At 38.4% G+C, this 121,896-nt stretch overlaps 5 protein-coding genes, 1 long non-coding RNA gene and 1 pseudogene across 9 annotated transcripts; 1 reads left to right on the forward strand and 6 right to left on the reverse strand.

The window, feature by feature from the left end:
* Positions 1-7,297: 7,297 nt before the first annotated feature.
* Positions 7,298-8,310, reverse strand: LOC144650936 (uncharacterized). Its single transcript, XM_078510775.1, has one exon. It carries the CDS (start codon positions 8,274-8,276, stop codon positions 7,407-7,409), a length of 870 nt encoding a protein of 289 aa, XP_078366901.1. The 5' UTR covers positions 8,277-8,310; the 3' UTR covers positions 7,298-7,406.
* A 585-nt stretch (positions 8,311-8,895) lies between these two features.
* On the reverse strand, positions 8,896-9,919 carry LOC144647301 (uncharacterized; annotated as a pseudogene).
* An 11,648-nt stretch (positions 9,920-21,567) lies between these two features.
* On the reverse strand, positions 21,568-23,435 carry LOC144634431 (uncharacterized). The gene is made up of 2 exons (XR_013567198.1): positions 23,288-23,435; positions 21,568-21,894 (listed from the first exon to the last, which is right to left on the reverse strand). It is a non-coding gene; the product is annotated as an uncharacterized LOC144634431 (long non-coding RNA).
* A 17,337-nt stretch (positions 23,436-40,772) lies between these two features.
* LOC144634314 (uncharacterized) lies at positions 40,773-89,666 on the reverse strand. Of its 3 annotated transcripts, none has more exons than XM_078493241.1 (4): positions 88,960-89,666; positions 88,745-88,846; positions 85,640-85,669; positions 40,773-40,913 (listed from the first exon to the last, which is right to left on the reverse strand). In XM_078493241.1, exons 1-4 carry the CDS (start codon positions 89,068-89,070, stop codon positions 40,797-40,799), a joined length of 360 nt encoding a protein of 119 aa, XP_078349367.1. In that variant the 5' UTR covers positions 89,071-89,666; the 3' UTR covers positions 40,773-40,796. The 3 variants fall into 3 exon arrangements, with proteins under 3 accessions (XP_078349367.1, XP_078349376.1, XP_078349359.1); XM_078493250.1 differs by lacking the exon at positions 40,773-40,913 and adding an exon at positions 84,876-85,139 and having other exon boundaries at positions 88,965-89,666; XM_078493233.1 differs by lacking the exon at positions 40,773-40,913 and adding an exon at positions 84,876-85,139.
* Positions 89,667-93,239: 3,573 nt separating this feature from the next.
* On the reverse strand, positions 93,240-100,939 carry LOC144634225 (calcium load-activated calcium channel-like). The gene is made up of 7 exons (XM_078493123.1): positions 100,814-100,939; positions 99,366-99,443; positions 98,687-98,752; positions 98,510-98,556; positions 95,978-96,045; positions 94,823-94,967; positions 93,240-93,677 (listed from the first exon to the last, which is right to left on the reverse strand). Exons 1-7 carry the CDS (start codon positions 100,872-100,874, stop codon positions 93,591-93,593), a joined length of 552 nt encoding a protein of 183 aa, XP_078349249.1. The 5' UTR covers positions 100,875-100,939; the 3' UTR covers positions 93,240-93,590.
* An 89-nt stretch (positions 100,940-101,028) lies between these two features.
* Positions 101,029-105,331, forward strand: LOC144633576 (mini-chromosome maintenance complex-binding protein-like). The gene is made up of 2 exons (XM_078492424.1): positions 101,029-101,631; positions 103,420-105,331. Exons 1-2 carry the CDS (start codon positions 101,088-101,090, stop codon positions 104,742-104,744), a joined length of 1,869 nt encoding a protein of 622 aa, XP_078348550.1. The 5' UTR covers positions 101,029-101,087; the 3' UTR covers positions 104,745-105,331.
* A 2,122-nt stretch (positions 105,332-107,453) lies between these two features.
* LOC144650943 (neurexin-4-like) lies at positions 107,454-119,820 on the reverse strand. Of its 2 annotated transcripts, none has more exons than XM_078510795.1 (4): positions 119,757-119,820; positions 118,432-118,688; positions 110,139-110,253; positions 107,454-108,760 (listed from the first exon to the last, which is right to left on the reverse strand). In XM_078510795.1, exons 2-4 carry the CDS (start codon positions 118,666-118,668, stop codon positions 108,132-108,134), a joined length of 981 nt encoding a protein of 326 aa, XP_078366921.1. In that variant the 5' UTR covers positions 118,669-118,688; positions 119,757-119,820; the 3' UTR covers positions 107,454-108,131. The 2 variants fall into 2 exon arrangements, with proteins under 2 accessions (XP_078366921.1, XP_078366914.1); XM_078510788.1 differs by lacking the exons at positions 118,432-118,688; positions 119,757-119,820 and adding exons at positions 110,814-111,070; positions 112,603-112,735.
* Positions 119,821-121,896: the final 2,076 nt, after the last annotated feature.

Consider the following 121,896-nt stretch of genomic DNA (forward strand, 5'->3'; position numbering starts at 1 on the left):
AGAAATATCGCGATCGAACTTTACTTACAACCTTGAAAGAGGGGCGGATAAGATCCGGCCGGTTACCCTTGCGTGTCCACTTTTACGGCCTAACTAAACCAACATCTTCCAATCCTTTTGTTACCCACTTTTCTACTCCTCCACCCACTCAGTTAAAACATACCTCCCAACGTGACCGTTAACGTAATTATTTAAAGAAAATAAAACGCTTTTACTGCCTTTACACACACTCAATAAAATAGGCCTTATTCGTATTCTCGGTATTGGACTGGAACTAGCTTGCAATGGAGGCTAATGCGGGTAATCTTTTCAAATGCAAATGACATAAAGCTGTTTTTAATGATATTCCCCCACATGAGCCTCCATTGCAAGCCAGTTCCAGTCCAATACCGACGATACGAATATGGTCTATAACACCTCAACACGACCACTGACGCGACTCAAGGAAAACCAACCAGTGCGGTCATATCCAACGGCTATATAGGTCTTCATAATAAGGTTTCGATTTGACGTGCGCTCTGATTGGTTGAAAGAGGCTCGGGAAAAAAATCTTGAATTTATTTATATATATTTCTAAAAGGTCTTGAGAACAGCAGACACGTAAATATTTTAAGAAAAACGACAACTTTTTTCAGTTTCAAAGACATGTTTCGACAGAGCATCTGTCATCTTCAGTTGAATGGTTTACAAAGCACAGTGAGTTGAATAATAAGTAGAAAAAAATGCTAATTAGGACAAGTAGTTACAACAGAATTTGAAAATGTGTGAATTAGAAGGATAATTTTAGATTTACATGGTGTAATTGCTGATTGAGGCAAGGTAGTTCCTTTTGAATATGGATAGCCTCCTTTATCTTAAGTTGAAAGCTGGTAGAGGCGTGATCTAAAATATGAAAGCTATCTATTGAACACAAGGAGCGACAACGTTCAGAATTCTGAAGGTGTTTGAAAATGTGGGAGGCCTTATCACTGGCTAAGTGCTCATGCACGCGTGTGGCAAAATGTCGGGTGGTTTCGCCGACATAACAGGCGTTACAGCCCGCACATGCAAACTTATAGACCACACGTGAACGGAGACCGCCGGGGATAGGGTCTTTCACTCCGTTCACGTGTGGTCTATAAGTACTTGTAAGTAAGTAAATATGAAAGAGTGTTTCTTTTTCTTATAATTATTGCCTCTGTAAGATCTTTCGTTTGGCTACAGCTCTGGCTTATGTTTGAGTAATTCATCATTTCAGACGAGACAGTGCGAGGGGAAAGGGGGTATGGAAGGGGGAGGGGAAGGGTGTTACATTTATGTCATACATTTTCCGGATTTTCCACCAACCCTTAATTTCTTTCCCACTCTAGGCCTTCCCACTGTTGACGGAAAAGAAATCCGAAAGCAAACGACCTACCTACCCTTGCCCCAGAGAGTTTTTTCTTCGCTTCAATAAGAGGAATTGTCCCTACACACCGCATTGGCAAGATAACCAAACAACGACATTTTAACAAATCGAGGATGAACAGGGATTGCGAGGTAATGTTCCTCGAAGAAGCAGCGGCTGATCTGATGGACGTCCACGACTGGAAGTTAAAATTCTTTATTTGGTAACTTAACTTAACGGAGTACGTTCAAAAGTGAACACGTGCCAAGATATTTACACTTAGCCTAAGATATTTAAGATAGATGTTAAATAAGAGGTCGGTGCTAAGAGACAATTTATAGACAAGCATAACACAGTGTAAGATTTCAACAACCAATGCAGCCATTCAGTTAACGTTAAACTAGTTTTGTTCTCTGGTTGTGTTACATTTTTAAACAATTTATAGACAACCACAACACAGTGTAAGATTTCAACGCCCACACAGCTGGTTTGTTACATTGAAGGTAGTTACTCAAGGCGGGTGGACCGTAAACGATTGCAAGTACAAGTCGCCAAAGGTTTTCATCAACAAGGATCACTGTACCCATTTCTTGTTTTATTTTATCAAGCAGACTAGATTTTAAGTCCCTGGGGGGATAGTCAAGAATTTCTTAAGATTCTTAAGAGGTGAAACTTCGTCAAACGAGTTGTAATTCTAAAAATTAATTAGTCATGGTAAAATCAAAAGCCACCACTTCCCCCCCACAAAAAAAAATAACAAAACAAAATATTCAAGTGGCTGTTACCAATTTTAGCCAGGCTTTTATTTTTAATTGACAAATGATACAATACAAATCATCCATCTTTCTCCTATAATTGACAAATCAAACATTATGGAAAGTCTTCTTCTCAGGCTAAGCTATTAACATGCTTCATGGTCAAATTTCAAGGAGTTGTATTTAACTAAGAAGCTAATTTAAAAATATAAAATCCAAGAAAATATGTCAATGATCCATCTTTTGTTGCTTTTTTTTGTTAAGAAAGAATGCTTGACCATACTATTTTCTCTCCTCTGGGAATTTTTTAATAACATAATTATCCCACTCTACCAAGGAGAGTGTAAACTTGCAGAAATCCAGTGCCCATGTTATACAATGGGATGTCACATTATTGGGGTGTTCCACTTGTTGTATATGGCATAGATGAAGCGATTAGGGATTGCTGATTCCCTTAAAATGCAGGGGCTTGATCCTTCCATGAAAACTCCCTACTCATTCCTTAAACGACAACATAGTATTTCTCCAAAATGAAATGACATACGAATTTCTTCATCCTAGGCTTTTGATAGTGGTGCAGCTTTGCTGGAAAGATGTACAGCAGAGTCTGTGAAAGTAATTTTAAATGAAGATGTGGCCAAACGTAGTAGACTGTGCCTCAGGACTTATAAAGCAGCAGTTGACGAGTTTGCAAACTCTGGTGCTGGAAAACAAGACAATACGTTTATGGTTGTTGCTTTTGATAGAAGCTCGAGTGTTCCTGTTGCTATGGCACTGCTAAAGAGGAATGTATACAATCCTCAACAATTGAAGGCTATTCCTCATCATGAGATGAAAAATGAGATGAAACAAACCACCAGGAAATTTATTTGGGAGTTGAAGTATTGTATCAGGAGTGCTGACCAATGTTCGAAAGGCCTGGGAGACATTTGCATGTCCTGTGCAGTAGAAGAAGTGCAGAAAAGGGCCAACAATCACCCCCATGGAGTGAGTACGATCATCTGGTTGATTGTAGCAAATGGCTTGGACAATATACCTGCATTACGCCTGTACCTTGCATATGGTTTTAAGATTATAGGCCTCTATAGTGATGCACTGATGATGGCTCTGTGTAACGTCGATGGTGTTAGTGTAAGAAAGGCATTGAAAGAAGTGGTGGCCAAATTAGAAACCAAATTCCTCCTGCCTGCTTTGAAAGAGAGGCTTAATTCACAAGAGAGTGAATCACAGGGCATGCCATTGGCAAGTTCTGTGCACGACAGCCAGGTTCCAGGTACCCAGGTGACCCAAGACTCAGTTTCACAGGGTTCGACCCTTGGTTCATCTCAACACTCAAATGTTGCTGCGAGTGTTAATGATGTCGAGTGTGAGTGTGAGTGAGTGATACTTTATTTAACCTCGGAATTCCATCAATTACATTGGTTTTCATGAAAGCCGAGTGAGATTTAAAAATTTAAATAGAGTTAAATAACACATAAATATTAGAGTGGGACAAGCTATCAATAAGAAGATAGTAACATATCAAAGTCAATATCTTCCAGTCCTCTTTTAAAGGCTGCAAGAGATTTAGCTGACTTAATTGAATTAGGCAAGGAATTCCACAATTTAGGACCAGCATAAAGAAAACTCTTTTTTAAAAAATCAGTTTTCGGTAATGGTAAATTAATATTTAATTCACTGTTCCTAATATTGTAAGGATTTCTTGCCTCGACTTTGCAAAATCTGTCAGTTAAATAGGATGGGGCTTCACCAGTAGAAATTTTAAACATTTGAGTGGCCTTATGCTTAGCTCTTCGGGTTTTAAGATCAGACCACCCAAGTTCCTTTAAAACATCCTTTGAGCTTACATCATAGGTAGCCCTTAAAATAACCCTACCAGCCCTATTCTGTAATTTTTGTAATCTGGTTGCTAGACCTTTAGATAAATTATCCCATACCAAATCACAATAGTCAAAAGATGGCTGGATAAGGGAATTATAAATAGTTATAAGAGTATCATCATTAACGAATTGCCTTATTTGTCTCAAGCCCCCGATTGCAGATGAGACCTTTTTTGCCACATGGTTAATATGAGTGGACCATGATAAACGATCATCAATATAAACACCAAGAGATTTAGCAGAGTAGACACGTTTTATACTTGTATCACCTAATCTGATCTCAGGAGAATAGCCAAGGTTGGCAAGATTGTAATTAGAGCCAATAATTAAAAATTCTGTTTTAGTGGTGTTTAAACTCAGTTTGTTTGCTAAGAGCCACTGTCTAATATTTTCCAAATCATGATTTGTACCATTCTGTAATTCAAAATAATTTTTACCAGAAATGGTTAAATTAGTGTCATCTGCAAACATTCTTGGGGCTGAGAAATTTAAGCAATTGGGTAAATCATTGATGTATAATAAAAACAACAGAGGGCCGAGGATAGATCCTTGAGGAACACCACAAGGGATATCTGAGAACTCTGATAGACAGCCATTTAAGTAGCATTTTTGCTTGCGATTAGAAAGATATGAATGAAACCATTGATGCGCTGTTCCAGAGATACCATACATCTCTAATTTGGCAAGCAAAATGCTGTGGTCAACTGTGTCAAATGCCTTGGCTAAATCAAGAAAGACAACAGAGTTTAAGAGACCATTGTCAATATTGAAGAACCATTCATTAGTAGCATCTAATAACGAAGTAAGAGTAGAATACAGGGAACGAAACCCAGACTGGCAATTTGATAAAAGGGAATTTACCTTAAGGTAATCATATAGCTGATTATAGATGATTCTTTCAAAAAGCTTAGCAATAACAGAAATGACCGATATAGGTCTATAATTGTTGAGATCATCAGTGTTATCTTTCTTATGTATTGGGGAGACTTTAGCATACTTCCACTGATCAGGGAAGATACCACTCGTTATAGAAGCATTGAAAATTAAGCATAAAGAATGCGATATTACAGGAGCAGCCTCCTTTAATAATTTACTTGTTATGCCATCTAATCCAGTTGCCTTGGCAACATCTAATGTCGCGAGTGAAGATAACAGCAGTGTTGATGAGGTAGGCTCACAATAATTATCCTTTTTGCTAAATAGAGAATACATTACATTTTGACTGCAAGGTTGTAAACATGGCAATAATAAGTTAATGCCAGCAATGAAGTTTTATGTAGTTATTTTAATTACAAAACACAGCATGTCTTGAGAGACTGGGCAAAGGAATTCAATCAAATTGTAAACTAACTGCGTCTAATTAAACAAAAAAATATATAAAACCAGTTTTTCGGACATTGTCAATCATGCAATATACATTGAAAGACAACACCATATTAAATACAAGTTTTCAAAGCCATATGAAAGTGCCTTGATTAACATGACTGTAAAATGGGAAAAATTAACAAGAGGCATGCAACCAACTTCCATTCCCAAAGGAGGGCAAGGGGAATGTGATAAACTTCTTTGAACAAGAGGCGTGCAATGAACTTCATTCACAGGGGAGGGCAGCTTTTAGCTCTTGACCATCACCTGAGTATAGCCTTTTTTGTAGGGATTTAAGATACCTTGAAATAAATTTCCATTATTGACACAGCACGAAATAGAAAATTTATGGAGCATTACAAATTACGTAAAGTTCCGTAAAGCTGAAGAAATTGCTTTACGGAGTTGTTATAAAGACGCGTAAAGTTGCGTAATTTGCAAATGCCGTAAAGTTCCGTAAAGGTAACTTAAATCCAACATAAAGATCACCTTTACGTCAGCCTGCGTAAATTGCCTTAAAGGAAGTTTAGAGTTCATGTTTTTAATCAGCTGCCCTTTGATCCCCTGTGAACTGCAAGACCCAATCAGTTTGAATTTTTGACTATGAATATGCCCCACTCTCTCGACCAGCAAATTAAAGCTATAATACTATCTGATAAAACAAGTCGTCTTACATGATCAACCTCTCACTAACCAGCACAAGGCAGTACTGGGAATATTTTCCTGAGGTAGAAACACAATTAATAAGTCTAGTATTCTCCACTTGGAGGAGAAACAAGCTTCAGGAATCTATAAAAAACTCCGTTGACTTCAATTTTCGAACACCAAAGGATCTTTGGTCATAGACTTAAAAATAAAGGGGTTTTTAAGAATGACTTTCTCTGTTCATTTCATAACTCACAGTATTTATTTTTCTAAAATTTATTTCACAACCTAAGGTCATGGGCAGTTTAAGAATAGGAAATTTATACTTTCTCCATGGTACAACATTCATTCCAAAACAAATGTAAGTAGGCACTTGTAAAAAGGGAAAGTGTGACTGTAACTCCATACTTACAAGTTACAAAGAGTGTACACATTATTGATCAAAAAACTCCAAAATGTAGTCCTGACCCCAAAAAGATAAAAGTTATAAAACTGAAATCCAAATGTAGGAAAACAATTTTTATTCGGATAAAAAGCTGTTTGTTGTGTCTAAAGGTCGGGACACACTAGGCAACAAGTCGCTGCAACACGTCGCAGCGACAAACAGCTGCAACTATCGCCTTGTGTGACTTGATGCATTCTTGCAACAATCCATTAACAAAATATAAATTAACCAATGAGAGAGCAACAAACAATTGCCTTGTCGCAGGGACTTCTTTTGTTGTAGTATGCACAGAGCGACTTGTCCCAGAGACCTGTTGCTGCGACGTGTCGCCTAGTGTGTCCTGATCTTAAAACTGTAGGTACAACGGTACATGTGGAAAGAAATTGTGGTTTCAGGAAATATCCATACCCACCAAAAGGTTACTTGAAATTGCTGAAAGGTGGGGACAGAAGAGAGGTTTGATGGTCAAAAGCTAAAACTTGGAAACCTTGAAACTAAGCCATCCTCCGGGCTGCAAATAACAGTCGGTCATCAGAAATTGGCTTACCAAAATTTACTCATGCATGATCGACAAAATCTGAATTGTGGTCGGACATGATGTCTGGACAATTTTTGATCATAAATCCTAAGTGATAACCTGTAAGTGGTAAAATTCAATTCTTTTTGTTTGTGGTTGTGTCTGACCACAATTTTGTTTTGTCCGACCAAGATGGTGTCTTAGTCACTACTATTTTCAATATTTTGACCGGTCAAAAACGACATGCGACTGAGCTTAAAATCAGTTTGGCCGGTCAACATGACCGGCAACTATCCAAAAATTACTAATAACTTAGCAGTGGTTTTACACAGTTATTCAAATTAAAGTTTCTGCCAGAGTCCATGGCAAGTTCTGTGGATGATAATGAATCAGACAGTACACAGTTCTTCTTTCTGTTACACTTTGTACTGAGTCAGCAGATTGTTCGTTGAATTGGACTGACAATAAGCTTCTCAACTCCATCCATTTTCACAGACGAAGAAGCAAACTTGCAGTAACATCGCTGCACCGGCATGAAGTTTGCTGGTCCTGGTTGATTGAAACTTTGCAGCCTCCATACCTCAACAGGTCGACGGTAAAGCTCCTTCTGGGAGTCTTCTCTGTACCACTGAATACAAGCAAACACATGCTTCTTGTATTCATCTCCAATTTTTATACAGTTAACAAATAAGAACTTTACAAAGCCAGGCCTGATTGCTGCTGAAGGATTAATCTTCCCATTGTTTCCTGCCCATGAAGCCATGACTTTTGCTGATCGCAATGACCGGCACTCCAACTTTGAACCAATTTTTTCTCCTGCAAGATGAACAGAAACATACCGCCTCGATACTTCGCTAACCATGTTGACCTCTATGTGCTTCTCAGGATACATCGCTTGATATGTTTCTACCAGTAACTGATGATCATCTGCATCAAGGTGCATGAGCTTATAGGCACTTGGCAGGATTATTGATGAAATTTCAGACCAATTGATACTTCCTAGGCTTGCACTGGTTGCAATACTGAGCAACATGGATGATCCAACAGGCATACTTTCTACTGATAAAGAGTCACGGTACTTGTTGAAGAAAGTACTAAAATGTTCACTAAAATCCTCAGGAAGGGCAACATTGGATACAAATTGTTCAGATAGGAACTTTCTCATCAGTTGAATTTCAATAGATCTATTGTTTGTGACAGTACTTCCAAGGACTCCATTGAAGCGCTCGAAGGCAAAGCACCAGAAGCTATAAACTGGGCCATAATCTTCAATACACTCCTTAAGATGGCAGTGAAGGTGCATATTTATTCTCACATAATCCTTTCCATAAAGAGCCTCAAACTGGCGGCAAAATTTTAACAGAAGCATGTCAGCTTTGGTCAAATCGGCATGGGAGAGTGTCGGGACTGTGAGCAGGCGGCATGCCATGACGAATGTATGCCAACAGTTCAGGTGTTCCTCTGGCAACAGGCCATGAAGTGCATAGACTGAATAAATGAGAGTCCAGTTCTTCCACTGGGATGCCTTGTACCGCCCATGATTTGAAGAAATCTTGTGTGGTAATCTACCCACCCCAGTTCCTACATCAAGGCTTTGAATCCTCTCTTCAATAACTTTGAGTTTGGCCTTTGTCAAAAGGTCTTTGTCCAACCATAGCTGAAACATCATCTTAGCAGTTCCAAGGAACAAATTGTGCATAGGGTCAATGACAGTGAAACGTATGGCGTCAAAGTATTCCAGTTCAAGAAGGACACTATAGTAACAGCCATATTGAGTGGCAAGCTTCTCGTGTGTTGTCTTGTTAACTGCTTTCCGTACCATTTCAGCGTATCTTCTATGCAAATTGTTACAACGCTTTGGCCAGTTCTCTCGGTCAAATCCTGAGAAGTCCCTGCCAGTTTTAACCGATCCAGGAAAGGGTTTAAAACACTTTGAACAGCCACGTATTGCAGAGTGGCCTTTAAAGCCACACAGTTTCCTGGCAGCTGGAATGTCAGATGCCGCCAACAAAATTGCAGCTCGGTAAAGTAGAGGTATACAGCTTATGTTGCTTTCAAGACGCATTCCTTCCCATAGTGCTTTCATTTCCTTTACCAGTGGTCTAAGGAAGGGATTAATGCTCTTAGGCATAGTTTCCATGTCCGGAATAACACCGACGAGAATCACATTTTCCCATTTAAAGCGTTCCTCTCTTGGCAAGTTCATTAACACCAAGTAAATGACTCCAACGGACACATCGCTCCTTCTTGTATACGGCTGAAACCAATCTACATTTAGGGCAAAAGCTAGACTCCTGGGAGCATTCAGAAAATCCTCTCCATTGTATCTCAAAAAGTCCTTCCAGACCTGTCCATCATAAACATCGCTGTAGAAACCGTCATTCACCTCTCTTTGACGCCACTGCTCACATTTCTCTGCAAAGTTTGGTCTCTTTAGCATTGCTTCAACTTGATTTATAACACTGTTAAAGCAGTAGACTTTATATGGATAGAAATGTTCTTTTCCACCAGACAAAACCACTCTTTGAGCCAGCTTAGCTCCACATTCTATTGCCCCTTTTCCTTTCTTGAATGCTTTGTGGGTGCAACTTTTTGCAACTATTCTTTCACCAATGCGCTGTGTGCAGTCTCCAGGATCATACAGAGATGAACATTTGGGGCAGACCACATATTTCACAAAATCATCACGATCAAGTTTCACTAGTTGACGCAGAACATACAGTGAAGTAGGGAACATGCTGCAAAATCTCACAAGGTTATCACATTGACATGTGACTCCAAGTAAGTGTAAAAATTGAAACATGAATCGTAGAAGCCATTCAAGACCATTGTCGCTAATTTTACAATTGGCCTGCCAGAGAAGTATGAAGAGAACAAACCACTGCAGCAATGATGTCAGCTTGTTAGTGATAGAAAACCCTTCATTTGGCTCTGGAAGGGGCTCTTTGTTGTCAATGTCTCTCAATATGTCAGCAGGCAAATCTTCCCAAAACTCAGGTTCTTCTTGTTCATCCTCCTTATCTTCCTGCAAAATTTACATTATATTAGTTTTCATGCCATCAGTTCCGAAAGGTTTCAAATAAGACATGTACATCTACATGTATAATAATTATCACATGCAAACTTTTTCGTTCAATCACTTGCATGTAACACTGGTGGTCATAGAACTACTGTACATTGCACAAATAAGAAAACATGCAGTGAATTTCTTTTACCGATAATTTTGTTTAATTTATGCAGCTCAATTAAATGTGAGAACAGCTGATCATATTATATGTAACAATAGAGCTTAAAACTGCGCTGGTCACGTGACCACTTTAGGGGAGCCATGTCGGGGGGAACAAAAAATGTACCACCCCCCATCCTCTTTACCTGCGTCGTACAATGTTGCGACTGAAAAAAGGAAATGGTAAGAAAACACCTTGTGTGATATTTCATGGTTGACTTGTTCCATCCGTAATTTAATATTTTTCTTCTATGGCCAAATTTAATTCCCACGATCCTGATCCGTGAAACCAATGAAAATTTTTTTCTAAAATAAGCATCCAGTGTTGTATTGAATTCCCGTTTAAAGATTGAATAACTCGCTCCAAAAATGAAATATTGGAGCAAATAATTAAATCAAATTTGAGAAGAACACTAGAGCTGTTTTTTGCTGAATGGGAATTCCCCAAGCCGACTTCGGATGACTTGGCTTGACTTAGGCTAAGAGAGACTTAGTGTGTAATGTGAACCCAAGAAATGTGTGTCATTGTATATTTTTTTGAATGATAAAATAGAAATATTTTATCTCTTCAATCTTTCTGAATATCGTCTAATTTTAGCCAGCATGCGTGGCAGCTTTGCCGATCATTGGCTAAGTATCTGACAATATTTCTCATGATTTCGCAGGATAATAATTAACTGCGCTGCGCAGTTCTTGCTCTGCACGTCCTTTTTTTTTTTTTTTAACTGCGCTGCGCAGTTCTTGCTCTGCACGTCCTTTTTTTTTTTTTTTTTTTTTTTCTCAGTGACCAGACTGATGCCCCCGCTCGGCCAGGCTGGGGTCACGCAAGGTTTAAAAGCTAGAAAACACTTACTATTGGGAAATTTTTTAAATGCTTTGGTCTTAATAAGCATGTTTAGCGTGAGATGCCCGATTTTGAAGCGTTTTATTCAAAGGAAATTCTAAATTTTCATGCGTCGAAAGAAAAATATATTTCAGCGGGCCAGAATCTGTGAATAAATACCATTACGTTGCTGTAAAAGAATGTGCTGACATGACAAGTTTCACTTTCGATCGGCTAGACCTCGAGTCACGTAATTTTTCGAAGCTATTATCAGCTACCTTTCAAATCTTTGCGAAGCCATTAATCTTTACTTACAAAATTCAGTGTGAAGTATTTTGAAGTGTTTGAATCAAAGGAAATACTAAAATTTCACGCTTTAAAAAAATACGCTTTAGGGGACAAGAATTTATATTTATTAACATTACGTTTGTGTCCTGGAATGTGCTGGCGTTAGCAAATTTTTACTTTCACAAGGCACTGATCGGCAAAAAATCACGCAATGCTCTGAAAGGTTTAAACCTGCTACAAACGGAAACTGAACAAATCCTCTGGTCTAAACTTAGCATGTTAAGTGTGAAATGTTCGACTTTTAAGCGTTATTTATTTTTGGAGCTGTGTCATCTATAGGATTTCTGAAATCTGATGGACAAACATGCCCTGACTTGCAAGGGTTACGTCATTGATAAATTAATTCGCCGGGGAATTCCCATTCAGCAAAACACAGGTCTAGTGTTCTTCTCAAATTTGATTTAATTATTTGCTCCAATATTCCATTTTCGGAGCTGGTTATTCAATCTTTAAACGGTAATTCAAGACAACACTGGATGCTGATTTAAAAGATTTTTTTGTTTCACTGATCAGGATCGTGGAAATTAAATTTGGCCACCATTAGCATATAAAAAAAATGTTTAATTTCGGATGGAACTAGTCAACCATGAAATGTCACGCAAGGTGTTTTCTTACCATCTTGTTTGTCAGTCGTAACATTGTTCGACGCAGGTAAAGGGGATACGGGGAGGGGGGTGCATTTTTTGTTCCCCCCACATGGCTCCCCTTATAAAGTGCTCACGAGACCAGCGCAGTTGTAAGCTCTAAGAGCTCTTGTTTTTTTCTCAGTGACCAGACTGATGCCCCCGCTCGGCCAGGCTGGGGTCACGCAAGGTTTAAAAGCTAGAAAACACTTACTAATGGGAAATTTCAAATGCTTTGGTCTTAATAAGCATGTTTAGCGTGATATGTCCGATTTTGAAGCGTTTTATTCAAACAAAATTCTAAATTTTCATGCCTCGAAAAAAAAAATATATTTCAGCGGGCCAGAATCTGTGAATAAATACCACTACGTTGGTGTTAAAGAATGTGCTGACATGACAAGTTTCACTTTCGATCGGCTAGACATCGAGTCACGTAATTTTTTAAAGCTATTATCAGCAGCTACCTTGCAAATCTTTGCGAATCCATTAATCTTTACTTACAAAATTCAGTGTGAAGTATTTTGAAGCGTTTGAATCAAAGAAAATACTAAAATTTCACGCTTTAAAAAAAATACGCTTCAGCGGGCAAGAATTTACATTTATTTACATTACGTTTGTGCCCTGGAATGTGCTGGCGTTAGCAAATTTTTACTTTCACAAGGCACTGATCGGCAAGAATCACGCAATGCTCTGAAAGGTTTAAATCTGCTACAAACGGAAACTAAACAAATCCTCTGGTCTAAACTTAGCATGTTAAGTGTGAAATGTTCGACTTTTTAGCGTTATTTATTTTTGGAGCTATGTCATCTAGAGGTTTTCTGAAATCTGATGGAAACCCACTGAGACAAACATGCCCTATCTTCGAAGGGTTACGTCATTGGTAAATTAATTCCCCGGGGGAATTCCCATTCAGCAAAACACAGGTCTAGTGTTCTTCTCAAATTTGATTTAATTATTTGCTCCAATATTCCATTTTAGGAGCTGGTTATAACGGTAATTCAATGCAACACTGGATGCTGATTTAAAAGATTTTTTTCTTTCACGGATCAGGATCGTGGGAATTAAATTCGGCCACCATTAGCATATAAGAAATATGTTTAATTTTGGATGGAACTAGTCAACCATGAAATGTCACGCAAGGTGTTTTCTTACCATCGTGTTTGTCAGTCGCAATTGTTCGACGCAGGTAAAGGGGATAAGCGGGGAGGGGGAGGGGTGCATTTTTTGTTCCCCCCATATGGCTCCCCTAAAGTGCTCGAGGAACCAGCGCAGTTGTAAGCTCTAAGAGCTCTTGTTGTTAATTAACTGCGCTGCGCAGTTCTTGCTCTGCACGGGGTTTATTAACTGCGCTGCGCAGTTCTTGCTCTGCACGTCCTTTTTTTTTTTTTTTTTTTTTTTTCTCAGTGACCAGACTGATGCCCCCGCTCGGCCAGGCTGGGGTCACGCAAGGTTTAAAAGCTAGAAAACACTTACTAATGGGAAATTTTCAAATGCTTTGGTCTTAATAAGCATGTTTAGCGTGAGATGCCCGATTTTGAAGCGTTTTATTCAAAGGAAATTCTAAATTTTCATGCGTCGAAAGAAAAATATATTTCAGCGGGCCAGAATCTGTGCATAAATACCATTACGTTGCTGTAAAAGAATGTGCTGACATGACAAGTTTCACTTTCGATCGGCTAGACCTCGAGTCACGTAATTTTTCAAAGCTATTATCAGCTTCCTTTCAAATCTTTGCGAAGCCATTAATATTTCCTTACAAAATTCAGTGTGAAGTATTTTGAGGCGTTTGAATCGAAGAGAATACTAAAATTTCACGCTTTAAAAAAATACGCTTCAGCGAACAAGAATTTACATTTATTTACATTACGTTTGTGTCCTGGAATGTGCTGGCGTTAACAAATTTTTACTTTCAAAAGGCATTGATCGGCAAGAATCACGCAATGCTCTGAAAGGTTTAAATCTGCTACAAACGGAAACTAAACAAATCCTCTGGTCTAAACTTAGCATGTTAAGTGTGAAATATTCGACTTTTTAGCGTTATTTATTTTTGGAGCTGTGTCATCTATAGGATTTCTGAAATCTGATGGAAAACTACTGAGACAAACATGCCCTGACTTGCAAGGGTTACGTCATTGATAAATTAATTCTCCGGGGAATTCCCATTCAGCAAAACACAGGTCTAGTGTTCTTCTCAAATTTGATTTAATTATTTGCTCCAATATTCCATTTTCGGAGCTGGTTATTCAATCTTTAAACGGTAATTCAAGACAACACTGGATGCTGATTTAAAAGACTTTTTTGTTTCACGGATCAGGATCGTGGGAATTAAATTTGGCCACCATTAGCATAGGCCATCCCAATAAAATGTTTCGTTTCCCATCGCCCCGTCTCTTGTGATGGTGGGTCGGTCGGTCGGGCAAAAAAAAAAAACAATGAACACGTTAAGGGGTCTGGGTTCATTTAAGAAGCCAGGAGATGCAGAACCGAAAAATTTTGTTTCAGTCGATCTCGCTGAGAATGTTGGAACAATCGTTAATGCCCTTGGCACGAAACAGGCTTTGAAAAACTTAGTATCGATGGTTTATTAATGACAAGGACATCACATCATACCAATTGTTGTTAATAAAACAAGTTCAAACAAGATCGTGTGCTTGTAAATTAAAGTACTTGCCTCTTTGACTAGTGAATCTGGAATTTTTTTTTTTTTTTTACATTTCGAAAAAAATGGGTCGGTCGGGCGATGGGAAACGAAATATTTTATTGGGATGGCCATATAAGAAAAATGTTTAATTTCGGATAGAACTAGTCAACCATGAAATGTCACGCAAGGTGTTTTCTTTATACCATCTTGTTTGTCAGTCGCAACATTGTTCGACACAGGTAAAGGGGATAAGGGGAGGGGGTGCATTTTTTGTTCCCCCACATGGCTCCCCTAAAGTGCTCACGAGACCAGCGCAGTTGTAAGCTCCATGAGCTCTTGTTAGTTTTGTCGGTGACCAGACGCAGACCTCCACTCGGTCAAGCTTGAAGTCACGCGATGTTTAGAAGCTACAAATCAGTAACAAATGGAAAAATGTTCTCTTTTTTGTCTTTACAAAGAATGTTTAGTGTGAAATATTCGATTTTGCAGCGTTTGACTCATGGAAAATGCTAAATTTCTACCCTTTCAAAGAGAAATATAATTCAGCGGGCAAGAATCTGTGAATAAATACCGTTACGTTGGTTTAAAAGAATGTGCTGACATGACAAGTTTCACTTTCAATCGGCTAGACCTCGCGTCACATAATTTTTCAAAGCTATTATCAGGTCCCTTTCAAATCTTTGCGAATCCTTTGGTCTTTACATAAAAAATACAGTGTGAAGTTTTTTGAAGCGTTTGAATCAAAGAAAACACTAAAATTTCATGCTTTGAAAGAAAAATATGAGTTAGCGGGCAAGAATTTACATTTATTTACATTACGTTTGTGTCCTGGAATGTGCTGGCGTTGGCAAGTTTCACTTTCATAGGAATTGATGGCGATCGGCAAGAGTCATGCAATGCTCTGAAAGCTTTAAATCTGCTACAAATGGAAACTAAACAAGTCCTGTATTTTTGGAGCTGTGTCATCTAGAGGATTTCTGAAATCTGAAGGAAAACCACTGAGACAAACATGCCCTGACTCGCAAGGTTTACGTCATTGGTTAATTTATATTATTAGAAGACAAATTCTTTTCGTGCATAACTGTCATCACTGATTAGCGATAAAAATTATTGTCAACGATGACATATTGTATCGTCTTAAATTTCGTGAGGTACACTGTAGTCATGATCCATTTTAGCGATGAAATTGAGATAAAAATGAGACCAACAAGCCATAAAATTGCTGTAATTGCGCTGTTGTCTGTTTATTAAATTTACAACAGTTGATTAGCCAAACAACCTTATGAAATCTTATGTTCCTTCGTGAAAGCTCAATGATGGAAGATTATCTTCAAGTAGTGAAAGCTTGCTTTTTCTGACCGCCGTACTTTTGAGCGATCAAAGACGAGGTAATTTGCGGCACATGGCCTTCAAACATTCTGTCCTCTCGGCAATGCATGTTCAGTGATTCTTGTTCGTGGCAGAGAAGAAGCCGTGTCGTGGTTTTTTTTTTTTTGGTTTTCGTGCCTAACGCGAGAATCTCTATCTGATTAAACTCCGCGCTTTTGAAATTTTTTTGCTATCAGGTTTCTTAAGTCAGCCTTACATGTAAGTCTTGTTTGAAACAGACTTAAGAACTGCTTAGATCATTTGAGTTTGCCGACACTAAGACAGAAATTACGCTTTTGTGACTTAGCAGTTCAGACCTTTCACTTTCACTAAGTGGACTTATGAGATTACTAAGTCAGACTTAGTGATCTAATTAGAACCCACAATTTGCTGGTTTTCAGTGTAACCCCCACAAGTAAAGTACCAGTGAAACCAAAAAGTTAGTTGAGAATAAGAAAATTATTTTAAAGAGATGATAAGTAAAATTTGGAACAAGTTAAAATGAGTCAAGATAGAATTTACTCAACCCAGTGTATGTGCAATGTGAACAAGTTATCGAGAGCTCAAGCTACAAGTATAAGCAACCCTCCAAGTTAAACCATTTTATTAGCCATGGCAACTAAAAATTTTGGAGCTGGCGACTCAATTGGAATCAAAGTCGCCAGCATGGCAACTAAAATTGAGAAGAAGGATTGAAAGCCTCACTCACGTGGAAAAATAAAGCAAAGTGAGATTGCTTTACTTCATTGGACACTTACAGTGGAACCCCGATATAACGATCTTCGATATAACGATATTCCCGATATAACGATGAATATGTTATGTCCCGGCAATAGTAAAATGTATGGGACAGAACCCCGATATAACGATTCCTCGATATAACGATATAATTTTACTGCCCCCTTGGCATATCGTTATATCGGGGTTCCACTTTAGAAAAAATGCGGAGGTCGGCACTTCATTCATCGAATTACCATGAGGTTGCTCGAAGAGCCTTTGATACATGTACAGTACATGTATGTGTCCAGTAGTGGATTCCAAATGTGGCTTGTAGAAATAAATGAAAGCATGGTATCATTGGGTTTCAAATAAAGAATATACAGGTGTATGACCTGATTCTGTTAAAATCTGTCTGTTTGTTTCAGCAATTGTAATGTATTTTCAGAGTTTTTCTACAACATTTATGTATCATGATTGTATTTATTTCATGGGTTAAAATTACATTCATTCATGAATGACCATTATGTTGAATGACTGTAACATAGAGGCAGAATTGGCATGCACCTTGGCTTAAATTCAAATTCTCAAAAAACACTGCTGTAAAATGCCCTGACTTTAATTAACAACAATGTAGTTTTAATGTGCACAACACGGATGGCAATTTTTTCTACAAGTTTAATTTCCTCTCACAAGGTAAGTTCCTCACACATTCTTTTAACTTTTTAAGGAGAATGACACTGAGGGCCCAAAAGGCAAACGACGGCGGTTTGAGATTACAAGGGCACTCGGTATCATTATAGGTGGGAGAAGTGATGAGCACTTAGAACAGTATCTTTCTGCACTTGAGTTCAGCTCCATTGAAGACGTTCTCAAACATGTACATTTGCCAGCTGTAGTTCAGCCCCAAAAAGATGCAAGTGAGCAAAACATGGTCCAAAACATGGAATTCATGGCCAAGAAAATCCAAGAACATGGAAAATTACATGCATTGCAACAGAACCTGCAATTATTCAAGCAGCTAGAATTTTTAAGTAAGAAAAGAGGAGAGAATATCTACAATACAGTAGCATACCTGTTGGAGAATGGATTTACCTGTATGTCAACAACCGCGTTGAAGGACCTGATTCGTGTTGGGTGGAGTGTTTACCGTTACCCTGTACTAGGCCAAGTAAAGTTAAACTGGTCAGATGCAAAACAGCTAATTCCAGCTGCTGCAAGGTTGTTTGATGAAAAAGTTGAAGCGAATGAATCCCTACCTGCCAATGTGATTAGAGCACAGGTGTCCAGATTGGATGCACCATGCCTGCGAGTGTCACTTAAACTTCCTCACGAACGGCCTGGTGATGGCGACGGATTGCCCACAGCAAAAGTAACACAACTCCATGGTCTGTACCGAGATAATACAAAAGTCGACAACCCGGATGACCAACTGCTTTTCCGGAAGCTCTATCCAGTTGAATTTGGATTTCTAGACAGCAATGTAGATGACAACATTGAAATGAGAAGCAGGCTCATAGGCTACGACACCCAAGAGGCACCAAGAGCCCAGGATAGGGGAAGGCACCTAAAAGTAACACAACATTTCTGGCTTGAAGGACAACAATTCCTTGTGCAGAAGCTTGATGACCTTAGGGGAGAACTACTTGACGATCAGGCCAGAATTCTCGCCGACTGTTATGGAATTGATCTCTATGGAAGGATGTTGCTCGATATTCGTTCAGTCTATGATTCTCAGGCCAATGAGAGACATAAACCCACTTTGAGAAGGCTGCAATTGGCAGAAGAAGCCATCCGCACTGGCTATGCTTTTCCAACAAACCACTTTCTTGTCACGGAAAGGCTGTGGGAGGCCTTTCGGGAAGCCATACAACAAAAAAAGGTGGTTTTGGCAGTCACTTGCCATTTATCCATCCATCTAAATGCCGAAGGGAAAGGTACGAGATCGAGTTGCTTACCCGCAAAGAGCGGCGACAACCATATAGTGAGTAAAGTAATGATGTATGTCGGCAAGGCAGACATGCTGACACATTTTTGTGAATCATGATTTCACAAAAAAAGAATTTTGTGCAGGTCAAATCAAACTCTTATAAATATATTATAGTCGAAAGATGTGCAAACTGCCTGAATACCCTTTGGGTATGAAGTTTTGGCAGATGAGCTGTTATGCTCTCAAAGATTACAAAGCACAGCTGCCTGGAGACCTGTGAGAGTTTGGCAGTGTTTATAATAAGGTGAGCTGTATGCTCTGAATGATATGAAAGCACATACCTGCCTGGAAACCTGATTTTGGTTTGGCAGTGTTTATAAAGAGCATTTATGCTCTAAAGAATACCTTATTACATGAAATTTTGGCGACACTTTAATTTAGCGATATTAGCGATTTTTCAAAAAATCGCTAAATTAAATTGCACCAAAATTAAGTGTCGCTAAATTTAAATCATCGCTAAAAGTATAATATGAAATTCCGCCATCTGATCCGTTTCACACGATCACGCTATTTTACGGTCGATTATGACGTAACAACAGTGTAGTCACTTGTGATATGAATCACCAAGTGACTACGCACATCATGAGACGAACGATTAATAATTTTTTTTACATGTTCTATTGTCCTCGAAAAAGTTTTGAATACCTTACCTTAATTCGCAAAAAAGTTTCAGCTTGTGAAATCGCTAAAATTAAGTGACTTATGTTGCAAAATTTACGAAAAATCGCTAAATTAAAGTGTCGCTAAATACGGGTTTTTCAAAATCGCTAAATTAACGTGACGTCAAAATTTCATGTAATAAGGTACAAAAACAGACAGCTGCCTGTAAACCTGAGTTGGCTTGGCAGTGTTTATAAAAGATGAGCGTTTATGCTTTAAAGAATACAAAAGCATATAGCAGCTGCCTGAAAACCTGAGTTGGTTTGGCAGTGTTCATTGGATAAAGGCTTTGGATTCTCAGAAATATATATGTTTGTTCATTCTGAGATGATTAAAAGGCCCAGTTTTCCACTAGTAAATTTGGCTTTGAAAGAGTTTATTAACCTGCTGTTTATGAAAACATTTTTAACTCTGCCTAGATGTGCAGGAAGTACATCTTGCCAGTCCCAAGCCTGGATAAAAGAAGAGGGTTGGGTGAGGTCTCATTCATGACTCACCCATAAAAAATGAACAATGAAAAATGAGTTGTAATGAGTTGTAGCTCATGTCATTAAGGTGCCATCTCTCTCAAAAAGCACAGTCCAGTTGTCAATTATCTATTGGTTACTTTCTTAAATTTACTTACTATTGTGCATGAAATGTAACACCATTAAGTCGAATTAAAAATAAAAAATAATAATAATAATAACCATACATCAGCCTGATACCTGTTATCTGTAGTCAAGCTTTCCCCAAAACCAGAAGCCCAAAACACAGATGGACTTCACAGAAGATCGGGCCTAGAACCCAGCATTCTTGCTGAACTTCATGGAAACACAAATATGGAGCGTTGCTTGAAGTGTGGTTCAAAGTTAATGAGGTACATTAAACGACTTCAGCAAATCAAGTCCATCATAAAAGGAAATGAAAGAAAAAAAAGAGACCGACTGAGAAATAGAAACGTCCCTGGATGAAAAAGGAGAGTTGAGTGAGGTCTCATGAATGAGTCACCAATAAAAAATAAAATGAACAATGAAAAATGAGTTGTAAATTAGCAAGGCTCGCGCCATTGAGGTACCATCTCTCAATAAGCACAGTCCAGTATACATGACAATGATCCTGCAAGCTGGCCGAACCCCACGGAAACACAAATATGGAGCGTTGCTTGAAGTGTGGTTCAAAGTTGATGAGGTACATTCAACGACTTCAGCAAATCAAGTCCATCATAAAAGGAAATGAAAGAAAAAAAAGAGACCGACTGAGAAATAGAAACGTCCCTGGATGAAAAAGGAAGGTTGAGTGAGGTCTCATGAATGAGTCACCAATAAAAAATAAAATGAAAAATGAGTTGTAAATTAGCAAGGCTCGCGCCATTGAGGTACCATCTCTCAATAAGCACAGTCCAGTATACATGACAATGATCCAGCAAGCTGGCCGAACCCCACGGAACACGAATATGGAATGATGCTCGCAAAGTGCGCTACAAATAAAATATTTAAATCCAGTAACTATTGTTACTGTTATATGTTGTTGTCATTCTGGGATGATTTCTAAGCCTGGATTTCCACAAGTAAATTTGGCTTAAAAAGAAGAAAAAACTGTTTAAATAGTTGACCCTAAACCCTAAACGAGACCATTATGGCTAAAAGTATTTGCGTTTTGCCTGGAACACCCAAAGCGAGACCAAAAATCTGAAACTTACACCCCTAAGCGAAATGGTATATAGCCAAGGTGACTATAAATGTATCATATTCAACAAGCGCAAGTGGAATAAAACACCAAAGCAATACCTTGGAATCGACTACAATTATTGCAAAAAAGTTTCACACACCTAGCATATCGGTGGTCAATCGTATACGAGGTCATATACCATCCCATGTGAACCAATCAAAATTTCGGATTAGCAATATACCATACCTATTTTTGAATAAATATATATACCCATATGTCACCTTTTTTCTTCTAAATAAGTATGGTAATTAATGGAAGTTACTTTTGTGTGGTTCAAGAGAAATATCTTTACCTTACCCAAGCAAAACCATTTCAAGATTTAGGGTTAGGGGGGAGTCCTGAACGCCAAATTTCCAAAAGAATTTATAAAGGTCAAAACGAATTTTTAGGGCGTGGAGGCATTCCAGCCGCCAAAGAATGCTAAGCTGGGAAGGGTGGATATTTTCATTGTTATTAGCTGATGATTTGACTAAGTTTTTAAGTCAAGATTATCTATACATTCATTTTTAATAGAAACCTTATTAACATTAGGAAATGCCGCAGCTTTTTTCAGATTCACAGTCCTATACTTATTCTCCATTTCTTGTTGTCAAGGAATTAGCTGAGCTCTTTGAGTACCTCTGATGGACAAGACTGGAAACAACCTTCGCATGCTAATGCGTCTGGTTGGAATGAATGCTCACGTTGATCATATGCCTTTTGTTTGAGTTGGTGGCTCCTAAAGGAGCCCTTTTGCTTGGAAATGCTTTGGTTGAAGATCCTCTGTGGTTACCTCTTTAGACATAATGCAAATAACTGTCACAGTGTCATCTTAACTGCAATCAGAAAATGGCTTGTGTCATGTTATGCACTATTTTAAATAATACATGCACAGTAGAATCCTAACTTCCCAAACCTTCAGGGGAAAAATTGGTCTAAGAAATTGTAATGTTCAAAAAATGATAGGTGAAATTAATGAGAAGTTCTATCCAGATAGGAAATATGTTAGAGAAATTGGGAATTTCTAGATATGAGGGTTTGAGAAATCAGAATTCTACTACCATATGTTTTTGTATTTACACCTATGCAAGTACCAACAATGGAAAATTTATTATAAACTGTATTTCGAAGTAAAATTATGGAAATATCTGTACATAAATGATCATGACTTGTAATTCTCCTTTCAGAGGAGAACAATGTATTGGCACTACATTTTAAGTATTAAAATTTTAAACAATCATGATAAAAGTTGTCTTAAATACTGTTTGCAGGATTCAGCATGGGGATAGCAAGAATCACCTTCCCCTTTCCCCTTTATTTAATAAAACTTTTGGCAAAACATTTTTTTGAAAAATACTTACACCTGACACAACTCAAATTCCCCCATTTCACCTCACCCCCTCCCTACACACCCACATGCACATGCAGGCAAGCTATTACTTGATTAGGCCTATTTTAGATATTAAAGCATCCAAAATTTAAAGGCTTAATTAAATTATGTCACCTTGACCCCATTTCACTGGTTTGTGATTTGTCCCCTGCAGTGAGTCAGAACCATCACAGAAATTTCCAACATGGTGAAACATAGTTAAACATGGTTTTAACAGGTCAAAGGCAAATTTCAATGAGAACTGCATCAAGCTTTTGCAAATGATCATCCTTTGCTATTTAGAACTGCAATAAATTATTTTTAAAAAGCAATGTGGCATATATTATGCACAAAACCTTTTACTGGCTGATGTTAACAGACTGTGGATGGACATGGTTTACCATGCTCTCAAATCACTTCACTCTCATTTTAAAATTTTTTAACAAACTACACTGTTACAGTGTTGATTTTAATGAAAATTGACAAAAATAGTCTGCTTTGTTATTTTCTATTGTGTTCTTGGTAAATCATGACAAATTTAGTTCTTGGCCATGGTTGGCAGTGTACCATGGTCAAGAGGTAGAAACACACCATGGCCGGCCACCACGGTCACAACAATGCCAACCATGGTTAAACATGGTTGGCAGTGAAAAACCGTGGTACCATGGTCAACCTGATACCGGGGCAGGGAACCAACCCCTCTAGAAACCAGTGTCATCGAAAATATTCACAGCCTCCATTCCACTCTCTCTCTCTCTCTCTCTCTCACCATTCCAAACTCATGTTATGTACAAAATTAAAAAAAACAGCGATTAATCTATCGATCATTGATGTTTTATATTTGACAATACACTATTTACCTGATGATAGAAAGAGCCTTCTCCTACGTGCCATCAAGAGGCCTCATACTGAACACCCATCTCCTATTGAAAAAAGGCTGGCGTGCACCATTCACTTGTGTTGAATCGAGTAGCACAGGATTTTGTATGTAAGGCAACATTTGCCCCAAACTGGAAGAAACGAAAAGAGAGAAATAAGCAATGTCACTGAATTCTTGGGACATTATCACATAAAATATCATTTCAATTATTATTATTGATATTGTTATTAGTATTGTTATAATTATTAATATGGTCATTACTATTATTATGTTTATTATTCAACCTGGAGATTTAAAAATTTTCCGTTTCAAGAATAAATGACAATACGAAAATGTAGAATGACGATATTCAGACACTGAGTGAAATACATCATCAATCTTCTTAAGTAAACTATCCCAAAAACTTGGGGGTAAATTTCTATGTCTTTGATTTATAGGACAGTCGAAAATTTAAAGGCTTTTTAACTATAATGCAAAGAACATTGCAACATCAAAGTATAACTGCTCTGCACTGGCATACAGCATATGTAATCATGAGCTTTCTAATATATCATGACAATGGCCAAATGTAGATTAAGGAAAAAACATCCTTCAACTCAGGTCTGTTATTTACATACCTAACTTAGTAAACTCTCATTGGGATGCGTATTAAGATATAAACATAATTTCTTGAAAGAATCATAGATAAATACAGTACATATCAAGATCTTACAAGATCTTTACACTGAAATTCCATGTTAAGCTTTCATTAAGAAATGTAAGTCTTGTAATCTTGATGTTGGAAGCATCTTGATCTTGGTCAGTTAGGAATCACATTTGAACAAAAATCACCCCTCAAAAACCAGTGTGCTCAGACATCCACCCAATCATTTTGGCACAAGTAACCAAAAAACCCTCAAACACCCCTAGTTGAACTATCTTTTGGAGAAAAGACAGTCCAAATTTTTATTCTACCCTGGCAAATGGGTTGAAAAATACCTCTTTTCATTCTTAAATCAATGTTAGAAGCACAAATCACACACTCTTGAAGTTCAAGAAAACTTCAAAAACCCCTGTCTGTACTATGTTTTGGATATGACACAGTCTAAAGGGATTTTTCTCCAAAAAGTGGTGTTAAAAAAGTTACACCCTGGTGAGGCACTATAAATAGCGTAAAAACACTCTTCACACTCTAGATTCCCCCCTAAGAACGTAAAAAAATAGGATGCATTTACCCACTAGAGACCTGCTTGTTAAATGATTCACCATTAAAAGACCCCACTGGGACTGCTTTTTTGAAAAATTCCACTCCAAAGGGATTTTATCCAAAAAGTGGAGTTGAAAAATGTTCGTTTACACCCTAGCAAGGTACTTTAAGTAGCATAAAAACACCCTTCAAGCTCGAAATTCACCTCTTTACACCCTAGAAAATACCCAAGGCAGACTGGTACACTCATCAATTCACCCTTGAAAAACCCCAATTGGTCTAATTTTGTAAAAAGCCCACACCAAAGATATTGTTTCTCCACTGGAATGGTCCACTTTGAGAGCCGTAGGCATTTCCTCAAGACATAATGCAGGAAATTTTTCCTTCATTAGCCTTAATTTAAGGTTAGGGTTTAACTTCAAATCGCTATTTTGCTGCTAACTGGATGCCTTTGGGAACTTTCCAGCATGTAGACTTTGATCAGAAAGCACAAAATACAGACATGTTACTTCTTCGATACGCAAACAAACGATGTTTAAAGCACGTGAGGTTAAATTTAAGGGTGTTCAAAAGGCGTTCTATCGTTGCTATGGCAACTAAACGACTGACCGCCATGTTGAAATGGCATGCTGAAACGATCAAGATCACGACAACCTTCATATGAGAAGACCGTCTGAGAAGAAAATCAAGCATAAGCGGACACGAAATCAGGTTGTTTCTTAGAAGGGATTTTTCCTTCGACAGTCTATCGACAACATGCTTTCGCGTGCTTGCACGCACAATCGAGTTACCTGATTTTTCCTGCTCTTCTAAGGCTCTCTTTTCTTCTTCTAAAATTGAAATTTGCGAAAGGAACTCTTTCCTCTGAAGGGGGCCTTTTTCCCTCTGATCTGAAGTCCAAAGGAAGCGTCCACTAACGCTCAAATCAAACCAAGAAGCGAAAAACAGTCCAAACGTGGTTTTGCATAGGTCGAATGACGTCACTAATAACTATTAGAGATCAATAAACGTCTGAGACATAATCCTGTCTCAGCCTAGTCCCTCGGCGTTCTGGCTCAGTCAGAATCTGGGTCCCATTGTGAGCGGTGACGTATCAGATCGAGGCTCAAGAAAGCGCGCGAAATTTGCTGGGCGAGTTCTGTTGTTTTGGGATCTTCCTGCCAAAAATTCGCCATGAGTGGTAAGAGTTTGAATTTGTTAACTTTCCAATGGCCTTGCTCTAATCGAAACTTATTCAGTTATAGTATTTTAACACCAACAATTTTTCTGCCGATTTTAGGCTGAAAATATTCTCATAAACCGTGGTTGAGTGTTGACTTCCATGAGAGTTTACGTCGACTCTTTTTGACTATCATAAACTCGGGCCAAACGAGTGAAAACTGTCCTCGTTCAAAGTCGATAAAATCTCAGCTTATTCTTAAAATATTCTTAAAAATTCACAAATTTCAATTTTAGCAGAAGCGAAAGCCCTAGAAGAGCAGAGAAAAGCAGAAGAAGAGGCAAGAAAAAGTGAGTTGCCATTGCTTTTTGTTACATACCGTAGAATTCCGGTTATAAGCCCTGGGCTTATACAACTTCGTAAGGGTTTTTGTCTGGGCTTATAAGCGGAGGGGCTTATATTCGGGAGGGCTTATAAGCGGAAGGAAAAAACCGTTTCGAAACAAGCCTCAGGAGTGTTGATCGAAATACGTTTTTAAGTTAAAAACGCACAAAAGAGCAACATTTAGCCCTGTTCAGTACTGTCATCCGGTAGAGGGGGGCTTATATCCGGGGGGGCTTATAACCGGATGTATTTTCTTGTTTCCAGGTTGATGGGCCTATAACCGGGGGAGCTTATAAGCGGGGGGGGGGGGGGGCTTATAACTGGAATTTTACGGTATTACTTTTCTACACTTCCGTAAAATAGCTACAATTGGACCCCCTGAGTACACTAACTGTTGACGAAATTTTAGAACAATCTGTAAGAGCGTTTTCAGGTAAATGAGGAATGAAATTTTCAGAAAAACACCGTATTAATATAAAATAGGCGCTTTTAAATTGTTTTGTACCATATGAACGCAGTTACTCTTACCGAAATATAGTCACTTACACACCAAAGACCATTAACAAAAAGTGAGAGTTTTTGCTTTAGTTTGTCAAAATAGATCGACTGCCAATTGTAGGAAATTATAAGAAAATAACAAAACATTCATTCTTGATTTACTCTCAAACGCTCTTACAGATATTCCTAAAAGTTTGTGTACAGGTAGTCAATCCACTATACTTGAACATATCCAAAAATGAATACCAAGAGTCATTCTAGATTTTGAGAAAATCAAGCTTGTCTGAGAACAAAAGAAAACGTCAATGGTTGCTATGGTAACCTTTGTGTTTAAGTGACGAGTAAAAAATAAAAAATTGGTCATATTTGATCATGATGGTGTATTTTGGCAAAAATCGAACATTGGCTTCCTACATAATTTTAATTTTAAAAACAACCACCCTTCGGCTAAAAAAACTACATCGAGCCTCCTTAAAATATTCTTAAAAATTCGCAAATTTCAATTTTAGGAGAAGAAAACAGAGCCAAAGAAGAGGAGGAAGAGGAGGAAGTGGCGAGAAAAAGTGAGTTGCCATTGCTTTTTATTACATATTACTTTTCTACACTTACGTTAAATAGCCACTTTTGGACCCCCCTGAGTACACATCTGTCATTTTGGAGAAAAGACAGTCCAAATTTTTATTCTACCCTAGCAAATGGATTGAAAAATACCTTTTTTCATTCCTAAATTAATGTTAGAAGCACAAATCACACACTCTTGAAGTTCAAGAAAACTTCAAAAACCCCTGTCTGTACTATGTTTTGGATATGAAACAGTCTAAAGGGATTTTTCTCCAAAAAGTGGTGTTAAAAAAAGTTTCGTTTACACCCTGGTGAGGCACTATAAGTAGCGTAAAAACACTCTTCACACTCTAGATTCACCCCTAAGAACTCCTCATTTTTAGGAGAAGAAAACAGAGCCAAAGAAGAGGAGGAAGAGGAGGAAGTGGCGAGAAAAAGTGAGTTGCCATTGCTTTTTATTACATATTACTTTTCTACACTTATGTTAAATAGCTACTTTTGGACCCCCCTGAGTACACATCTGTCACAAGTGATGTAAAAAGTCGATAAAATCTCAGCTTATTCTTAAAATAAACTTAAAAATTCGCAAATTTCAATCTTAGGAGAAGAAAAGAGAGCCACAGACTAGACTCGCCATAAAATACATGTAATCGTTTCGTTTTCTTTTAAGGAAAAGAAGAAGAAGAAGAACGTTCAAAGGAAAAAGAAAGTAAGCTACCATGTATCTGTGACCTATCTACTTGGCTGGTTTAACCTTTAGGAGTAAAGAAACAAACAAAAACTTCTCATGATGTTTAAAATCATGAGCGATATGATTCCAACCTATTTAAAAGACATTTTTCTTGTATTTACAGAACTAATACAACAAGAGAATACTATATCAGGTATTGTGTTAATATTTCATGTTTTTGGATATTATAACACTTTGTTATCAGCCTTAACAAGTTTATTAATTTAACCTTGTTTTCCCTTTCCAGAAATCCTAAAAGAACTGAAAAGGCTAAAGCAACGAGGTAAGGCTGAAAAGAATAACAATTAAATACTTGAGGAGCTTTGGCATGAAAATTTTTTTACATGTGAATATAAAGAGATCACAACAAATCACACCTTTCGCAACAAAAATGTGAACTTTAGTATTTGAACTTTTTTTTTGACCAAACATTTCCTTTTTTCAGACATGACGTGTTGGCAGTGTGGCCGCCGAGGCCACATCCAAAAGGACTGCAACCGCGGCCAGCAGTCAAGACGACCTTGAGGTCATCAAGGACAAGGGGGAGGACAAGGGGGAGGACGAGGACGAGGACGAGGACGAGGACGAGGCCTTGGCCGTGGACGTAACCACGGCCAAGTCCAATTTGTGAACAATTTTTATTAACGTCACAATAAAATGAGAGACGAAACTTAACTCTTGCAAGAGAAACTACTTTTTTTAACAGCGCTTGACTTTAATGCAATGTCTATAAAGCCCCCCTCCCCCTTCCCACCCCCTGGCCTGGACAAAAATCTACAGAGGTCCCAAGAGGTGAATCAATGACAAGACAGGGCTGTGAGTGATACCATCTGAGGGCAGGAATGGGTGTGGCAGAGGCCAGGGAGGGGAGGAGGCGGGGCCCTCTCACTGCGCAAGCCCCAGGTGTCGGCAGCCTGGAGCCAGAGACGCCTCCCTTGCACACCAGTCTGCCCTCTCTCTCTCTCTGCCCGGTACGTGACCCCGGACGCAGAGAAATGGAAACCCGCTAGCTAGCTAGTGCTCGTTTGACGAAGTTTCACCTCTTAAGAAATCTTAAGAAATTCTTGACTATCCCCCCAGGGACTTAAAATCTAGTCTGCTTGATAAAATAAAACAAGAAATGGGTACAGTGATCCTTGGGTGTGGTGTCAAGCTAATAACAACAACAAACTAATATCTCGAACAGGATTAACCCATCAGTACTTGAGGGAAGGGTTATCTTAGATTTTAAACATTTAAAAAGGTGAAAAAGTTTAAAACTGTCAAAACTACAGTAGGCAAAAACATATAAAAAGCTTATGAATAAAAGCCAGCTTATTTGATGGAGTGACTTTTCACATATCTGCTGTTGTTATATACAACTCAAAGGAGAGTACAAACTCTCCCTCCCTCACCCCTACCTGGTACCGAACAAGGGAGCTGAATTTAAGTTAGAGTACTAATTTATGATTCATAATTTATTTCATTTTCAGAAAATTTGAAGTGCGCTTGCAAGATCTTTCCTAAAGTGCAAGAAAAATGTTCTTTAATCTGTGCAAAGGTGACTTTTAATGCACCCCAAGCAACAGGAAAACTTGATGATCTGTGGTCACAATTTTTTTAATCATCTTTATTTAGTGCGACAACGCCATGATGAAAATCAAAGAGCTGGCCTTTTTCTTTTCCTCTATAGCAGTGTTGGAGAAAAAGGTAAACGAAAATGACTTAGATGACGACCAAGATGGAGAGGATGAAATGAAAGGAACTTCTCAAGGAAAGAAAACGATTTTCTGGTCTGCCATATCCTATTGGATAGCGCAGCAATCGTGGGATGGCATGAGAGTGTACATGTCAACTATACGCGTTCACTCGGTCCTTCTGGAGACGGAAGTGGAAGAAACAAGATAAGGAAGAGAATGTCGTCACCCCTCTAGGCACAACAGTAAAGGATTACAATAACAGTTTCTTGCAGAGACAAGTTGATTCGTCATTTCAGCATTGCCTTGAAAAACTACAATCTCAGGTTTTGGAAGAGCCTATTCCGTCAATTCACAGCAGTAAACGTGTGATACACCTGCATGCAGGTTGCGAGTCCCATTTTCGCTACAGAATTACAAAACAGGGCATTCCCAACACTCATTAGAGCAGGCTTGGTATTGAACATATTCGGAATAGAAACAGCGAAAGAGTCGAAAAGTAAGCAGCCCATTGGCAAAGTTCTAAGCAAGTCTCTGGTTGTCGTTACGTTGAATAAAATTACCCGAGCCATGTCAGAACTGGACTATTCCTTGTACAAAGGCGAAGTTTTCAGTAAAAACGTTTCATGCCATTCTTAGCAGTTTTGTTTGGGGGGTGGGAGAGAACATCACCACATCAAATGAGCAGGTCAGCGAGCAAAACTCAGTGGGTATTTCTCAGAAGACTCAGAGCTGTGGAGTGTTGCCTTGTCCACCACTGAAAAATCTTCCACTCTCTGTGAACGTACATTTGCACAGCATCAGGTGAACACAGTACCAAGTGAGGCGTTTTTTTAAAAATCAGCTCCAAATTTCCAATTTCAGGGTTGTTTGTGATGATAGTGAACAACAACCTCTTCGGATCACCACAATGATGAGCAACTGACAGTTTTCCCAAGTTTTCAAAGCCAATTCATTATCGATTGACAGTTAAAATTTTTAAAGAGCTTTTTTGATGCTTTCATGCAAGTTCGAATGAATTTTTATCAATGAGTGAAATGCCTTGTACGCATGATGTTTTCTATACGCAACAGTGCACCTCGTGTGCAAATCCATTGTACACAAGATGCTTCGCAGAATTGAATGCCCAAAAAACTTCGAATAAAAACTGATGTGTACTCTATTTTTCTTCACAGCATCAAAGATTGATACCCCTTTCACATAAAGGGCTACATAGGCATTTTGGTTGTGACAAATCATCGAGTGAGCTGAGTACAGGAAATCTGTAGAAAATTTAATGCATCTCACGTTGGTGAAAATTTGAGATCTATTCATTTAGCTAATTTTGTTCTTGTTCACCAGTCTGATCATAAGCCCTTCGAAATGATCCATTGGAAGAATTTAACAGCTGCGCCTCCAAGGCTTCAGAGAATGCTGCTCAGATGGCAAGGTTATGACATGGCATTTAAGTACAAACCAGGCACAGAAATGCGTTTGGCTCCCCTTATCAAGGCTACATCCCCTACCCAGTGAAGGCACAGTTGATCTACACAAGGTTGAGGTTGGACTCCCTCAAACAAGACACCTCGGCAGACCCTGAACTATCAGGCCTGAGAGACATCATCTACTCTGGCTGGCCAGACAAGCAGAAACAGGTTCCAGTGCACTTGAGAAAGTATTGGGCTTACCGAGACGAACTCTTTGTTGTAAATGTCACAGAGAGAATTTATCAGGCTGACCAAGGTTTTGAGAAATGCAGGCTGCGAGCTAAGTCTTGTGTGTTTTGGCCAACTATAAACAAGGACATTGAGCCCAGAGATGAGAAATATGTCAAGAAAGTCAAAATTCACAAGCTAGGGAAACATTGGAACCTCATGAAGTACCCACAAGGCCTTGGCAGGTCATTGGAACTGATCTGTTCTTCTGGAAAGGAGATGAGTATCTGCTTATATGTGATTATTACTCCAAATTTCCCATCATCAGGAAAATCCCAAGTGGACAGTCCACAGGAGAAACTGTCTCACCAAAGGCATACTGTCGGAGCAAGGAGTACCTGAGGTCATTATCTCGGACAATGGGCCACAATATGACTGTCAAAGTTACAAGCAGTTCTCCAAGGATTGGGATTTCCAGCACATAACTTCCAGCCCAAGATACCCAAAGTCCAATGGGTTCATTGACCGCCAAGTTCAGACTGTCAAAAACACTTTCAACAAAGCTGAGAAATCTGGAAAAGACCTCACCATGGCAATGCTCTGTTCTAAGATCTACTCCTATTGACTCACAGCTCCCATCTCCAGCTGAACTGCTGTATCAGCGAAAGCACAAATCAAATCTTCCCATCAGAATAGAGAATCAAATGCCAAATAGAGACCAGATTTTCCAGTTTCCCAGAGGCTAATAGAACGGCAACAATGCATGAAATATTACCATGATAGAAATGCGCATGATCTTAGTCCCCTGGCAAATGGACAACATGTACACATACAGGACCAACGCACCAAGAAATGGTTTCCAGGGACCATAAGTTGCAAGAGACCGGAACCCCGCTCATATGAGGTACAGACACAGAATGGCTCAACCCTGCAACGCAACATGTGCCACCTTCGCCCCACTGGTGCACAACACCAAATAGGTCCCACAGATGAGAACATGGTTTTTGGAAGCTCACCTAGCAAGTGTTCCTGAATTTACAGAAGCACTTCATACCACCCCTACACCCAGTGCGCCAAGTGGTGCTACTGCCGTTACGTTACATTGCGACTCGAGAAAGACACGCGTGAAAACCATGTGCTCGAGGAAAAGTTGAACATCTTACGGTGAAATTGTTTTGGAGCATAGTTTTCTACGGTTTATCGTGTTTTACAGCCGTTTACAGAGGACACAAACGTAAGTTCTAGAATTTCACTTTAAAGACTGTCGAAACAGACAGAGAAGAGTCATATCTACACAGGAAGAAAAGGACTGCTTCACCGCAGTGACTGATCAATGGCTTTTGGCGACTACGACACCAAGTTATCAGACCATTTTGATGGAGCTCCTATCACTTATTGACGACATCAAAAGACCGGCATTGAAGTCTTGGGTAACCTGGTGGCGTGATAGAAGAGGGCACATATTTAGGGCTTGGCGACCTGCCAGCAATCCTGCAAAAATAAAACCTAGCAGAAGTTGGACACTCAAGTTGGACCCACCAAGGAGCGAGGAATGTCGACTTAGTGACTGCCACAAAAGAAAATATTGCAGAGATGGTCAGATTAGAAGTTTCCCTACAAAAATTTCAGTAGGGGCAGGGCTCAAAATAATTTTTTTTTTTTTTTTTTTCAGGGGAATCAAATGCAGGAATACCAAGCACTGAGGCTGGGCAAGACGGATTATGAAGTGAATATCGGATGTTGTGAAAATACTATTCCTTTATCTAACAAAATCAAACTCTTTGGTGTTACTATTGACAACAAGTTGAAATTTGATGCACATATTGTTTCTGTTTGCCGGAAGGTTGGCGGACAAGTAAATGCACTAAATAGACTTAAGAACTTTTTACCAGTTAAAACTAAAGAGGCCCTGTATCATGCATTTATATTACCAAATTTTTACTATTGTGGCCAAGTTTGGCATCATTGTGGAGCTCGCAACACCAAAAAATTAGAGAGGGTGAATGAGCGCGCCCTCAGATATGTTTACAAAGATAAAACAACTATTACAGAGGATTGGAATTGGGAGCACCTTAGAGAGTCGCCGCATTCAAGATATGCTTATCACCATTAACAGCTGTTTCCAGGGCAAAGCCCCCTTAGTATAATGAATGGAATAAATACTAGAGACCATAAGAAAAATTTAAGAGGAAAATTTAATTACCTAAGGTAAATAGTACAAACATGGTCTCAATGCATTTAAATATTATGCAGCGAAACTATGGAATATGCTTCCAGAAGAAGTTCGCGACACCAAAGACTTTATTAAGCTAATACGAAATCTTGACTTTTTAATCTAACTAATTTCAATCCTGTAATACATTTCTGTAAATAGTCGATTTTTCATTTTTTTTTTTAGAATTTTTTACGAGTATTTAATGTATTTCCAGTTTTAGTATTTTTAGAATTCTTATAAGTATTTATTGTATTTTCCTTTTTTAGCATTTTTACAATTATTTAATGTATTTTCATGATGAACCTGCAAACTAGCTTTTGAGCTAAGTGTTCTATCCACGTAAAATAAAGTTATCTATCTATCTTATCTATCTAGCAAAAACTATTATGAACAACAGCGGGTTGCAAAAGAATTCGGCAGTCCACTTTGTTCCGGTATTGTAGAACAAACTCGATCGGTAGCACATCTTGAGGATCAATCTGCAAGTCACATGCTGATAAAGAGGTTCCTGCAGCTAACAAGCGGACTAAGCAATAAAAAAAATCATCAAATTGCTGGAGTTGGCTAAACGCTACAGACTGCAAGTGACGTATGTGGATTACCGCACAGAAGTTAACTGCAGGTTTATTTGTAGATGTACATGTCAAAATGACGAGTTTGTAGTCACAACTGCTCACAAGCCTTCCTGTGAAAAAAAAATGGAGACCTTTAAAAATACACTAAAAACGGTACTCAGGAGTGTAGCCACATATTGTGGGCCATTCTCAACAAGTTGCGTTTCAATAAAGATGACGAGAGACTTATGCAAGTTGCTTATACGACAACTGAATTGAAGGGCATGTTGAGCAAAGTAAAAGAAAACCAACTGGCCCCTACTTCGATCAACAACTGGCCCCTACTTCGATCAAAAATGGCCTAATTGATTTTTACGCATCTAGCCTTAAGGACATTCATCATTTTACAGTATTCTTATCCCTATTAGAATTCTGTATAATTTAATATAATTGTAGTGTAATGTAATCGAGGGGCTTGTGTCAGTAGTTTACTGTTTGCCGTTACCCTCTTTTAATAAAGTTGATTGATTGATTGAACACCTCCATCAAGCGTTATTAGTACACATCAAGATTGGAAACTGCAGAGAATGCCATTGCAATGAGGCCCCAGGCCGAAATGTCAGGGATGTAGCAAGCGTATGTTCAAACCAGGAGACCTTTGTATCAGTGTCAAGGGCAAATGCACACCCCGTCATATAGGACTAAAACAGCAATTGCTTTGATGTTGATGCCGTTTTTCATTATTGTGTCAAGTTTGACTGCGTCACAAAATGTCCACCAAGATCTTATCTGACTATGCCACCGATAGAGATTATCTTGCCCGCTGATTTGGATGTTATGCCAGAAGAACTGGACGTCATGCAAACTTTGGCTATTCTTTCTCACTGAAGATAGTTATGTTATGAGGATAAAGTTTGAAATTAATTTCACGATCAGTTTGGTTTTCCATCACTGCGCCTTTGATTGGTTTAAGAATTTTGAGCCACTTGCTCGATCAATCAAGAGCAAAGTAAAAACCAGTCATGACTTGCTCCATGCTCATTTGACGAAATACAATTGAAAATGGCGTTACGAAGGAGAACAAAATAATTCAGACAAAAAAAGAAATAAACAAGCACAAAAAAGTTCACGGTAGCAGTTTCTGTTTCAAATGCTCATGATTTCAAGAAGGTCAGTGAATAGTTGTGATCAGTGATCTAGCCATAGAATTTTGGAGTGATGCAAAGAGAAGGCGACCAAATCAAAGAAAGAAAAATCAATATCTACCAAGAAATGGAGGGCAGAATAGGGCTGAATTTCTGGAAGAGTGGCTAGCTGATATTAAACAGAGATGGGTTCTGTCAGTGACATGAGAAATGAAGATGAAGAGCTGGAGTAATAGAGAAATAGACAATTACTAATTTGTTCCAGTAGTCCTAAATGCTAACTTACAAACCTTTTTACAGGATTCAGACATCTGATCACATTCATCATTCTTGATGAAAATCTTAGATTAAAACTAATTTATCAATTATGTATTTGGTGGTTACAGTCAATCTCTCAATCTCTGTTAGTTAAGGGGCAATAATGTCTATTAAGATGTGTTGGACTAGACCTTGTTTATATAACTGGAAACGCAATAAATGACAATCAGACAGTAAGACTGTTATGGTAAACAAGCAAGATTTATTCTGATTATTAATTGTACTTTAATTATGCGCCAACACTTAATGCTGATCGCCAGTTTATACCAGTGATCTTATGATCACTGATTGGCCCTGCAGGGTAAATAAAGTTTTTTATTTTATTTTATTTTAACACACTTTTAAACAGAATTGGGCTAGGACCTCCGATAACATTTCCGTACATTTAATGGCAGAACTTGCTCGAATGCAGCTACAATTGCTAGCATTGATTTTTGACTTAAGGCGCCAGGAGAGACAAAAAACATTTCAATGGGATTAAGATCATAACTTATAAGCAGATTACTTAACAGGAGTTCTTTCTTGCTTATATTCCACAAATTGCGACTTCATCGTGTACACAAGCAATATCTGCAACCAGGAAGGCATTATGTGGCAACAGTGATAAATTTGGTTCCCAATATATATATAATGTCTGTTACTATCGGAGCTGTTAGGTTTCCTTCGACTGGGATGGCCTGAGCGACTCCTTCCTGGAATCCACAAACGGCTAGTGCTGAATACTTGCTACTTCGTGCAAAACCCGAGTCAATTCGTCCATTCTGTCTCTCATCTGCACGTCTCATTGAAAAAAAAAAAAAAAAACAGGTAAGGATCAACAGTTCTTCGCCACTGACAAAATAGTCGACGGCAGTGAAGAACATTTTGCCATCCACTTCAGAAGAAAAGCTTGCCACCTTTTTAAGCAAAGAGAAAGAAGATATGAACGCAGTTGTGCAGTGCATTCTCGATTGTCTAGAAGAGCAATCCTCGATGCTGGATAGCAAGCCAATCAGGATAATAGATCTCACAGAGGATTTCCTGGTTCAACGCACACCAAAAGAGATGTCCAGTGCCACAGTTAAACAGCTGGCACAAACACCAGTAGACGAAGGTGTTCTATGCAGCGTCCTCCAAACGGCAGAGAAAATTAATTTCAAGAGAGGAAACACCGGCAACCGGAGATGCTGAGGGATTTAATTTGATCTCCTTTCATAAGCCGTCCTGTACAAACAGCCCTTTCACTGTAATGCCTGACAATCAAATTCAAAGAAACTGTCAGACGAGCCAAATGGAAATAGTGGTGCTTATCGCTAGTGCACTAATTGTCTCTGAGATGTAAGATTGCAGGGCACATTTTGTCCATTTTGCAGGGTCTTGATTAACAAAAATAAAATTCGGTGGTGAAAAAAACACAACTTGTCAAAAAGAAATAAATTTGTCAGTTAATTTGACAACTGAACTCCTGTCGCTGATCTGATGTTATTAAACATTGTCAATTAGATTAATCACACTATACTGAGATCTATCTGTTGGTGTCTAATTATCTCTATTACCTTATGTTTATTTCACAGGTTAAGTGAAAGCACTCTAGCTTTCATCTAAGTATGTGAACATCCTGATCTTTCAAATTCGTGATACCAATTACTATGGCTTCCCAAATATCAGTTCTTTAAACATGTTCATTGTTATAACAAATGTATTGCATTGACATTGTTTATTGTCGCAATTTAATTCCATGTTGTTGACTATTAGGGGTATGTGCTCATTCATTATTGGCAGTCTGTAAAAATGAGCCTTGAAAATAAAGAGCCTACAAATTCAGGCCAGATCCTGAAATTTTATTTTGAAGGCTGCAGCATCACAATTGACATAGATTTAAGTTTGATATTAACAGGTACTTGCAGCTGACTATTTGAAGGTACCAAAGTCAAAAAGATTGTGGGAGAAGATGGCTAGCAAGATTGAGTCCAGATGGAATTTTCCAAATGGCATTTATTTATTGAACTCTCGCTCCCATTTTTATGATGACAAGGGAAACAACAGTATTATTCTCCTTGCTGCATTTAGGCCTGACTACCAGTGCCTTTGGGCAGTGCGGGGACGAATGGTCCTTTCTCCAGAATCTTCCATATGGCAAAAATGCGACCTGCGAAAATCACTGAGTTCAGGGGACAACACTTTAAGTCTACCAAACCCAAGACTCTTCCCAGGGAGGGCCATGCCAATGCCACTTTTATTAACTGGATATGATGCATTTGCCTTGACAAGGTCCATGATAAAATCGTTCTCATTGACTGGAATGACCAGGGCGCAGCAGATATTCAATTAGAGGCCGTCAAGCATGCGAAGAATTTCTGAAAATTGCTCTGGAATTTTTGGGAACAGATTCAGGGTATTCCGAGCTCCAATTCTACTGCCCCCTGAAACAGTCGTTGACCTGACTATGGTAGCACTGGTGCTAAAATTTTCTGAGGTAGGGCTTTATATATACAAATTAGTGTGTGTGTGTGTGTGTGTGTGTGTGTGTGTGTGTGCATGCATGTGTTATGTTAAGGAAAGCCAATCACCCTAGTTATAAAACTACAAGATGCATCTTTATTCAATTCTATTCTTAAAGATTTGATGAGGACCTGCGAAGGTGTCCCTTGTAGGACTAAAAAATGACCCATATTTATGTTATATTCAGTTTTAATTTGTGTCTAGCCTAACATCACTGTCAGCAAGAAAGGATACCATTTATTGTGATTTTTTCTGCATGCTGTTGCTTCTTCATGTTTGAACAAAGATTAAAAAATTAAACATAATAAATGTCTCAAATTTCCTCCTTGCAGCTATTGTCGATAATTCAAACCATAAACATAACCCCAGTATGGCATAAAAATTGCTGCAGAACATACAGGCATTATAGCCTTGGGAGAGACATTTTCCTTTAAAACATAATTTGACTCCTGAATGAATGACTGAGAGGAAAGAAAAAGCGGAGAGATTTGGTCTCTTGTATACAGAAATGAAGCACTTGTGGCTTTTCTAAAAAATCCCAACGAACAAACAACATTTAATTTTTACAGTCAATCTACGTCACGTGCGACCAGTATCTTGAAGATGTGATCGAAGTCTTCTAATCCACGCGCTACTTTCAGTGACGTAACGGAGATCACATGGGAAAATCGTGGTTTCCATTGAAATTTGCAAAAACGGAAGCGATTTTTTGGAGATCTCTTTGAAAAATGGATACAATATTCCTGGAGATAAGAAATTGTAAGGGAGACAATCTGTGCTTTATAGAGAGACCACGTAGTTTTATCCATTCGTTCCTTGTTCAGGTGCGAGGAGAGTTAAACGGAGAAGTCGGCGACCTTCTTCCCCGCGAGTATAAGTTCTGTCGACGTGGGTTTCCCGTGTCGATAAAACAAGAGGAAGGCTTGCAACTCAACGCTTGTATTTGTACAATACAACCTAATGAAGTCGGCGAACAACAGGATACATGTGATGTGTCAAGTGATTATTGCCTTGAAATAAAAGATTTCGTGATCAGAGATAACACGGAAGCGATGAAAGTCACACCACCGCGTGCAGGAATAAATCGCTTTCCGATAACAGGAGTTACAGGAGCAGTGACAAGTGTCATACAGACTGGTATTCCGTGAGTATAGAACGATGAGATCGACCCCCTTGACTGAAGGTGTCAAATGTTCCGAACGTTTCATATTGTCGAATGATAGCAAGAACTGTGCTTTTACTTACACAAACTTCTCTTGATATTGCTGTCGGTCACTCACCAGGAAAATAAATATCGATTATCCGTCTTCTGGTTTCCTTGTTGAGAGGCCTACCTGGCTTGAATTCCCGACCAAAGGTATTAACGGTAACAGGTCGCAACATTTTGAAAATTCCCTTCGAAATTTCCTTTCGATTTCCCAAATCGCTCTTGAAATCTCCAGAAACACAAGGAAATGCCCAAATATGGAAAGCGAAACTGTGTCACGTTTGAAATTTTGGAATCACTGGTCGCACGTGACGTAGATTGACTGTAACAGAATAGGAAGTAACAGTTTCCAAGAGACCGTTATTGTTTTTTATTGGAAAACTGAACTTCCCCTTCACACCCAACCTACTTGTTTTACACCCTCAACAGAAAAACACAGTTGAATGTTCATTAAGACACTGTTACACAGTTGATCTTGGATTCTTCCACGGTCCGCAAAGACGGGATATCTTGCCAACGATCCAAGTCTGAGCACCATCTCGTATGAGATTGTTCCGTTTGTCTGAAACTGCCCCTCCAGGATAATAAGAGCAGCAAGAAAACAGGCTCAGGAACGTCAGGAGACCAAAGTCAACAATGGAAATATGTGAAATGGTTTTCAAACAAGGTTGATGACTGCAATTTATTCCAGGGGCAAGCCTGCCAGTAAGGAGCCGAATGCATACCCATGTATGCAAGGCTTCTAGGGGGAACCACTCTCTGGCCGATTGCAAACTTGTTAGTAGCTCCTAAATCGCCCTTCGCCACCACTATTTGGAAAAACAATTTAACTGATTATCTTGGTCAAACCTTTGTTTACATGACATTGACAATGGTGTAGATGGGATCCCTAAAGATTCCTTCACTTGCACTTATGACCCGATTGACAAGGCAATCATCCACCTTACATCAGCTGATAAAGGTGCTTTAATGAGGAAACTGGACTTATGTGATGCATTTCATGATATTTTAGTTCATCCAATGACTGGGAATTGTTAGGCTCTTTTTGGCCTGTTGATATTAACAGGACCCTGTATTCAGCTTAATCTATTGGTGCTTTCTTACCTTTTGGCCTCAGAAATTCACCGTCCTTATTTTAATGATATGCTGATACCCTAGCTCATGTTATGGATAAACGTCGATTCGCTTCCCTTCAGAATCTCTTCTGTTCCACCTATGTCCCATGAAATTTGCTCTGGCTTAATGGCTTACCCTCATCAGTACAGGGGCTTCAGCTTTCACATAGAAGGGGCGCTTCTGTTGTTGGCCTTAATGACTAAGAAATTAAATTGTTCGGATGATGGTCTACATTCATTCGCCACTGAGACTTTTTCTCAAGGACCCATAACAAATTGCCAACACAGGACACGAATCGTATCAATATGCACATCCTTACATTACATTACATAGTCCTCTTCGCGCCTAAGAGGCACATAAGGCTGACATCCTTATTTAACTCTTCTATATATTAAACTGCTCAGTAAAGGCTCAACATGAGTGTACTGTCTTCATTCATACATTTGTAAAGCAGGGTTCGTACTCTTTTGAGTTCTTGAAATTCCATGACTTTCCATGACTTTTTAAAGTTTTCCATGACCTAAGTTTGACCATTTTTCTTGGAAAAATTCAAAACTCATCTTGACTTCAGGTACATTTTTACCCTCTTACCCACAACATAACCTGCCAAATTTATCTTGTAGAATCAATACCATTTCCATGACTTTCTATGACTAACACTTAAATTCCATGACTTTCCAGGCCTGGAAAATGAAATTCTAAGATTCCATGGCTTTCCAGGTTTTCCCAGGCTGTACGAACCCTGTAAACAAGACATTAAATAAAGTTGTTGTTGTTGTCTCACGGACTAAAATGGGCTGATGCAGAAAAGTTTCAAGAATATTTGCACAGGTTTGATGGGTTTTGATGTTTTCTGCAACCACACAATATATCTGGCATAAAAATAATCCACTTTTATTTAATGTGAAATAAGGGGTATAAAGTAATTGGGCATGGATTGCACATTCAATTGTTTTAGCTCTGTTACGTTTTGGACCAAAGATAATGATGCCGTTTTATGTCGTGAAGTTCATCACCTCAATCCCTGCACAACAAAAAAGGCTCAATGCAACAGAGTAAAATTTGGGAGAAAGTTGCTGCGACATGAAACAACTCTTCCCATCTTGTATTAAGTGATGACAAGCGGGCTGTGTTAGATCACATTGAAATATTGGTAAACAGAAAAAATAAAACGCTGAGATAAAAGGAAGTAGTATTACACCAGATGAATCCAAAGAGCTGGACGATCTGTTGGATCAGATGTTTGCTCTGGAGGAAAGGGCGGAGGCTTAACAGCAAGAAATGGATCGCGAGAAAAAACAGAAAATGGAAAATGATAGGAACAAAGTATATATAATAAAGTATATATGAATTTAATATATTCATTTCATAAAGCTGAAGATATGAGGTTGAAAGCTATGAAAAGTTGTCTGAAACACGTTAAGGTATGGAAAAGTTGTGAAACAAAAAGGCACTCAGGAAACAGTCAAAGCAAGCTACCACGTCATAGCATGAGTGTGAGAAGAAACAAATGAAAGTTGCTTTAAATCCACAAAAGGCCTTTCAAGCACAGCAGAGTCACTTGCTGAAAGTGGTGATGCAGCAGCAGCAAAAACAAACTTTGCTTATAATGCAACAACAGCGGCAGCAAACAGAGGCATTGATGGGTATTTTGCAGTGGAAAATGATTAAATAATTGCAGATCCATCAAGTGTCAAAACAATTGTCTTCATTTTATTCTGTAATTTTGTGATGCTTTTTACCCTTTTAATAATTTATCCCGTATTTCTCGTATTTTTATTCGCTATATTGTCTCATAGTTTATCCATAGTTTTAGTATTCGTATTCTAGTGTATTTTTATAAAAAAAACTATTTTGGACCATCACATTCAAAACCTAATTTGAGGTTATCATACATGGCCTTCATAAAGCTTATTATGAAAGGTTTGTAATTGTTATGAACGTTCAGAGAGAAAAGGAACTTTAAGATATCGTTTTAATTGACATTTCATTATTTAATAATTACAGCTTTATTTAGTTTTCCCATCATTTTTTGACATTTTATTGTTCATGTATTTAATCATTAATCGGAGCGTCTTTTATCATGTGAATTAGTTATCTATCTAGTTTAAAAGCCTGTCGCTTACATAATCAACGCAGTCATCGGAGTATTTGAGTGGAGTATCGAGGCCGTCGGAGTTAATTGGGAGTTTATTTGGAGTTCATATCAGAGTTACATCTTTTGGAGTTTATTCGGTTTACCATTTTTACGCAGGATTAGGCGTGAGTTACAATTGTACATATTTATCGCCTTTTTTGCTTTTCCTGATTTCTATTTTCGCTTGTTATTCCTTTAGCCTTGTTTCTGATTACGCAATTGTAAATTGCTTTGTAGTTTTCACCGCATGTGTGCATAGCCAGAATAAAGTTCATGATTTTGTATTGTACACTGTGGTTGACACTTACTGTTACCTAAAGTACATGGGTACACGACAGTAATTAAAAGGGAAAATTGTACAGAATTGTACTTTGTGGATTAATTATCAGAAAGACAGTTGATTTTAACAACTCATGCAGTCAGATTTTTTATTGTTTTCTCTTATAATTCTCTGTTAATGTGTTTGTTTGTTTAAACAGCTCATCTTGCTCACTATTTCCAGTGGACGGAGGAGGAGGCACAAAACAAATTTAAAAAAGAGCCAATGAATACTCAGCAAAAAATCGCTGAGCTGACAAATATCGTAATTTTAACAAACAAAAACATTTTTTAACACAGGTACTTTTTATCATTTTTTTGTTTGTATTAGAAATCTTTTTAGTCTAATATCCCAAACATTTTGCATTTCTCGTTGCATGATTTAATTAATAATGTTATATGTAGTATTGCTAATGTAATAAACAACTTTTCCTTTTTGGTACAAGATCAATGTTTGGAGTGGTAAATTTTAATTAATGGTTTATTTTTCAGTTAATTGATGCTAATTATAAGTGTTGTATGACATTCTTGTACTGATATTTCACCTAATTTATATCCAGAGTTTTTCAATCCTGCCCAGAATTCCACCAGAATCCCGCCTAAGAATCCTTCTGAAATCCCACTAAGGATCTTACTTTTGAACATGTGATCAATATCACTGTGTTGAGGCCAGCTAGCTGCCAAACTTAATAAACTGAAATTGATTTAGGTCTGTTTAAAGCTGGCACGTACTCGTTTACGTCGAACTGTACACAGTCGGTCGGACTGTGTCGAATCACATGACTTAGTCACACACGGTTTGTCTTTAAAAGAGTTTCGTGTCGGGCCGATGGGGCTTGCAGTGTTGTTTTTTGCTACAGTTTTGTACTTTTCCCGTCAAAACCGCACAAAACATGTTAAGTATAGGTTTCACAGTTTCTATTTTTTTCCGAATGTGTTGTTAATTTAGGTTTTCTCTTGTTCAGTTTTTCACCGTAGGCGTAGATTGAGTTGACAAGCCGTGGAGACGTCTGTATTTGAACACAATACGTTGAGCATTGTGATTAGAGTTGAGTTTTACGACTACGCCTTGAAAATATTCTGTGTTGGTCCTCCCCCCCCCCAACATCACTGAAAAAATGTTCTTTCTAAATAGTTGATTGTGAGTGAATTTCATTGAGGGATGGACGCATCGAATTAATAAAATTTCGGCCTCGACAGTGGAATTGAATGTTTATAGTTTGGGCAGCTTGCGTTACGCTGAACACGGAATGGATCATGGATTGCTTGATTTTCTTATTCAGTTTCCCGGAAGGATTTGTACAATGACAGTACAAGGTAACATTAGTTCTATTTGTAGGACAACAAATGTGTTGATCCTGGCCTGCAAATGATCCCGGGACCGAAAATGATCCCTGAATTGGACCGCAAATGATCCCCAGACCAGAAACGTTTTCTGTAAATGAGACAGCAAAAAATTAGGAATGGCGTGGACTCAATGACAAGTCTATTGTTGTACATTTTAAATTATAAGTAAAGAAAAGACAAGTGTCTCATTCATATATAAGCAACAATAAATTGCAGTAAACATACTAAAGGAAATTACATTTCACTATAACCTGTTTTTTCGTGTAGAAAATGCAATGCAAAAGATAAATCACTGAATTTTTTTTTCTAAGTGCAGGATGCGAACCATGATGAATCAACAAAAAGTAAGCTTGACAGAGAAGTCACTAGTGCGGGTCTCAGCTATCGCCAGCCTCCGACACCAAAAGACGTAAACTGCTTATTTCACGCAATAAGCAACCAACTATCTCTTCTGAGAAAGCCCTCTCAGACAGCATCGCAACTTCGCTCTGGTGTCAACTTTCTCCAAAGCAACCCGACCACTCCTGGCAGCATTCATTTCAGAGAGTTCATGGATCATAGCAGATAGGAGTCGTACCTACACCGCATGTCCACGAACGGCGAGTGGGGAGATTGTATTGCCCTTCTTGGCCTTGTACACATGCTTGAAATTCTGGTGGCGGTGGTATCAAGCTTAGGAGAAGAAGGCTTGAACTTAATCTCTCCGACCGCTACTCGCGATGCAGCTGAAGCCAATTTCGACAGTATTGCCTTGCTTGGTCATGAGGCTGAAAGCCACTTCCATAGCCAACAGAAGGGTATGCATTTTCGAAGAAAAAAGATTCGAGAGGTTGGGAAAACCTGTTAGACTGACCTTCATGCCCAGCCATGACATGCTCTTATTGGAGGGACACACCAGGCCAGCCATGAAGCAAGTGAAATATATTTCCAAGGGAAAGGGGATTTATTCTTGCTCCCTTCTTCTTAGCAAGGAGACTGGAAAAATTGTTGCCACTGTGGATAAGTCTTGTGCTGCCAGAAAATGCGGATTTTGTTAACATATCGTGGCACTGGCATACAAGCTCGTAAAAGCAAAAATGGCTGGAGCAAAAGAACTGCCAAAGCCAATCAGTTGCACAGATACACGCCAACAGTGGGGACTTCCTACCATCAAGTCGCAACAAGACCCTAAAAAAGAAGCCATGAAAAGGAATCCATTACAGGATATTGTATTAATTTTTGAAAAGCACATTCTAACTCGGGATAATTTGGGGGCAGAATGCACAAATTACCGTCAGAAATAAATTACAACTACCAGTCAAGACCAAGGGGTGAACCAGCAGTAGACCAACAGTGTGTCGACACACTGCGTGAAGAGCTCTCTAAATCTTGAAGATAACCCTAGTGTCATCTGAAAAGGAGAACACGCCCACAACCACTGTTACCCCTCCGCAGAGATCTGAGAGCTGGTTTCACGAGCGAATTGGAAAAGTGGCATCGTCAAAAGCGCCTGCATTGATTGGGCTACAGGGAAGACAAGGGTTAATAGAAAGTTTGGATTGTGTTATAAACAAAAAAAAGCGCCACCTAAAAACTTCACAAACTTTCAAAGAGGAATCAATTTTGAATCGTCTGCAGTTGACTGTTTCAAGACTGACAGTTGTGCTGAGGTAACGGAATGTGGAATGTTTCCTTCAAGTTGTAAACTGACTGTGTTATGATAAACAAGGCATTACATTTCAGGCCATTAATCTGAAAAGGATATTCGGAGTTTGAGAAGCCAATGAGTGTGCGCTAAAAAAAGGGGATTGGAGACGGTGAATAATTGCTTTAAAGTGGTTTGCATTGTATGATGCATTTTCTAAACTGATTTACGTTGAAACCATTTTCAGGAGAAGACGATCTTCACTTGGAAAAGTGCCAAACTTGGACCTGCAGCTGCCAGTCGTAGCCATGAACCTCCAAAAAAGAAAGTAAAGGTGACCAAAGTGAATAGAAACTTGACATGACCATCACCATGAAATCAGTTGAACAAAACTGTGCATACCTTTAGCAAAGCATACATATACTGGTAATTAATTTCTACTTAATTATCTTAACTTTTATTATATTACATGAGCTCCATACTACCTCAGAGAAAATTGACAATTAATTATACCTTATACACCGAATGCCAATTGTGACTGCATGACTGCTTGGTCGGTGCCTGGGCTGAGCTGCATGAAAGTAAAGCTAGTTAGGCTTCGGTGCTTTGTTTTGACAATGCTTTCCTACAAAACAAGAATCTTAGATCTGGTGTGTATCTTTTTCACTGCGCCACGAGTTATTCTCTTTCTGAGTGGGTAACCCTGCAATGGAATACAGCATCCCATCCCGGGGGAAGTAGAAAATCTCCTAGTAGCTTAGGCTACAGAAACCAAGACTAGTTCAAGCTGTATAAGCCACATGTCATAGAAATTAAACAATTCAATTCACAAAGTTAAAGTAACCAAACGTTTCATTGTCTGCAAATAGCCACACTTAAATGTACCATTCCACAAAAGAATGGCTACTTAATCATAGAGGTTAAAAGTCAAGGTGCATTTTGCTATGTTTGTGAAGCTGCAATATACTAATTAAGCCCTTCTTAAACTTAATTTTGCAGACTAAAAAATACTGAACAAAAAGAGCAAAGGTAGAGCAATGACTATTATGAAATGGTTTTAATTTAATTTATAATGAGCAGAAAAATATAAAAAATTTTATGAATTTTTTATACAGAATACAGGGCTGCAAAATAAATGTACTAATACATGAAAATGGTTATTACTTGCAGATGATGAAGATTAAGATCTTGGCCGTGTATCTTTCAATCAAATGTAAGATACCTCCAAAACATCTACTCCAGTAAAGGTAGTGGCCACTAGTGTCTTGTGCATGGTAGTATGCCAGAGATAAGAAGGAGAAGAATAATCCGTATAAATTAAGGGCAGACTTTTAAAACACTTTCTCACCAAAATGTCTTTGGCTTATTTACTGGCACATGATGGACAAAGCCTACAAGTAGGCCAATGGGTGACAGTTGCCTACAAAAAAATCCCATTATTATGGTAAAATTGAGTCTTTTGAAGAAGACGGGGAGGTGATGGTTAACTTTTTTTAAAAAAAAAGAGCAGGAGAATATATTTGGCCACGACAAGAAGACAAGGGGATTTTTAATGCCCTTTTTGTCTTCTGTTCTGGGCCTAGAATACAGAAGGTCAGCAGCGTTTCTGTTGTTATTAATGAAGAAAGTGTAACAACACAATTCGAATACTACAAGAAGAAATACCTTATTTAATATAATTGATTAGCCTGATTAGCCTTTACCTTATTATAGGAAATTAATGCCAATTAAAAAAAAATTGCGTTTATTTAAGTTGCTTTAACTTTTGTTAACGTAAATTTCTGCGCCGTTAATTATGTGGAGCGTTAATTTCCGCAACCTTAATTTAAATTATTTTGATCCCATACAGGACAGGACAGACATTATAATCTCCTAGGAAAAGGCATTTTTCCATCAGGGTAAAAATCTACCGGTATCACTGAGACTGCGAAGAATGCTCGAAGCGGTTAAATTCCCCCTACGTTTGGGAAAATATACGCCAAGTGTTGAGATAAACTTGTTCCTGTTGTCTCAACAAACGTTTTTCACTGTGCACGTCGCGTTCCCTCTCTTCCGCGTTAATTTCTTTTATTGGGAAGTAATTTTTCCTTTGATTCGTACCTTAATTAACACAAGCGTTAATTTCCTATAATAAGATAACTTATTAGTAACAAATTGTGTTTGTAGATATGCAATAAACCATTTTTATTGAATTAAATGCTATAGCATTTATTTTTTTGTGATTCAAAGGTGGCTTTTATTTAAAAATTAATACGGCAACTGAACATTTGAATTCTCAAAAACCAAACTTGACTGAAAAGATAATTTCAATATCCTAAAACATTTTTTGAGGCTTGCTCAAACGTGATTATTACTGCATTTGTTTTCGTTTTTTTTACTACACAATTTGTATAAACCATGCATCATTGTTGCTGCTGGAGGCATTAAATCAAATAAACATGGTAATGTATTTTGGAAGGGGGGAGATTACAGTCAAGTTTTAAAGAACATTAGAAATTTCATAAGGCCCACATTTGTTTCTTTCATTTAATTTGCTTCTCACACAAAAATGTATTATAGCTGCAAGGATTTATGTTCCTGTTAAGAAGTGTGACTGAAATAATAGATTGATCATAAAATAACTGAAAAGAGAGAATTTAATTACACTTTACAAGTGAATGATAGTTTTAACTTTTAAATTTCATGACAGTAAGATTTACGTTTTTCATGATTGTAATTTTAGATAAAATTATAATACAATGTATATATTTATCGGAAATATAAAACATAGTTTATTTAACATATGACAATGTGAATTTGGAAAATTATAATTGTGAATTAAAATGGCTGTATTTAATCAGTTGGCCGGAGTCATTCATTGGTGATACCTTGAAAACTGCATAATGGAATTTAGATTTGCCCAGACGTGAATTTAGGCAGGACTTTATGGTAAGTCTACTCTGCTATTTTAATGAGTTTTTAATGGTATGCAACAGTACTCATTTACCCCATGAAAGTAAAGGGGAGTAAAATTTCATGGACCATGAAAATGGAGTGAAAAGGCCATGAAAGTATACAGGAATTTTTCATGGCCCATTAAAAACTCCCCGTTCATGGGGTTTTCAAGGGCCATGAAATTTGAAACCCATTAAATACCGATGAATTTTAACGCCATGAAAATGTGGTAGAAAGTTTCATGGCTTGGTTTACTATGCCATGAAAATTCCATTAAATTGTATTTCATGGCCCATTAGAAATTTAATGATATTTTCATGGTTTTTTAATGGTTCTTTTCTCTTTACCAGAAAATTTCATGGCCATTAAACGGGAGTTTTTAAGAGGATTTTCATGGAAATTTTGATATATTTTTCATGGTATTTGCCCATGAAAAACCCATGAACTTAACCCATGAAAAACTTGTGAAAAAAGCATGAAAATTCCCTGATTAACCCATAAAAATATTCACAGAATTTTAATGGGTTTTGGTTTTCTAGTGTAAATACACGTCCTCATAATCAGGTTTGAAGCATTTTGGTAAATTTCTTTTAAGGGTTTCCCAGTACGTAGAAAAGCTGAGTTGCCCAAGGCAATCAGACATGTGATCAATCCACGTTGCAAAAATTTCTAACAACTCGTGCAAAGCAATGTTGAAGCGATCGGCTAAGTCTTTCTACAGTAATCCGAGACGCAATCTTGTCATTGTCAAAAACAATTTGTCAAAAACAATTAATCAATGTCACATTAATTAATGAATTCATTTGTATATAACAGAAGAAAAGACAGGAAACCAGGAGATCACTACCGAATATGCAGTTGTCACTTAAGAGATGAAAACAAGGATGCTGGTCCAGTAATGTACATGCTTAATGCTGACAAGCTGTTTCTTTCAGAAGGATTAACTCCAAAGAAAAAGAAAAAAACAGACCTCTACACAGAGCACTGCATTGTGTAGTGTATAAGACATGGTGCAAGTGCTTCAGGCCAAAGAATGGCATGTTCTTCACAACAAAAAACTCCTGCAAGCCAGATTATTCTTGAAGCCAAACTTGATCTTGCAGAGGGAACTTAAGTATCAAGGGGAAGCTAAATATTATCAAAGAACACATTCTGCAGGACCTCTTGACTCTTTTTACTAGCTGTTGAATAGTTCTTGACTGCACAGACACCTGAGTCAACAAAATGTAACTTATCCCAGTTACAGGGGGTCAAATTCTTTCAATGTTATTGTCGGAGTGGCACCCAATTCAGTCGTCACTTATGTAAGCAAACTATACCCAGGATCCATTTCTCACAAGGAAATTGTCAAACAGTGTGGTCTATTGAACCATATGGAAAGTGGTCACTTGATCCTTGCGGACAAGGGTTTTTGAATTCAGGACAATGTCCCAAAGGGCGTTTCTTTTTTTTTCAAAGACAACAGAAAAAAATCGTCAGCACTGCCATTTTGTTTCATGTGAGTTTGTTTAGAGCAGAAAATTTGGTTGCCATGTAAGCGTGACATAACCACTTTAGTACTCTGTGGACATTTGGTTGTATTCCTAAAACATGTCAAGCGTGGAAATGACTTCCAGAGCACATCTTTGACGGAATCATTAGAAGGCAAGGCAAAGTGAGAAGATGGCTTTCCTTAAAGTCTGCAATCAGAGATCGACACAGCTGTTGACCTATGCACTTAAGAGCTCAACCACCAAAAGCAAAAAAGAAGCCTATGGCCCCCAAGAGGTTGTGACATACTCATCCTAAACATTGATGTCTGGCCATAAGACCACTGCTTCATGCAGCAGGATGCAATATCAATGCGTGCTTCTACGATTCACACAAAGGTGTTGCGGTTCTGAGACCTTGGTAATGTCTGATTGTTCTTCAACCTCGCACATAAATTTCATTTTGTTTCACCTAAAAACTTGGCACCATAGTCACAATGACCATCATAAACGACATGAGATTCGTGGAAGTTTTTTAAATTTAAGGCCCTTACTAACAGGCCTTAAATGACAAGAATAGATTTGACACAAACTTTAATTTTCTCCCCTGACTATAAGCACTGGAAAATAGAGATTCAATTTGTAAATGTGATATATGTTGTATGCAGTAATGTGCCTTCCCTTCTATCAATTCTTAATAATCGTTGGAACACATATTAAGTATTGCAAATTTGGCATTTTTTCTTCCAGGCATATTAAAATGATCTCAGCAAAAAACAAAAAAGAGTAAATAACGTCACAAGTCCACTACCCTTTAGGAGTGCTGACGATGCAAGGCTCATCCAAAACAAGGAGGTTTTGAAGTGGATTGAAAGTTGGGAGTCAAAAGTCAACACTTAAATGGGTCTAACTGCATCAGAAAAAAATTGATTTTCTCTGACATGCTTTTTGTTCGATGTAAAGAAGATAATTAGTAGTTTTGAAAAATATCCCTGAACTACTCTGATATTGTTATTTAATTATTATTTTTTATTCCGCTTTTTTATAGAATTCTGTGTATTATGCGTACAAAATGGTGAACAAATCCATGACGCCAGAGGAGTGACAGTAGAATGGTGAAATTTCGTCTGAATACAAAGACCAACTGAAGAATTCATGACAGGAGAAAAGTTCAAGAAGCAAACACAATATGCAACCAAGCGGTTGGCACGAGAGAGGAATACTCTCACCAATCAAAAAGCAAAGCTTGATCATATTCACAGAAACAGCCTCACTTCACATGCAAGAGCCATGACCAAACCAAAAAATTCTTGCCGTGTTTTCAGAGGAACCTGCCCCTTGCTGGCCCACTTTGGGCTAAAAGGAAAGACGCAGTTTAATTAGCTGCATTGTAAACATTATTATTATTGGTTTGATCACTTGGTTTTCAGTTTTGTATCTATTGATGTACAGGTGTTTTCTATTTTGACTTTGGTATTTATTAATGCACACGCGTTTTCTTTTTATCAAGCAGTACTTACTTTATTGTTACCGGTATCACAAATCTTGCTATTGAACGGCTTTTACCCCTGTTGGCAACGTTCAAGACGTGTATTTTCAGAGGTGGTCTAACATGCTTGATGTTATCATGGTTGATGGCATGTGCCGTAAAGTCTGCTATCGTGGTCAGCCCATTACTTGCGACATAACATTTGCCACAAGGAGGGGCACACATCCTCTGCATGCCTGGATAAGGGCAAGTGCCGGCTTTGTCACCAGCTCGGCCATTTTGCTAGGGACTGTATTAATGCTTGTCACTTTTGCCAATCTGTTGGGCACCAGGCCGATCAGGACAGCTTACTAGGCTCACTTCCCTGAACTTGATGCTACCTCTGAGGCAAGGATAGAGCTGAGTCTGAGGAAAATACTGAGGCTGCAGCTGGTTCTCAGTCTCTTTTTTTCTGATGAACCCATAATGGGTCTTCCAATTACGATGGATCAGTCGTTGGTTCTGGGGTTTCTGTTTCGGATCCTGTTTCTCCTGTGACTGCCGCCCATTTCTTTGTTGAACCCTAACCAACTCAATGAAAGTGTGCTCATATAACCTAAGGGGGAAAAGGGGAAAAGGGAAGAGTGTTCCAAAAGTTGTTGAACACAGACCTGCAGCAACTGACAAGATTTTTTGCATGTTAATGCATCAGTACAACCAAGAGCTAAAACCTGGCTAATAGCAAATCAACACAGTTTTACTTGCCACATGACACGCAGAGAAGGTAAACAAAATTGTCACACCTTTTTGGATCTATTTTAATTCTATGACAACCCTAAGCGTCAATTTAAACACTAATTTTGACTATGTACCATGGTATGACCAAATAGATACAAACACAGAACTACAGTACCTGTAAAAATACAGGAAAAATGAAATCCAGCGGAGACTGTACTTCCAACTTTACAAATCCCAAAAAGTGCCACATTCTGCGAAAATAAGAGAAGAATAGCTGTTTCCACTTCTAAGATATACTTTTATTCCCTGTTATTGTTTTAAAATACCAAACTGATCAAAATTTATCATTTACTATTATGTAAAAACCTGTTGGTAAAATTCTCAAAACTGAACTACAAGTGGTTCCTCAGGCATCCAAAATTAGATTTGGATGGAAGTTGTTGCCCTCCAAGTGCAGGAAGCCCCCCCAAGAACAAATTGTGCGCTAAAATGCCTGACGCCAACCACTGGAAACCCGCCACAATTTATCACTCCAGATGATTCTCCTGCTCCTTCCCTTGATGACTTGAAGTCGAGCTCATCAATTTCAGACATTGCAAATGCAAGTTATGCCCCAGCGACAAAAAAGAGGAAATATGACAGAAAGTGAAAACTGTGATGAGCGATGTCAATAATTTGTGCAAAGGTCGCGGGGAGTCATTGGGCGACTTGATAACCCAAAGCTGCCTTTTACAGCGTGATAAAAAAATTGATAGGAAGAAAACCGTTTCTCATGTTTTCAGTAAAGTGGCTGAGGAGATAAACTTGTCCCTGACAAGCTGTGGGACGAACGAGTGGAAATGATGTCTGTCCCTGACTGGATGCTTCTCCTGTGCAAGCGGAAATCCAAAATATCAGACGATGGATGGCAAATGCTGCTGAATCTAAAAAAAATGGGGTGAGTTGTAGAGGACTAATCAACTTAATAATAGGTGGTCGGGTGGGCAGGACCCCAGAAGAATTAGAGGCAGTAGAGGTATGGGAGGCAAAGGGGGAAAATGGCGGATCCCAACCTTCAGATAAGGGGGGTGCGATCATCCAGATCCTAGAATAAGGGGGGGGTGCTGTAAAAAATTAGTTTTCAAAAGTTTTGTGTCGAAAGATTGCGTTCGTGGTGTTGTTTTCTTGCTACAGTTTTATACTTTTCCCTTCAAACCCACACAGAACATGCAAGTACAGGTTCCACAGTTTCCATTTGTCCAAATGTGTTGTCAATTTAGGTTTTTTCTTGTTCAGTTTTCACCATAGGCGTAGATCGAATTGTTAAGCTGTGGAGATGTCTGTCTTTGAAAGTTGTACTCAGTATGTTGAGCATTATGATTAAAGCATTGATTTCTACAACTACGCATGTGTAGTGATTGACAATAGTGATTGACACTTGGGACTTGATTGTGAAAGCAGTGCAGATATATGAAGCATTGAGAATTAGAAGGTTGTAAGAATACAGGGATCAGCTATAATAAAGAAGTTAACGACATTATACATTTTGGCAACGAGGATGGCCACCGGCCTTGATTTTTCGGGCATTGCTCGTTTCGACCGGCACTCGGATCCCACTTCCCTTAGTACACGCTGGAATGACTGGATCAAACGATTTCATCTGTTCATCGTGGCAATGGACATCAAAGATCCAACCCGCTAAAGAGCTCTGTTATTGTATTTAGCGGGCCAGATGTGGAAACAATTTTCGAAACACTCACTGACACAGGAGAAGACAAAGAGTTTGATACAGCTGTGGCCAAGCTCACCAAGCATTTCTCGCCCAAGAAGAACATCATGTATAAAAACGTTTTTCGACAAGCACGACAATGGGAAACCCTAGATCAATTTCACTCGCGTTTGCATCATCTGGCGAAGAGCTCTGACTTCGCAGATGCCAAGAATGAAAGAAAAACACAGCTAGTAGAAACCTGCAAATCAACTTGCATCAGACGAAAAGCACTTAGATTATGAAGACGGAAAAAGCCTTTCTGCACATGCCAATATTCTGGCAGATGAAAACTTTAAGAAATACATAAACACAGTCACTGTATCATTTAGGGCTGCAAAACTCACTAAGTGCAACTGTTCATCGTGTTATCAAGTCTCTTTTACGAATGGCTGATGGAACCTGAAATATGGTTAAAATTGTGAAAAATATGATGTTAATGAAGGCCTTCCTAACAGTGACTGATTGTGTCATCAGTACTATAGCCGCTTGCCAGTGGGAAATTAAAGAAAGAATGGTGAAAAACAAGAATAATCTAGCTCTTTCTGAAGTGCAAGACAGTTTCAGGTTGCAGGACTTTCCATACAAGAGCAACTCGCCATTGGAATAATGTTAGTGTTTCATTTGTGATACAACATCTCACTAACAATTTACAGAAAAAGTATGCTGTCCCTTTGCACTACAAGAACAATGCTCTGGAGGAAAGCTCTGAGGACAGCTCAGAAGAACAAGTAGCAGCAGCTGCTTCAGCAGCTCAATGCCCCTGTACTTCCAAGCGCTCGCACCACAAAAAAAAGAAGTGCCCAGTAGAAAATTGCAAATTTGAGGGAGCAGATTTGCAGCGCCACCTCAAAGTACACACAAAGAGAGGCGACATTGAGGAAGCGTACGTTGAGAAGTTACTTTCCATTGTCTCGGCAGGAGTAAAACAAAGGGGGTCGAATCGAATCAGAAAGGGGAATGCACATGTAAAGGGAAAGTGGAAGAAGTGGTGCCCTATTCCAGGCTGTGATAAGCTAGTGTTAAACGTTACCCGTCACCTATGCAACCCCAGCATGCACAATATGAAAAAGGGATCGAGGGAGGTCCAGCGGCTTGTTCGCATGGCCAAGCGATACACCAGCTTAGCTGAGCTGGATGACAACCTCGTAAAACCACCTCCCCCAATTGTTGAGGAGAGTACACATAGCTGCCAGAAAGTCAGTGCAGGCGATGACTCAGATGATGACGAGGATGACGGCGGTCACAGCAACACGTCTTCTTGTCATGGTGAACATGGCTCACAAGCTAGTCAGTCAGAACAAGAAAGAGACGAAGAAGACCAAGAGGTTCAAGAGGACAAAGAAAATGAAGATGACGAAGACCAAGAATTCAGATCCAACTACCGTATGTCGAGTTCTTCAACAACCCCCGCCCTAAAACCAACAGGCATAGGTGGTTGGCTTTGTTTTTTCAATTTCTCACACGGTCTACAGCAGGCGACAAGAATCGCAGCATCTGACTGCAACACGCCAGTCAAATGCGGAACCTGTTGGAAGCCGTCGATCCAGATGAAGATGACGTCTTCTTGAAGACGGAGGAATCATTGTCTGGAAGGCTTGGGTCAAGCCCAACCTGGAAAGCAAAAAATACAAACCAGGTACAATTATCTCCTATCTAACCTCATACGAGAAGTTCCTGATCTTCCTAACTCACCAACGCTTTAACAAGGAAGCTCCACCACTTCATGCAGACGACAGCAAGTTATTTGACATAATAAAGAACGATCTCAAGGGGTGGAGGTCAACCGTGGACAGCAAGTCTCACAAACACAAGAACCAGAGGTTCGTTGAGGAAAGCGACGGGCTACTAACCCTCAAGAGTTAGACAAAATGAAGTCCAGCAAGACCTACAGCGAAGATCGGCACGTCATTATTCAAGCGGGAAAGGGCAAAGAACCATCTTTAAAGGAATTCCTGCTTGCGCGCGACTTCCTTTTGACAAAGTTTTCCCTCGACACTGGCACTCGCCCTGGTCCGCTAAATAATGCGACCATCCTGGAATATCGGGCAGGAAAGGTTAAAGATGAGTGCAAAGTGATGCTAGTGGCAAAGCACAAGCGTGCGAAGGATGGACCGGCCATCTGTCCAATGCTTCCTGAGCTACACAAGTATATGAAGATTTACGTCCGTCGCATCCGTCCCCTCTTTGCAAAGGATTTAAAACCCGTTGCAGGATGTAATGGGTCCCATCCATCCTTTGTGATGCCATTAAGAAGTCAATTACGATTTGCCCTACAGCACAAGTATCAGCTCGCAAAATAGCAGACAGCTGAAGTGGGGAAACTGCTCTGTGTTACAATGAAGATGGAAAGAGAAGAAAGACAAGCAGACAATTCACAAAACGATTAACAGTCAAAGCGGCATAAACCTCAGATGACGGAAATTCAAGACGACGAGGTGAACATTGGTGTGTCATCATCCTCTCTTGTAGATTTGATAAGTGTTTTTCGAACTCTTCAGGAATTTCCCATTGTAGCGTTTTGACCTCCAGTTAACAGTGAAGAAATGGATTTGGGTTGCAAACGGGTCTAGGGGATCAGCGCCTTCCAAACCAAGAATCAAAAGATGAAGAGCCAGAGACGCACGCTCTTCTTCCATTCCAAAAACCTTTGTTTGTTTCTCCAGATAGACATTCCTTCAACAACAGTCCCAAACAAAAGGTCATCAATGAATTATAATGAATGAATTATATGAATCGACAGAACTGACCCAAAATATAATTGTGAGACAGATATGGAATGGCCATCTTAAAAGAGAATTTCGCTGTTTCTGGTCAGATGCAGCCACTCACATCAAGATGAGCACAACTGCTAACATTCTCCCAAGTACAGTTTGAATAACAATAATAAATTATTTTGGAAGGCATAGATGGTATGCAGTGAAGGGCTTGAAGTAGTAGTGTCTTAAATTGCCCTTTCAAAAGGTCAATGTGTTTAGTGTTCACAATATGTATATTGGAGCCAAGGAGATCTTCGCAAAATCACAGCAAACGGGTACTGTTCTACCATCTAACATTTGCCCAGGTTTGTTTATCCAGTTCGCTGCAGATAACAAAAATATCCAAAGATAGGAAACACAGAGGGTCTGATTAACTTTGTATTCTCGTTTTTCGATAGTGGCACAAAATCAACTTCAGGCTTATATTAACTCTCGCTAGGGCTGCCTTTATTATTATTGTTAGAGAAAACAACTGGAAACAGTCACATGAAATCGCTAATATTCCCATCAAAATCATTCTCGATACAGGATCATCTGTTAACCTGTTAAACAACTCAATTTTAAACAAAATCCAGCAGCAAAATCCAAACAACAAGTTGGAAACTTCTCCCTACCATGTTTTTCCATACGGAGCAGACAAACCGATTGAACTGTTAGGACAGTTCACCACCAGAGTACAAAGATGGGTTCTGCGACTTCAGGAGTATGATTGCAAGGTAGTCTACCATAAGGAAAAGACAACCTGGCTGACTCGTTGTCCCGCTTACCCGCAAAGTTACCATGGAGTAACACGGAAGCATGCGCCGATAGATATGTTCAGTATCTAGCCTAGCAACTAACACCACAAGCCACGACAATTGAAGGAATCCAGCAAGCATCCATGGAAGATGAAGAACTGACGCAGCTTCAAAGAAACCCAATCTTCTTTACACAACAGACCTTTTCCATACTGTCTGTTATTCACTTAAGTTTAGCCTTTTGAAACAAGCGTGACTTGTTTTAAAATTTTCAGGGGAAAAACACCAAACCACGATATAATATTGCACTTTTACAGGCTGTTCTTGCAGAGGAAAGCAAACCAACAAATGAATCAATTGGGACTTTAACCCAATATATTCCCAGATAAATGTCCACCTCTTGTATAGGAGGTAAGAAACAAGACTCCCAAACGATTTTGTGAAAAACTATTGCATGTACTACAATAGCAATTGCTGCTTCTGATGCATCAGTGAAGGATATCAGAGACAAACTGTGCAGGCCTTCAAGTGTTAGAAGTGCATGATAATATCGTGTGGGAAGACGCAGATAGGATAAGAATAAGCCCATAAAAGAACTGGAATCCTAAAAGAATAACTTTAATCTGATAGATAAGTCCTGGAGTCGCATAGGTTTTGGAACACCCCCATAACACATTTGACAAATTCCTCACAGAGCTCAAAACAAGAGCAGTATCTGCAACTTCCAGGAGAAAGACAGGATGATATAAGACAATATTAAGTTTACTGTGACTTCTTAGGGTTGAAGGTTTGACCATTAAGAAAGCTGTAATTGTCTGCTGGGCTTATGAATGGTCTAACAATCAAGTCAAGGAGTTTAAAAACAGCTCAAGCCCTTCTAGTTCAGCAACAAAAGTGAACAATGGCCCATGGTCGTAACCCTTAGGAAGAGAACAAGAACTAAGAACATTTCATTATAGCACAGTGAACATTTGGAATAACCTTACATCGAACTAAAAACCTCTTAAAACTATTTCATCAGGAGTTTTTAACATAGATTAATTAGGAGTAATTCATTTTGTCCAAATTTTTATCATTGTAATGTTTATCATTGTAATTTTTTATAATTTTAAAATTGTAATTTCTACTGTAATTTATTGGCACTGAAAAGCCCCGTAAGGGGAGTGTCAAATTAAAGTATTGTATTGTATTGTATTGGTTGAGGTCACACTAGTGCTTTTTTTACTATAGTAAAGTTAAGTTTACTATAGTTAAGCCAATTTGTAATGTGACCGGCTTTTTTCAGTTTACTATGGTAAATGTAATCGTAGTCTGTCACGATAGCAACAGCGGCAGGATGAAAGTGAAGTTAACTATAGTAAAACGACCTGAAAAGGCATGGTTTATCGTGCGTTTATCTAAACTTTGTTTATTTAAGTAATCGACTGTCTAAGTTTTGACATGAAAGGTCTCAAAGCTCCGAAACCGTGAAATGGTTGAGCCATTTTCATTCATGTGCTTTATTCTTGTGTTCGGATCAACACAGAAGCAACACTAGACCTTTTATTTCAGTTGTCCTAGGAAAGTCGCTGAAAAATGCACGCCGCTCTTCTTCCCCTTGAGAAGCTTGTCTTCTCAGCATTCGCCTTGCGAGGAGAGCAGTGGGTAAGTCGTGTCGTCGTCTGTTCAGAAGAAAATACATGTTCAGGACACTAAATCTGAAATCTCTGAGCTTTCCGGATAGCAGCGATTAATAGAGGAAGAGCAATAATCGTAAGGACGCGTTCTGAATCCATGGCTCACTGCAGGTGACATGCACAAAAGATTTTTTTACAGATGAAAGTACAGTCTCGCGAGCGAAAGAAGAATGTTTGAACATATTTGTTTTAGTCATCAAATTGCACTTTGATTAACAACATTTGGACAAGAAGCCATCTGGGAAATGTAAAAGTCAACAAGCACAGTTTACCATAGTTAACTTTTGTTTACTTTTTTTTACTATAGTAAACGCCCTTAACCACAGGAAAAGTCTAAGTGTGACCTCAACCATTGTAAGAGAGTGTTAATGTTGCTTTAACTGTAAATAAGCATGACGTCAAATCTCCACTTGATAGTGCAGCTGTTGCAATACCATTTGCCTGAAACATAAGGCAAAGCTTCCTAGTTTAGTAAATAGACGACTACAAGACATATTGATATTAATGTACAAGGTTAAAAATTTACTGGCACCTAAACACATTTCTGACATATTTTATAAACAATCTAAGAATTATGATTTACGTAGTAGCGATTTTCCAATACCTAGGTTCAACACTGTAAATTATGGTAAACATAGTATTAGGTATTTAGGTCCCTATCTGTGGGGCAAAGTAGATAAAGATCTTCGTAACAAAAAAAGCCTTTTTGAATTCAAAAAAGCAGTTCGGGGCAGTAACATCACTGATGTGTTGGACGGACATTGCAGATGCTACGCTTGCACAATATAATAATGTAACTAATTTTAGTAATCTTGTAATCATTTTTAACTTATTGGAATTTTAAAAACATATCTGTGTCATTTTAACTATCTATCGATATATCTATTTTATAATATTAGTATTTTTATATTTTATATCTATTTATATAATATTAGTGTTTTTATATTTTATATCTATTTATATAATATTAGTATTTTATATTTGTAAATTAATTTTAGTGTCCCCAATTAGCTCTTTAGCTAAATACCATTGACACTTAAATAAAGTTTATGTATGTATGTTATGTATGTAAACATGTTAGGGAACACCAACTGAGGTTATGTATAGTGAGAAAAAAGGACCTTCTGCATCTCCTTCCCTGGATTCTGCAGCCGAAGTTGGGGCGGAGACAAAAACACCTACCCCCAAACAAAAAGATGCAACCTAATAAGCAAACTGCAATGGGTGCCATTGAAATTAATGAAGGACTTTATCACAGACTTAAAATTTTATAATCAAACTAATGGCTTCAATTTTGCTTTTTTTTCTTTCCCTTGAATGTTACTTAAAAATACAGCTCAATAGTTTTTGAAAACAACTTTACATATGTAATATGTTTTCTTTTGTAGTCATTTTTCAAATGTCCCATGCTTTTTAAAAAAAAGAAATGAGGGGTATGACGTAAAACAAGTATTACCTTAACATTACCAGTGTTAACAGTATTGCATATTACAGTATTCAACAGACAGAAAAAAAAACTGGCCCTCAACACGATGAAGGTTATGTACTCATCTGAAGAGCTGAGCGGTCAATGATCAGTGGCAGAACCACCAAATAGCCGCTGCCATTAAAGGTATACTTTGTTTACAATTGTATAATGCACAAATTGAGTTAAATCCCTAAAATCAATAAACAACTTATAAATTTACTTGTTAAGAATTATTAATGCAACTATTTGTAAGTTTAATTTATTAAGAGCTGGCAAGAAGGACCACACTTAATTCAATAATGGCAAAAGGGGAAGAAAAAATGCAAATCACAAGCACCATTTGTGGTAACAAAGAAACAACTTGAAGAAGCAGACAGGAGAGCAAGACAAGTTGATGTTCCCACAACTTTTGCCCCTTCTGTTTTTTTTCTGATAGTGAGTATTCAAACTGAGATAATTGATGACTTAGAACAACTTTGACTGATCTCGAACGTGCGAGGGTTTGTTTACTAAAGAAGAACTTTTGGCCACCCTGCAGGGTTTGCAAACTGGCAAATCGCCACGGTCAGATGGCCTTCCCACTGAATTTTATCTTTCTTTCTAGAATTCTCTTGGCGATTTGCTTGTGTCTTTATTTAATGAACGCTTTCGTCTTGGCTCGCTCACGGACAGCCAACGTAAGGCGATGCTTCGTTAAATTCACAAAAAGGATAAAAGGAATTTAATTAAGAACTGGCGCCCTATCTCTTTGTTAAACACTGACTATAAGATAGCAGCCAATGTCGTTAATTTTAAGTGGCGTCTGCGCAAGTTTGTTACGAATCAATTAAATTAAGTTATATTGAATTATAATATAAATATAATATAATATAAATTATATTGAATTATATTAAATTAATTCAACTTAAATTATTTATTTATTATATTAATTGTATATATTGTATAGATGTAAATAGATTATATCTTAGAGTTTTTTTTATAAATATTTTATATTATATATGTTACTATTATTTTTGTTTTTTTCTTTAGCGGGTCGGCTCTATATAAGAATTGGGTTCCTCCCTGCCGACACCCTTTTGCAATATTATTATTTTCTCCTTTTACATTTAATTGCAATAAAGTTGTTTTAAATAAAAATAAATAAATATAGCGTCTAGAGTAATTACTGACCGTTTAAAGCTAGTCATGTCTTCTATTGTCCACCAGGACCAAACGTGTGGAGTAGTCGGTAGATCTATTTTTTCCAATCTTCAATTAGTTCGTGACGTTCTTGACATGATTGATAAGACCAATGAGACTGGAATTTTAGTGACTCTTAATCAAGAGAAAGCTTTTGATCAAGTAGATCACGATTTTTTAATGCAGACATTAACTAAATTTGGTTTTGGTCCCATGTTCTGTCGTTGGGTCGGTATTTTTTATACCAGTGTTTTTTCTCGCATTATTTGAAATGGCAAGTTAACATCAACTGCTGCTCTTGGCCGATGTGTGAGGCAAGGTTGCCCCCTTTCGCCAGACACTACAGAGTGAGAATCAAGTCCCCCATCCCGAATTTCCTGAGATTTGGTCAGATACAAATCCACCTTCAATACGAGGGACAACTGCAAACCTGTCACCATTGAAACCAAACCGACCACATGGCGAGCGCCTGTCACTCTCAAGTCTGTTTTAACTGTGAAAAAATAGGTCATTTGTCCTGGCGCTATCTTTGCTTGAAAGTTAAGGATAAAAACGGTCTGAATGGAAAGAGGTACTGCATTTAACAAACTAAGCAAATCTCAGTTGGCTAAAAAGACAAACAGAGCCAAAATAACCAGTTTCATTGCTGAGAAGCAGTCCAGACAGGAATTGTGCAGCCATATAAACACTATCAGAATCCAGTTAACAATGTTGAGTTTATACCTTGCCAGGCGACAGCGTGGATTTCCACACCTAGTAATTGTAAGAAGATGAGCAGCTTTTTGAAATGCAACATCAAGAAAAGCCTCCACGGAGGTCATTTTCTCCTGACTGTCTTCCAGAAGTGAAGCTGAGAGACACAACAATACTGGTCGTGGACATGGGCAGAGAAAGTGAAAAGAATATCATCATGGCCGCATACAACCAGTGCTGTGACCAAGGATGGGTGGTGGTTTTGGAAACTGTGAAAGAGAAAATTGAGAAAATGAAGGCCTTTTTAGGTCTTCTTATTTGCATGAGCATTCACAGGCTCCCAAGTTTGGGAGATTACTGGTCATCTGACTGGGTCTTGGGGGTCCCAGCATTTGCAAAGGTTATGCCTAGAAACAGGTTTCTAGACATCTGGAACAACCTTCATCTTTGTGATAACACCAAAATGCCACAGCCTAGGGACCCAAACTTTGACAAGCTTTTCAAAGTGAGAGAATTTCTCAATGACTTGAACACAAACTTTCGCATTAACTACAATCCCCACCGCGAGCAAGCTGTTGATGAAGCTATGATAAAGTACAAGGGGAGGACTTCATTGAAGCAGTACATGCAGATGAAGCCAATAAAAAGCGGGATCAAGATGTGGTGCAGGGCTGACAGCACAAATGGTTACTTGTGTGAATTTGACATTTACACAGGCAAGTCCCCACAAGGAGTCCAACATGGTCTTGGATACTCAGTGGTCACCAAGTTATGCCAACATGTGCAGGGTCACTGGTATGCAATTTTTTGTGATAATTTGTTCACATCTTACAAGCTTCTTGAGGACATGTATCACAACAAAATACTCTGTTGTGGGACTCTGAGATCAGGCAGGAAAGAGTTTCCTGCATGCCTCTATGAGAAAGCAGCAATCAAACAAATGAACAGGGGTGATGACCTGTGGAGAGTGAAAGGTCCTGTTGTAGCACTAACCTGGATGGACAAGAAAGCAGTCCATGCAGCTGGTACATACACCCATGCCCCTGCACAGCAACTTCCTGAGGTGAACCGAAAACAGCGAGATGGTACCATACAGAAAGTGGCATGTCCAGAATTGGTGTCATCTTACAATAAGTACATAGGTGGTAGAGTGGATAAAAATGATCAAATGAAATCCTACTACCCCATCCCAGTGGTGGAGCAGGGTTTTCTTTGATCTCAGCTTTGTGCTTGAGCAAGAATCACCACTCCATGGGAAAAGGAGTCAGAAGCTGTTCCGGATTGACCTTGCCAAACAGCTGATTGGCAATTTTTGTTCACGGAGAGAGCGTGGGAGGCCATCTGACGAGGTCTTACTTGCTAGACATGTTGAAAGACATTTATCTGACTTTCTCCCAGCTAATGAGAAGGGGAAGAGGAAAGAAAGGAGGTGCAAAGTTTGTTATGATACAGGGAAAGTCAAGGAGACAAGTTACTTTTGTCCTGATTGTGACGTTGGCCTTTGCGCTGCTCCTTGTTGAAGGCTGTATCATCAGCCATAGATGGGAGAAAATGTTGAAAGAACACTATAAAATGTGTTTTTGCTGTGTATTTAATAGTTTTTCACATTTAACATTGATCATTATTATGTGTTTTCAACTTTCTGTTATTGTTTGGATTGCGCAACATATCACCTCGCGTGACAAAATGCTAATTTCCAGATATTTAAATTTTTTAAATTTGCCTTATTTAGTATTAAATTATTCAGTAGACACTTTGCTAAGTTTTAAGCCACAATCCATAATTTTCCTAACAAAGTAGAGGGTTAAACAGCCACATAAGATGCATAGTTTAATATTTGTGTGACACTGTTTATTAACTTTGACACATGATGACAGGTGTCAGTCAACATCAGACATTTTTCTGAAAACTACAACATAAAGAAAAGTTATTAATGAAGTTTTTGTGAAAGTTTGGTAATCATATCTTTAAATCTGAATATTCTACAGATTTTTAGTATTTTAGCACTAGAGAATTTAATTATATTCCAAAATAAATTTGGGCTGTAAAGGGTTAAGCACAGAAGTTTGTAAGTTACCACACAAAACAGGCCTGCCGAAGTTGAGTTAAACAGATTTCCAGAACTTAAAGACCGGTAGTCTTTTTCCAGGACTTCCCAGTCCTGGAAAGTATGGAAAGTGCCACAATAAAATTCCAGGAATTTCCAGGTTTTCCAGGATCGGTACGAACCCTGTATAAGTAAAATAATTTAAGTCCATCATTCAGGATCTGTACAATCATGCATATGTTTTACTTTGTTTTCTGTTCTCTATAAGTAAGCAAATGTGAAGCAAATGCTTTATGTAAAAGGCTTACCAATCCAAATGCCCAGCCTGCCAATCAAGAAAAGCAAACAGCAGTGAGAAGAGGAAACAAACAAGAACCTTTCAGAACATTTTGTAAATGATGAGTCGTCAGCTTTTGGGGCAGGTACTGCAAGAATGGGCTTTTTCAGTTACCACTATCACCACCTGAACAATTATTGTTATTTTAAATGCATACCATGCATGCTTATCACTGGAGGACATTTAGTGGCATTTTTTGTGAACCAATCAGATATCATGCTATTGTCATTCGAGATGAAAGGATAAAAGGGTGTTACAGTAGGTGCAGTCGTTACTGGAAACATGATCCACTAACTTCAAGTGATTTTTTTTTAATCTTATAGTAAATAGCTTACATGTTAATAAATGACAATGTACGCAAGATCAATATTTTTATTTTTCATTATTTCACTAACTTATGGTAAATAGCTTACATGTTTATAAATGACAATGTACGCAAGATCAATATTTTTATTTTTCATTATTTCACTAACTGCAGTTTAAAGGTGCAGTCTGATCTGCAGGCCACTGAAAGTGATGTATGGAAGCAGTAAAGAGCAAGAAGGAATTTGTGTAAAGAAGCCAAAGCTAAGAAAGCTGCAGAAGCTAAAAAACAAAAAAGACATGTGGATCAAGACAAAATAGCATTAAAAATAGCACCAGCGAAGGTATTCCTTCGTGTGCATTATGCATGTCTACATTACCCTCTCCAGAAGCAAAGAACATACCAGGAAAGAATTTCCAGGAAATATGAAGATTGAAAAAGGATGGGCAAAGGAAAAGACAAAGTCGAGAATGCATTTGGATAGGGATCCACTATGCTTCACGTTACAGTGGGTTAAAAATAATGAAGTTTCAGAGTTAACCATTAGAAAAAGCTTATGAACATGCCCAAGTGAGCTGCAAAGCCAAGACTGCTCATGTTTGGAGGACAAAACTGTTGCCACAGCCCCAAGCTATTGCCACATACAATAAGTATATGAATGCAGTTGACTGGTCAGATTAAATTTTTAGCCACAAACAGTGTGTTACGTAAATGCATGAGATGGTGGACAACTAACTCTATGCTTCCACCTTATTGATATCACTACTGTGACCGACATTAATGTAAAACAACTTATATTATGATGAAATCAAATTTGCATAATAGAAGATGCAAAAACATACAAAAAGAGAGTAATGGAACGTAAGGAAGTTTCAAGGAGAAAAGTGTGTAACCCTGAAGACTCAGTTATTACAATGAGTAGCATTGAAACAAATTTTGTACCACAATTTTCCAAATTAAGAAAGACATGGTTCTTTCTGAAGATTCTTGACAACAAGGTTAAAAATAGAGAGGAAAAGAAACTGTGCCAAAGTCTTTTTTGACTTCTTGAAGGGCCAGACTACCAAAGAACAGGTGATTGTAATGGAGAGGAACACAGCAGGGAAAGCCAAATTTAAAGAATTGAAAGGTGAAAAATAAGTGGGTTATTTTCCTGTTATCTTTGAATGAATGCAATTTTTTTCATTGTTTTTATTTCAACTTTGGTAGAGGACAAAGACTGCCACCTCTGCTGGCCCATCACAAGAGACTGCTGGCACATTTGAGATTTACCAGGTGACTTTTACTGCATTCTGAATGAATCCAAAATAATTTTTAAATCACTCGAGAAAGTAGACTAAGACAATTTCATTTCAAATCGCTGCACAAAATACTAGTCACAAAAAAGATAAAAGGATGTGAGCCATAAGAATATCACTAGAAATGCATCCAACAATGGGAAGAGGGCATTCAAACTTATGTGAGGCCCATTTTGCTGTGTTGCCTGGCTTAAGTGCTAAGGAACTTTCCTTGTAGTTAAGGAAGAAATTAACCCTACTCAGATAGCTTATTTTAACTTTTATATTTTTATTTTCAAGGGAAACACTCCCAAAGCCTGCAGAAGACACCAAGCACCCCTGGGTCTCATGTCAAAGAGACAAAAACTTCACAACGCCTGCCAATGACACTACAAACACCAGAGTTTCAAGTGAAGATGGAAAGCACTCCCACAAGACAACACATGGCAGTGTGGAGCAAAGAGACTCAAACCAGTTTGACAAGAAGTTTCATGAGCCTGCTGCCATCACTAAATGTCCCAAAACCTCACCCTATTCCCCCAAACCCATTCCAACTCTGCTAAGAGGACAGCCAGAGTACCCTACCAACATTGCATCTTTTGATGGCACCTTAAACTAAACAGTCTCCAGGAGGAACTCTGGCACTCACTGCCTGACATAACATTTTATTCTCTTATGTTTTGTGAAATGTCATCTTTGGAGAATCCTGAAAATCCTGATGAAATGCAAATGGACCCGCCGCCGCAAGAGAGTTCTTGGGCAAATGGTCAAGTACCACATGGTTCAGATCAGCTACCCGATATAGATGAGCCTGCCGCCGCTGACCAGTGACAGTGATGACGAGGAATATGTGCTCCCACAGGCATTACGAAATCTTATCAACATCTCGGGTGTTAAATTTGTAGCTGTGCCTGAGACCACGTGGAATATTGATGGATGGGCAGTGAAATTAAGCCCTTCAAAGATCTTTATGTGGGGCTAAACTATTTTCTTTTTCTTAGATTTGAATTTTTTTGAAATTTCTCATATTGTTATATTCTTTTTACCTATGATATTTTTTTAAATTTATATTTGTATTTTTCTACCTTCATAGAATTTTTATTAATTATTTAATTAAATATCATCAACTGAAGTAAATCAGTTATTCTTGCAAAGGGGGTAGGGAGCGGGTTCACTTGACTGTGTCCACTATTCAAAGTTCTTTGAATACATATTTATTCTGTTGGAATCAAATGATTATGCAATAATTTACACTTCAAAAGCCACCGTTTTAATACCGCTCAGAATCTCCCGACAAAGACCTACTAACCCTCCTAAATACATACAGGGAGCTGAAATCCTGTCATGTCCACCATTTACACTCTCCAAAGAGGGATATCAACACATCGAAAACAGCGTACCCATTGCAAAATTTGTGCGCATCGACCAAGACATCCCCAAGCGTATGGCACTTTGTGGATTAGAACTCAGTTTTAAACCATTCCAACTCTAGTCAAGGACGGCACCACAGACTCCATGGTCTTGAGTAGGCACCAGAACAATTTCCAGGAGCCAGCTGTTGACAGTACCTTCCCAGAATTTGTTTGATTGTTTAAATTTATAGACCAAATGCTGGCACATACAGATATGTTGTTAAAACTTGTTAAAACATTAACATGTGAAATAATAAACTTCATGTAAAAAAACAAGTTTGTTGTTTTAAATGTGAGTTCTGAGCTTGGTTCTCAATCACGTTTTGCACTTCATTCATCAACTTGTTTCTAAAGGTTTCCATGCTTTTTTGGTGTTTTGCTTGTCTTCTAAAGCCACTTTTCAACTTCCCACAATTAAAAAGGTTGTTTAAAATTTGTTTGTTTGATTTTATGTATCTGTTTCTAAACTTACGGAAAAATGCTTGTACATAGAGATGTAACTAAAACTTGTTAAAACATTAACATGTTCAATAATAAACTTCATGTTAAAACAAGTTTGTTGTTTCAAATGTGAGTTCAAGGCTTGGTTACGAAGTTCTCAATCACGTTTTGCATGTCATTCATCAACTTGTTTTCAAAGGTTTCCATGCTTTTTTGGTGTTTTGCTTGTCTTCTAAAGCCGCTTTCCAACTTCCCACAATTAAAAAGGTTGTTTAAAATTTGTTTGTTTGATTTTATGTATCTGTTTATAAACTTATTGACAAAATGCTGGCACATACAGATATTACTAAAACTTGTTTAAACGTTAACATGTACAATAATAAACTTCATGTCAAAAACAAGTTTGTTGTTTCAAATGTGAGTTCCAGGCTTGGTTACCAAGTTCTCAATCATGTTTGGCACTTCGTTCAACAACTTGTTTTCAAATGTTTCCATGCGTTTTTTGGTGTTTTGCTTGTCTTCTAAAGCCGCTTTCCAATTTCCCACAATTAGAAAGGTTGTTTAAAATTTTTGTTTGATTTTGTTTCTGTTTCTAAACAAGTTTATGGACAAAATGCTGGCACATACAGTTGTTACTAAAACTTCTTAAAAAGTTCAATCAATCAATCAATCAAAACTTTTTTTAGAGGGTTACACTATAGTTTTACAACTAATAAATTTGTGGCCCCTCTATGTACTAAAAATTAAGTCACTATAAACATTCTAATTTAAAATTAGTTAAAACCTAATTAAAATATTAATTAAAATTTAAAACTAATCTACAGTATTGATCCAAAGGTATTATTACTAAATAACACAATCTAATAGTTATAATCTTAAAAAGGAGTAAAAATATTTTCTGAGCGACTTAATTTAAAATATTTATACAAAGCATTCCTAAGGACATTTACAGATGAAGAGGTGCGTAACCTAAGGGGGAGTGATTCCAGCATACTAGTCGTTGCGGAAAACGTGCGACCTCCCTCTTCACTCTATTAAATTCGTTGGTAAAATGGTAAAATTAGCGCCCCGTTATTCCTATTGTGCTGGCTGTTATTAAGTCTTAATAGGTCGAGGGGCACCCAGATCTTTGGTGAGCTATAGTGCCCCTATCAGCCTCGATGTAGTAAGGTATCCACCTAAAGTAAAAAAGAACAGAGGCGGTAGCGAGGATACGAGCTCGTTTTGCAGCTGATTACTCAGTGTCGTGGCCCAGGGTACACTGCAGTAAAAACAATGTTTAAAGATATAATAGTATGCGCCCGGGACCATATAACCAAACGCCGAAATCCAATGAGTATATGCAAGCTGAGTTCCTCAAGTTCAAGGCCTAGCAGTGCATCCGAGTCGTCGAGCTCATCAGCTTCGATCTCAACTCAACGTTTCGTGCGTGTCAAGTCGTTAGTGATTGTAGTTGCCCACCAGAGACCCAGAGAGAGTAGCCAACAGGGAGGAGACCAGTCCACCGCGGGTGGAAGACAGTAGGGACCAAATGGAACCTGTGGCACCCCGCGTGCTCCTACGGCGCCTGAGCAAGAAACAAAGTAAGCGTACTGTCTAGTTGTAAGCTCAAGCTTGCTAGCAAAGTCACATGATCCACCATGTAAAGCCCAGGAGACAAATGCTAGAAAAAGCAGGGTAACAAATGCGCGTCGTTCTGTACGCCTGAATCCAGACTGGTTCTAGATGAGGGTGATCATTTAGATAATCAGATAAATGGTCATGCACATGTGCAATAATAAACTTCATGTTAAAACAAGTTTGTTGTCTCAAATGTAAGTTCCAGCTTGGTTACTAAGTTCTCAATCATGTTTGGCATTTCGTTCAAAAACTTGTTTTCAAAGGTTTCTATGCTTTTTTGGTGTTTTGCTTGTCTTCTAAAGCCGCTTTCTAACTTCCCACAATTAGAAAGGTTGTTTAAAATTTGTTTGCTTGATTTTATGTATCTGTTTCTAAACTTATGGAAAAAATGCTTGTACGTACAGATGTTACTAAAACTTGTTAAAAAGTTTACATGTGCAATAATAAACTCCATGTGAAAAACAAGTTTGTTGTTTCAAATGCACATGTAAGTCCCGAGCTTGATTACCAAGTTCTCAATCATGTTTGGCACTTCATTCATCAACTTGTTTCTAAAGGTTTCAATTTTTTTTGGTGTTTTGCTTGTCTTCTAAAGCCGCTTTCCATCTTCACTATTCGAAAGGTTGTTTAAAATTTCTATGCTTGATTTAATGTATCTGTTTCAAAACTTATGGACAAAATGTTACTAAAACTTGTTGTTTCAAATGTAGTTTGAGCTTGTCCAAGTTCCAATCATTTGCACGGCGTCAATGTTTTTTGGTGTTTTGCTTGTCTTCTAAAACCACTTTCCAACTTTCCACTATTCCAAGGTTGTTTAAAATTTGTATGCTTGATTTAATGTATCTGTTTCAAAACTTATGGACAAAATGTTACTAAAACTTGTTGTTTCAAATGTAAGTTTGAAGCTTGGTTACCAAGTTCTCAATCATGTTTGGCACTTTGGCGTCAATGTTTTTTGGTGTTTTGCTTGTCTTCTAAAACCACTTTCCAACTTTCCACTATTCCAAGGTTGTTTAAAATTTGTATGCTTTATTTAAGTGTTCATTAAAGTGGACTAAAACTTGTTAAACCATTCACATGTGCATTAATAAACTTCACCTTAAAACAAGTTTGTTTCAAAATGTAACTTTCCGAAATAATTATTATTATTGCCAGCATAACACTTTGTTGCTTGTTAATGCTCAGCTATAAGAGGCACCAATTTCAGCATTAACTTCCAACAGGAAAAAAAGGTATCTTGGAGAAAATGGTGCAGTTAATTATTAAGGTTTGACCATATTTGTCGGGTCATCATTTTCTAAAAATAATACTTCATGAAATGTGAAAATATCAACACACATTCTGTTATTTGCTCTCTACCTGAAGACACACAGAAAAGTAATGCAAACAAAATAATTTCCACAATATTCAGTAAGCAAAACAATTATTCAAATGATTTAACCCACATTGTTGCAAGATTTCCACCAACATCTCAACTCTATTGACAGCAAGATCCAGTTTACAATAGAGCGCGCAAGACAAACGGCCAAGGGTCGGCGTATCTCCTTAGACACGCAAATCAGTGTTGAGTGATGGCTCTATAGAAATGTATGTCTTTAGGAAAGAAACTCACACGAACAAATATCTCGATTTCACCTCTCACGACCCAATGCAGCACAAAGAGGCCGTGGTCAAAACATTCCTGCACAGGGCCAACTTGCTACCGTCACACCCTGAACTGAGAACCAATGAACAAGATCGAGTCCTGCATGATCTTAGAGCAAATGGGTATCCTGGTGTCCTATTTAAGAAATGCATCAGGGACAGAACAAAAGAGAGGCCAATGCAAGAAAGACCATTAGGACTTGCAGGGGTGCATCGGATTGAGTTGGCCGTGTACTCAAGAAATACGGCATTCCGACGGCATTCAAGCCTGTAAGAACATTAGGCTACGTGTTCAGAAAGCTGAAAGATAGACCAGCGGTTAACCGAAAAGCAGGAATTGTTTACAAAGTGAAGTGCCACGACTGCTTGAAAAGCTTGTGGGAAAGAAGGGCAAAAGGTGCCACTGGTTGGTCTCGAGACCACATCAAAACATGGGAGACTAAAAGTCAAATTGTTAGAAATGAAACAGTAACGAGAGAGTTGTGCTGGAATCACTGTAGTTAACCTTGAAACCACAAGAATCTTGTTTTTGTAAGTGTTTTTAGTTTGTAGTGCAGTAAACAGTTTTAGATTTTTGCTAGCCACTGTCTGTCTGCTCTACAATAAAATATGGTGGCCGCATGTGAGCCATTGAGAGTGGAATATTTCTATCCAGAAGTCATCGTAAATATAATTTTCAATGAAGGAGATCCTTATGGCAATTCCAGTGATGAAGGGAGCAATTTTAACAGGAAACTCAGATGTCAGAGCAAGAAGTGAGAAAAGTGAGAAGGCAAATAATCAAATTGTCATGTAGGCCACAATTAAATGTCTCCCCTGTAACTTTTCCTGTTATTGACTGAATCTATCGATATCATGTGATCAAAGTTTGGATAAAATCCATTTTTAGACAATTTAGAGTTAATTAAGGACTTAGTTTAAATCTCTATGTCTTTTGACAACAGATACTGTTATATAAATTGTGTTGTCTTTTTTGTTTTCAGGTTCAAGAGGGTGCTAAAACAACATGAAAACCCCTCCTTTCTGATGCTGGTACCCTGCTGGTACACATGCTGCCATTAGCTGATTTAATCAAAGAACCGACCATTGTTGACTTCATGGAGCCAGAACCTTCAACAAACACAGACACCACCTCAATAGAATAAACAAGCCAAGCAGTCGCAGAGACAAGCAGCAGGCACCAGACTCTCAGCCTGTTCCTCTATGCAGTTACAAAAGTCTTGAAAAAGAGAGAAAGCTCCAAAGAGGCAGGAACGCTATATATAGTAATATTACTTATCTTATTACAATAAATTGTTACTACCTTAATTTTTTTCAATTTTATTTTATTATTTTCTGGTCATTAGTAAATCTATTTGTAGGATAACAGCTTTCACATGGGAATTTAGTTCCCCCTGCTGTTATCCTACCACAAAAATAATAATAATAATAATAATACTTAATTGACCACTCCCCCAATGGGACTTTTCAGGGCCAATGTGAAACAAATATTTTTTTTTTATAATTTAATTATATTTTATCTTTTTAGTTGTAAATGTTTATTATTTGGGAAATCTAATAAATAAATATAATAAATAAAGCTGCTTTTCATTATGCAAGCTCTTTATCAAAACATTCAAGTATTTTTCATCTGTATTAAAAACTTATTTGCTTATGAATAGAATTTTTTGTATTTCCCTGCCTATTTCTTTACCTACTTAATCTTGTTGTGAAATTCAATAATTACTAAACACAAGATAACATATAGTACCCAATGGCAAAAGTATCAAATGTTTTTATATTACATCAAGAGACAAAAGAAATCACAACAAAATCGCCAAGAAGTTGCCGCCTGTGTAAACATAACATAGCCGCGTGCCAGGGAGACTGAAAGGACTTTCCGTGATTCTTTGTTTTCGAACTACCGTATTTACCCGTGTATAAGTCGACCTTTTTTACCTAAAAATCGGCCCAAAAAATCGCCCTCAACGTATACATGGGTCAAAATTTTTGGCCCAAGCACCAGTTAAATAAATTCTGCATAATTAACATAACAATTGTTTTAATATGTTGACAAACATCTAATAAACAACAGTACGGGTTACGATGTCCTTTCGCTTTGCTAATTGTCATTAAATTGGCAGTTAAAGTTAAAATTCCGTACGATATATATCGCTTAATATAAACCTGAATGTTGTAGAGACTCACTGGCACAAGATTTGAATAAAGAGCTGTCATATTTCACCAATAAAGCTGCTAAATCCACTCGTGATAAACATCTTCGTGCATGATCTTTCTTGCTTCGAACTTCGCTACTTAATAACCTGGCATGATGCAAGCACGTGTAGTTAACAGTTACCAGTACCTCACCGAATTTGTAGCTTGGTTACCAAGTTCCCCAAGCAAGCACTTTGTTTATTGAGTCAATTCGAAAGATTTCTGATGTTCCTGGTGTTTTGCTTGTCTTCTAACGCCGCTGCTATCTCTCAACACTGATGTTATGTTTATTATCGAGCTTACTTGAGCGTTTTACATTTTGTAACCACGTATTAATGCAGGCATTTTGTCCATAATTTTTGAAACAGGCTTATAATTAGAAAGGTTCGTTTGAAATAAGCGTTTTTGATTTTATAAGCCTGTTTCAAAAATTATGGACAAAATGCCTGCATTAACACGTGGTTACAAAATGTAAAATGCTCAAGTAAGCTCGATAATAAACACAACATCGAAACTTGCAGTGATTTTTTCATCAAGTATCTCTACCTGAAAGGGAAATCTAAGAAACACAAGTTTAATTTTCCAAGAAAATTCTTACCCAGAAATGAAAAAAAAAACTTAGTTTCTGGCCTCAAAAATAGGGGGTCGACTTATACACGGGATCGACTAATACACGAGTAAATACGGTATATTATAAATATTGACTGTTCATGTGTCCTCTCTTCTTGATTGTGGAGTCATGGAAGCTGTATGGATTTCAGTGCGCTCTGAGTGTCCATTCGAAGAGTTCAAAGTGATTAATCTTCACTGCATCAACCTTGATACTAAAAGATTTACTCCTGTGACCAGTTCCTTGTCTGGAAATCTGTTGTGTGCTTAGACACTTTAGTTTTCCAGGAGAACTGGCCTTACGGCATTTATGCTGTTTTCTTTGGAGCGAGGAATCTAAGGCGAATCTTGCAACCTGTCAATGCCCTGTTCTTCTGCAGGTCAAAATGTCTTGTTATTTCACGGTAATATTTTTCGTTCACATAAATTTGTATTATCATATAGCCGGTTATTCTTTGGCAGTTTGACAAGTGTGCGTACGATCGTGAAAAATGCAATTAGTTACTACGCTTATCAGTTGAGTATGCACCGAGGGAAGTTTCGCGCCCAAGTTTTACCGTTAAAACTCTGCTGTTGTCAGGGGCGACAGAACTAGTTTCCATTGGAAACATCTCGTGCTATTGACGTCATCAGTCTGCTGTGTGCGCGAAACCGAACTTCCAGATTCGAGAAAGATGGCGGAGTATCAGGTGAAAGTGGAATATACTGGAGCACAAAGATCGGAAGAACAAAAATGGATCAGTTTTATGGTGCCAACAGCTTTTGTGAACTCAGGCCATTACTCTTTTCAGACACTGGTGCAAGACATAACGGGTCGATGCCCAAGTCTGAACTTCCTGCATGAATATAATATGAGAATCCGGTACTTAGACGACGAGGATAATTGGATCAATCTAAACAACAACGACGAGCGAGGCTTTCAGGAATTTTGGCAGAGCGCAAGAACTGTTCCAGAAAGAGAATTTAAAAGAATTAAACTGAAGGCTGGGGTTCTCGGTTCCCCAGTTCAAGCTGGCCCGTCTCGAGCGAATTCATCAAGCACTAAAGTCCGGTATGATACGAGCACATCTTCATTCATGCCGTCACCTGCTGCTGAAACATGTACAGGGAACAGTTTCAAGTTTGTAAACACTATTCCTGCACAAAACGCTGCGCTGTCAGGCACAGACCTTAACCCTGTGGATCGGATGCTATCGAAAAAACTTGCAAGTGTTGAAAGTGCGACAAAGGCGTTAGAAAATGCCAAAGTCCAAAAGGACAACTTTGAAAGGGAATTATCAAAAGCAGAGTTACATAACTCCGGTCCTCTTTCCGTCTGTGGGAAATGCCATTTGAAGATAGGTCACACTAGGAGAAACTGTGATGGAGACGATTGTTCATCCGTAATGTTGTGTGGAATTATTGATAAGCATCCCACTGACAAAGCTGCAAGACGAAAGTTATCACAGCAGGTAACTAAATGCGAGACTGAATTAGCAAATCTCCAAAGCGACTACAACAACAAACTTAAAGCTTACAAATGTGTTGAAGATTCCTTTGCTAGAAAGATTGAGGCTGATATCGTCGCTTCTGAGCCAGATAGATACATTGTTAACGGTGTAAAAAACTGGGCGCTTCTCAATAAACACATAGCGCTACTTCAGAAGAAATGCAACGGAAAGCTACCTCCAAGGCACAGTATAACGCAGTTATTGAGAGAAGCAGTCCAAGAACACGAAATGAAATCGTCACACCAACCTCACAACAGGGAAAGATTTGTGAACCCAAAGAAGCGAGTTTTGGAGGAAGAATATTCCATCAAATTTCCTCGACGCAGTTCATCGGCTGCAAATACTTCCTCCACGTTTTTAAGTTCGCCATTTTTGTCAGAGATGGAAGAATCTGATTTCAGACTAGCAGTTCGTCTGCAAGAGGAATTCAATAACGAACAATCAAGCGATGTATTGGCGACAGCTGATTTTGTATCCCCCTGTAGAGAAAATGATTACTCTGGCATGTATGTACCCGCTCAGGGCTGGAAATCACCTACTGTCGAACCCGAATCATCTCAGAGAGAAGAGGATGCGGCGAATGCCCTCATAGAACTTCAACGAAAAAACAAATGATGTGCAAGAATATTGACCTTAACATGCATTATTTGTGAAACCCTAGCCTATGTTAAATCGTTATAAATGTTCAGGTCAGCTGTCAGGTTACGTTCTCGTTTTGTTGGTCGGAATTTGTTCACATTGCTTCCGATTGTTTACATTCCCGTCGCGGTTTATCGGGAATTTAATATATCTTGTAGTACAACATCCAGATGTGTGAACGTTTGCGTTTTTATTTGTAACAACAGTTTCAATCTTTAAAAATTAAAATTAATTAAGTTAATTCACAGTAATTCAAGGACCCAAAACCGTGTTTATCAAAACAAACTTTTTCACATAGAAGACCGAATGGTTTCTGTTACTATTTTTAGCGACAACTTGTTTTGGAACCGATTCGCCGACAGCCTGAAGAAAGAAGACGCTTTTAATCAGCTTTCCTTGCTTTCTACTGACAAAAGTTATAAATTTGGCGAGTACTTCAATCGGCGAATTTACGGAAACAATGAAATAAGAATTTTCGGTAATAAAGTTGTCGCTAAAAATACCTCTTGTTTACAAAATGTTGAGTTCTTATCAGAAATATTTAATCCACTTTTTGAAGGTTTGAATTAAGTTGTTGTTGTAAGATACATGTGTAATTATTATTACACGAATGGAACTCATTTCAAAAAGGAAAAACATTGATTACAGACAGTTTTCACATCATTTATTAACCCTTTTACTAACTGAGACATCACTTGGGAAATTAAATCCTGTGACATCTGTTCTTAAAATACAGTAAATTTCAGGGTTGACAATAAACGGCACTAAAATGAAATCAATGGATTACAGTTTTGTGACTAGCAACTCTGCGGAAACAGTCAAAAACTAAATATTAATGTATGAAGTATATCTGAAAAAATTTACCATGTCATTTGAAGTTATGTAGTCTTGTGCTGCTTCGAATGCAGCAAGTTGAATGTTTTCGTTTGTGACTTCCCAAAGGTCATAACGCATCACGGTCCTCATTTTGTTAAAAACAAACTCAACTGGATTAAAATCAGGAGAGTATGTTGGGGTGTAGACAAGTTCAATGTTTCGATCATTCAGCCACTCCTGTAATGCTTCCCCACCTGCAAAATGGTGAGTAGCACAGTTGTCCATCACGAGTATGTCTCCTACTTCAAGCGCCGGTCTTCCTGTTTCCATGTTGGCTGCGTTTCCAGCCTCACCGAAAAACCGAAGAAATTCGATGGTATCCGATGCACCTTGCACTGTATTCATATATTCTACCCCGTGTAATCCAGCTAAAAGATTAACTGTTATATTAGGTGAATCGTGATAACGCAAGAGTTCTATGCATCTTTCTCCAACTGGTGCGTGACCATACAATCGCTTACCGTGGAAAGGTAATTTTAAACCACATTCGTCGAAGAACTTGAGCTTAAAGGGATCTTTGGTATGAAGGTAATCAATGAACATTTGAGTGTATGCCATATTTTCTACACTAAATCTTTCTTGGGCAACAGTGCTAATTTTTTTCCTTGAATATTTCAAACCAGACAACATATTGTTGTTCAATGCACGCGAAATCGCAGAAATGGAAGTTCCATTTGGAATGTCACCAAATTCGTTCAAACCGTCGTAAATTTCCCTTAGTGATGAAGTCGGCCTTTCTCTTTTGACAGTCTCAATAAACTGCAAGTCACCTTGAGTTAAATTAGAGGTGTTTCCTCCTCCATGCCGCCGTGGTTCAATGGTACGTTCAGTGTGTAGACGCTGCCACACGTTTTTCACAGTATTTTTACTGACTTTGAAAGCGTTTGCCACATCCGAAAATTTACCAGGAAAGTAGCCGGTATTAATATCGCCACCATTCCTAACTATTTCATCTACTAACGATGTTCGTAGATCACGCGAAAGTGCACAGCCCTTTATAAAGGTTCTGCCTTTCGAATTTAACCTCTCCATGTTTTTCGCACTTGTCAGTGAATCAACTTTCGCGCGAACGGGACTGCTGACGTCAATAGCACGAGATGTTTCCAATGGAAACTAGTTCTGTCGCCCCTGACAACAGCAGAATTGTAACGGTAAAACTTGGGCGCGAAACTTCCCTCGGTGCATACTCAACTGATAAGCGTAGTACATTGTATTTATTAGCAGAAGGCACAATTTTACAAACAAAGCAAGTATGTTTTTTTCACCCACAGGAAAGTGATGGAAAGAACATATCCTTCATTGTAGATTTTGAACTTGTGGCCTCAAGTACAAGTGGAACATCAAAGCTACCACAACCTAGATCCATGGTTGAACCAGAAAATTTTTCAGATGATGAAGCCCTTGCCAATTGTTGTCCTTGGCTGGATTTGTCACCTTGCAAGTGCAATTGCAAAACCTTTCCTTCAATGGGGAATGTTTTGGTTGATTAAGAAATGACTGTCCCAGTCAAGGATCACAGTGATTACTCAGATAAAGACAATTGTGTGACTTTTCATGAGAAAGACGAATTTGTTGTTGATTTAGGCAAAAAAGTGACGACGAAGAGAAATATGTCACCTTGTATTCGGAATATGTGGCCTTGTGTGGGAGTTCCTTTCACAAAGACCACCAAGCTACCTTGAAGAATGCCAAAAAAAATGCTAGAACTGAGAGTCTGAACCGGACAATGTACAGGATTGCATTGCTCTAATAATTCAAGCAAAAGTAAACTATCATTGGCACCACATTGGTTATATTCCAAAGAAAAAAGTTCCACAATTCAGATTAGGGACCTCACAGTCCCAGAACAATGGAGACATTATCCAGGCAAGCTGAACCCTGCTGATAATGTCAGTCGAGGCCTTGAAATGAATGAATTTCTGAAGAACGAGCGTTGGCTGAAGGGCCTGTCCTTTCTGTGGAGAAGCGATGTCGTATCGACATTTTTGATGATGCATCGACATTTTTGATGATGCTGAAGACAAGTTGAACGCGTTTAATGATCTGTTCAACCAAGTCCTCGACCAACACGTGCCTGTTAAAACTGTTAAAGTGAGAACTCGCCCCTGTCCATTTATTAATGATAACATTCGCGCGTTAATGAAAACCAGAGATCACTGGCATAAACTAGCAAGGCGAACAAACGATCCCGCCATTTAGTCGGGCTATAGGAATTTTAGACGCGAAGTAAAATGGGAATTACGACTTGCCCAAAAGACCTTTGTAGAAGATCAGATCAGGCAAAATGCAAATGACACTAACACTATGTGGAAGACCATCCGATCATGCATATCAAAGAAATCAGCAAGCGCAAAAAGCTTTTGTAAAGATGACAAGACTATAGCAAACAAATTCAATCAATTTTTCACCTCAGTTGGGAAAACAATCCTCGAGAAAATTGAATCATTTGCTGATGAATGCGGATACACTCCTTCACATGCATCCTTTGTTCCGATACAATACCCTCCCTCGGAACAATTCACGTTTCGCGATGTCGAGTACTGTGAAGTTGAAAGAGTTGTGAAGTCGCTAGCTAACAACAAAGCACCTGGCACTGACAAAATACCATCCCGTGTCATAAAGGAATCTGCTCCTGTTATCATTCCATCGATAACCTCTATTATAAACAGTTCATTCAATTGTGGCGTTTTCCCTAGTGTCTGGAAAACGGCTGAGGTATGTCCAATTCCAAAAGACGGCGATCGCGAAGTACAGGGATCCATATTCATTTTTTCTCCAAGTCGTCAGCCGGGCAAGTATGCAAGATGACATACTTGCCCTGGCAAAATTTTACTTGCCCGTTCAAAAGTGAAGAATGGCGACCGTACAACAAGTAAATGAAAAGTTGACTTTTTTGTTATTATCACATGTATGTAACACTGTGTATACATGAAATCTTCAAGACAACGAATCTGTTTTTAATAGAGTTTGATTCACAAGTATTTGTTAATGAGACTTTTTACTTGTCTACCTTGGCTGCCGGTTACAAATTTCACAAAACATCACGCCCCCAAGCGGCTTGCGATGTTGCGGAAGCGTATGATGCGGCCACAAATGAAAGCCAGGGCCTCTTCGACTGCAACCACGGAAGAAAAGAACGCTTTTGCTCTTCTTATTCATATTTGGTTTGTTTTTCTGAAGTGTTAACATTGCTTTATTTTCTTTGCTGGCGGTGCCAGACCAAGATAACGGCAAATTTTGATCAAAACATCAGCTGATGCGATCGCCTCGTGTTTACGCGGATCCGCGGATGCAGCTGCAGTACAAAATATCAGCGGTTGAGAGCTTGAAAATTGAGCCTGCAATAATTTCATTGATGGAAAATACCGCATCAGCCAAGATGGCGGCCAAAATTATGATTTTATCGCGACAGAAAGTTGCAAATTATGTTCTGTTTTCGAAAAGTTATGAATGAATGACAAGTGGTCAGAACGCAAGTAACTCATAAGGAAACTTAATAATTGTTTTTTTTTTTCATTAAGTCAAACTTAAGTCGTCCAGCGGACCAGTTTATGTAATCATTTGGTCGTCCATACGATGTTTTAGTCGTCTCGGACGACCGGACGACTGCGAATATGGATCCCTGGAAGTAGCGAGTAATAATAGACCGATTTCACTTTTGCCTATTCTATCTAAGGTGTGTGAAAAAATTGCACTTGATCAGCTCACACCATATTTGACTGAAAAACAAAGACTTGCATCTAATCAAAGCGGAAACAAGAAGTGGCATTCAACCGAAACTTCATTAATATCCTCTACAGACGCAATTTTACGAGCGATTGACCAAACTAAAGTTACTGCAGTAGTGTACCTAGACATGAGCAAGGCCTTCGACAGTATCAAGCATAAAATTCTAAAAAAGAAACTCAAGAACATTGGCCTCTCCTCATCTGCGTTAACATGGTTTTCTAGCTATCTGTCCATAAGATCTCAGGTAGTTCGCATAAACTCAACGCTATCAGACGCTCTAACCGTTACTTGTGGCGTCCCTCAAGGCAGTGTACTCGGGGCTCTGCTGTTTAGTATCTATGTAAATGACCTTCCAGCAACCAGCGAAAGTTGTTCAACCGAATGCTACGTGGATGACACCAAACTTCTTTTGTCTTTCAAAGTTGGTGATGCTGACGAAGCAAAGGACACTATTCAAAAAGATTTACATCTAATCCGTAACTGGTGTTTTGATAATTGTCTTCTGCTTAACCCTGAAAAGACAAAGCTCATGATCTTTGGCAGCCGCCCGATGATCCGTAGACTATCTGATTTCAAGCTTTCGCTGCTCGGAAAGGAACTCTTGCCGTCAGAGTCCATCAAAGATCTTGGTGTAACATTCGACCCCACTCTGTCATTTGAAAACCACATTTTAGCGACAGTTTCATCCTGTATGAGTAAATTAGCTCAAATAAATCGGGCAAAGCACGCATTTAACTCCGACCTATTAGTGACTATCATCAACGTGCTCGTTTTCAGTAAGTTGTACTATTGCTCTACTGTATGGTCCAGCACCACTGCCTGTAATGTGCAAAAACTTCAACTCCTTCAGAACTTCGCTGCTCGGATAATTAGTGGTACATACAAATTTGAGCATATAACTCCATCACTCAAGAATTTGAGGTGGCTTCCCGTAAAAAAGCAGCTTTACCTCCGAGACGCTGTTTTCGCATTTAAGTGCATGACGGGCTGTGCCCCCACCTATCTGACTTCGCAATTTGTCAAAAGGCAACAAATATCAAGCAGAACCACAAGAAATTCACAACAACTGAATATTCCCCTGTGCAAAACCACTGTTGGCCAGAAGTCATTTTATTACAGAATAGTAAGGCTATGAAACTCTTTAGACAAAGACTTAAAACTATGCAAGAGTCATACAATTTTTAAGAAAACTCTGAAGACAAAGCTTCTCAGCGAGTTTTTAAATTAATTTTTTTTTCTTATTTCTTGCATTTTTCTTTCTATTTCTTTTTATTTTTTATAATATATAACTAGGGTACACATTTTAAATTTTACATTTTATTCAACTTCATGTATTGTTCACTGAAAAACCTCTTTAGGAGTGTTCAATAAAATTTTATCTTATCTTATCTTATCTTATCTTATCTTTTTAACAATGGCCGGACCGCAAGTACGAGGTGGTGGTAGAGAAGCTTGAGATCAAGAAGGAAGTTTATCTGACTACAGTTGTCCCAACAGCACCGCTGAATGGTCTTCTGACCCGATCCTCTAGCTGGATCACTCTCCTTCGCACAGTTGCCTGGTTACTGAAATTTCTGCAGTGGATCAAGTGGTCCTCAGGAAAGAAAAAGGAGAGTCAAGTACGCTTGAGATTACACGGCGTATCAGTCAAGAGGAGCTTGAGAAATCAAAGAGAGAAGTGGTTATGCTGGTTCAGAAAGTAGCCTTTCCGCAAGAGGTAAAAGATCTCAAAGCAGGACGTCAGGTGAAGGTGTCAAGTAACATTGTGAAGCTTAAGCCAGTGATCATGAGTGATGGAGTCTTGAGAGTTGGGGGTAGGATTTCAAACGCATCCATTTCCCCTGAAGCTATGAACCCTATGATCTTGCCTAAGAATCATCACATTACAACCATCCTGATACGTTATGTACATGAGAGGAATGGACATTGTGGCGTCGAAAAAGTTTTGGTCCTTCTCCGGGAGCAGTTCTGGGTGGTAAAGGGAAGAGCGGCTGTAAAAGAGGTAATTGGGAGGTGCATATCGTGCAAGAAACGAATGGCGCCTAGGATGAGTCAAGAAATGGCAGAATTACCAAAGATCAGGTTGACGCCCTACAAGCCACCATTTACATATTCTGGAGTGGACTATTTTGGCCCATTTTATGTGAAGAGAGGTAGAGGAAAGGTTACAGAGAAGCGATGGGGTGCTTTATTCGTATGCATGAATTCTCGAGCTGTGCATCTTAAGTCGCAAGATCACTAGAAACGGATGATTTCATTTTGCTGTTAACAAGATTTCTAAATCGAAAGGGTCATGTGAAGGAGCTTCGCTCGGACAATGGAACAAACTTCGTTGGGGCCGAACGGGAAATTAAAGAGGCTATTGAACGGATCGATATTGAGAGAGTGGATGGAGAGTTGATGCAGCGTGGATGTAAGTGGGTGTTTCACCCTCCAGGAGCGTGCTACATGTCCGGAGTGTGGGAAAGGCTTGTAAAATCAGTGAAGAGAAGTTTGAAAGCTATCCTAGGCAAAGAACTCATCAACGAAGAAGTTCTCTAAACAGTGTTTACCGAGGCTGAACGAATCGCCAACTCCAGGCCATTAACGAGGAACTCCTCAAGTCCAGATGATGACGAGCCGCTGACTCCAAGTCACTTCCTGAACATCCGTCCCACAGCGAATCTACCCCCAGGAATGGTTGATGATAGTGCAGGGTGTCAAGTGACAAATGGCACTTAGAAAATAGGAAAATAGGAATGACAATGTCCAAAAAATAGGAAATAACTAGGAATTCCCACCCCAAAATAGGAAAAAATAGGAGGATTTCTTTGAGTTCTATCCTCTTAACACTCCCAACAGCAACTTTGTTTCACAACCCAACGCTTTAATATTTAACAGGCACAATGGTATACATCCACAATATATTGCCGTATAAACAAAAACAAATGTTACCACCTATGTTACCAAGTACAACTCATCCTACAACAATTACCAGATTCCAAATTTCATTAGATACTTCACAAGATGCCTTTAATTTAAGTCATTAGACCTTTAAAACTGTGAGAATGAAAAGCAACAATAATTTTTTTACAAACCGAAACAATATCAATGTTCACTTTCACCAAATGTATGTCTTCCTTACAATAAAAGCCAACCACGACTTTGAAAAATCAACAATCAAAAAGTTCAACACTATACTGTTTTGGCTCTTTTAGAAGATTGAGTAATCTTAGCTTTGCTCCTGTTTTTTTGGCAGCATTTGCTGTTGAGGACATGGCCTTTTCTAACAGTCTGTGCTGTTTGTCAGTCAAGTCAGTTTTCTCTTTTGTCCTATTTTCTCCAAGCTTTGCATTGCTTGGTCTCGCTTGGTCTTATCAGTGTCAAGCATCATTGTGGCTACATTAACAGTTTGTTTGTTGACAGCTGTTGCTGAAAGGGCATCATGTAGTTTAGATGTTGCATCACTCATTAGTTCATCAGCCGCCTTCAAGTCTGCTTTTGACTACTTCTTCCTCTCGCATCAGAGTATCCTCACTATCTTGCATGCTATCAAAAGCACTGAGAAAGTCTGGGCACGAAGTTTCAGAAGAAAATCACTCATAAAGGCTTCAAAGTGGTCTTTTTTGACATGAAGTTTCAGTTTTTTGTAGAATTTATCAATTTTATTGACAATTTCATTTCAAATATTTCACCTTGTTTCTGTGTACCTGAGAAAACCCTAAAAAAATAGGAAAAAATAGGAATTTCATGAAAAAATAGGAGGCAGGCCAAAAAATAGGAAAAAATAGGAACTTGACACCCTGATAGTGACAAATTTAGTCGAAAGCGATGGCGCCAGGCGCAGATTCTCGCCGATCATTATTGGAAGCGTTGGCTCAGGGAATACATTCCTTCTTTGCAAGAACGCCAGAAGTGGCACAAAACACAAAGGAATTTGGCAGTTGGCGAGTTGGTTCTTATTGCCGACGACAATGTTCCAAGAAACCAGTGGCCCATGGGACGGGTAATCAATGTGTTTCCTGGACCAGACGGATTGGTAAGGAGTACGGAAGTGAAAGCCAAAGGCTCGACCTACAATTACGAAGATTTGTTTGCTTGAAGGATCAAGTTCTGAAGAAGCTCTGTGAACTGAGAGTCTAGCAAAAGGATATTGACTATGGACTTGCCCTTAGCATGTGCTTTCATGGGGGGCGGAATGTTGTAACCTTAGTTTGACAAGTTGTTGTGTTATTGTGATTCCTTCGTGTTGGGTAGCCTGTGGACCCAATAAGCTTAGCGACCGTGCCCTTTGAGCACGAGGAGAAACAGTCGCCATGTTTGAAGTTTTGTAGTTATGGACTTTACCAGGAAATCTCCAACATAATGTAAGTTTTCAGAAAATGTTCAGTTTACACAATGAAAGATTTTACAGGCTTACTTATTGTTCGATAATATTTGGTTTTCAGCGAATCGTTAAACGAAAGAGAACAAGCGTAACTCGTAAGCGATCTCGATGGTTGGAATACATGTAGAATAAAGTTGAGTTGTCATTGTGGATTTTGTGGATTTACAACTACAAAGGGAATACTTACGGCCGTCGATTTCCATGGGAATAACTTGACCTGCAAAAAAACAAAAAATAAAAAAAACAAAAGAGTTATCAGATATGATGTATTGCATTGCTCAGACAACAAACACTGGAATTGTCTGAGAAATAGGGCTAAATCGGACACTGGCCGACCAAAATTTGCTCATATCCGACGAAATCCGAAGTTTTTTTTATCCTAAATCATTTTACAGCAACGATGAATGAAAATCTGTCTGACCACAATTTTGTTTTGTCCAACCAAGATGGTGTCTTAGTAGGACATATCTCCTCTCCAGTTAACTATTTGCAGCCCTGCTTAATTAAAATTTTGCAGATTTAAACAGTGCAAGAAATTACACTAACAGTGCATTGGCATACTTATAATATAACTTAATCTTGCTCAAAATAGAATCTGGCCGATATTAGATGATAAATGTGTCAAAATTAAATCATCAAAAGCATCGGCATCTATTGACATGAAGAAAATAGCAAATAAAAAATCATCACTTAATCGTGAATTATGATATTGTCAATGAATTGTTTCCATAACAAACTGAGTATTTATTAAAGGTCAAATGAACAGAAATTTTGAATTTTGTTATTTTTGTCCATGTGTTTATTAAGAGCCAAATAAACATATCCCAAAGTTTCAAAGCAATCGGTCATTACATCGCAGAGATATTGCAAGTTGAAAAATGCTTTTTGTAGGCGGAAAATTGTCGGAAATAAAAACTTGTGACGTCATAATTGTGACGTCAAAAATTGTGTTTTTGAAGACAACCGCAGACCGATTCTGCAGACGGCACCTTAACATCTAAGTGACATTTCAAGCAGTTATTTCGTTCTGTTCGGCCGTTTTTCAGTGGATTGATTGTTGGTTATTGTGTAGAGAGGCTCATTTTTTTTAACCCTTTCACCACCGCACGTTTTGACAGAAAAGTGCCCCTAACACTGGCCATTTAGAAAATGGCGATTTCTCAGGAAGGAATGGTGCACAAATTTTTCAAACGAAGCTAGCGCGTACTACAAACATCGTACCTAACTAAAAAATACATCACTGCAAAGATTATTTCACAGCTAACAAATACATTAAAACAGTTATATTTATTTCATTCAAAACATTTACAAAAAACAGTGAAAATGCTGCACAACTCTTACCGCATTATGTAAAGATCGTTTGAGAGCATCCCTGTCACATTCAGGTGAATTTCTTGTTGTTTACAGTCTACAGTTTGCTTGAAATGTCTTACACATCTTCACTAGTAATCGATCGAACTATTTTGAAGATATTTGACTTGAACTTTTGAAATTCACGGTTAAATTTGCTCTTGAGTATTGTCTTTACTTTCGGTTGTTGCTGAAAATGCGAAAAAAATCGCGCTGGAAGTTTTCTTCTTCGTTTTACAATGCTTTTTTCATCCGTCAGCTCGTGAAAACAGACCGCCATTTTGTTTTCAAAACATGTGCTTTCATTTGCATAAATTAGTTTTCCAAATATGGAAAGTAGTGCCCAGTTTTTCCCAAAACAAAAGAGATCGTTTCCAGGCGTTTTGTTTGGCCGGTTTACTGGCCACTGGGGTTACACGGACTTTTACTTTTGGCCCGTTTACCGGCCAGTGGTGGTGAAAGGGTTAAATAGTATAGCCAAAGCACAAAAATAGTTTTGTTTGCTGTTGTTTTGCATATCGTGTGAGACAGTAGAATGCAAGCTGGTATGATAACGAATCAGGAATCTCAATTGTTCTTTCTCATTAGCATTTAACGTTAATGAGCAGAATTATCTGCACACGTGTTAACTATGCACGCACGTTTTGAATTTTGGCACACTTCAAAGCCGTTCTCCACGCACGTTAACTATGCACACGCGTTTTGAATTTTGGCACACTTCAAAGCCGTTCTGCACGCGCGTTTTGAATTTTGGCACACTTCAAAGCCGTTCTGCACGCGCGTTAACTATGCACGTGCGTTTTGAATTTTGGTACACTTCAAAACCGTTCTCTGCCGAACAACAACATGAAATGACGAAATTCTGCGTATTTTGGACAACGTCAGCCACGACGGCTAATTTTTGGTTTTTCTATTTGGGGTTGAACGCTTTTTCTGAATATTCAGTGGGAGCTAGTTCTTAAAGTGATAAATAAACAGAATGCGTCCGGAAAGTTGCGAGATTCTCAAGTAAAATATAAATTCATTTTGCACCAGACGTTGTCCTTGACATTGCCGTCGGTAGGTCTGCGGAATCGGTCTGCGGTCGTCTTCAAAAACACCAATTATGACGTCACAAACTCGTTCCATTCCTTCCATTTCAGTGCACAGTCATTCAAAAACGTTTTCATGAAGCCTTCAAAAATCTTAGTATTTTTTGCTGTAATTCACGCTTTAAGGCTCTGAAAGCAAACTTAGCGTTTGGTTGGTTAAAATGGTATTTTGAAATTTCTGTTCATTTGACATTTAAAGTCAACAAAGTCAAACAGGATTGCTCATATAGCCATGTCAATAAAATGTCTTCCATTGCTACACGCCCCTGGGAGACAAGAGGGATGATACTCATTTTACACAAGTAGACTCCACCCCGAGCTCTAAACCCTCACCCATTTATATATATTTATATTATATATAATTTATTTATACACTTACACTCCTTCTTATAAAAGCGTGAGCACTAAAAAATATGTCTGGAATGTTTGTATTTAGCCAATCACATGCAAGAACTTCACACTGCAGAAACTACGGGCCTGTTTTGGATATATATAGAAAAATTGGCTGTGTACTTCTGGCCGCGTGTGACCCCTTAGCCGCGTAAACAAGTACAGTAGCTAGTCCGAACTGCAAACACAGTATGTCTATTTCTCGAGCTAAAACAGTAACAAATGGGGACTGCATAGCCAGGTATCCAAGTTTTTAGGGCTACAGCTTCAAATTAGCTGGGTATTGTGCAGTTGCTCCGAAGAAATGACCTTGTTCATGGTTCCCAACCCCGCAAAATGGCGCCAAAACAACGACCACGAGTCTCCATTTTACGTCTTTTGCAGCTCCGACTGCCCAATGCTTCAAAGGATAACAGAACCTTCGCCTAATTATTACTGTTCATAAGAAATGTTTAACTTACTGTTTGCTTGCTAGACCAGAAGCTGAACACAGATGAATGGACAGAGTTCGCCTTGCCTCGTCTCGTCTCGTCCATCAAACGGCTGAAGCACACGGTTTTGACCTACAAGTAGAAAATTGTTCAAAAGCTTACTTATCACATACCATCTATTATCACCATAGCCTTTTTTGTACATTTAAACACAAAACAGGTTGGAGAAAAACAAGAAAACACACCTCACCTCTTCCAACTGTACTTCCGAAGTCCACTGCAAAACTGCGCTCTCCGCGGATGCGCTCGAAAAATGTCCACGTGACCCACAGGCTTCCTAAGCTCACACTCTGCATACGTGGTGTATGGGACAGCTTGTGTCTATAGAGAATTGTATGGCCAAGTCATTGATCGTACAAAAATCGTGTAAATAACTATCTAATTTGAAATAAATTTTCCCTACCTCAAATATGCCGTGTACTTGTCAGTTAGGTCGATTTAGAAGCCATTCTCACACCGTTTAGTGAACTTATTAGAAATAGTTGGCTCTTCTTTTAGCCTGGGGGAGGGGCTACTCCCATATAAAGGCTTTACGGGTATGTGCCGCTCAACAGTGTATGCTTTTTGCCTCTCTGACTCTGGAACAGGGTATAGAATTTAGCCTTTTGACTCTGGAACATGGTTGATTTTTTCCCTAGAATCCTGATTTAAGGTTACCTATGAAACTCCGCTCCTCTTTGACTTATCGCTTTATTTTCGAGCCACAGACAAAGTCAAGTGAGCGCTTTGCGATATACGCCAGTGTTTTTATATCTATCTACACATATTTACATTGTGGGTATTGTCTAGAACAGGGTACCTATTTTGCAATGTTTGTCTGGACAGGGTCGCAAATTCAGCTTTTTTTTTCTCTGGAACAGGTCCAGAGTTTTAGAGACTAAGCGGCACACCCCTGTAGTAAATTTAAGGTAGTACGAGTACTCCCCCCCCCCCCCCCAGGTCTTTTAGAAGGAGAGACAATGATTTACATCTGCTTCCACGCAAAACGGCGTCAGAATGGCTTCAAAATCAGCACAAGAGACAAGTTCACAGCACATCTGAGTTAGGGAAACTTTCTTTCAAATTAGTAGATTTATAAACAAGCAGCGCAATGTCAAATTTTGAGCTTGGGGAGCCTGTACGTGACCTGGACATGTGACTTTTGGATGCCTGGGTAGATACCATTAACATTACTTTGAGGAGTGTGCCTGTCGCATCAACTTGTTGGCACTGTGTGTTGCAGGGACTTGTTGCTTAGTGTGTCCCGACCTTAAATGGAAGGAGGCCAAATTCTCATGGCCCTCCTCCTTTATGAAGCATATTTTTCTTACATTTTTTTGGCTGTTTTTACTGACCCTCCCCCTCTTTCCCTCTCATTACCTTGGACCTCCCAAAATTAAGTGCATAAAGTATGTGCCCCTTTTTCCACTGCATAAAAACCATTCACCTTCCCCCTATTTGCACATACCCCACCCACTCTCTAAAATGACCAGTCTCTTATCCTGTTTTTCGCCCTGCTCCCCAAATAACCAAACGCCTGGAAAAGGATTGCAGGTTTAGCCTAAAAACTGAGAAATCAAGCTTTATATTTTTTGTTTCGTTTCCTCAGAAACGATACGGTATTATTTTGGCTTCGATGTGAACTATTTACACAGTGGGGGCTACTATCCAATCAGAAGAACGGTCGTAACCACAAAGTAAATACGTTTGACCGAAGGCAATTAATTTCGCAAAAACATGTTCTTCAAATATCGGAAAGATATTCCTCAGCATGATCAAAAAATATTGAGATTCGTTGCAAACAGAAATATCTGACGAATGCAATGGTTTTAAGTTTGATTAAAGCGATGTATTGTAAGAAAACTGGAGAAAGCTCTCGTTGCGTTTAATTGTTAAGTAAACATTCTAGCGATTTTCTGAAACGGAAGTAAATTTCCACCAATCAGTGTTTGCAAACGCAAACAAAAACGGGATGACTTGTCGTGTTTGCTCGCACGGGTAGCTGCTATCCAATCACAAGAACGGTCGTAACCACGTAGTAAATACGTATGACCGATGGCAATTAATTTCGTAGAAACATGTTCTTCATCAAATATCGGAAATATATTCCTCAGCATGACTAAAAATATTGAGATTAGTTGCAAACAGAAATATCTAACAACTGCAATGGTTTTAAGTTTGATTAAAGCGATGCATTGTAAGAAAACTAGAGAAAGCTCTCGTGGCGTTTAATATTATTCTGAAACGGAAGTAAATTTCCACCAACCAGTGTTTGCAAGCGCAAAGAAAAACGGGATGACTTGGCGTATCTCGTATTTGCTCGCACGGTAGGGCTTAAGTGCGCTACAAAGAGAAGTGCATATTTGCAGGTGAGTTACAAAGTTAATTTCACTTCGAATTCATGCAACAGAGGAATGTATAAATGTGGGAGATTGCCCTATTCTATTTGTACATGAAAATTCACGGCATCTTCCACCTCACAAACAGCGCGAATACACGCAAAATTGCGTGGGTTCTCGCGTGGATGTACACGGAATTGCGTGATCAGTGTCACGTGGGTCGCAAAAACATTCGAGTCTGCACGGAAAGTTGAGAACGAAAAAGAAGACAGTCAAGTTCTGTTCAAATTTTAAATTTTGTACGGACAGTTTCGAATAGCAAAGGTGTGCAACTGCCGTGTTGAACTAAATTCGTCTCCTTAGTTGATGTATTACCGCTCAACATTAACTACCGTTGCAACTGCTGGAGCAGATTTCTGAGATTAAATTAATGATATAAACATTATTTGGATTCATAAAAATATTGAAGATCCGATACCAGGATTCATTGTAAGAAGATATGGATATGGATTATTCAAAGCCATCGCGGTCTGATCGAAACTCCACAGTATCGCCAAAAATGCAAATCGTTATCATCAGTGTCACCAATGTAAGGCTGTTACACTGACAACAGAAGCGACTTGGTTATTCTGTGGAGATAATTTTATGTTTGCCGGAAGAGCGTGCAGCACGGATCGAGCAAAATACAATCCTGGTATGACTATATATAACATATAACATAAAACTTTCTTTAAACTTGAATTTTGCTTAATTAAAAATCCCGGTTAAAAATCTGTGTATGGTAGGTTTTGACATTAATTTGCCCTGGTTGTTTACGTGTCTTTGTAAAGTGACAACAGGCATTTGATTTTGAAGAACTGGCTTCGAAACAATGTGCTTATCTCTGTTCTTGTCGACCAGGGTTTTGGTTTGTCTTGAATTTGGCATTTATTTGATTTGAGCATGTGATCAACTCAGAGAAGTATATACCTTAAGCTTTTTGTCAAAAGGTAATAATTTCATCTACGATTAAAGTGTTGTTTTGCATTTTATCAGAGATCAGTAGTCACAAAACACTTTATTTATGGAACTGATTTATTTTAGGATTGTTTGTTTCAAAAAATAAACCATTTAAATTAATTGCATTACTCTGATCTTGCATTTTACTCTTGTGGTTTGATGTTTCCCCACATTGATAGGAATATATTTAAATATTTTCTGTAAGTTATTTTTCCATTCATTTAACATTCAAAGTTATGCTATCAGGTGCCATTTTTAAGCCAAAAAGTATTCTGCAGGAATAAAAATAATCATTTTAATTTTCACTGGATGAGTAAAAACGATAAAGGCAAGCTCCCTTCACTTAACTTAATTTGGAGAGAAAGACACATGCTATTTCTATAAAGAGAAATATTTACGTGTTACTTGAACTCTCCAGTGAAAGCCAAACTGCAGCAGGACGTTGTTTATGTCTCCTTTACATAAAATGGACAGTAGGTGTTAAATGGGAATTTAAGTTATTACTGAATATGAAGTTCTTCTTTTCATTCTTCACTCGTGCATAAATTCGTCAAATTCAACATACACTAGGACCTTCTCCAAATTAAAGTAAACCACAAACCCATCTCTCCTTAAGTGTTACACTATTTTCACCCTTCCGCAATCTGGAAACGAAACACTATTTCTTTTTGAAATAGCTGCTTGTTGACAATAATTCAGCAAGTAAGCACACACTACCAAATTCTGTGATCATAAGTGAGACCCTTTGCCTGGGGCCTTGCCATGCTGATGAGTAACAAGGACGAAACAGTTCTGTCGCAGGATCAATTTTGATTGTTTTTTAAAAACAACAAAATGGCTGGAAGTTAATCATCAAGAAGTTCATTGAGTCATGTTTTTGACATGTGCAATGCAAGGGTCTAAGAGTTAGCACACTGTACTCCAGGTTCAAGCCCTCAAAGTACCTACCTTCACCCAGATATGAATATCATAAATTTAATGCTAAGATATGAAGTGACCCAGTATGGGTCACTTAGCCAGCATTTGACTGACGAAGACTTCACCAGTAGCACAGAATGTACTTCTACTTAGATTTCCAAGGAGTACTCTTATGGGTTTAAGGTAAAGCCAAATTCTCAAAATAAAAATAATAGAGGTATGATATCCAGTTAGAAGAACAACATGCAATATTTATTCAATATTTCATACAGTACACAACTAATAGACATAATTTATTTTCTAACAAAGGTAAAATGTCACAAGATCAAGAACATTGCTGCATCATAGGGAGGAGACCAAAACGGTCCTGGGTTGCCTAGGAAAGCCATGAGATCTTTAACCCTCTCAACCTTTTGAAGAAAGAAAAGGAATGTCTTTACATGTACTCTTGACCACATTTAGAACTTCCCTTGAAAATGACAGCACCTGTAGTTTAGCAGGCTTCTGTTCTTATCAAATATTAAACAATACAGCAGTCACTCCATGACAAGTGGCGTCAGGAAGACCTGCGCCTAGTCAGTTCACTTAGTTCCTTGAGGTGGAGCCAGGAGACCGCCAACCTTGCTAGCTGCCCGTGATGGAGCAAATCCTAGAAGTTTCTGGATATTCTTTAAAAAAAGAGACATATCGAAAACATTAGATAAAAAGAAAGGAACATTATTACCGGTATTTGTTTCCTATCCCATTTTTCCTCAGTTCTCAAATAAAGTCAGGCACAGTCTTTGCAAAACTACAGCTAAATTTAAATTTCACCAATGGTCAATGTTTTATTTATCAAATTTGAGAACTCTTAGTGTATAAATGCACAGTGAAGCATGCAGTCTTGTTTTAAGTTTATTTCTTTTAGACATTCCAGTGAATTTTCTGTCTTTGGGACAGAGGCATAAGTCAAGTCAAGTTTTCAGACATTTGTCTAAAAGATCCTATGAATTTAAAACTTGCTTAAAAATCTTACTGTCAATATTTGACAGTCGTGCCAAGAGAAGCGTACCCGCCTAGAGTACATTTTAGTGATCATTTTGGTGATCACTAATGCGAAACATTGTCTGACACCCCTTCAAACTTGAACTTAATAGATGCAACAAACGGTAAAAAAAATTCAATTCCTCTCGCCTTTCCTTTACTGACTTTTCTTCAAATCAGGCGACTGTGATCAGAAACCAAATTTTGTTTCGAACATTGATCTGTCCTGATGTTTTTAATAAGATGAATGCATTTTTGAATTGACTTACGGATTCAAATTTCAAATAATCAATTCATTAATGTACTCTAGGGAGGTACGCTTCTCTTGGCACGACTGTAAACAGCGCTCAGAAAGTCTAAAATAACGTTACAGTAATGCTTTGGCTCTAGACTCATTAATTTCTTGCTTTTCTCTGGGTTTTCACCAAGCGGTATTTGCACCCCAGCAATAGGGCAAAAAATCCACTAACAAGTGGCATAATTATATAGGTAATAATAATAATAATAATAATAATAATAATAATAATAATAATGGTTTATTTGCATTCCAAATAACAACTTTGGCTCTTCTATGCAAATTATAAAAACTAAGATATGAGACTAAGATATATAATAAAATATGATAAAAAGTTATGATATAATGTACAATAATTTGCTAAAAAAAAAAAAAAAAAAAGATTAAGCTATAGTAAAAATATACAATGAGTTAAGATAATATGAAAAATTGTAGGATAAAATGAAATTTTTTATATACCGGTAGGTTAGAACTCAAAGAAGATTCAACACAAACCTGTCTTACGGACATGGTGCAGAGAATGTAGAGGAAGATAAATGAGCAGTCTGTGAAATCTGTTCCCATTAAATTACGGTGAGACAATCCTTGAAGCCATGAATGGGGAACAAATGGCAGCTTAGCAACCACTCTGCCATCAAAACTGAAATTTTACAGTGGGAATATGTGAGAAAGGAATTAATTATACACATGATAAATGATTACTTCTTAAGCGAACATTTTTAAAGGCTCACCAAAGCATTATGTAAACATTTTCTTTAAGAAAAGTCCACAAATTTGAATACAGAAATTTCCAGATAAAAACCTTCACCTAACAGTACCATTGTGGTATCAGGCCAGTCTATTTATTTCCATTAATTTAGAGCTCTAAACTTTAAATTGGAAGTCTTTTATTGGAAAAATCATGGCCACATACACTGTAACAAACAAGGATGATTTTCAAGTATTGTAAAATGACACTTTGATACAAAGTGAGATAAACTTGGAAAAAGTGGGGCCGTCATTTTTTTAAGTTTACCCGAACACAATCCATTTTAATCTTCTTTAAATTTAGCCCATCCATGTCCCTTTTTGTCCTTTCTGTGTTTCTTTTGAGTTCTTCTACTGTTTTTCTATGACCAGTTGGTCAACCGCCGCCTGGTTAGCTCAGTTGTTAGAGCGCCGGACTGCTGTGCGGGAGGTCGTGGGTTCAAACCCCAGACCGGACCAACACTCAGGGTCTTAAAATAACTGAGGAGAATGTGCTGCCTTTGTAATTACATCTGCAAATGGTTAGACATTCTAGTCTTCTCGGAAAAGGACGATAAACCGTAGGTCCCGTCTCCTGTATCTTAACTCTTATAACATGGGACGTTAAAGAACCCACACACTATTCGCAAAGAGTAGGGCACGAAGTTCCTGGTGTTGTGGTCTGGCCTTTGTGTAGTAAATTACAGTATGTGTACAACGCATTTGAACATTACATATGAAAAATGTGCTATATAAATTGATTATCGTCATTAATTGATTATCATCAATGCTGAAATTGCTTAAAATTGCATGACATGCCCCTTGCCCAAATTTAGCAAAAAATCTGGCAATATTAGGTCAGATCAGTGACTTGATTGCAGGCAATCAGGACAGTACACCAGCAATTTGTGCAGATTTACTTACATGGAATTAAACATGCCAATGAGAGCTGTGAAACAGAATCCAATGGCAAATATGGATTTCATCTTAACCTGCAAAAGAATTGCAAATATCACAATGAACTAGTCTGAACTATTTCTTACTGGCACGCATTAGTGAAGTTTTCAATTGAGTGTCGTAAAACCAAAACCAAAGTAATTACTCTGGCCAATCACAAAGGACACTGACAATCCAGTGAACCAATCAAAACTCGAAGCAAATACATGTAGCTCGCACAAAGCGCGGGAAAACGTGCGTGAGCAAATCACGATTGGTTTTGGTTTTAGTTCTGATTGGCCAAGAAAGTGGCGCAAGATTTTTAAGCCAAACACTAAGCGTAGCAGGGCTCGACGTTGCGACCTGTGGGGTCGCCAATGCGACTGGATTCGATCCGGTGGCGACTAACTTCCAACGCTTGGTCGCCAATCTGGCCACTAAGATTTTTAGGTTTTTGTTATTTCCTTAGAACCCTAATGAACAGATTGAATGTTCATTCAAACCGGCGAAGAATTTCATTACGTATTTTACGTAGAAATCCGTTGAAACTGCCCTTATCTTAAACTGATTATTTACTTACTTATTAAAATTACAAGCAGTGGCGAAACGCAAAGTGAAATCGACATCTTTCCTCGCGTTGAGTACATTCAGGAAGCCAGCCGGAAGCCACATTTTTAAAAAATAGTTTCTAAAATGAAATGTTCTGCTAAATAAACAAATTTACCGTTCGAAAGTGTGAACTATGGTCTTAGTGTATTCAAGAATTCTCACGTTGGATTTAACATTACAAGCTTTCCGTAAGTTGTTAAACAAGATTGGAAATTAAATTCCATTTTGGAATGTCGCGTTTTGGATAATTACACTGACCGCGCGTGTATTCTCATAATGAGTCCCGATGTTCTTTTATTTTGTTTTTAGCTTTATATTTTGGTTGGCAACAGTGGTTCCGAAGAATATGGGAATTTAAGAATAATGGAGTGTGCTGTTGAATCGTAAACAACACACGCATTAGCATATTTGCAATTGGATATCGGATTTCGCCTTGTCTGGCCCGAACGCAAACGAAATATTATATTCTTGTCATCGCTATTCTTAAGTTTTCCATGTTCAGGATATTAAAGGTCAATGGACTTAAAGACTTAAAGTTATGTTTGTCTTTCGTGCAACGCACTTCAATTTCGAATGAAAACAAACATCAGTTTTGAGGCATTCCCGTGGTTTTTACGCATCGCTGCCTGTTCATTCATTGCCGATGTTCGGCTCGGCCCGGCTCATGAAAGACCATGAAAAGCTATCGGACTGCTTGGAGTTGATTTCTAGCTCAATAAAAACTGCTTTATCGATAACAAAAATTTGCAGCCTGTAACAATAATCAAACAAATCAGGGAAAAACCTCCAATTCCCACGGCATGCAAATTGAGTAAGTCTCAACACACGTAACTCTGGCGCGTAGTCGTTACACATTAATGAGCACGAAAACCCTGTGGCGCACGTACTGCTTTTATTGTTGAAAAATTTTTGGCGACTAGAAAATGTGTGCTGGCGACCAAAGCTGAAGACTTAGGGGCCAGCTGGCCCCAAGGTTTTTTTCTGAAAGTCGAGCCCTGCGTAGCAATGCAAAACCAAAGCAAACACAACTTACTTTCAACACTCAAGTGAAAACTGCTCTAAGACTGGAGAGTTATTCTGATTGACTCAATTTAGCACCCAGGGCACTTACTTTGTTTGGGAGCACAACAGACAGAGCTTGTTAAAACAGGGGAACTTAGTACAAATGGGGCACATAAATGTATAATGAAAAATGAATCTTTCCTTTGAAGGGATTATACCCTCAATTAAAAGAAAACAACAGTCCAGACACTTAGGCTTTGTTCTCACTTGGTAGCTGGGCACGGTGCCCAAGTAAAATTCTGGCTGGGCACTATATGAACATACAGTTTTTTGAAGTGCCCATGCCAAAATTTGGGCACAATGCAAAATTTGTCTGTCGAGACGTTGTACTCAGGCACTTAATGGTACTTGGGTACTTTGGTTTTCTGTGTGTGAAAACAACGCTGTTTTAAGCCGGTGCTCAGGTACCAGTGCTCGGGCACTAAGTGTGAACACAGCCTTACCAGTTGTTTTGTAAAATGGAATGATTTGCGCCATTTAGAAGGAAGATACATTGTATACCATGTTGAAATAATTTCAAAAACTCTGATGGTGTCATAACAGTAGCGGGTGCTTTTTAGCAAAACCAAATTCAAAGCAAAGGTGCTCATTAGATAAAGTGCGCTAATTGAATCCAAGGCTGTGCTCTAAGAAAAATTACAAGGAGCCCAAAGGTCCCAAACTATGAGATCCAGGGTGCCCAGCATAAAGCTTATATGAAAGAAATAAGATTATCTGGTCGCCCAAAGACAAAAGTTAGTCACCTGAGGCACCCGGGCACCCTTAGAGCACAGCCCTGGAATCTTTATGATAAAATACAATCATGTAACATGCAACAAGTTTTATATACAGTGTACACTGGTCACTTACCATGGAAAGGTCTCTGTTATGGTTTTTAAGTTTTTCTTCAACTCTTTCTAACAAGAGAAAGATGAATACATTTTAAGTTGATTCATTGTGAAATGTTGACTCATCGTAAAGTTCACTCATCCTAAAAGCTGTCAGCGGAACAATAAAATAAATTTACATTTACTAGAGAATGCTTACCCATTTTCTTTTTTTGGCCTCCTCCTTGCCTGGGAAGATCTGAAATGTTCTCTTTTCTCTTTTCCACTGAAATTATATAAAAGAGTATGTTACTATATAAATACATATACAGCCAAACCTCTATTAAGAGGCCACCCTTGGGGAAATGGTAACTCAGGGTTGGCTGCTTAATAGGAGTTTAGTCAGAAATGAGAATACAGCACGGTCGTAACATCACTCCATTGCCAAAAAATCAAAACATCATGACTTAGCTTAGTGACAACGCAATCACATCAAGATGATTAGAAGTGTGAATTTTTAAAATTTGAACTCTTATCTGTCATTAGGCTGTTGAAAATAAGGCCAAACTACATGTATAAAATTCTTGGTGGTCGCTTAATAGAGGTAAAAACAATGGGCAAATACTCCAAGGGAAGGCCGAAAGGTGGCTGAGACCGCTTAATACTGGCAATACCTTCAGGAATTTTATAGCTGGCCATTAAATATGGGGTGGCTGCCTAGTGGGGGTTTCACTGTAGCTATGTGCAACATAAGTAGTTTACCCCTTTATCTAGATGTGTTAAACTCGAGTCAGGTACAAAAACATGACTACAATACAGAATAAACTATAACAGTGTACAAATAATTTATGCTTCACTCAACAAGTAAACATGTCCATAACATTCAGTTTTAAACTTACATCTTTTACTATCCTTCTCAACCTCTGCAGTTAACTTTTTGTACTTGTCTGTTCTGTAAACCAGCAAGTAGGTAATTCCTTTAAAACAAGACAAATAAGAGTTACTGTATGATCAGGAAAAAAATAAAAAAAAAGGCGAAGGAGAAGGATAAATAAACTTGCCTAGCTTCCACACTAATTTGTAGACCCATGTACAACACAACTTTAATTCTCACTCAGGAGGTATCATGGCCTAGTACAGTGGCGGATTCTTGCCTTTCATGTAAGTGGGGGACCAATCATCCAGACCCTGGTACTGTATAAGGGGGGGGTTCTTGAAAATGATTTTTCTCGGCCCTTTAGGCTTTAGTTTGGCCTAAAATAAGGTGGACCCTGGGTCCCTCCTCTAGATCTGCCACTGTGATATAACACCAACTTTTGGTAAAAACAACAAACATTACATGAAAAGTTTTGATAGTACAAGCTTTTGCTCTTGATTTCTATGAGGTGAAATCTCAAGCTGGTTTTTGTTATAGCCTTAGAGAACAGTCCTTTTATGGCAGCATAAACAACAGACAAATAAAAGCTTCTTCTTCAGGTACTGAAAATAATTTGAACAAACTGTGTAAACACTGTTTTGCAAATTATTGTATTTTGCAGGTCCGGATAATCTGCGAGCCAGCGAGCCATGCGAGTCATTTCGGTTAGCCTAAATAGCACTTCGGTTAAACTTAATAGCACTCTGGTTAACCCACAGTTAGCTTAGGTAGTTTGCGGTTAGCCTTTTATTGAGATTAGGGATTTCTGGCTCGCATGGCTTGCATGCCTCGCAAGTCATGCGAGCCATTCAAGTTAGCCTACATACAGCTGTATCACTCCGGTTAGCCTAAATAGTACTCTGGTTAGCCTACAGTTAATTTAGGTAGCTTGCTGTTAGCCTTTTATTGGGATTTGGGATTTCTGGCTTGCATGGCTCGCTGGTTTGCATATTATCCTAACTCTATTTTGCCATTAAATTTAAAAAAAAATAATAAATTGTTTGTTCTCTTTTGTTTCTGTTATTTCTGTGTCAGGTTAAAGAAGATGCCTCAAAAGACCAGCAGCTCTTACATTTTTGAATCAAAATACATGTACATGTAAGTGACTACCACAGTCAGAACTAAGTTTTGCAATTAATTTGTGAAAGAAGTTTACTATTGAAAGAGTGTTAAGAACTTAAGGTTGGTACCAAGCTTTAGATTCTTCAGTTGCTATCATGTGATGATGAACAGAAATCAAGCTTTAAATCCATTTAAATAAAACCAGGTAAGTCAGATAACCACAGATTAAAACAAAAGCAAAGCAGTTTACAAGCCATGCATGTGGAAGTGTTTTCCATATTAATACAGTCCAATACTGATTTTATTGTCCAGTTCCAGCCTGCTATAAAATACACAATTTGCATTCTTAAATAAATAAAAGACACTTACCTTCGGATAGTAGAGCAGTAGCTACTGAAATAAAGAGTATGAGGATAGCATCGGCTAACATTTTAACGCCAAATGAACAAATAGATGCAACAAAATGCAGTTTCACGAAGAAATCAAGATGGCGGATAATTATTATGAGCCCGCATGCAAATGTCAGTTGTTATACGCTTGATAACATGCGCACATAATTCTAATTTTCCCGGGAAAACCACCACGAGGGTTGTGCAAATTTGCAACAGAATTTTTTTTTGAGCATAAAAATCTACTTTTCATCATGCCTTGTATAGAAGACTGGCTCACAGACCCGTTAAGCGTCGCTGAAGGTATATTCACCGAAGCAGGCAAGCCAGATCATGAGAGAGTTCGCGAGTTCTTCACCACTCGATTGCAAAACAACGACGCACTCAAACGAGTGCCTTCGTTGAACGACATTCCCAGTCATTTGCTGAAATCGAAGAGTCTTGTAAGGTTTAGATGCATGGTGCAGGATATGTTCGACCCAGAATTCTACCTTGCTGTTTATGAAACCGTGAACAAAGCGGACAATTCGTCGAATTTACGGTGCGGCATGTACCAAGACATGATGAACTGTCCTGAAAATTTCGAGCTTCGCCTGGAGTCGCCGAGAAATGTGACCAAAGAACGGCAAACATTTTACTGTGTACCGATCCCCGGTGAGACTGAATGGGCAAAGAAAACGTTTGCAGGAGAAAACGTGGCTTCGGGTTTGCAATCACAAGCAACACAGAGGAAAAGCCCAGGAGTAAAGAGAGGTCTTGATGAAGAAATGGACGAAGGGACTGTTTCTGTACAGCCTGGTAAGTTGAGTCAGGTGCTCCTGGTTTGGTGCAAATCAACAGAAATCGAGCATATTTTTTCGGCCATGATATAATATGTAGAAATGTAGCTAAAAGAAGTATGAGTTATCCGATTTTGGTGTCTTAAGGCATTGGAAAGCTATGCAATGCATATGTACATGTATTTGAATCGCTGTGGGGGGTGGGAGGGGGGAGTTTATCTTCTGAAATGGACTCTGTGCAGCTAAAAGTCAGATAGTACAAATTTTGCTATGCTAGGGGAAAATGCTGGGACATTCAAGACAAAGAAAAGCTTATTTTTGTGATTCTGGAAATGAAACTTTGATCTCCTTGATCCAGGACTCATTATTTTTTCCACCCGTGAACTGTGTCAGAGACCCCCTGATATAAACATCTTCTCACAGATACTAATCTTAAAAAATCAAAACCTTGGAAATTGCCACCAAAACTGGTCACCCACACCAAAAAAGAAAGCTCTGCTGAGTGACAGATGATGTCAAAAATTAATACCAAAACATAATCTAATTGAGTATCAAACGTGGCATTATTCGTTATCAAATGTTGAATTTTAGCAGACCGTAATGACAACTTTTGTGCTCAAAATGTTCTCAATAAACACTGAGTACAGGCAAAACTTTACACCGGAAGTGATACAAGTGAACTTGCAAATGAATATCAACACAGATTTTTAGCTTATTTTAAGTTCTGATTGTTTATATTAGAGGGCCACTGGTTTGTCAGTTTTTTACTGTTATGTGTTAACCCTCTATAAATAAAGTTGATTATTATTATTACAGATTAGGGTCAATTTGTCGGAAGAAGTATTTATATCCAATCTTTCCGCCATTTCGAAACCAGAATGTGTTGAACTTTTGGCGTGAAACTTGCCGTTACAGTCCGCCAAACTTCAACTTTTGACGACAAATCATGCCACATTTGATACCCAATTAGATCATGTTTAGGCGACAAGTGTTCACGCTTAGATGCAAGTGACGGCATTCCTGGAATTTTTTTGAAGCCAATTGTGTTTGTTATCCTTCAAATATTTTCAACTAAGTCTTTCAGGTTGTGGCCACACTGGCCAATATAAAAATAATGATTTTGGCATTTAGAACTCTGGCCATATTTTTCAGTTGTAATATTACCGGGTAATTAATTAATTTTAAATTTTTCTTTGGACAAACAGGTGAATGCAAATGCAAACTGGGGATATTTTTAAATAAGGGATATTGTTGGTTTAAAATCCTTGTAATAGTTTTTGCTCACTGTTGCTCTAAACACATCATGTGAAAGAGTGTTATCCTTAATTTTTCAAAATTTGCATTTAATATTCAGACATTCAGTTCTCACTCCAACTTACAGTAGTTGTTAAATTGAATAGTACTAAATATTTTGAACAGACTAGCACAATTCATGGACACCAGCATAATTATTATCATCTTATGGTTATAGTTTCAAAAAGATTTGTATTAATTTTCCCATTTTTTCAGATTATGTATGTATGTATGATAATGAGGATGAGACAATGAAAAATAAAAATCAAACTGCTTTGAAAAATTTTAAACCAAAGATAAATTTAAACATCAACATACATCATGCATATGTATACCTCCCAGTTTTGATGGTGTCAAATGACAAACCAAGACCAATTGCACACAAGAAAAACTATTTAATTAATTACTATTTAAAGTACAGTATTTCACTTAAAAACACAGCATTCATGTAACTAGTTTGATGTCAACGTTCAGTGTTAAAATCTAATGGATTTGAATTTTTTCCTTCTTTCAGGTTTGCAAGTTTCCAATGGTGCCCACAATGATGAAGCTAAAAGAGCAAGACCCACTGAAACAGCAGGCAGCAGTAATGTTCCATCCAATCCATTGGACACTGATTTAAATTTTCCTCTGCCAGGTGAGCGTGGCCCAGCTTGTCTTGTTCACCTCTACGATCAGGAGAGCACTTTTAAGGTGAATGACATGGTTGAGTTCATCGGTGTGCTGTCAGTCGATCCTGGTCTTGCTGTGTTCCCTGATCATGATATGACAGAAGGTGATGTGCAAGAGCAGTTGGGTCCTACCCCTGATGACCTGATCACTCCAGAAGAACAAGCCGCTCATCATCCACCACCATCTCTTGTGCCACGGCTTCATGTCTTAACATCTCGCCGTCTTACCCACTCTAATCCAAATATCCCCAACGACATCAAAAGGGAATCTTCGACTAACATTATGCAGCAGTTGGCAGATGTTAGAGGTGAGCTGTTGTCTTTGCTGACCCAGGTTATGTATGGTGATGGCCTAGCAGCAGAGTATATGCTTCTTCACTTGGTCTCCTCAGTGTACAACTGGACTGGAATAATGCCTGTTGGAAAATTTACATTGAACGTCAGTGGGTGCCCACCCTCGCAGTCATTCCCACAAGAGTTGTACAAACTAATGGAGCAACTAGTCCCCAAGAGTCACTTCCTGTCCATGACACTTAACAACATGAACACCTTGAACTTTGTGCCAAAGAAGGACTACACAGCAAACCGACTAAAGAGCAGTGTGCTCCAGTTATCAGACAGCACAAACATAGTTTTGGATGAGACGGCTTTGGAAGCTGGTCAGCTAAATGGAAATGGCGTAAAGAATGTGACAGCCCTGGAGAATGTCATCTCATGGCAAAAACTGGAGTACGACTTCAATTATTATAAAGCAGAGTTCACCACAAATCTGTTGGTGCTGATTCTGTCAGAGGGAAAGTCCCTTCTTCCTTCCGATTGCCATTTGGTACTCAGGCACAATGAAGCATCTCAGCCTGCGGAGAGAGTTCTGAGCAGTACGTCTCCAGCTACCATGGAGCGCATGCGAGCCTTCTTGGGCGTGGCACGACTGGCAGAGTACTCATTGACCCCTGAGATGCAAACAGTTCTTCAGGATGACTTCGTAAAGAGCAGGCAGAAGGATCATAACAACATGACGGCAGAAGACTTCCACCTCTTACTATTGCTGTCACGGCTTATGTCTCTGAGTCATGGACAAAACACTCTGACATCAGAGATGTGGATCCATGTCAAACAGATGGAAGCAGAAAGAAGAGCACGACTTGTATCTGTCAGTTCTCAAAACTAAGTCATGTTGTGAATTCCAAGGAACTGGAAGAATGACGTATCACCAATGATTGCATTCACAACAACCTGACTGTGCATAATTTTTTGAACAAGAAAAAAAAAACATCACAACTTGTATTTCTGTGCCTGTATACTAAGCACTAATTAAGTTTAAACATGGATTGATGGACATAGAGCTCTAGGTTATAATGTGACGGACAGGCACAAGTTTAACCTACCGGTACTATAAACTACATACCGATATATTATATTTACTGTATTTAAAGCACATGAACACAAACAAAAGGTTTCATTGCTTTCAATTTGTGTGAGCGGAACTTTAACTTGCTGTCTTTATAAGTGTTGGTACAATGTAGTTTTCTCAGGGTTTTGGACATATAAATAGTACATGTTCATATTAAAGTCCTTTTTGTGAAATAACTGTGAAATTATGATATACACTTTAAGAACTTTTTTTCATGTTTTGAAGCCTGCAGCACAACCATGTTACACTATATTATTTCTGCTACAGTGACTTAATGGTAGACACAGAGATACAGTGGTAACTGTAATAAATATGAACTTTGCATTAGGTCCTTGGGTTTCCACAGGAAAGTTAATTAAGCTCTCTTATTGCATTTTTTTTAAAAAAAAAAGAAGAAAATATGCAAACTCTGAAATTCAAACCTCGACAAACAGTTTACACTTTTTGCTGCCATCAATCATATTAGCAGACCTCATGGGAAACAGAAGTTCACTTTACTGGGTCAAAAGGTCATGTCAGCTGCCTGTCGTTGGTCGATTTGGATCCATTTTGTTTGGTTCTGTTTTTCCAGGTTCCTTGGCTGTCACCATAATTATGATTGACGGCAGCAAAAAAGTGATCATTAGTTGGGTTTTTAAATTTTCTTAAATTAAATAAAATTTGGGTTTTTTTGTTTTTTTTTAAATTATTTTTTTTTAATTGGGGGGGAACTTCAGAGTTCGCATGTTTAGGGTTGCAAACTGCAATAAGCCATTTTTGGCTTCTTCCCCGGCTACTCCCCCCTATACCGGTCCCCCCCCCCCCCCCCCCGCTCCATCCCCTCTCTCCTTTGTCCTTTGTCCTTTGTGGAGATGCGTGTTCAAGAGTCTTGCATCTATTTAAAGCTGAATTGTGATTTATCACTGGAATCACTCACTCCGACCCCACCTAATCACCTTCTTTGTTCGAGAGCTTGACATTCGTGATCAGTTTTAAGCTAAATTAGATCCAATTTATCTAAAACGGCATCGGTAACTATGGTACCTATTGCAGCATCCCCGGCCGCCTGCTGGTTCCCTGGCGGGGGCACAGAGGGGCGAAATTCAGGCATAACTATGGCGGTACGAAACCATACCTTGCTTGTCACTAACATCGCGGTTTTCGACATTTTAGCTCAACATACACACAAATTAGAATTTTTGAGATATTAAAAGTAGCCCACCACTTTCGACGTTCCGGTTTTTTCCGGTAGTTAAGTCGTCTAGCGGAAAGCGGACACTTGTATCTTTCAGTTCAGGTGATGACGTCAGAAGTTGAATTGAGGGCAGCACGGGCGGTTTCAGGCGGCAGAAATATCAGTTGGTTAGGTTTTAAGCAAAGAAAACTTGCGTTAATTTTGAGCAAATTCTCTCAACTAGTGTTACAAGAAAGACATGGAGACCAGTGAGGAGATTACGAGGCCTACAAAATGTAAATGAAATGTGGCGAAAAAAAACTGCGAAAAGTCGGTGTTTTGGTGTGTTTTTTGGTCGGTGTGTTTTTTGTCATCCGCCTTTTCTCATCCGCCATCCGCCGCCATCCGGTCAGCTTTTTACAGAGACCCCTGTAGACCACGGAAACTGGGAATGTAATAATATTTTAATTCAAGTAGAATATGAACGTAAACAGCATCTTTATTAGCTGTCCAATTTACAAGACGTGGAACTGCGTGCATAAGATAACAAAGAAATCAAACTAACTAAGGATGAACAGTTTGACTCGGACTTTGACGCAAGTAAACGTCACATCTACTTTACAGTGTACCTGCCGACCTACCTCGTCCCCAGGCGCCGTCGGCCGGACGGTTGAGGCGGTATGGCGGGAAAACAGGGAGCGCGGGGATATGAATCGAACCGGGGCGGGAGAAGGCTTCTCCCGCCATCGAATCGTGCACGTCAGTCCCACAACGCCAAGCGAACCGTGCACGACCAGGATGATGACGCCTGGGGATGAGGCAATTCATTGACGGTTATAAGTGAGTGTCAAAAAGAGATGCGGACAAGCGGAGTCAGGAGAAGAAGGCAAAGAACAGGCAGCAGTGGTGTTCTCTGGTCGCGGCCTTATGGGCCCAAGGGCACGACAAGGATTGAGTGTGAATGAGTGCCGTAAAACCAAAACAAGCCAATGAAAACTCAAAACAAACGCTTAACCGGAGCCAAGCGCGGGAAACCGTGCTTGACCAAGCCACGTCGATTGTGGTTAAAAGGGCAGTATCACGGCAATTTTGATGTATTTTTGCCATAACGAATCTAAAATTATGGCTCAATAGCTTCGCTCATTCACAAGATGCACAGAGAACACCAAGGTTAAGACTTTCCGGGTAGAGATATTACGTGAACTTTTCAAAGGAGAGCAAAATTTATTTAGTTTTTAACGATTTGTCCATGACACATGGGCAGAGTTTGAAAACGTCTGCCAGACGTTTTCAACTCTTATTTGAAATCTCAGGCCTGTGTAACTCATGATAATACATCTTTTGTTACTTTAGTGAACTGTTATAATCATTTTTAACAATGCTTTATCATTATTTTAAAGTTTCCATTAATATAAATATTTTTTATGACTTTGACTTTTCGAAGTGATTCTCGTGAACACACAAAAACCAAAGTAAAGAAATTTGACTCTATTTGATGTTAAACATCAAATGCTAACATCAAATACCGCCTGTTATTGGTAAAACTGCTAAATAACTTCATGTAAGAATATTGTAAGATGACCCTGGTTTCGCAGCTGTGAGACCAATTCAGTACCCAGACACCCCGCACTAATGAATTTTCCTATCTTTTCCTTGTACATTTTCCCTTTTGCCTTTAATTTGTTTGACTAGCGGGATGGGACAGCAAGGCTGAGTATTAATTACAGTGTTACATTCCTATATACAAGGAGCTAAATAAAATGAGTTGCTTCGCTTTTAAAATGTATTACACCTAAGTAAAGCAAGGCTAAAACGGTTACATGACATCAGAAACTCCTGATTTTACTGTTTTATATTTTTCCTTGCTCTTGTTCTCTTTGATTGATGTTTTTGAAACAACGGAGTTTTCTCTGGTGATAAAAACTCTCGTCGCTAGTGGTAAGGCTCTGTCCAGTTGGGAGCGACGGTAGCAAACACAATGTTATAGAGTTTCACTGTTTGGCAATTCCATAACACTTGAACTTTCCCAGTGTATGGTAGCCCAGCTCATCAAAGCCATTTTCAGCTTTACCCGTATCTCCAAACCTCAGCTTTTTAACTGGAAGATGAGTCTTGTCGGTGAGGAGACCGCTATCTTCGCGCCACACGTTGTCATTCTTATCACAGTTACAGGCAAGATGGGTGTCTGCACATGAGTTGTTCATCCCACATGCGCACTTGCCACTGCCGGGTTCTGCTCCGCCCCAATACGTCATCATAACAGAATCACGTGACTCCCACCAGGCATGTTGGTTGTCCTTGAACATCAGTGAACCTTTGCACTCATACTTGATGAACTGTTCACAGTGTGTGGAAACTTCAGTGAGACTCGCCAGCTGAGAAAGACTTGCCCCACTGTAATCAATGCCACGCGAGTAACATCCGGCATTTTCACATCCTTGCACCAGCGTTCTGTTTTCGCTGTCGTGACTTATGACAGTCACGCCAACTCCATTCTTGTCACTCATGTCACAAGTGACGTTTTGTAAAGGCGGCAAGCCTCCTTCGCCGTCAGGGTCAATGACGTAATTGCCACTTTCTGCAGTAGGGTCAAGCCTCTTTAAGTGGCTGCATGACTTTGCTGTAAATGCGAAAGAAACTTTAACTTCAAAGAATGTAAACAGGAAGCCCCCACATGAGATAAGTGGATGACAAAATCGAATAAAAAGATAAATTTCAGCTGCTATTGCTGCGCCTCTTGTTAGGAGGTCTGAAACCGAATAAATTTTAGGCGGTCAGCTGGTTTGAGGCCTGGAAATGAGAAATCTTCAGCAACCCCACGGAAATCTTGATATATGGCAAGTCACTATATTAATCTCGTACAGCGATCGAATGTCGTACCGAGAATTGATATTACCGAATTTTTTCGGCAGTTCCAGACCCATAAGCTTTTCGAAATTTCAGACCTCCCACCTCCTACCAGCAGACCGCGTATTAAAAATACAAAAGGGTCGCTTCGAAACAATGCACGTAAGAAACAGGTAAGATTTATTTTCCATTCATCCTCTTATCTGATGTGATCCCCCCCCCCCCTCAAAGGTCTTAATTCCCAGATTTTTTGTCATACATTGTATTCACAAAAAGAAATTAAAAAACTAAACCTGTTGAGCAGTCTTACGAAATGACTGACGAACCTAATGTTGTAACTTGAAATTATCATTTAAAATATCATTAGAACAAAGCAGGGGGGGGGGGGGGGGGAGAGAAAGTCGGCACTTTTCTTTGGAGACATAGCAGTGCCTGGAAACGGTGCGAGTCTATATCAATCAAGCCGTTTCTAAGAAAAACGTCACCCAAACTTTTGTTTTCTCAGAAAGATTTAAATATCAAGGACTGCGTGCATGTGAAATGCGAATAGTGGCGGTGTTTGCGTTTATTTTTTCACGCCCTTTTTCTCCCCTGTTCTCTTTTTTTCCCCCTGGGATTTTTTGGGGGGGGGGAAAACAAAAAAAAAATTTGGTTTTAATTTAAAAAAAAAAAATTATTTATTTTTTTATTTTTTTTTTTTTTTTTTTTTTTTTCTTTTTTCTTTTTTTTTTTTTTTTAACGCAAAAAAAAAAAAAAAAAAAAAAAAAAAAAAAAAATTTTTTTTTTTTTCAAAAAAAAAAAAAAATAAAATTTTTTCAATTCGATAGCTACTGCGCACATTCGGTTGCCCGGCACCGCTATGTCCTCTTTTTCAGTCGTGTAACAAAGGGAGTTTCTCCCCCCCCCCCCCCCCCCCCCCCCCCCGCTGGAACAAAGAAACTTGAAAGACGGCGAATCTTATCGTAAGCCTTATCATGGGAATTAAAATGAAGACTTAAATAAGCATGGCAATGGAAAAAACACTTATCTGTTATTTGAATTAGTCATCGTTTGTTTTCGTTGGATAAAATTGATCTCGTTGACACGGGAATTTTCTATATTGAGATTATGAGCGTGTAACAAATATTCGAAGAAGAGTATACTGACAATACCTGCACAGCAGTTTGGTCCTGGGATCCCAGCGGGACAGATACAGCGAAAACCTTTACTGGTGAATCCAACTTGACAAATAGCGCCACTTAAACATGGACTGCTACTACAAGGATTCTGTTAAAAGGGAAATCATTTAATATTAAAAACTAGGAAGTTGGTGTCTCGCGTTACGTTTTCGTCAAATATGAAAGATGTTTTCTGTTGTAGGCACATAAATAAGATTTATTCACTGGATAAAATTACATGCTCTTAATATAAAGTGGGTCTAGTTTTCCTCTTGCAAAAATTATCACTGAAGGTAATAAAGGGTATTTTTGAGACCCGAGATCGGCCTTTTTTATTCCCGTGAAATGTGAAATGGCTATTTTTTGCTCGTGTATAATCGTAATTTTCATAGTAGTCGTGAAACGCGATTTTCAAAAACGTTCTCTTTTATTTTCCGTGAAGCGTGAATTGTGAAAGGGTTGTGTCGATCATCCTTTATCTAGCTTTAGCACTAAGAAGGCCTTGAAAAGGCAATTTAAAAAAAAAAACGGTCATAGGCTGTAAATTGAATAAACTGTAAACTTTTGTTTCTTTATTTTCTAAAATTTACAAATATATCCAGAATTTCTCGACTTGAAAATAATACAATGTATATAACCAAACAAAAGGTTGGAATAAAAGTGTGTCACCTCAATAGCCAGGTATGTGTAACTTGCTCTATCCTGAAGGACGAAGGATAAATCGTTTTCTTCGGTAGCGCTGTTTAACTCGCATTTGTATTTTCCTCCTTCTGATGGTCCAAAATTAATGGACACACAGTTGGGTTCCATATAACACATCAGTCGGCAGGTCCCTTGATTAGGCACTTCCTCACTTCTGATCACCTGACCAGTCATTGCCTTGTTTTCTATTGGCTCCCTGAATATGATGATGCGACATTCGTCGTCTGTGAAAGACAGATAGAATTTGCAATACATTGCTTCATGCAGTAGACGACCCTGAAACTCCTCTAAAGCTCGGATAAAACTAGGCCCTCGATTGACTAGTTTTGTCGGCCCAAAGTACTCATAATAGTTGTAAGACAATAACGCACTTCTTTCAGCGATGGGGAAAGAAAGATAAAATAAGTGGCGTCATGTTGTAAGTCATGAAGCAAAAGGTAAATTACCAAAACGTCAAGAATATTTTTAATAAACTTGCCTTTTCTAAATAAAAGAATTAGTGCCAAAATGAAAAACTGTTGATAATTAGCGAACAAACAACGCTTTCTGACATAAAGAATACATATAAGACCTGTGATATTGAGAGGAATAATGTTTACTTTGTAAATGTCCTGTTTAATTTGTCAAGTCGTCCAGAAGTTTATTTTATGAAATATATGGTTATTGGTACCGAAAAAGAGACCAATCCAGCGCGGAAAACGCCATTAAAAGCCCACCCAACTGCATACAGCATACGTTCGGAGGGGAACGCAGCAAGCGGATCGGAGCGTGGAGAGGCGGCTGTATTCGCAGGCTACATAGTCCTACATACAGCTTTGCTACACAGAAATGAATGTTGGTGAACGCAGCTGCCCAGTTCAAGGGGCACTTATCCGGCCGTTTTGAATATTAGATCACCGGCCAGCGAGTATTTTGCCAAGGGAACGACGAAAAAAGAATAAACTGGAATCGTTCAGGAACGCTCGCAAACAAAACAAGTAACCGTTTTGTTGTTCTCGAATCGCTTACACAGCAGCAACAAAATGTCGGAGCGAAGACGATTTTACAAGAGCTGTGACTTGAAGATTAGCTAAATATAAACGCCAAGCTAACTTGACAGTTACCTGTGTTAACATGTTAATTTTCATTTAACTTCCGTCGACGTCCTCATGAAGTTTTTGCAAAGAGAAAAATATCCAGAGTCCAAATTGGGCGTATTCAAGTTATTTTGACCACGGAAATAAATGTAGCAATGGTATAGCGTACAAAACCTAGTCTTTCAACTTTGAAACAATCAAAAACGAATCGAAACGTGGCTGTGCTAAAATTTATTCGTCTTTTGGTGTATAACACAGAGTAAATTCTGAAATGTTATTTACTAATCACTTTCGAATTTTTCCAGTGATTATTAGACACCGAGGAATTTAAACCAGTGTCCGTTCATAGAGAACGTGCGAGAACGCCACGGTGGGTAAAATATCATCTCCAAAATACATATGCATACCACCTTGATATGAAAAATTTTCTGCATGCCAATGATGAATAATACACCTGGAACATCCAAGATCAAAACATCATCTAGAATAGTTTAATTTTGGCAGGTTTTAAACAAAATGTAAGGTCTGTGCAGAAAGCCAATACACTATGATCAGTGCCTACCCCAGGGACGGGACATTCATACTGGGCTTTCCACTGCGCTTCACTCCAAGGCAAAGAGATTAATGAAGAGTACATTTAGCGTCCTTAAAATAAAAAATGGATACGAAGTAATACTCACCAGTGCAAGCAGAGCCTAATGGAAATACGATTCCAAATAAAATGCAAAGGAAAGAAACAAAAGTTGCCATTTTACACACAAAAAAAGTTCAAACGAGCCACTGTTTTGCACACCGTTTGGCCACGCAGTTTTAACGGTGTTTAAACAAAGTATGCTAAACACACCACAGTTCCGCCCAGTATTATATTTAGTCTTAAGTTCACTTTAATTTTGACAGAAACCGACAACTTCAACTATAGCAGGTGTTATTCAATAGAAGGCTTATAAAATGTCACTGTGAAATTTATAATCCCTAGTATCAGCATTCCAGTTAATCGAGGCTCTTTCTTCGTTTACTTTTAACGCCCATGTCAATAGAACAGCAACTTTAATTTTTTTTCGCTCTAAGTTGAAAAGTTAAGAATTGCTTGGCCATTCAAGTATGCACGCCAATATTTCCAAATTTGCTGTTGGCTACTGATCTCGATTAAAACTTCAACTGTTATTAAAAGCTCCATCGAGGCTTACAAGAAAATATTAGCAATCGACATCTGGCTCTTGTTGAAAAATATTTGGTTTATCCTGGGACCTTTAATGCCGTATATCGACGTATACAACGGCAGCGCAGGTGTTTTCAGAAATAAAGAAAGTTCCACTGTATTTAAATTATAAGGTTTACCTAACATATGCGAGCCGCTGAATAAACAGTCTAACGAAGCGAGATAAATAAGCAATTATACCGGCAAACTAAAAAGGATGATAATGAATTATTCTGTCATAACTAACGTACAAAACCGCCTGATAATTGACAAATGACAATTAAAAACACTTTAGTTATTAAAAGGCACGACATATTGACAAAAGAGGATAGTGCCCTCTGCGTCATTCTTTGGAGAAATTAAACACCCGACGCGCGTGCTTAGATTATTATAGATCTCACATTTTCACAAACCAAACGAGAATCTGCAATCTGCGTCGGAGAATTTTTTGTCCCACTCTCGTGAAACAGAGAAACAGAGAATTACATCTTTTTCATAAACGAAATTTCACGATTTTAAAAATAGTACAGATCTACCACAAAATTAATAAGAAGACTTCAAGTAGAGCGTGCTTTTATCTACGGAATTCAGATGCACTTAAAATCAAATGGAAAAAAACACTGTGTTGACGCAAACAAGTACTCTGTCCGCGCAACCTAGGAGTGAAACTTCTTTAAATTCAATTTCTCTATAAATGGTAGTTATATTAAAAAAATAAAAACGCCTTGACCGTACTTTGATCTGTTATAAAGCACTTAAGGAAGTGACAAGAAGAATACAAGATGTGCATACAAGAATCTCTGGACATAACAAATCAAACATTACAAGTCATTTAGCATTCTTCAACAACGTAAGATACAATCAAGTTCTACAATTGGAAGCTTATAATCGGAAAAGTTAAATTTCTTCAAGAGGGCGTCTGAAATTTTTGGTGGGGGGTGGGGGCAACTTATGTTCGTAATTTTACGATTTTATTAACAACAAAAACAAATTCTTTATTAAAAAAAACTTCTGTGATAATCAGCTATGGCGCGAAACTATTTACAATATACGGTTCTATGATACAGTCGTTAAAATGAAAAGCAAAATATGTTATATAGAAAATGAATAAAAGCTGAGAAGCGTTTAAAATTGAAATGCGCGATTTAAAATGCAAAGGTAACATAATGGTTATAATCGTATAACACTGAACAGTCCTTTGGTTTTACTTGTTATATTAATGCCTTTATTTTGCAGAAAGTAAGCAAATTTGATCTTTATTTAAAATAAGAATACCAACATGTTTATTCAATAGCAGCCATTAACATCAGTTGATATCTTAAAGTAAAATAGTAGCAATAAATACATTCAAATAAATAAGCTTGTACATGCATTTTGACGACAAATATACTTCGCCTGAAAACGTTAAAATGACAGTTTCATAACACTTCTTTACTCTGCAGTTGCCACCTATAAACCATTATGCGATAATAAAAATTCCATACAGTGAAAAATGTAAAACAAACAAAAGCTTAGCACGTAAGTTAGTAAAACTAGTAGATTAGTAACTTATTGGAAAAGCAGCTGAATTATCAATGCGTCTCCCGAAAGATATGACACACGAGGAGTTGAGACCTTTCGGATGAAAGTACTCTTTATGTTTCAGCTGTGCGCAGTAATGAATAAAAACTATGTATTCGACAAAGTATACCTCAAGTCTACGTGATTTTGGAATGCATGTGAAGTACACATTATGTTGGCGGTCTTCTACCGCTCTACACAAATATAATGTGTTGCACTGGAAAGAAAACAATTAGTTAAAATACGAAATGTCGGGTCTGTTACTGAAAACGGGTATATTACAGGCCCTTCACATCTTAAAAATAACACAAGACTTCTCTGAAATCAGACTGATAAAATTAAGCTAAAACGGTTAAATGTTGTCAAGAGTTTCTGATTGTAACATCTTTAAATTTTCTTTTATTAGTATGCACCCAGCCTTTTTAAAAAGGTGGCTGTTTCCGCAAGCTCGTCCTTTTTTATGGAAGCTGAAAAGTTCAAGCTAGTAGAGCATTTTGCCCTTTACAGGCTATAAAAAATGGCCTTGCATGTATTTTTAATTGTTCAGTTTTCAATTTAAAATTGTGCACAATTTTGATGACGTCAAGTACGTTTATCATTAGAGCTGTTAATATGGGAAAACAGCTTTTTTGTATAAACTTGTATAATAAGCCTTAAAGTTGGGGTTCTTGAAATTGAATTTAAGCAGGACATTATTTACCTCTCTGGCTTCGCCAATTTGGTGAGACTCGAGAGGAAATTAGTACACATTATACGGCAAGTTTCTGTACTAATCAAATTGTTATGCTATACACTGGTTTTGATCAGTGTATTAAATCTAACTACAAACGATAACTAAAGAAATTATATATGGTATTTAAACTTTCAACGCGTTAGATATTTTTTTTGCTCGTTACCAGAGCATTTTTTGTCGCTGTCCAGCTGGAAGTGAAGGCACTGGTAAAGAATTTTGATAACATACGGAATAGCACAACTCTTTTAACTTTTTATATTCAGGCATTTCCATAACACTTTAACTTTCCCAATGTATGGTAGCCCTCCTCTTGTCAGTGAGGAGACCGCTGTCTTCACGCCATGTGCCGTCATTCTTATCACAGTTGCAAGCTTGATTTGGATTTGCACATGAGTTGTTCATCCCGCATGCGCACTTACCACTGCCGGGTTCTGCTCCGCCCCAGTACGTCATTTTTTGAGAATCACGTGACACCTACCAAGCATAATATACCGGCTCATGTTTAAACATCACTGAATGATAGCACTCATACTTGATAAACTGTTCACAATGTGCAGAGACTCTAGCAAGACTCGCCAGCTGCGGATAACTCGCTTTCGTGTATTGAATGTCACGGGAGTAACACCCTGGAGGATTGCATCCTTTCACCAGCGTTCTGTCTTCGCTGTCGTGACTTATGACAGTCACGCCAACACCATTCTTGTCAGTCATGTCACAGGTGACGTCATATAAGGGCGGCAAGCCTCCTTCACCGTCAGGGTCAATGACGTAAGTACCGCTTTCTGCTGTAGGGTCGAGCCTCTTTAACTCGCTGCAGGACTTTACTAACGATGAGAAAGAAACTTCAACATCAAAACGCTTCGAAGAATAATTCGGTGGTCGTAACAACGTTTTTCATTATCCTCTATAAAGCTACACCCTTTAAACATGGAGAACTAAACTTATTTTTTCAGTGATATATAATGATGAAGAAAACGTAAAGATACGGCAAGATTAACGGAGCAAAACTATGGACTTTGGCTCCTGAGATTTGTATTCTGGGATTGGGTACTTTATTATTTGCTAATTTGGGAGAGGGGAAGGCTCTGTGTACCTTATAATATAATGGTGATTAATGGTTTGAAACCAGTGGAAATCATTCCAAGTTTAAACGATAGTAGCATAGTCTAAACCAGGCAGATCTGACGAAAGAAGTACTTATCATTCAAGCGTTTTTAATCAAAAGCGCTCTATTTAATTTCCAACTTGTTCTGTTTTAGTTGACACGATACGTTCGTTTTGCAACTGCCAGTTCGTGACATAAAATTCTTATTCCTGACGAAAAAAAGAACGTTTTTTCAAAGTATGAACCAAATTACAAAAGAAAATAATGGAAAATTCAATTTCTTACAGGGTTTAAAAAGAAAAATAAGAAGGAAACAAAAAGGGACAAAAAACCCCAAGCCAACTGGCCCTAATAGAAAGAAAAGATGCCACACCTCGAAGGCAGATTGTTCCTGGAAATCCCGCGGGACAGATACAGCGAAAACCTTTACTGGTGAATCCAACTTGACAAGTAGCGCCACTCAAACACGGACTGCTACTACAAGGATTCTGTTAAAATGGAAAATTGTATCATAGTAATTCCCAAATCAAGATCCGGACAAAATATTATAAACCATTGGATGGGTTTGCTGTATCACTGATACATTAATCATTGAAGCCACTGCCATTTTGTGACAAATTAGGACTCAGCTAATTTAACAAACATCATAATGATATGGGAAAATCTCATTTGCACGACTACAAAAACTAGTTTCGTTAAAAGATCTCGTCAGTAGGTAGCCATATGCTGTTAAGAATTTTAAATTTCAGACAACTTCATACAACATTGCACAAAGAATAACCCTAGTATCTAGGCAACTACAACGCTGTATAAATCAAAATACAAAAATAATTGCTAACGAAATTTTAAATAACAACGGGAATAGTAGTAAACATAGCAGTAACCTGAAACAAAATACAAAATATATCTAAAGAATAGGAAAACAGAGTTCAGAGTTCAGTTTCTATTGTGCAATAAAATAAAGAGATAATTTAATCCAGCAAGTAACCAAAGGATAACGTTATTAGAGGACAGATTTTTTGCCAAGGAAATTGGTTATTAAATAGTTCTGTAGCACTTCTACGTAACAATGTTGTTTTATAAAGATGGGATTGAAGGTAGAGGGAGAAGGGAGATAGGGTCTTTTCTTGCTTAAATAGTAGTTGAGTTAAGGTGGGCCATTTCGGGACGCTTCTGATTTAACTACATTTGGTGGCGGACCCCGTGGTATCCTCCCTTAGATCTGCCTCTGCAACTAACATGACTTTAAACTGAAAGGAGTAACAATTATTTACCAGTCTTTTAATCTAAATTTGGACTATAACTTTTGGCTTCGAGATTTCAACCCATTTTACATTAAACAAAATTTGATACATTCAGAAAAACCTCAATTTTGTTTGAATTCAAAAGTCAAACAACAAATATAACTTAACCGTTATTAAATATATTTAGCCAAGGCTAAAAGCGGAGCTCGCCAATTAGATTTTATGTTTTTCCATGTTTAAACGTCGTCTATGATTTTTAAGTGACAGCGCTTTATTGAGTTGGGTTCCTCACGTACGCTTTAAAATAAAATAAAATTCTTCAATAAATAAGTAGACAGAATTCGAAAACTTCATCTAGCTTTCAAAAACTACATCTTTTATTTGCTAATTTTAACAGTTCCAGAAACGGTTACTTTACGAAACTTCGCCTCCACGCAATGTAAATTCATTCATGTAAGTCATTTTAAAGCAGTATTTTGTGTGAAAGAATTTGTTTGTTGACAGTTTAAAATTCGCAAAGCAGTGCTCGCTAAGGACGACGTAACCGTCTTGGCTTGGTTTATTATTAACTATTCTGTTTTATCGTACGTGTTGCTAAATACTTTAGAGAATTTTATATTGATAACTGAGTGAATTTCGGGCCGCTGGGGAGCTCCGCTAAGAAATTACCTCAGCAGCCAGGTAGGTGTAACTTGCTCTATCCTGAAGGACGAAGGTTAAGTCGTTTTCTTCGGTAGCGCTATTCAACTCGCATTTGTATTTCCCTCCTTCTGATGGTCCAAAATTAATGGACACACAGTCGGGTTCCATATAACACATTAGTCGGCAGGTCCCTTGATTAGGAACCTCCTCACTTCTGATCACGTGACCTGTCATTGCCTTGTTTTCTGTTGGTTCCTTGAACATGATGGTGCGACATTCGTCACCTGTATAAGACACAGAAGGAAAATTGGAACGAGACTTGGTAATTACAAAACTCAACTGCTTATTGCGTTTACGGACCGTTTTTTCGTCAAGAAATGATACATGTGACTTGTTTCCTTTTTTCTTGAAATTAATTAAATCGTATATCGATATTTAATTAAAACTCTATGGAACTTTTCAACAGTATTTCTGAAAATAGTTCACCAAAAAGGGTCTTTTCAACGAAATAAAAGAAAATTCAAATTTTCATTCCTGTCTCGGTATTCTTGATATTTACTGACAATCGCATTAAACAGTAATGGAACATATGTGGCTATTGGGAAAATCTCTTATGGCGAAACTTACAAGTATGTCCAAAGTATTGTTGAGTTTATTTCACTAGCAACGCTTTGGCCCAGGCCGGTATATAACTTTCACACAGAAGAACCCGTGCAACTATCGATCAAATTTCCTCACGAGCTTCACTTCAGAAATTCATGAGTTTAAAGACGTAAAAAAACCTATAAATAGTAGTCCAGTTTTGCTACAAATTACTAAGCCTACTAAGCCAGTGTACTGAAGCTATAACGAAGTGATATTTATGTGATAATTCATTGTGTCGATTGTTCTCGGTGTTATCCCGGCGAAACAGGTAGATGTTTTTATACAAGAAACTTCAGGAACTTTTGATCCCAACTTGAAAAAGTCTGGCTGATTTTTTTCAAGTTCTGCCCTTGTGGCCTAAAAACTAACAACGGCTCCCCACTTCCTTCAACAACAATACACTTTATATCTTCATCTTGATGTTCTAGGCGCATTTCGTGTTCGAGCGAAACTATTTTGCCAATATTAGTACTTTTTACTTAAAAGCAGAAAAATCCCCGCGACAGTGTGCCTTTAAATGAAAGAGCCGTCAAAAAAAAAATAGCCGATCACTGATCTCATGTGGAATCGAGGGACAGACCCAGCAGTCAGTTAGCACGTATCCAATTTTGGTACAATTTTAAACAACTTACATGCAAAACTAAGAAACGAGCCATTCCGTATACCCGGAAAAATTAAGAAACCAGAATGAACTGAATTTTACCTACCAGTACAAGCAAAACCAAGTGGGAATATGATTCCAAATGAGATGAATAAAGAAGAAAAAACAGTTGCAATTTCACGCGCAAAACGATTTGAACAAGTCATCTTCACGCCGTTACCACTGTATGCAAAACATTTCCCTGTTTCGCCCAGTATATAGTCTTACTTTTGACAGGAACAACTTAAATTACAGCAGGTGCTTTCCCAAAGAATGTTGTTTACTAAAATTACCTACAATGGGCGTCAAAAGTCCTTAAGACAGTTGGATGAAATTGATACTAATTTAAAATTCCCGTTTTTTCACCTTTAATCTGCTGCCGCTTCTGAACCACTCCCCTTCCCCCTTTTCAATGTTGTACTCAAACGAGGCAAGTCTTGCAGATAACAAATACAACATTGTTTCGGGGGGAGGGGGTTATATTGAAGGGGTGAGGGGTAAAATTTGTCCAAGGTACTCAAAAAGTGCCGACTGTCTCAACACTTTTGGCGCTCATTGTCTGAAGGTGAATTTTCGGTATATCTTGAAAATAAGAAACTACATAACATGGACACAAACATATATTATTCTTTAGAATCAGGTGATCACATTGGTACTGCACTGCATTACGAAAGATTAATTAGCGCGTAAATATCGTGATTATTGTAATTTGGCGATGACGTCACAAATCGGCTAGACCTGCGCATAAACAAGGCCAAATCGTTTTTAAGGCTAGAATTTGTGTTGAAACAAGTGCGTATGTCTGCTTTGCAAAGAAATTAATAGGATTAGGTGCCAAATAAATTATGCAACAACCTTAAATATCTCGGGGTTTTTGTATCGCATTTTAAAGCTGCTTAGAGCAAAGGAAAAAATCGAGCGTGCGTGACGAGGAAAGCTATCGGACGCCACCAAAAACTGTGTTCCCGGGAAAAGCGGTCCAGTCTTAGAAAAATCCCAAGGTTAAGGAATGGGATGGGTCGATTTACTGTCTAGAAACTAATGCGGTAAGCAGGCGCCAGCGCAAGACACGTTTCTTTCAGAACAGGACAATGGGTTGGCGTAGCAAATGGTATAAGTTCCTTGAAGCACGGCAAAAGGGACTATTTACAGACGGAATGTGAAAAAGATTCTACAAATTGCACGAAAGATCAAACTTGAATGCGATGACAGCTTGTGGACAGGACGCATTGCGTATCTCTTAGCTAAAGAAGAAGTATATATTTTTAACATGGTAAATCTAATTACATGACGATGCACTAAAGAAGAACATATAATTTTCATAACCTTTGGTCTGTTTTGAGGACGCATCTCCGATACCGTGAAGTCTCTAGATAAAGGCGTAAATTTCCAGAATAATTGCAAGTATGAACAAGACAATGGATTAAATAATTATAAAAAATGGTCAGGGTACAAATATCGAATATATATTACTTTCCACCGATTATTTTCGCGCATTTTAGAACCTACGATCGCCTTGTGTGACGGTGTCACGCAACTGGTACGTAAAACGTCACGTGCCCGTGACTCTGACGGCTTTTCACGTTATTATTGACGATATTATTCATTTAATCACGTAAAAATGCATGCAATTGAATGGAATCGCAACTATCCGTGATTGTTCAACAAACAGCTTGTCAATGACATATGAAAAACGGCCTCTTTTCTCGAAATGAACGGGTAACCACGAGTAACCACGGGTAACCAAAATAGTTGAGAAACAAGATACTCTTATTCCATTTAATTTGTTTGGTTACCCGTGGTTACCCGTGGTAACCCGTTATGTTATATATCAGAAAAATGCGTCTTAGTCCACGAAACATTGTATTTTCATGGATTCTTAGTTTGCACTTGTAATTATTGCAAAAAGCTAGATTTCCCTTTCAGACAATGGGCGTCAAAAGTCCTTGAGACAGTTGGATGAAATTGATACTAATTTAAAATTCCCGTTTTTTCACCTTTAATCTGCTGCCGCTTCTGAACCACTCCCCCTTCCCCCTTTTCAATGTTGTACTCAAACGAGGCAAGTCTTGCAGATAACAAATACAACATTGTTTCGGGGGGAGGGGGTTATATTGAAGGGGTGAGGGGTAAAATTTGTCCAAGGTATTCAAAAAGTGCCGACTGTCTCAACACTTTTGGCGCTCATTGTAGAAAGCCTTAGATCT

Source organism: Oculina patagonica, chromosome 1 (assembly GCF_052425735.1).
Source record: "Oculina patagonica isolate OP01 chromosome 1, crgOcupat, whole genome shotgun sequence".
Lineage (NCBI taxonomy): Eukaryota > Metazoa > Cnidaria > Anthozoa > Scleractinia > Oculinidae > Oculina > Oculina patagonica.

Coding starts and splice junctions, on each gene's coding strand:
- LOC144634225 (XM_078493123.1), bottom strand. CDS start 100,874: ATGTTAGCCGATGCTATCCTCATACTCTTTATTTCAGTAGCTACTGCT. Junction 99,444..100,813: donor TACTGCTCTACTATCCGAAG/GTAAGTGTCTTT, acceptor CTTGTTTTAAAG/GAATTACCTACTTGCTGGTT. Junction 93,678..94,822: donor GCACCATGTCCGTAAGACAG/GTTTGTGTTGAA, acceptor CTTTTTTTAAAG/AATATCCAGAAACTTCTAGG.
- LOC144633576 (XM_078492424.1), top strand. CDS start 101,088: ATGCCTTGTATAGAAGACTGGCTCACAGACCCGTTAAGCGTCGCTGAA. Junction 101,632..103,419: donor GACTGTTTCTGTACAGCCTG/GTAAGTTGAGTC, acceptor TCCTTCTTTCAG/GTTTGCAAGTTTCCAATGGT.
- LOC144634314 (XM_078493233.1), bottom strand. CDS start 89,070: ATGCAGAGTGTGAGCTTAGGAAGCCTGTGGGTCACGTGGACATTTTTC. Junction 88,847..88,959: donor GTACAGTTGGAAGAGGTGAG/GTGTGTTTTCTT, acceptor TTCTACTTGTAG/GTCAAAACCGTGTGCTTCAG. Junction 85,670..88,744: donor TCTGGTCTAGCAAGCAAACA/GTAAGTTAAACA, acceptor GTTTTTTTGCAG/GTCAAGTTATTCCCATGGAA.
- LOC144650943 (XM_078510788.1), bottom strand. CDS start 112,672: ATGGCAACTTTTGTTTCTTTCCTTTGCATTTTATTTGGAATCGTATTT. Junction 110,254..110,813: donor ACACATACCTGGCTATTGAG/GTGACACACTTT, acceptor CCCTTTTAACAG/AATCCTTGTAGTAGCAGTCC. Junction 108,761..110,138: donor AGGACCAAACTGCTGTGCAG/GTATTGTCAGTA, acceptor TCGCATTTACAG/CAAAGTCATGCAGCCACTTA.
- LOC144650936 (XM_078510775.1), bottom strand. CDS start 8,276: ATGCACCTTCACTGCCATCTTAAGGAGTGTATTGAAGATTATGGCCCA.